We start from the raw sequence: 144,179 nt of genomic DNA, 5'->3' as shown, positions 1-144,179 counted from the left end.
TACAATTTATTTTGTATTTTGAAGAGAAAATTTGTTGTTAGGTTAAATGACCCAATATTTGCAAATTTCTTCCTATACTAGATTTCCTAGATATATCTATGTTATTGTCTTTTATTTTTATCAATGTGATTTGACTTTTGTTATAATGTTTGAAGTTATTGACTAATTAAAATGTAGCTTGATTATAAGAAATTAATATATTTGAACATCTAGATCTTCATTACAAGGAATTATTCTTGTTCATTTGATTAAAGGTTTGCACATTAAATTAGAGTTCAATATTTATGTCTAAGCTTAAACATTAGATGAAGGAAGTATTTTATTTTACCTCATCTTCTCTATACTTTTACATCTATAATGCGTGTTTGAATGCAACTCAAAAATGCATTTTTTTCTTTGAAAGGGATTTCATTTTTCCCTCCTAATCAACGTTTAACATGAAGCCGTGTTTATATTAAACCATATTTAATAGATCTTGGCATTAGTAAATAGTGCCTATTGCTAGCTTTCAACAAAACTTTTGTAACTTCTCCACTAAGAAGCACATGCATTAATATTGCATACAATATCTTAGATGATAACTTGGTGAAAAAATGGACTAATAAGCATTCTTCATCTAAGTTACTAATTTGTTAAAGGCATTTAACTATAGAAAAAATTATGTAGTTAGGTTCCTGTAATGTCCCATTTTTTTGGAGGAATTAATTATAAAGTTAAGTTATATATATATATATATATTACAAGGTAACTTTATAAATTAAATAATAATAAAAATCTTCTAGAGGTTGCTGGAAGAAGCGGAGAAAAATTAAAAAGGGAGGCCGACCTATCAAAAGAAAAAGAATAAATAGGCATCGAGGGCTCATTGCCTATCATCGAGATTTATTATTGATTTTTGCTTGTGTGTTGTGGACCCTAGAGTTTCTGTAAGTAGTCATAATTGGCCATTGAAAACGAAAACTCTCAATTGGTACGCAATTTTGAGGGTGTGAAAGATCACCTGAATTATTGCAGCTATGGGAAGGATATTTCAGTCCTTTCACTCGTGCTTAATTGCTGGTTTGGAGTTTCAGTTGGAGTTGCACTTTCATCATATCATCTTCAGCATTCAGTCTTCTCCATTTGATCAATCCAGGTTCTTCATTTCAATCTGTAGTTGCAACAAGTTCTCAATTGCATACAACCAGTTAGAGTTTCTTTGTAATGTGTTATGTCATAATGTTTCAGTGCTGAAAATTGACATATCATTTGTAAAAATATTTGGTTTCATTGAATGAATACATTGGCACTATTATTTTCTTATTTCAACAATATACTTTAGCCGTGTATTAAATTTAAGGTTTTGTTTAGTGGCCTATTGGTACGGGTCATTACAAATATTAGATTGCTCCATATTCCACATCAAAATAAGGTTGATATTTTGAACATTAGGCATTATATAGGTTAGATTAGACAAATGTAAGGTCATAAACCTATTCTATAGCGAGCTAAGGATGTGGTAGCTTCTTGGATAGATGACATCATCCACAAAAAAGAAAGAAAAGTGACAGAGAAGTCATAAGAATATAAGAATATAGACAAGTAGTAGGGGAGAGGATCCAGTAGTTGTGCACCCTAACTTCGTGCTTCTCAAAATCCTATGTGAAAATTTTGAATCACTCTCATTTTTTGATAGCAGCTTACTTGGCAAGTCCCCTGCTTATAACTAAAGTTTCAGAGCCACATCATCAAATATGATGCCACATCAGCATGCTTTTTGTCAAAGTGTCCAAAATAGCCCAAAAAAAAAGTGAGACCAATCATAGTGTATTGGATACCCCCATACTTGTGCAACTGACGTGGCATCACACTATTGGTTGTTTTTTGAAAAAAGGGACACTTTCCATTCACTTATGGGTAATTATCATTAACAAAAACAACTTTAAAGTCACATCCATTGGTACAATCTTGTCAAAAATGTTGGATATTAAATCAGCAAGTATGGGTATTAAGTTAACAACTACTATCACAACTATTGGAACACGCTCAACTACTGGGTCCTCTCCCCTACATTCTTTGTGACATTCACATCAATACAAGTGCAAATATTATATAACAATTCAAATACACTTATATAACAATTCAAATATTATTTTTTACACATCCTTTTTTCAGAGGAACATTAAAATATCTAAGAAAATTAGTATGAAATATTAAAGTCATATCTTAGTAGATTAGTACGAAGTGTTAAAGTACTTTGGCTTTTGATATTTGTCTTGTCAACATCAATCTTCAACAATAGAATAATTATTAAAATAGGTACAAATAAGATTTTATTACCCTTAGATATTTGTCTTTTGATATTTGTCTTGTCAAAATCAATCTTCAACAGTAGAATAATTATTAAAATAGGTACAAATAAGATTTTTTTACCCTTAATAATTTCTCTTTTTTTGGTTTCTAAATAATGTTTTAATTTTATCTTTTGATAACTTATAACCATAAGTTAGACTAATTTAATATTTATTTCCATATTTAAAATTGACCAATGAAGTTCAAGTACATTAATTATACAAATTAAAAAATCAAAATTTTGACAAATATACAAATTAAAAAATCAAAATTTTGACAAATAAACATTACAAAAATTAAAAGTAAAAATTATTTTTTGACAAATATACAAATTAAAAAATCAAAATTTTGACAAATAAACATTACAAAAATTAAAAGTAAAAATTAAAGAGAAAATACTTATATGTAGATGGTTGAAATAGAAAAGAAAATACTTTGTGAATACACTTATGGAAAAACTTCTGTTTAATTGTTTAAACAATCTTCACAATCCTAAGAAATTAACCACAATGTTATGTCAGGGGAAAAAAGGTGCATAATAAAAACATTATTTATAATTAATTTTAAATTAATAATAAATTCAACAAAATACACATAAATAAATAAAAATACAAACATCATCATTCCATTTATATAGTAAAAAGAGTTCGTGGAAAAACAAGTGCATACTAAAAAGATATTAATTATAAATAATTATACCACTAAAACAAAATACACATAAATAAATCAAAATACAAACATCATCATTCCATTCATATAGTATAAATGATAATCCTAATGTATAATCCTAATGTATGTATATTTATAAACAATTTATTACAAGTCTCCTACAATCTCGTATTCTCTCATACATATATCTGTATACCTAACCAAATTATTAAAAACTAAATATGTTAAACCAAATAACGACCACGAAATGTGGTACAGCTGACAATATAATATAGGATAAATCTTAAATATCTAGATTTTGCAATAGACAACTAAAGAATCTGTCATAAACTCAAATGCATCACCACAAAATCAAAATCGTCAATGGTGTATAAAATGTTGAAATGAAAAATAAAATAACATATATAACATATGTACTTCAAATATCCGTCTCTGCCATGTACACCACAAAAAAATTGAACGAATGTTTTAAAAAGCCAGAAGCTAAGCATCTCATCCTTATTTACTTGCAACTAATAATAACTAATACCCCTCTCACAGAGAAAAAACAACACCCAAATATAAAGAGTTTATAGAATTTGCAGACAGCCCAATTTATTCTGCCTTGAACAGAAGATCGTTATGTCCAAATTGGTTAATATATTTCCGTTGATTAGACTCCGTAGGCGCAGTTCAGTACTTTGGTACTTCTGGAACTTGTTCCTCTATCTGCACTTTAGATTTTGGCTCTGCACTCCGCAGAAAAAACACCATTAAAAAAGGCCGCAATACAAGATTGAAGATCTTTTCAAACTTTGATGTTGCTATTAATTGAAAAGTAGAACTAAGAACTTGCAAATTTCAGTCACATCAAAGACCAAACATGGGATTTTAATAGGCACCAGGAGAAGTAAGAAATGTAAAGTGCATATCAATCATAACTGAGAGGTTATAAGTTGATTAGAACTTATAATGCATCAACATTCCAAATCATACACAATGATCCATCATCAGGATGAATACTTAATCAATCAATTCCAAATCATACACAATGATCCATCAATTCCAAAGCATACACAATGATCCATCATCAGGATGAATACTTAATCAATCAAATACACAACGATCCATCATCAGGATGAATACTTAATCAATCAAATCCAAAAACTAAAATTATAGATTGTACTTTCTCATGATATATAAGGTGTATATTAATTATACAAACTGAGAAATAAAAATCCATAACCTAGATAGATTGATTATAAATTTTCATGAGTTAAGATAATGCGCCTTATTACTGTAACAGAAATGTATTTGGCATTAGTTAAGACACGTTCTTTGTTCTCTGATTTTTACTATACAATGCATTAGAACAAAACAGCTAAAGATGTTCTCTGTTTTCTGATTCTTGGTGAATCATGCAATAACATTCAGTTACAAACATTAAACAGTGCATAAGGAGAAATACAATTCATCAATTAACGTAGGTATCTTGGTTTGCAACAGATTTATTTCTTTGACTAAAGCACTCTTCATCTTGATAATGTATTGCTCAAATGTGTTCCAAACCATTTATGATAGGAAAACAGTACACAATCAATAAAAAACAGTACACAATCAAATTTATAAAGAAGAAAAATCATATTACATTCAGCTATAAACTTTAAACAGTGCATAAGGAGAGATACAATTCATCAATGAACGTAGGTAGATTATTACTAATATCAGGTTTTCGAAGTTCATTGTAGAGAGTTACCAATTCATCAATGAACGTAGGTAGATTATTAGTAATATCAGGTTTCCAAAATTCATTGTGGCTCTTCTGTTTAGTATCTTGGTCTGCAATTTTTTTTTTATTTCTTCTCCTAAAGTACTCTTCATCCTGATGACAGATTATTAAGCAAGATCCAAAACATTGATGATAAAGAACACTAGACAATCAAATTCAGAAAGAAGTAAAATCGTGTTCCCATCTATGAGATTGAAAGTTTATGGCCGTACCTGGTTTATCTGAAGCTGAATGTTGTCCGCTGTTGTCTACCTGTTTGCTCCCAAATAACGAGCCAACAACTCCAGTGACACGATCCACAATACCTTTGCCTCCAGAAGGACTGGTTGCACTACTCTGGTTATTGATTCCAGAGGCAGCCATATTTGTATCAGTTGTAGATACTTTTCCATTACCCCCATATAACCCTCCAATGGAATCCTTTAGAGATTTTGCACTGTTGCTAACTGCTCCGGTGATCACCTCAGACAAAGCCTTATCATCTTCCCCTGGAGACAATTTAGAAACTATTGAACTCTTCAAGGTCTCTTTACTTTCTTTAGCCCCCTCCATAGACTCTGTTTCTGTTGCTGTACTCCCCTTTGATTCACCTATTACATTAGGCTCCTGATTGGTTTGTCCACCATACCCTAACTTTGATGAAATGGCATCCTTGGCAGAATATATTTTACTTACATAACCTTGCCCTGCCTTTCCTTCATCTCCGTTTTTCTTATTTTCCTCCATAGACTCCGTTACTGTCCTCGGCTTTGATTCACCTATTACATTAGGCTCCTGATGATTGATTTGTCCACCATACCCTAGCTTTGATGAAATTGCATCCTTCGCAGAATATATTTTACTTGCGTAACTTTGGCTTCCTTTTCCTTCTCCACCACTTAGCTGCTGTTGGATTCTTTCATCCCCATTTTGGTTATTTTCTCCCTCCATTAGAGTGTCCTTTGCCTTGTCACCGCTGCTGGTTTCATCGAATGATAAGCCTTTTTTCAACTCGTCAGCCAATTTAGAGGCCTCTTTCACATACCCAGAGCTTGTTTCAGATGAACCGGTTTTACTTTCTTCACTATAACTAGGAGATTTCTCATCAATGTCCATTTCCTTTCCCTTCACATACCCAGAGCTTGTTTCAGATGAACCGATTTTACTTTCTTCAGTATAACTAGGAGATTTCTCATCAACGTCCATTTCCTTTCCCTGTATTTGGTCATCAAGCTTTGTTTCTCCTATTACATTAGGCTCCTGATTAGTTTGTCCACCAAACCCTAACTTCGATGAAATGGCATCCTTAGCAGAATAGACTTTACTTACATAACTTTGGCTATCTTTTCCTTCACCAATCTGCTGCTTTTGGGTTCCTCCATCCCCACTTTTCTTATTTTCACCTTCTATTATAGTGTCCTTAGTTTTATCACTGCTACTGGATTGATCAAATGAAAAGACCTTTTTGAACTCCGCAGCCAACATAGAGGCCTCGTTCACATTACCAGGGCCTGTTTCAGAGGGACCATTTTTAATCTCTTCAGTATTAGTAGGAGATTTAATATCAGATCCCATTTCCTTCCTCTCCCCAATCTCATTATCCTTATCTTGAACATGCACTGGTGAACTTTGGGACTTCTCATCCGGCTTTTCAGCCGTCTTTGCGCCTGTAAAAACCCCATATCCTTGCAATTTTTCTTTGGCAAAGCCCAATCCTTTAGATGCTCTCTCGCTCCATGATTTCCCAAGCTCTGCCTTCTCAGGATTTTCTTTGCCATCATCATTAACCTTTCCCTCGGGGCTTTGGAATTGCTCCTCCCTTGGCTTTTGAGGCGAACTTATGTCTTTGTAAACCCCAAATTCTTCAGAATTTTCCTTCCCACGATCACCTCCTTCAGATGATCTCTGATTCCATGCTTTTCCAGGTTCATTTTTAGGAGTGGTTTGAAAGTTGTCCTCCATAGATTTATCTCCTCTACCATAATCATCAACATCTGTATGTGGAATAGTTTCCCCGAATCTAGTTGACAGGGGCTTTTCTTCTTCACCTTGTTCATGAATTTCATGGATTTTCCCAAGGCCCAAGCTTGATTTGGTAGCTTCAGAGTTAAACCCTCCTGTTTGAAAGTTGTCCTCGGCAGATTTAAATTCTCCTCTACCATCATCATCAATGTCTTTAACTGGAACAGATTCCCCAAATCTAGTTGTTCCTATGGGCTTTTCTTCTTGACGTTGTTCCTGAATTTGATGAATATTTCCAAGGCCTAGGCTTGGTTCAGGAGCTTCAGCGTTTATCCCTCCTCTCTGCAAACATAGACATTAATCTTATCTTTACTTGTTGAAGAAGGATTACATGAATAAAAATTCAAATCACTTCAAAATAGAGTTAGTTATAAAAATGTCAATCAGTTGGTTTAAAAAGAGAAATCTTCACTTGGTTCACCTTTAGGTTAAGAGTTTCCTCTGTACGCACCTCTTCTTTGTTACTAGATATGTCCGGGAATTTTTCTGCTATAATGTGTTGCTCACTTGATTTGCTATCGTCCCAAAGAACTGGCCGCGTCCCAAATGAATCTAATCCGGACAAAGTCTTTTCCACGTGATCTGAAAGAAAGAAAAATTCGAAAAATGCCATTAAACCTCTATTTCTAATTAGGAACATGCTCTTCGTAACCATATCTATACATAGCTTTATATATATTATATATTTTGTCTTTTAGTTTTAACTGTGAGATCATTATCGATATTTCAGATTGTATTTCAAGATCCATCATCATGATGAAACTGATAGAGAAGATCATACTTAATAATTTCCCCCCCATAATAAATCATGAAGAATGATCTAAATCATTATTTAATCATTGCAATTATTTTGAAAACCTATCTCATACTTCATTGTATGTTAAGCTTACAAGCAAGATTCAGAAGCATACAAATTCAAGTACTTTTCTTACACTTCACTGCATTTGATTTCTAATTGATAATTGAAATCTAAATTTCCTAATTTTCTAGTTTTCTCTAAAAAATAAAACATGAAGTATGATCCAAAACTTTTTTAAATCATTGCAGTTACATTGAGAAGCTATCTCATACTTCATTATATGTTAAGCTTACAAGCACGATTCAGAGACATACAAATTTAAGTACTTTTGCTCTACTTCACTGCATTTTATTTCGAATTGGTAATTGAAATCTAAACTTCCTAATTTTTCTAACAAATGGATTTTCTCTATACTTACTATAAATTGCATTTCTGATGCTTCTTTATTCGAATAACAAATATGATATTAATACTCTCTCCAATCAAAGAAACAGATTGATATGCTTGTGTCATCCTGGTCTAGATAAATAGATAATTCAAATTGAATAGAGAAGAAAATTGTTTACACAGTTTTTCCAAAACTATCTGTTCCCTAAAAGTAAACCTTAAAAGTCAGTTAAGATATTTACCTGTTTTGTCTTCAGCTTGATGATGTTCCTCCACATCTTCTTCTCCCTCCTCTTCTTCACTGGTTGCTTCTTGACTATATTGTGGACTTTCGCTATGGTTTTCTTCATGACTTCCTCCATGATTAGGTGTCATTTTCTTCTTGACCTTGGTTTTCAATGTTTTAGCCTTGTCCTTCATTTTGTTGAGCATGGACCTTTTGCCATGTCCATGCCCTTCATCAACATGTTCATCACTCTCCCCAGCTGATGGAGTTCTCCACTGCCCCTCCATTTCCTCTTCTCCAATCACAGAAATAAATAATTTTTAGTATCAATATACAATCTGAACCTTTAATCCAAACGGAGTACTAAGCATATCATTCAAATCAAATGGCAGCAACAAGAATAGGAGTGTGCAAGGGTATAATAAATATACCCACTTTTCATCATCTCATGAGTCATTATACTCAACAAAAGACGCTAAAGTAAATTTTCAATTTCATGGAATTGCTATTCAAATAGAAATAGGAATTATTAAGTTCTCTTTATGAAATTGTAGTTTAGCGTGTAAAAAAAATGTAATAGCTTATTAGAAATTGTTAAAACTTTTCATAGACCTATTGTAATTCAAAACTTAGGATCTCACTTTACTATTAGGATGCTCTACCTGTTTGATGACTGATCAATTTTAGATTTGAATGTGGTTCATTAAGCACCCTGAACTACACTACAAGTGCTTGAACTCGTGGCTCACCTATATTTTACATGTGATTTATTAGATAACCCATTGACTGACTAGAGATATCAGAGATTGTAATTTGACCTTTGATTCATTCCATCACCACCTTCAGTGATATTGGATAATTTTAATTTGGCTTTAGATTCCAATGTGGCACATTCAAAAACCCCTTGCACCACATTATTACTTTGTAAGAACCCCTTAACCCACATTATAGACGACTGGAGATCCTAATTTACCTTTGATTTGAGTGTGGCTCATTTGAAAACTCCTTGAATTCCACTACAGCTGTTTGATGTATTCACTTCTATGACTTCTCCTTTCCTTTGATACCGTGCATGGAAAGAAGTAGAACCTAAAGACCTTTATAACCAAACTACCATGTTAAACTCTTCACAATACTATGTTAAACTTTTCATGAATCAATTACAAGTAAAACCTAAAGACCTGTATCACCTAGCTATATTAAAGTTTTCACGAATCAATTAGGAGTTAATCTATGATCTCTATCACCACACTATCAACCATCTTGCTAATCCCTGCTAATCCCACACTCTAAAATGCCTTGACATATACTTTTCATTCAAACAATTGATAGGCGATTTTCATTGAACAAGAGCACCATAAAATCAGCAAGTAAACATTAAAACCTTAAAACACAATGCAGGAGGGGGTTTCCGCTAAAAAGCTGGCCTACACATAATCCTAAAAACCTCGTTATTGAAGGGTTACGACTAAGCAAAGGCTGCAAATTCAAGCAGATCGTCCTGCCCAAAAAGCAACCCAAAAGTATGGTTCTCAGGATCCATGAAATGACAATATTTTGATGCCTAAATTCAACATACAAATATCAAAACAAGACTCCATTTAAACACATTGCAAGACCAAAATTAAGACATTAATGATGAAAATGGGTGACATACATTAAAAAGGGCAGTTTAAGAACATCTTATACTCGTAAAACAAACAGAAAAAGATGTTTTAAAAACATACCAGGAATGACCTTGAACTGATCTGCCGACTGCTCATCCAGTCCACGTTGAGGCTGAGCCTGCTCCATAGTACAAAAAACCCAAAAAGCAGAGGCAAATAAAAGACAAGATTTCCTTTCCCAAAATGGAAATGTGTCAGGAAACAAGAAAACTCAGAGATTGGTATTTTCTCGCAATTATACTCAGCAAGCTGCTTATTAGAAATTTGCTTGGAATGTAGATCGAAATGGCTCGGAAAGGCAGAGATATAATGGAGATTTTCAACTTGCTCTCAAATATCTGAAACGCCACGTGGCGGCAGATGAGTCGGCGGGGGAGGCCAAGCGTTGTAGGGCATTACACGTATGATGCTGCGTTGCTAAGATCATGACACGTGGATGTGGATGACAGCAAACTATTTGTACTGTAAATTGATCGTGTGTGGTGTAACGTTTGAGCGTGCCACGCGTAAAGGAGGGGATTTAAATGTTTCAAACCGTTATAATGAGAATGGATGTCATGAAAACGTAAGGAGCCCAATCACTTGGTCAGATTTCTCCCGCTTTTCGCTGTTCATCGAGATCTCCTGGTCATCACCTTTTGCATGTCGGTTGGCTGATATGGATAAAGAAGAATCCAGTGTATTTTTTAATGTATTCATGTGAATTATATTTGTGCCGACACACTTCTCACTTTCATGTACTTATATTTTAAAATTTAAGATATTTATATAAAATAAGTTGAGAGATATCAAAATTTAAGATATTTAATAGTGATGACTATCAAATTTATATAAAAATAAGTGGATAAATATCTAACATTTGAGAATATGAATAATTTTGACCACCTTTATTATATAAGCTACTTTACATTGTTATAATAGATATAAATTTAATCAATAATTTAATAGTAATTATAATATATTCTATAAATTAAATTCTAGGCAAAAATACAATTTATAAAGATTGAATTGAAAATATTTGTCAAATAATAATTTGAATATAATTTGACTAGGTTAATTATTTGTGCTTTTTTTCAAAAAAAGGGTGAACCATTTATTCAAGAGTGGTAGCTCCTGAGCACAATTTATAATATATTATCAAAATTGATTATTGTCATAGATACAATATTTTAAAAATTTGCAAAATAATTTCAAATAATATTTTTTTATCCAAGAATGTATTGGTAATAACTCTTTGTACTCATTGTTATCAAGAATTGTGCAAAAATTAATTGTTCGTTAGGACAACATGAATGGTGATGTGAGCTAATGTATTGTGAATGTGATAAAGTACATAACTTAAGAGTAGCAAGCAACTTTCTCTGGTAGGCCCCTATGATAACTAATATGTCGCTGTCCCTTAAGAAATCTCATGAACTTCGTACTAAGCTCAGAGAGAGTCTGCCTCCTAATGTTTACCAATGGTCTAATAATCTTCCAAATACATTCAACAAGGTAAAGATCTTGAATCTATGTGTAGACACCCAAAAATTGGCAAAAACCTAAAACAACACAAATTTCAATCAAATGACGCAAAAATTAAGAATAAAATCAGAAGAAAACAACAGACTTTAAATCATCTATCAAATAAAAAATGACCTAAATCAACTTTAAAAAGAGGGAAAAAAATTCACAAAATCATAAAATGAAATAAAAAAAGAAAAAAAAGAGAAAAGAAAAAAGTTGAAAATAGATGAAACATTTATTAAATCAATAAAAGCCATTTATCCTGACAAAAGTGAAAATCCTACTTTTTACATTTAAAAGAATTGAAAAATTGATGAAGGGCCACACCACTCTAACAACTCACAACCAAGAATGCAACAATATAGAGACCAAAAAAATGCTTCACAAATAATTTTATTATACTTGAAAAATTCTTACAACACCCACAAGATGATATGACTTCTTCAACATAAGAGAAATCCAAAATAAGAGTCTTCACACCAAGAGCTTCACCAATAACTTCTACCAACTTTCTACAATATTCATAACTTTCTAGAATTCTACCCACACACCTTGATAAATGGAATGACAACCATTTATTTATTTATTTATTTTCTATTATGCCACCTATGCACCTCGAAAATAGAAATCACTTTTTCCCTTTTTCCTTGTTTTCTATTTTTAATTATTTTCTTCCTATTTTCGTCACTTTCTCTCTCCTCCACAATTTTTTATTTTTTTAATTTTTAATTTTAAATTTTACATTCAACATGTCTCCCCTTTATTTAAGATGCTCCTGCATCAGATTCCCCAGGTCTGAAAAGATGTTCTAATAGCTGGAAGAACATCTTTCGGGATTCAACACATAAATTCCAAACTGGTTCTTCACATATATGTCCTCCAAATCTTCAACTTGCACACTCTTTCCCTTGTTTTTCTTCTTCTCCTTTACATCCACCACAGGTGTTCCATAGGTCTGCTTCCCATGCTGATTTTCAATCTTCTCAAAATCTGCCAACTCAACTCGACTGCCAACACTCAGGTTTCTCCTACCAAGCGCTTCATTCTGCAAAGGAATCAAGGAAAACTTTCTACCACCTTTCTCAATAGTAAATACATTCCTAACACAATCATGCATAGCCCTACAATCATACTGCCAAGGTCTACCAAGTAACACATGACAACTGTTCATATCCACAATATCACACAATACTTGATCCTTATACCACCCAATCTGAAAATCAACAAGGCATTGCTCCCTCACTTCCAAAGCATGCTCACCTTGCAACCAGCCAATTCTATAAGGACAAGGATGTCTCAATCTCTCCAAACCAAGTTTTTGAACCATCTCCTCAGCAACAAGGTTATCAGTACTACCACCATCTATAATTACCTTGCAAACTTTCCCACCAGACTTATAACAAGTTTTGAACAAACTAGTCCTCTGACAAGAATCCAATGTCTTCTTACCCATTAGTACTCGTCGAGCCAACAAAATTTCTCCTTCCTCAGGCTGATTTTTCTGGACTTCAACCTCATTCACAATAGTAGCTGTCCTACCAATAGAACATTCAAAAGATCTATGCCCTTCTTGACCACACTTGAAACAATTACCTCTGAATACACCTCCACCTGTCCTTCTTCTTTGTTCCATAGATTTTGGTTCGCCTTCTACTTTTGGTTTAGCTTGTACCAAACTATCCTGCTTCTCCTTCCCTCGGGAACTACCTTGATTCTTCCTCTTTAGCTTCTCCTCTGCTCTCAAAGCATACTGATAAGCATCCTCAACTGTGAAAATATTCAGCATACCAACCTCATCCTTAATATTGAATCTCAAACCATTAATGTACCGTGCTACCTTCTCCTTTGACAATTCTCTATGCCCAGACCGAATAGTCAACTTGTAGAACTCCTCGGTGTAATCCTTCACAGTCATATCCTTTTGTTTCAGATTATGTAACCTCTTAAACAATTCAAGTTCATAATCAACAGGAATGAACTTTGCCTTTAACTTAGTCACCATCAATTTCCATCTAGTGATCTTCATTTCACCTTCCTCTTCTCTATCTCTTTGCAGTTCCTTCCACCAAAGAGCAACATGTCCCTTCAACTTAGTTTGTGCCAACCTTACTCTTAATGGATCTTCAATACCCTCAAGCTCAAAGTAGTCCTCTAATTCACCAATCTAATCAATCAGGTCTTCAGGATTCAAAGTACCTAAAAAATTAGAAACCTCCATCTTATGCTTCAGCTTCAACTGAGATCCAGGTCGAGCAAACTGACTAGCCCTAATTCCAATAGGTCTCTCCTCATGATCACTTCTATCCTCACTAGTAACTTCAAAGTCTTTGGCAACTTCGTCATATCTGTCTTTAGTATCCACATGCCTAGGTACACCACCCAAAGCACTCACAATTTCAGCAATCATGTCACTCTTCATCAATGCAATCTCTGATTTGAGCTCTGCTCTTATCTTCTCTAAGATTCTTTCTTCCATAGCTTCACTAAGGTCATCATTTTCCTTAGGGTCCAATCTTCTTGGAGGCATCTTCCAAAAATTTAGCAAACCCTAAGCAAAACAAATCCACCAATCTAAAAGATCAATCAGCCACAAGATCAACCTTCTTTGCAAATCCTGGTGTAAACTGCCTCACGATCGGCGATTTGTCCACACACTTAGGAACTCCTACTTTGATAAACTTCACCCAACCAAGGTCCTGGTACAAACTGCCTCACACTTCGGCGATCTGCTTGTACACTCAGGAACTCTCGCTCTGATACCACTTGATGAAGGGCCACACCACTCTAACAACTCACAACCAAGAATGCAACAATATAGAGACCAAAAAAATGCTTCACAAATAATTTTATTATACTTGAAAAATCCTTACAACACCCACAAGATGATATGATTTCTTCAACATAAGAGAAATCCTAAATAAAAGTCTTCACACCAAGAGCTTCACCAATAACTTCTACTTGAAGAGCTACACCTTTAGAGTTTTCACACCTTGAAGTCTTCACGCCTTCTAGCTTCTACTTCTCAAACTTGATTAGAAATGCTCATATCCCTTGCTTAAATAGGCACTTACCACCCAATGCATGACTTATCCACAACCTTCTAGAATTCCACCTACACAATATCCACAACCTTCTACAACTTCCATAACCTTCTACAATATCCACAACTTTCTACAATATTCATAACTTTCTAGAATTCTACCCACACACCTCGATAAATGGAATGACAACCATTTATTTTTATTTTTTAATTTTTTTTTTCTATTATGCCACCTATGCACCTCGAAAATAGAAATCACTTTTTCCCTTTTTCCTTGTTTTCTATTTTAAATTATTTTCTTCCTATTTTCATCACTTTCTCTCTCCTCCACAAATTTTTTTTTTTTAAAAATAATTTTAAATTTTAAATTTTACATTCAACATGTCTCCCCTTTATTTAAGATGCTCCTGCATCAAAAATCCTCATTTATCCTCACAAACTAAGTCTATTGGACTCTTCCTCTTGGTGTCTTATAAGATATTTAAAGTTTCACCATTACCCCCCTAGTCAAAAGTAAAACCATGATCAATAACCTAACCCCTTCTAAAATCCTATAAATAGGAGGAGAATTCAAGAGTAAAAAGACTCAAGTTTGATGCATCCGCATTATATGCATATTTAGAGTTATCATGTTATCATGTTAGCATTGTTATTATAGAGAATTCATGTCATTCTATAAGTATCTTTTTAGCATTGTTATTGATATCATTTAGCACTTTTTTAGTTTATTGCATGCATATATCATAGCATTCTAGGGTTATTATACTTGTATAATATGCATTATCACATAGATCTTGCATAGACATTTGTAGATATGCATTCATAGCATACTCCCATTCTAAAACTATCACTAAGATGGTGGTTTGAGAGCAATCTTAGTGGTTGTAGTTAGGGAAACATGAGATGTTCGTAGAATATCTATTTGACAATGATTTCTTGGGTCTAAATTAGTTCGTTGTCATTCTATTTGCACTTTTCTTTAAGGTCTCATGAATACATGATTCCATTGTGTGCAAATTAGAGTATACCATGGGGCTTCATCTTAAAGCCTCTCTGCTCTTCAAATTTTCTTACTAATCTTCTGTTTTCTTCTAGATTTGTATTTTTCTCTGGCTTCTTGTGCAGATCTGACTTATTGCAGGTTCTAGAATGTTCGGGAAGATCCATAACAACATCAATGAACTTTTGAAGACATTCTTGAGCTCATGAACACTGGATTTGAAACTCTTCTTATGCTTTGACGCTTCCGAACACTATTTTAGCGCTTCTGCATGTCTTTTAATGTATTTGAAGTGTTTTGTAACACATTTGAAATGTTTTGTAATGCATCTTCTTTGTTTTACAATGCATTTGCTAGATTTTGTAGCACATTTGTATGTTTAAATAACACATTTGACTGTTATTATAGCACATTTGCACATTTCTATAACACATATGCCATTTTCTATAGCACATCTGATCAAAGTTGTAAATCACCATATCTAACTTGCAGATCTGATTGTGGGTTGTTTACAGATCTCTTCTGGCCTAACAGGAATTCATAGATCACAAGAACTTGTGAGAAGGGAATGAAGACACTCAAAAATGCACCTAGCTTTTGCTAGCATCAAATTAGTTAGGCATCAACCCTTTTAAATTAGATTGCGGCATTTCCAAATTTATAACCTAGCTTAAGTAGAAAGTTTGATTTTGTTGACCTATCCAGAAGTAGGCCTATGCTCTCAACTCATCGAGTTGATCAGAATGCCAAACCTTCTATGAGGGTTTGTAGCGATCAAGTGGGGAATAAACAAACACATAAAGTTAAGTAGGAGCCTATTTTTTTCCATAGGTAAAGGCTTGTAATTGAACAATATTTATCTATCATGTTTGGGGAGGTCAAAGTAGTAGGGATATTCTCTCACTCTTTTAGAGTGATCAAACTCCCAAACTAGCTTTTGATTTCTACTTTTCCTACTTTTTACTAGCTAGATTACTTAGCCGTAGAAGGGCTACCTCCCAAGATTTTCCTTAGCAAGGCCCATGAGAGGGAACACCTTCCATCTTGCATTCTTAATCGAATGTAAGCCTATCGTGCTTGAAACATAACCTTCCTCCAGTAGTCTGGCAAGAGATACACAAAACCTCCTTAGTGTTGGTGGGAAGCTCTCTGTTATAGAGAGGTAAATTCAAACATTGTTGGTCAAAACTAAAACCCTATAGTCACCAACTTTAGATAGCCTTGATAGGAAGCCATTTTTTAAAGTTTCTAGGTGCCTGTAGTTTTATTTCATTGCCATTTCTATTATTTTCTTGTTCTAATGTGTCTGCTTTAATACATAATAATCATAATCTTTCAAATCATAGTCCTTCCGAGAAAACACAACTACAAACTGGTACAAAACCTGATACAAACGCTGCTATATACCTAAAATAATGCATCCAATACTTAAAACAATGCATTTGACCTTTTATGTAACACATTTGTCTCCTGTAATAACACATTTGACTTAAAAAGAAATGCATCTAAAGAACTAAACAGTGCATATACCCTACATAATAGCACCTGGTGAACCATATAATAGTACATACAATCATTAAAATAACACATTTAAGACTTCTTGTAGTGTATTTGAGAGAAATCCTAAAATAGAGGCTATCTGCACACATGACATTTATAAATGAACAACAGATCTGAATACCCTTTTTCATTGTTGACATTTTTTGAAACTGAGAGATTCTGCAATTGACCATCACCATTTTTGAAACAAGCAATGTTACAAGCTCCATCTAGATATTTTTAATCTAATAGTTATCGTGACTTCAACCTCGCATATCAAGCCAAAAATGATTGGAAACACACATCTGTTCCTTACCTGACTTTGTGAAAGTGAACTTACCATTATCAATATCACCAAACACCTTTTCAAACATAGCTTGTTGCTCCAATGAACTATGGTCTAAAACAAATCCTCATTTTTTTAAATGCATAAGAGTTAAGGAAGTCCTATCCACATCTCATGCCACTATGTAAAACTATTATAGTTGCAAAACAGAAAGAACCAAAATGATCACTTATACAAGTGAGTGCTAGGATAGCCAAAAGAACCATCAAGTACACACAATCTCTAGGCCTTATTGATCCTATCACACCAACAGACTGTTCATCAAATACAACTACCCACAAATCACCCTTGTTCAACCAGAACTTAGAGCCCTTTACCAAAATGGGTTCATCTAATGCATGGGATAAAAAGAGTATTGAAACCAAAATTGAGGATTTTTAGAAAAATCTTGAGCTTGTTGATATCATGGACAAAATACTTGAAAGACACAAAGAACGTTACTTGCTAGCATTAACACAACAAGGTGCGAAACTGCCGTCCAACTTTGACATAACAAATCTTAAACAATACGAAGAAGAGTCACCCTTGGAAGTTGTTACACAAAAACTCCAAGATTTACAATTAGAAATGGAAAGGATGAAACGAGAGAAGATCCAACCTGTAGAATTCAGCCTTGAAAAAGTGTGTCCCTTCCATTTGATAAAAGTATCACCTTTACGGCTTTCCCACAGAACATGAAACTACCAAAATTTGATAAGTATTTTGGTACATCCAATCCTCAAGATCACCTCAAACAACTCTATACTATAAGTATGGAATTTATCCATGACACAACTTACCTAATGTGGTTCTTTCCTAGAAGCTTAGGAGGGAAAGTCATAGAGTGGTTTTCCAAGCTACCCTCCAACATTAAGTCATTTGATCAAATGGATTCAGTTTTTATCACCCAATATTCTTACAATATTGAAAGAGAAGCAATTATGATTGATTTATGCAACATGAAACAACTCCCTAGAGAATCATTCAAAGTCTTCTTGCAAAGGTGCAGACACACATTTGCCAAATACCATTGAGACATCTCAGACAAGGAGAAGACATACATCTTCATCAATAGCCTCGCAAAACCTATGAATTATTGGCTCCATCTTCGAGGGCCCAAAGACTTTAATACTACTTTAGAAGATGCTACTAAAGTAGAAGAAACCATGAAAAATAATGACATCATTAAGCTATCAAAAGATGACAAATGTTTCTTGAACAACTCCTCACAGATACACAATTCATCTGATTGGTCAACTGATAAAAAAAAGTCATGGTGGAGAACTAACAACAAAAATATAGTGAATGATGGAGTGGTTGAAGCTAATCATGTTAAGTTACCACAAACTCAACCCCATCCAAACCAGTAGTATCCTATCTTCAATAACACCAATGTAAATACTAGAAAAAACCCACCCAGCCAAGACAATGTTTTTCCATTTTACCGATGCAACACAACTACTCCTTCAACTTCCAATCAGCAAGTAGCCTATAATCAAGCTCCCCCTTAAGAGGATACCAATCTTCTGACATACCCAAAGAATACAAACCCATTGGTGTGTCTTGTGAGAGTGCATTGCAAACACTCTTAGCAAATGAACTTATTGTACTCCCTGAGGTCAAGCCCTATGAACTACAAGTTAAACCAAAGTGGTGGAGTGACAGACACTTTTCTGCCTACCACTGAAATATGGGGCACTTGACCAACAATTGTTACACCATTAAAGAGGCTATACAAAAATTGATCAACAATGGAACTATCAAAGTGAACAACTTCTGTAATAATGAAGACCACACGACCTTCAAAAACCATTTCATGAGCCACAAGAAGGGTGAATCCTCCAGAGCAAATCAAAACACATCTTCCAATGATAAAGTTAATTATGCTTATCATTACGATAACACTATCAATATGATCTCTATGTTTGATGATGTTGTAAATGTCATCATAATTAAAGGCAAACATAAGAAACAACTAATAAACATTATTACCTAAGGTCAAGCCTCCAAACTCATTCTACTAGGGCCAATAAATAGTTCAGACTAGGAAATTACAAGTTCCACTATACCCAAATATAGTTTAGTTAACCAATTATTGAAAACTCCCGCCCACATTTCCATCTTTGAAATGCTGCAAATATTGTCGGAACATAAAGAGATCCTCACCAAAGCCTTAGTGTTGAATGACTTGGATGTTAGCAGACTTCAAAACATGGTAAGTAACCTTGTTGCTCCCCATTGTGTATCTTTTTCAGCCCAAGATGATATGTTTGTCATTCACCCATAGAAATCTCCATTAGACATTGAGGTTTTTATTCATAGAAATAGAGTCAAAAGAGCCTTGGTTGATGGCAAGGTGAGCGTAAACATCTACACTTTGAATTTGGTACGAGCCCTAGGATACAAAAAGGATGTTTTTGACCCTAAAAAGAAGATTATGATCAAATCTTACGATGATGAGGAGAGATCCTCCAAGGCATGGTCATTCTACCAATAAGGGTTGGCCCTGTCGTAAAGGAAATTGTTTGCCGAGTCCTAGATTTGAAATTGATCTACAACATCTTGTTAGGCAGGCCATTGATCCATGACATGCAAAATGTCCCTTCCACCTACCATCAATGTTTGAAACTTCCTTACATGGGTCATGAGGTGACCATACATAGGCACCAAAATTATGCCCAATACTATAATGCTCATGTCCCTCACAACAGAGAAGAGGTAAACATTTCAACAAGTGTTGTTAGACAATCCACATCAGTAGACACCTTTGCATACACAGGGCAAGACAACAACCACTTATCCACATCAACTAAGGGTAAAGACAAAGTAGGTTGTTCTAGTGCTTCCACTCCTTCACCATCATCATCAAAGGACTCCAAACAATCACATTATGAGGAAATGAGCTGCTTAATGAAATAATTTGATCGGAAGTGCAAATTGCAATGCAAAGGGGTAGGCAAGTATTCAATTTCATTATTTGATCCCCCACTATCTTTGAGATCTCATGGCAAACCACCTTATCATGACCATTTCGTCAAAGAAAGCGGCGTACCTTCAAGTTCTATAGAGGAGACAAATGAACAAATACAAAATATTGAATTTCCCCTCACCTCTTTAGAAAAGGTTTTGATCTAATGAAGAATATGGGTTACACAGGTGATGGTTCTTTAGGGAAAGGAAAAGGTATCGTTGAACTCCTAGCGGTGTAGTTCAAGTCTAACAAATCAAAAATAGGGGTAGGATATTTAGAACAAGACAATGCAAAAACCATTTCTAGATTCCATTTCAAACACAACACTTTATCCTCTTCCACCTTGGTATGGGTACCCAAGGAAAAAGTTGTCAACAACCAAAAAGCAGTTGATACTAAGAATTTGAATCTATCCTTCCCTAATTTAGAACATACAAGAGAACTATCCATGGACACCCCTAATAAGAAAGATGATGATGATTACACCAAGTGGGAATTCGAATCATTGTTTGAACAATCCATCCATGATAAAGAATGTGATTTTGTTCACTTTACTACACCCAATAATTCCACAACATAAGGATTCACTCCTTGTTCAGACTTTACTTCACCAAGAGTCAATCCACATCATCACAACCTAGAAGAGGATACAAAACAAACACGTGACATCACATCACATGAGGATGATGAACCTAATGATGGGTTCCAGTTTTAAAATTTATTTCCAGACTTCTTTCCAGTAGAAGTTGAAGATGAATACTATGAGCCACTTGCACATTCTACTTTCCTTGACACTTTAGAAGAAGCACATGTTATAGACCTAACCAATACAACGTATGAACCATCAAATGAGGTCATGTCTCTAAACCCCCCTGAATCACATTCATATTAAGCATCACTATCCTTAGTTCATCTCGAGCTTATCAGTTGGGACTCAATAAAACCTCACAACTTCCCACAATTTGACAATAACCAAGATATTTTTGTATACCTCAACGCAGTTGAACCATCTCTCTTACAAAGAATAAGAGAAATGTATGCATATGGGTCTAATATCAATCATCTTAGTCATATGAGAAAGGGGAGAAAACAACCAAGAACCAATGGCCAAAACCACACTGTGGCTAGTCTTGCAGAAAAAAGAAGAAACAAATAGAAGTGACATATCCAATAGTGAAAACCCAACCATGGTACCCAGATATAAGATGATTGATACCTTAACCAAACATTCAGAGGAACGGTCATCTATTTTGATTGAGCCTACAGAAAAGATCAACATTGGATCAGAGCAAGAATCTAGGATAATTCATTTGGCATAGTCCTTAACTATGGAGGAAAGAATGGAATTCATTCACCTCTTCAAAGAAAGGAAAATAAATTTTGCGTGGTCTTACGTTGACATGCCAGGGTTAGATCCAACTCTAATCCTTCATCACCTCAACATTTCTTTGGATGCCAAGCTAATTAAACAAAAAATAAGGAAAATGCATCCTCACATAGCATTACTGGTCAAAATAGAATTGGAGAAATTGCTTAGTACCCACTTCATCTAACCATTAACCTATGCATCATGGATATCAAATATTGTACCTATCTCAAAAAAAATGGCAGAATATGGATCTCTATTGACTTTTGGGATGTAAATAAAGTGTGTCCTAAGGATGATTTTCCCCTTCCAAACATTGACACAATTGTAGATTTGACAGCGGGACATTCCATGTTTTCACTCATGGATGGTTTTTAAGGATACGACCAAATCAAAATAGCACCAGAGGATCGAGAGAAAACAACTTTTACTTGTGCATGGGGCACATTATGTTGGAATGTCATGCCCTTTGGTCTCAAGAATGTAGGGGCTACCTATTAGTAGACCATGACCACCATTTTTCATGACATGATGCACACTTTTATGGAAGATTATGTAGATAACCTTCTTGCCAAATCTCACACTTGCGCAAATCATCTTCTTATCTTAGATAAGATCTTCACCCACTTAGAAAATTTCAAAGTTAGGTTAAATCCTAAGAAATGTGCCTTTGGCATGAAATTCAGAAAGCTCTTAGGGTATATTGTCTCGGCCAAAGGAATCGAGGTTGATCCCGAAAAGTTACAAGCCATTATCAACATGCAACCTCCAAATATTGAGTTAGCTATGTTCTCTCTAGGGAAGACTTCAATCAGTTCATCACTTCATATCCTAGTTAGCAGAAAAGTGTGTGCCTTTCACTCATCTCCTCCACAAGGACATAGTTTTTAAATGGGATAGTTAGTGTCAGATGGCCTTTGATCTTCTCAAAAACTACTTGATGAATCCACTTGTGTTGGCATCTCTAGTGCTGCACAAACCCTTGTTGCTCTATATCTCTTTGATAGAAAAATCAATTGGAGCCATCTTGGCACAAGAAAATGATCAAGGCAAAGAAAGAGATATTTATTACATTAGTCACACCCTAGTCAATAATGAGCTTAATTATACTTTTATTGAATAGGCTTTCCTGGCCATAGTTTTTGCTTCACAAAAGCTACATCATTATCTTCTAACACACAAGGTTAAGCTCAAATCCAAAATTGACCCTCTCAAACATCTTCTTAGCAAGACAACATTAATAGGAAGATTGGCCAAATGGGTAATTATCTCGAGTGAATTTGACATTGAGTACATTAATAGGAAGGCTAGAAAAGGACAAGACATTTTCAATCACTTGGTAGATGTGCCCATAGAGAGATAAAATCCTATCCTAGTTGACTTTCCAAACATGCATATCCTTCAAATAGAACCGATCACATGGAAGTTTTACTATGATGGCTCCTATACACACCATTGGTTGGGTGCCAACATATTGTTCATCACATCTCTGTGCATCACCATTCCCAAGTCTTACAAACTGCTCTTCCCATGCACAAACAATATGGTGGAATATGAAGCATTAATTTTGAGTCTCAAGATGGCATTAGAATGGAAATTAACATCCCTTGAAGTCTATGGGGATTCTCACTTGGTCATCAACCAAGTTACAAACATGTATCAAACCAAAGATGAGAAATTATTACCTTACAAGCATATGGTTGATATGCTTAAGGCGTTCTTCATCCATATTACTTTTGAACAAATTCTTAGAGAAAAGAACAAGGTAGTAGATGCCATGGCCACCTTGGCCTCTTTGCTTCAGCTACCAAATCAACATGAGCGGTATGAATTCTTAGTTGAAGAGATGGTTCAACCCACATTTATTCAACCTGAATCCCACATTATTTATCATTTAAACACCCCCAAATCCCCTTAGTATGAATCCATCACCACCTTTCTGCATGACAACACCATTCCCTTTGACCTCTTATGAAACCAAAAGTGTAATTTCATTTGATAGACCTTGCATTACACTTTGGTAGCTGATACACTGTATAGGAAAGGTCTCAATGATACTTTATTTAGATATCTCAAAAAGGACGAGTCTAGTGTCACTCTGCAAAAATTCCATGTAGGCATTTGTGGGTCATATTCTAGTGGGTTTACATTAGCAAAGAAAATTCTTAGAATGGGCTATTTTTGGCCAACCATGGAAAAGGATTCTATCAACTATGTAAAAGATTGTAAAAAGTGTCAAATCCATGGCAACCTTATTCATGCAACAACATAAGAACTCAACTCTTTGGCCACACCATGACCTTTTTATTAGTGGGACTTTGATTTGATTGAAGCCATCCACCCGCCTTCCTCTGACAGACATAAATGGATCATCACCGCAACTAAATGCTTCACAAAGTGGGTTGAAGTGGCACCACTTGCAGAATCTACAAGAAAACAAATATATTCATTCATACTAAACCATATCATTTTTTGGTTTGGCATACCTCATGCCATCCTAATGGAAAATGCCTTATATTTCAAAAATCAAATGGTTGACAAGTTATGTGAGAAATTTCATATTATACACCATTCATCATCAATCTATTATCCCCATAGAAATGGCCAAGTAGAGGCCACCAAAAAGAACATCATCAAAATTCTCAAGTAAACTGTCAATGATACTAGTAGAGATTGGCACTTACAGCTAAACCCTGCATTATGGGCCTATAGGATGAGTGTTTGAATGCCTATAGGTGCCACACCCTTCTCCTTGGTTTATGGACGTAAAGCCATTCTTCCTTCAGAGGTTGAGATCCCATCTTTGAGAGTTACCCTCTGTGATATCCTATCAAATGAAGACTATAGAGTGGCCGATCTAGAGCAGGTAGAACTATTAGAAGAACATCAACATACAATGCATGAGCATCTCAAAGTGTGTCAAAATAGGTTGTCTAGACATTACAACAAAAAGGTCAAACCCCATGTCTTTCACATTGGAGACCTAGTTCTCTAGGAAAACCCTAAGAATCAAACTACTAGAGAGAAAAAAGGAAAATGGGAGGCCAATTGGATTGATCCTTACATTATCATAGAATCCTTTGGGACTGATACTTATAGACTTTCACATTGTGATGGAGAAGAACTAGAAGAACCCATCAACATCTTCCATCTCAAAAGGTTTAATGTCTAAAGCTTTGAGGAAGCACCTCATCACTGCAAATACCAAAAAAATAAAAAATATCATAAAACATTCAATAAAAAAAACAAAAAAAATTGGTACAAATGGAATGAAAAATATCACCTTTGGTTTAAAAGGGGCAAGAGATAACACCTTTGGACTTCCCTAAAAAGCACAAGTCCTTCAATGTAGATAGACAATGAGGCATGACTCAAGACACTCTCTCTAAGAAATTTTTTTCTTGTTTGTTGCCTCCTCACTTCATCTCACCACACTTCCTAGCACTGTTGAGTTAATTTTACACATACCCAATTGAGAAACATTTGTGGGTTACAGTTCAGTGGTTTCTTGGCATTAAAAATAGTTCACAATAGTAGCAACAACCAACAAAACAACAACAAAGGGGTAGATAGAAAAGTCAAAGGAAACATGGAGTCTGATTATGTTCCAAGATATCACAAACATGAATTGTAGGAAGATCAATGCACATCTCAAATATCCACCACAACTAATATTTCCCAACATCTTTTTAGCCTTTATAAAATCCATTTGAAGTCCCAAAAAAAAAATCTTTTTCACCTCCATTGTCTCAAATGTAGCTCTCTGAGCCTACTTTTAGCCTTTTTAGCCCACTTTTAGTCTTCTTGACTCTTTATGTGCTCCAACAAGATCCTGGTTATCTTCATGTTTGAACAAATTTCACTCACATCCTCATTCCACTCCCACCAGTTCAAAAAATTGTCAAAAACATTTAAAAATTGTTCAAAATTGTCAATAACATCCAAAAGTAATCAAAAATCATAATTTTTTTTCAAAAATTCTCAAAAATAGTCAAAAAATCTGAAAAATATCAACAATAGCCCAAAAATAAGGCTAAACAATAACAAACCCATCTCAAACAAGTTATTTAATTTTGTATAAGTTACTTTTTTATTTTTCAAACCGATGATCCGTTGATTTCGTGTTGAGCTGGTGTCCATCTATAATTGTTGCTCCTTTGAGACAAGTTTGCGTACCTTGACAAGTTTTAAATGAAATCGATGGTGAGGCCCACTATATTGAAAAATATTTAAATATTTTATGGAATATTTTATTGCCCTATTACCTTCGGCAAAAACAACAAACAAGAGCATCCATTCATTAAGAAGTAGCATAGTTATGTCTTGAAACATCTCGCCGGGCTTTGGAAAATTTGGCACTATGTCGATAGTCGAAGAGGTCCTGTTGGTGTCCCTTTTCTCTCCTCCTTTTAAGAACAACAATTTTTGATGGATTTCTAGTCTTATTTATGTTTTAGAGACCATGATTGATCTAACAACCTTTCAACATATATATCAATGCTATCCTGAAAGGACCAAATATCTGTTGGACTCTTTCATCATCCTCTAACAGGGGTACAAAATAAGTAAGCGTACATTTGAGATACCACAAGGTTCCCAAATGCCTTTTTTAGGTCCTCAAGTGCCTTTTTAGGCCCCATGCACCTTTTCCAAGGCCCAAGAACCTTTTTCAGGTCCTTAAGCCCCTATATAGGCCCCATGCACCTTTTTCAAGGCCCAAGTGCCCTTTTCAGGCCCTCAAGTGCCTTTTTAAAGGCCCAAACATCCTTCTCGGGCCCCCAAATGCCTTTTTCAAGGCCCCTCTATCACATTAGACCTAAACACCTTTTTTTAAAGACCCCGTCAGCACTTTTTTAGGTCCAAACACCTTTTCATAGGCCTTGTGAGCATCTGTCTTAGCACACACGATCCCAAGCTTGTTTGTAAAGGCTATCAATATATACAAATGGTGCCTTGCCATTCGTGGTTTAGCACTTCCTGCTTTTTCTACCTTGTGCACCATAGCTCTCCAAATGTTACACAAGTTTTTACTCATCTTTTATTAAGAGCCCATACCAACATTCAGTTCCCACACAAAAGTGAAGGTCAATCTTCCTCTGCATATCTCATTGTTACCACTTTTAGGGAGATTGATGACCTTTCAAATATTTATGAAAGATTCCAAAAAAATTCAAATATTTACAAAAATTCAAAAAATCCACATATTCCCAAAATTCCAAAAATATATCCAAAAAATAGAAAAAATGGAAATGACAATGTTTATCTGACATTTTCAATATCATGAATCATTAACATGAACACCAATCAACCTTTTTCTTGTCATGAAAATAAACACACTTTTTATTCTATTATGATGACAACAATAATATTACATTCAAATAACATCTGGCAGATCATTTATTCCAGCCTCCCTTAAGGAGGTGGCAAGATAGGATGTCCAATCAAGGGCATTTCCACAGACCCAGTCCTAGAGGATGAGGACCCTAGTGTTAATCCTCCTTGCACCCACACAATATCCATGGGAATTGGAAATCTCCCACCATGCAATTGAGCATTCAATAATTGTGTAAATACCCTATCTACAAACTGAGTCTCTCATCACTTCTCATTGGGGAGTGATTGATGATAAAGCCCCATATAATAGGCAGCTTCCTAGTGCACTTTCATAGTCCGTTGCATATTCACAAACACATTCTCCACTAGCTTGTTTATCCTTGGTACAATGATTGCTTGTTGGGGCACATCTCCCTCCTATTGCATTTGATCAGTTGTCATTCTCTAGTGCTCCACATCTACTTTCACTTCACTCAATCGTTGTTATGACTACCTCACCTTTGAATCACTCAATGCTAGCTGCTCTTTCAACTACAATGATAGGGTGTTCGATTTTGCAATTGCCTCCTTAAAAGACTTCGACTATGCCTGCAATAACACTAACTTTTTTTATGTGCTTTCCAAACCCACTTGTGCCATTCTTAGTGACTCCTATAGTCTTTACACTCATGACGTAGGTCAACATCATTTCCCTTTGCTCATGACTATTCCACTCACAATTCTACTTCCAACGACTGCACTCGAGCCCATTTTGATTCACCACCACCTAGAGCCACTTCACTTCTATTTGCACTCTATCATCTCAAGATTTCTCCATTAATCCCAACAAAAATGCAACTTCTTGCTCTACATTATCCACCCAAACTCTCTCTACAACCAAAAATTTTCATAAATTCTCCACTTCACTTGTCGCTTGTGCTCCTCCCTTCGCCTCTGGCAGTGGCTCCACCGCACTCAATCCACTCTGTCCTCTTTCATCAAATTTTTCCCTAAAATCTTGAGGCTAGTCAAATGACTTACTACACTTGTCACCTCACCCATGTCGACATCTTCTACTACTCTTTGAGCTTTTCCCACAGTCTTCTCTGGAGAATCCATCTCCCCTGCCTTTGTCACTAGTTTTGACATGCTCTTCATCACCCCAGGCAGACTATTCTCCACCTACATCATCAGTTCATCATCCAAAAACACCTACAATGCTTGTTGTACTGCACTCCTTAACAACATCATTAATGTTGACAATGGTGTTTCTTCCACCTTGACTCTCAAACCCTTAGGTTGTGTTTGCACCAGTCCTGCATGAATTGATTCATCCCGCTCATGAACTAACACTTGAAGTTTAGACTGATACACCAATTCCCTAGAGGTCTGCCTAATGCGCTTTGCACTCCATCCTTGCCTCACCCAGCCTCCCTGGCTAACATCACCCTCCTTTTGCGACTGATCTATTGAGCTTGACATACTTTCAACCTCACACTTACTGGACTTTTCACAATAACTAAGAAGTTACACTATCTCCTTCAACATGCTTCCCTTTGTGGATACATTCCTCATCTATTTATAACCATCACTCACCATGCCTTACACTTTTCTTGCCTTGTCATTCATGCACTCTATGCATTCTACCACACCAGTACTACATACGCTTGTCGTTCGACTCTAAAATTCAAACATCCTGATCCCCACTAACACATATCTTCTTTCAAAATTGTCTATTCCCACTATCACATCACCGTTGACACATCCCACACTTTGTTACGAGACTTCTACAATAGTTGCATCCAGAAATAATTGAATAGACTTGATGCTATTGCACACAACTTTCAGCACCACTGGTCGAAAAATTATAGTTTTCCTACTATTATGAGCTTCTAGTACCTTGATGATGTACTTGACTAGAGGTATCGGGATGAAGCCATGATATTTTATTTGCCTTTATTTTTTATTTTTTTTTCTCTAGTGATCGTCCAATTTTATGCATTATTGGTGTCCACTTGTAAGTGCCTCCTCTCATCTGGAAGGCCATGCGTACCTTGTCCAATTTTGTATGATATCTTAGGTGAGGTTCTTTATCTAACATATGACTATTTGCGTACCTATTTTAATTTACTATAGCTATAAATTTGTTTCTTACTAGTTTTTTTATCTTTCATGTACATTGCTTGTGTTTGGTTGTACTTCTCAGTGTGATACAATACTCATATCACCATAGCTAAGCTAGTGGTGGTTGTACTAGGTCACTTTTTACTCGAGCTCTATGATGACAATTAATTTGCCTCTCTTTACAAAAAGTGATAGTTAGTTGCATTCATCTAGTTTGCATTTCAACTTGGGTACCTTAAAAACCAATGGTTGGCACATAAATCAGGATAACATGAACAAGCCTACACAACATCATTCAACAACTTGGCAACTTCATTAAGAAACAACTATCACAAGGTAGAAATCAAAACGACATCATTGTGCACTTTTCACACTCAACTATTATGGACTTTGTCTCATTGCAACACCATCACTATACATTGCACTTCATTCTCCCATATTAGCCATCATCTATTGCATGGCATGACCTTCAAATCTCAAACAATTTCGATCACTATTAATCACATTATTCATCATATTCTTTGCATTTTTTGTTTCACCCTTCTTAGTCGAGGTTCCTTTGTGGCTTTCGAATCTCAAAAGTGAGGTTACATCTTTTCATATCATTTCATCCCTACTATCCTTCATCTCTCCTTACATCCTCATTTCATCCATTATCATTCCCCATTTATATTTCTTATCCATTTCTTATTTTTATCATCTTCATTTTCATTTCTTTTTATATTCTCTTCATAACTCACTTCATTAGTGCATCTTCATTTTTTATTTTCACTTTCTCCTTTTATTTATTCATTTCATTTTCATTTATCCATTCAACTTTATTTAATCACATTTTATTTCTTTATATTTCATCTATCATTTCATGTAAATCACATCTCATTTTTCATTCCATGTCATCACATTTTATTTCATTTATACATTTCATTTCATCACATTCCATTTCATCATGGGCAAAAGCACAAACCTGTGTCACCCTTTAACAAAGGAAAAGGCCAACAAAAGTATAATTATTCACCTTCAATGACATAAAACTGGTATTATTATTTGAAATTTGAAAATGAAGTAAACTAATGAAATGTGTAGAAATGGATGAAGTTGAGGATTCTATTTTTTAATAATTATTTGGAATAAGAAATGATATATTTTCCTATTTTTTAATGATAACTTTTTACTTGTTGAGAAATGCTGGAAATCAGGGGTCTAGTTCCCACCACAAAATTACATGGAAATAAGCTTATTTCCCTTTGATCTCATATTATGTTACAGATAACATATGTAGCTACAACAATCAAAAATAAAAAATAGCTTTAGACTTATATTTTCTCTTTTATAATGATTCAAACTTCAACTTATTCAAATCGATAGTTTTAATCTCCCATCACATTTTTCAAAATAATTCTATTCCAACCAAAAGAAAACTTATAGATTTTGAAAGAGGACTCTTTTCTCTAGAACATCATATAATTTTTAATTTTTATTGATTTTATTTAATATTTTTTTCTTTTTCAAAATTGACATCTTCCCGAGTGTTAAAATACGTACTTGTAGAATTTTTTAATTAAAAAATACTATATCTAATTAAAACACTATGAACTATATATGTGAATATTCTTGAATTTGAGCTCTATAAAATGGTGTTTATATATTTAAAAAAAAAAAATCATAAAAGATAGTAAGAGTTATTGAAATGTTAGTTTTATGAAGTAATTGTATTTCTTTAGTAATTCGTTACTAACTAGTATAAAACATGCATTTAATAGACATTTCCAATTGGAAAAGTGTGATACCATGTATAACTTAGCTAGAATAAATTTATCAAGATCATATATTTGAAAAAAAATGAGTTTTAGACATAAATACTCAAATTCAGTCATTCTGATAAGTTAGCTTGAAAGGTGACACAACTTTGTACATAAATACCACATTCCATTTATCATTTCATTTATCCATTAAATTTAACATTTCATTTACACGTTACATTACATTGCATGTCATCACATTTCATTTTATCACATTTTATCACATTACATATCATTGCATCACATTTCATTTCATCCATTACATTTCATTTCTACATTTCATTTCATCACATTTCATTCATCCATTTGATTTATGATTTTCATTACACCATATTTCATTTATGCATTTCACCACATAAGATTTTATTCACATATCTCATTAGCACATTTCATTCATACATATCATTTATCTACTTTATTTCTACATTCATTATCCACATATCATGTTCTTACATCTAAACCACTATACGCTAAATTAATCATATACATCACTATGTTTACATCCACATTTCATCAACATCTACAACTATCATATAAATCACACAATCACATGCATCCATCCATAACATCAGATATATAAAGTCCATGATATAACAAGTGCACAAGTACAAACATCAAAAAGATTGAATAGTCATCTATCAAAAGATCGAATCATCAACGTCAACATCAAAAGGTCATCATCATGAACGATACATATGGTAAAGACAATAAAAGTGTAATACAACATGATACATAGATCAACCCTTTGTCTCACCACCTGCATCATCAGTATGTGTCTGATCAGGAGGTCCTTACTCATTGGGGGCACTCCTCTCATCTTGAGGATCCTATTATGTAGCATCCATCATCGATGTCATAGGAATAGTGGTTTCCATCTGACTCATGGTAGCCTCATCTATCCTCAGTGGTGGCAATGCTAGAGGCCTCAGTGTCATCATAGCTATAAAATCTTGTATTGTGCTTGTCAACTCACTCATTTTTGCCTCAATTGAACACAATTGAGCCTCTATGCCTGATGACCCAACTATTCTCTTTGGTGGTAGTTGTCCATGTGGTGGTATTTGCTACTGACCCTATGGTTGTAAACCCTATGCACCTAAGATCAAGACCTATACCCGAGGCCTCTATTGACAAATAAAATGCACATCATTTGGCAATCTAGCCTTGACCTGCTTTGTCCTACTCTGACCCATATCCTCTACTACTTGACTAGACCCTACATCAATGCCTGTACCCCATCTCATAATCACCCTACCTTGGCCACATACCTCTCTAGGTCTCCCCACTACAACCTCCCTTGGTCTTTGCATGGGGCCCTATACAAAAATATGCTACTATGGTAATACTGTTGCTTGGCCTTGCCCTCTATATCTCCCCCATACCCTAGCTCTACCTCTGGCTTGATGTCTCCCTCCACCTCTCCCTTGAAAGCCATCATCATCATCATCATCCCCTTCACTCAACTCCTCATCAATACCTAGTATCAGCTTTGTTGGATCTATATATCTCGGGAATGGATGCTCACGAAACCATTGTGCATAATCTCCCTCCATCCCCACATCTACCTCCCATCTCTTAATGCCCATACTTGCAGTGTCTCTATCACCTGCAAAATTTTCTTGTGGCAAGCCTCATACTCCAAGGTTAGTCCCCATACTGGTCTCTCTAACTGAACCCTGGCATAATGTGTTGATCCCTACAACATGCCCTACCGATGACCAAACTATCTCACAACCCTCCTGAAGAAAAATTTCTCTATAACTGATGACATCTAGCCAAGAAAAATCAAGGACATAATAATTATACCATCTCATCATTATCCTCGACCCATGGCTTAGTAAATTGGTATGGCCTCCATAGGAACTCATCTAGGTCATCCAACATCTGCCACCAATACTCTATCTTGACCAAATAGGGCTACATGATCACACCTAAATAAGTATATATGTATGGAATATCTTGTGCCCACTAACACACACGTAATAGCCACATAATGGGAAGATGCTCCCATGTCCATATCTTTAAAAATACAACTCCTGTTGACAGTGAAGCCGCCCCTGAATATGCTACCCAATGCAAGTCATCATAGAGGTGGGCTAATATATAGCTCCCCTAAAAAAATCTATGTGGCTTGTGGATCATATCCTAAATAATCCAACCCCATCCCACAGAACATCTACTCCCTTGCCTATCTGGTAGCAAAAATCCACCTATCAATCCAGCCAACGCTATAGGCAATGACTTGTACTGAAGAATATGAAGGCTAGAAACACTGTCATCTCCGATGCTGTCATCTCCAAAAATGTCTTTGAAAGCTATCTCATCAACTGTCTGATCATATACACTAGTACATTTGACTCAAATTTTTGACCAAAACTTTCAACCATTTGAAAATTTGGGGTCAATTTGGTCGAATTGTGATGAGTTTTGGTTAAAGATGAACCCGTTTTGGTTGAAATTTTGACCAACACAAGTGTTGGTCAAAATTTTGACCAACACAAGTTCATCTTTAACGAAAACTTGAAATACGTTATGTTTGCCGCCATAATCTTATTGTATTGCGCCTAGAAGACTCGTGCACACCACTTCTCGGTCCACTCAATCAACTGTCTCTGCTATTCCGCCGCGGATTCAAGGTAAACAACTTCCTGGGCTGGTGGAAGATAAACAACTGCTCTAGTGGCCTATTGTTTCTTTAGGCCGGTACGGGCCTACCACTGCGATTTGTGGCCAGGAGTACGCGACAAAAGGGTTTAACTTGATGGTATTTTGAACAAAAGGCAATTTGATGGTATTTTCCTTCTAAGTTGTGTTATTTCGAACATAATTTCTAGTGGTGGTTGTTCAATTGTACCATTATTTCCAAGTAATCGACCACTATAATTTTGAAGCAGGCAACAAAATTCTTTAGATCTAAAGCGTAGAGTGCAGTCTCTTGATATATTTTTTATATTCGGCATATAGTGAAAGGATTTGCATCATGTCATTCAGGGCATAGATAGTGGGATTCTTTAGTGATATGGTTGTGTATATATATGCTCACATTAAATTAATATGCAGTCTTGTCATATGCTTTATTATTAAACCTTGTTGATCAAAAGTGTTTGCATCCATCAAAAATGTTCTACAAGGATTTTTTAGCTAGAAAATATGACTTGATTGTAAATAGATGGAGTTGGGATCCATTTCTCCTTCACTTGCATAGGCAACGACAGATTATTTAACCAAAATATATTGAAACTAAAGAAGATTAGTATTGGTATGTTAGGTGATAATCATTTAATATCCACACTAATTACAAATTCTGATAAGCAAATTCAATTTAGAAAAGTTTTACATATCTAAAACATACCTCCACATTACACAAGCTGCAATATAGCATATCGTCCTGACAGGTATGATGCTCAGAAGTTGATTTGCTAGCACAAAATTTCTTAGCTGTAAGGGCCAAAGGAAGCCTAAGACAAACATTTAGGCAAGAAAATAAGGAAATCCTAACACCACTCTCCTTTTTATCTTGGTTAATTGATTTCTCTATCGAGAGAGTAGGGCTACATCAATGCTAATGCTCAACACTCTGATAAAAAACAGAGAAATCTTCATCAGCACATATAGCTGCTCAACTATCATAGAATTCTCATCTTCCTTAAATACTTAACATAATCCAAATTAATTTCTTGAAGTTCAATCCACTCCTACAATGTCCAAGCACATTTCTCTGTCAACATTAGCTAGGTTGCTCTAGGGATCAACACTCTCATTGCTTGTTATTTCAAGTTTGGCAGAGAAAAGCTAAGCAATCAAATATTACATTACATACTTGAAAGGAACATACCTCCTGATATGTGCACTTACAGCTCATTTCAGGTCATTGTAGAGCTGGCAGGCTAGAAGAAGCAGTCAGACTCTTAAACCAACTAATTCTAAATGGTCTGGCTCCAAAAAACTTTACGTATAATATCATTATTGCTGGACACTGCAGGGTTGCCTGCACAAGTGTTGCATTCAAACTATTTGATAATATGGTAAAGAGTGGTATTTTGCCTCATGTGATTACTTATACTACTCTTACAATTGGTTTATGCAAGGAAGGTAATATACAGGAGGCACATTTGCTTTTGAGGGAAATGTTTGGAGAAGGTTTGATTCGTGACAAAACTGTACACAGTGTATTGATTGATGAACATCTCAAGAATGGTAATGTAGAACAAGCTTTTAAATTGTGGGCAGAAATGGACAAGAAAGAAATTTCACCCGATGTTATTGCTTACACTCCTTTTATGAACGGGCTTTGCAAGATAAGCTACATAAAGTAGGCACATAGATTGAATTAATTGAAGAATTAATTGCAAGTCTGTTTTATTCCCAACTGATGTTTGATGAATGATAGAATGATTTCCTTTGATTTGATAATTTGATAGTTAGTGAATGATGACTAAATGAATGTTGTAATTCATAAATTGAGGAGTGATGATTGTGTGTTGATTTAATGTATTTGGAAGTGATGAATGGTAAATGATCATAAATTTTTTTCTTCTTTTATATATTATTCGTGGAAGGTTCAACACCTATCACAAAAATTGAATCACCACTTTAAATTAATATGTTATTCCCCAACTTTATCTCCCTTGGATGCCCTCCTCAAACAAAACCTCTTCTTTATATCTTACAATGTAAGAGTCACTTCTATTCACCACATGTGCCCCTTGCATCAGTCACAACCTTTCACAATTACCACCCTTCAAATAAGTCAAACTCTTCATCATTGTTGATCAAATGAAGGTACTTCCTTACTATCTTCCCCTCCCTTCTTCCATCAATCCTTCCTTAATTCCTATGCTCCCTTTATGCATATCATAACTGTCTTATATCTTAGGCCAGAATTTACTATGGTTATCTTATGATTATCCAGTCTTCCATGCCTTCAAAAGAAGTCTTTCCCCACTGTTTATATCTAAGTGATCCTTTTAGACAATTTATAAGCATTTTTCTATGTTTAGTTTATCCTCATCCTCTTTTTATTAGTATTGTTGCATTTATTTTATGCATCTTCATTTACTTTGGGGATGACATGACATGAATAGTGGATGTATATTATTTTGAATTTTACACGTGCGATCTGATAGATTTTATTACAGGCATTTCTAAATCTCTGTTTCAACATAAAGAATGGTGAAAAAATTGGCAATGAATCTGACATCCCTCTTTGTTATCTAGCAATGGCAAAAATTGGAACCATTCTTAATGAGATTTACAAATTGAGCCAAGAATAGTCCAAGTGTTTACAGGTGGGTGCTGTGAGTAGACTATGCAAATTCAGCTCTGTTTCCTTCCTTTTGCTGGTGTTCGGTGTAGGTTTGCATTAATGTAGAATACTGCACAGGTAGTGACTGATTGCTATCACTGAGATCCCCTCTCAAGTAATAAAGAACTGCACCAAGTTTTCTAGCATACATTTCCATCTACAAGTCACCTATGCCTCGTATAACTCTCAAAGGTTTTGACATGTTAATTGTAGCCAATCTCTCTAAAATCTTACTTTAATTTGATCTTTCCATTAAGATTCCTTAACATATATAGTTAGAATGTACAAAATTCCTAACCTCTTAGCTGTAGCTCCCTAGAGACTATCAATTCTTTATTCTACTTTAAAACTTTCCATATGTGATCTTGAATCTTCTATAGTTATAGCATGCCCAAGAAGGTATTCATGTCTACATTTTTACTTTACATTCTTCTTGAAATATTAACATTAATAATTCTTCCTATAAGATAATCTTCAAAAAGACTAAACTTTTGAGCTTAGATAGTAACATACACAACCTAGAAATAATAAACCTTGAGAAAATTGTAATGACATCATTTACTAGTATGTTGTATATCCTTTTTGTTAATAAAAAATGGTAGTGCTAATCACCATAGTTTTTAAATAAGAAAAGTGACTAAATACTCTAGAAGAAGAAACCATTGCATCAGTTGACAATAGGATGGACAAAACCAAAGAGACTGAATTTAATGTGAAAATAAAATATGTAAATGGAAAAAAAATCATCTGCTATAATATGAAACTATCTTAACAATGAGCTTTGAATTTTTGTGTCTCAAAAGTCAAAGCATAGGAAAGTGATACTTTAACAGTCAAAGGACTCTACTAGTAACACGACTAAATTTTGTATTTCTCTCTCCCTTCTAGCATGTAGCATGATGGTAGAAGATATTTCTTCTATTTAGAAAATTATAACACTTTCAACTATTTTATGAATTCTAAATTATCAGATCAAACTTACAAATGGACAAGATGTGGGGCAATTCCAAGTATAGCGACATTTGATCCATTGGAGCCAAGTTTTAAATTACAATTACACTTACCAAACTAATCCATGGACAATAATCATTATAATTTATGAGATGATGTTCTTCAACAGTTGTAATTAGAAGTTAAATTCATGTATCTCTAGGATTCAAATACCAAAGGAGGGAATCTTATTCCTTAGTAACCCCATGATCTAACATGACTTAAGTTCAAGTGGGATAGGATGAGAGGTTAACTTCATAGTTTTGAAATCCTTTGCCTAGGTACACTAGTTCAATTGTAGGACAATCCTAAGATGTTGGATACACCTCTAGTCAAGGGTCACACCAAGATTACAAGAGTTGTAGGATTTGACTGATAAGGTGTAGGACTCTTACGCTAGTGGCATAGTAATAGAAATGGTTAAGTTTATCGTAGTGCCTATGTGGCAATATCGTGGTGCCTAAGTGGCATAGTAATTGTAATGTGCGCCATTCACTTCCAGGAAACTTTATAATGCAGATCTTTACTAACATTTAAGTATACTATAAGTTGATCTCTTGTGATTTTAAAGGCTTTTGGTCTTTTTCAAAAGTTCCTCGAAGGATACAAAAATTGTTTTGTAATTGGAACCTTTAAACTTCTAAATCAAGTAACGGAAAAATGAGATTGACTGTTTCTGTCTGTTTATCCATTGCGTAATTTTATATGGAGTATTTGGTTTTCTTCATTATCTAGCAAGCACCACAAAACTTTTTAATGAATTAATGTCTTTGAATAAATGAATTAATGATGGTACTTCTGATTCTCTAGCTCTAGCTAAATCAAGTTCTAAAAACTCAAAAAAGGCAAATGGTTCTGATGCTGTAGCTATAAGTCTTACATTCAAAATCAACAACAAGGTTTCATACAGAATAGTAGTAAAAGGTGTGTGTCTTTTTGGGGTTCAAGTTTCAAACTGCAAGTGCACATATTTGTATATTAAATTGGCACCTTCTATGCTCAAATGGTTGTTGATCTTTATTTCATGGCTTTCTATTCCAACACATAGTGCAATTGTGTTGAAAGCAGAAAGTATAGCAGATCAAACAGAGTGGGTTAGCAAAATTATGACCTTATTCAACCTTCAAAAGGCGTATCAATAGAAGGACCAGTATTATTGTTGTCTTGATCTTATCCATTATTTTATACTAGGTGTTTTTTTTTGGTAGAAGGGTGGTACTGCACATTTTGCAAACATCTACGCCTTCTAGAAATTATAGGATCATTTTAGTTACATTTGAAAACATTAATCAAGAAAAACCATATGTGCAGATATAAACATTAATCACATGATGCCCAATTTATTTGTAGATATATTTTGCTATGAAGAAAGACCATGCCTAACAATATGAACGTTGAACAAAATGAGACAATGGCTGCATTGTGGGCTTAGTTTCGAAGAAAACCTAATAAATGTTATTCTCCTTGCAAGAAGTGTAAAGGCTTAAAGACTCGAAGAATTCTAATCGCAACAGCCCAGAGTCATTGTAGGCAACATGGTCATGTTGAAGGGGGCCACGATTTTCGTCCATTGCTGAATGTGGATTTCCTACTGGAGGAAGATGGAGGTGTGAATATCCAAGCTGAGGATAACACTCTCATGGAAGAAGATGATAATGTGCCAGAGGACATGATTGAAGAAGATGGTATTGGGGCAGGTGATGAAGAGGCTCACAATGATGGTACTAGCGAATCTGATAATGATGATGAAGATGGTCTTGATATACCTTTGCTTGAGAAGGCACACGAGCCCTTATACGAAGGCTCCCAAACAACTCTACTCTCGGCTATAGTGTTGTTGGTGAACTTAAAGGTTATGAATGGTATATCTAATGTAGCAATGTCACGTATGCTAAGGTATGTCATTTTTGTCATTTTCAATGTTAGCATACAATTACTATTCATTATATTAACAATGCATATTTGTTGTTGTAGGTTGATTAGTGAGTTTTTGTTACCACCATCAAACATTTTGCCTCGTTCGCACCGAGAATTATCTAACATTATGGATCAAATTGGAATGAAGTATCAAACAATACATGCATGTCCCAATGATCACATTCTATATCATAATCAATATGAATTTGTAGCAGAATGCCCTGATTGTCATAGTAGTAGATATCGGTGAGATCAAATAACAAAAAAAGTGCCTCACAAGGTTCTTCGGTACATTCCCATTATTCCACGTCTTCAACAGTTATTCAGGTGCGCTACCTTGGCACAATTTATGGATTACCATGCACGCAATAGAAGTCAGGATGACATTATGTGAATGCCTGCCGATGGTTTTACATTTAAAGAGATAGAAGAAACATGGTCACACTTTAAAGAAGAACCTCGTAATTTGAAGCTTTCATTGGCAGCGGACGGTGTCAATCCATATGGAGATATGAGATCTGTTTACTCAGTGTGGCCTATTTTTGTTATTAATAATAACATTCCTCCTTGGATGTCCATAAAGAGGGAGCACAAAATGTTGTCAATGATTGTGCCAGGTATTTTTATCATTTTATAGTTATCTAAATTAATTTATAAATAGCGCATGAAAATGGTCATAATAATAATGTAATGTTTATGTTCATTCAATTGCTAGGTAAATACCAAGTGAAAGATATGAATGTGTATATTGAGCCCCTGATTGACGAGTTGTTGAAGTTATGGAATGGCATCACTATGTATGACATCTCTAGACCGATAGGACATCGACAATTTCAATTCCATGCAATGTTTGTATGGACAATACATGATGCCCCTGGGTTAACTCATTTTTGTGGTATGTTATATTGTTAATATCACATATTTTTGGTTTGTTATAATGCTTACACATTACTATCAAATGTTTAAGTTGCGCATGATAATTGTACATGATCCACTTCTACATGATCTTGTAGGTCTTCAGACAAAGAGAAAATTCGCATGTCCAGTTTGTGGTCCGAAGATGAAATCTCATTATTCGAGAACTTTAAGAAAGTAGGTGTTTGATGAATTTAGACACTTTCTCCACAGTAATCATAGGTATCGAATTTCTGAAAAAACATCTTTTCAATGGGAAAGAAGAGACATCATCAAGGCCACAAAGAATGACACCTCATTTATGGAAGTTGGAATATGATCGACTAAATTGTTGAGGTAATATCCAATTTGTTGTCCGAAGTTTAAAATTTGTATTTTGATATTGTCTTATATTTACTAATGTTGTAATTGATGCTTGTGAAGGTCATCAAGGCATCAATGATCAACTTCCTAGAGGAATGAAAAGTTATCCTACTCAATTTAGTAGGTTACCGTACTACAAGGATCTCACAATTGCGCATTTGTTTGATACTATGCATATTGGAAAGAACGTAACAGAGACACTATGGAAAATGTTGGATGGAAGGCGTGATAGAGAACAAATTGCCAAAATTTGTACCGACATTCATGAATCCAATCATGCACTAAAAGCTTCCATTGAATCAAATAGCAATGGAGACTGCATAAATACAAGTGCCCTTCCTTGGTTATTAACAGAGCAATAGAGTGATGCATTAAAAGAAGTCATAAAAAAAACAAAATTCTCCAACAGGGTTTGCTGCAAATATAAGCACTCTTCTATCAAAGAAAGTTGATTTTGGGCCTGGGTTGAAAACACATGATTGGCATACCTTCCTCAAGGTAAGTCATGTTCTTCATTTATAGTATATTTGTAAGATTGAATGTAATACCTATTGCATTATTTAATAATACATTGAAATGATCATTTTTAATGATTGCAGTTCGTCCTACCTCTATCCCTTCCACAACAGTTTGACAACAGTATTAAACAAGTTATATATGATCTTGGAAAATACATGAGGTTAGAAGTGTTTAATTTGGATTTGTAGATGTCTCTTAAATCTATTGTATAATTTTATTTGAAATCTCGTTTATGTGGTTTTGTGTGTTGAATCTCTTTTAGGTGGTTATCATCTAAAGAAATTGACAAAAAAGACATAAAATACTGGAAGAAAAAAATTCCACAGCTTATGTATGAAATGCAAAATTGTTTACCTCCAACCTTTTTCAATGCTCAAGAACACTACCTCATACATCAAGTTGAGGAGATTGAATTGTGTGGACCTGTACAAGCTAGATCACTGTGGATGGTTGAGAGGCATTTGAAATTTATGAAGGGCTTGGTTCGACAAAGAGCACGTCCTGAGGGTTCTATGATAGAGGGATATATGATATACCATACCATGGTGTACATTACTGAATATCTTCCAAAGTTTGCAGCAGATATCCATGTAGATCGCATTTGGGATCCCAACTCTAATGACAAATTCGAAGGGGAGTACCCGAGGGGGGAAGGTAGATTGAGGAGGGTGATAGGTAATTATAAGTTTTTTTTTTGTAGTTTAATAATTATTATTCATTATCAATATATATAAGTTGTTTCTAACTTGTGTAATTGTCTTCCTTATAGTTGGTCGTGAGTGGGATGCACTGCACTTGTCTATTGCAAACAATCTTGATTCACAATTAAAGGAGTGAGCCTTCCTTCACCAAGGATTGCCAAGCAACGATCTCAAGTGTACCAATTTGATCAATGCTCCAATCCTTATTGAGAATCTTGTCCCAATCAATCTCTAGATGAAACAGGGACACAAAGTGACTAGTCAAATGGTGAATAACACCTAAACGCCTGAAACTTTCATCCTTATATCTTCCAAGGTCACACCAGTGAATCCCAACCAGTTCCGTTGCTTCTTGTTGAGAAATCCCAACATTGACACCCAATCGAGATTGATCCCCAAGACCAATGCATCGCATGAAGAAACTACATTCCCAAGTGCCATAACAAGCGCAATGCACTCTTACTCTATGATGCAGAGGTGGTGTGTGGTATCCATCTTCTTCATATGAGATAGAAAATCCATTCATTTAGCAACAACTCTTTACACCAATGTCCCCTCAAGGACTTACCTTCCACGCTACCCCAAGTGCACTTAGAGTTTCCAAACACCATAACTTCTTCCAAGGCTTCAACCTTCATTCTTCCTTTGTGAATCATCTCCTCGTGGCCTTTCCACCATGTTCCATCCATCCATTCATTTTGGACAACTAATCTCTTACCCAACATTCATATCTAGCCTTAAAGCTAGTAGCCCTCACCAGTATATGGACATTGTGTCAATGTGGACACCAATATGGACATTGTGTCAATGCCAGACTATATGCCTGTTGATGTCAGCAGCATGGACATCAAATGTGTCCTCTTCCATTGTATTCCTTGTGTGAATACTGGAGGGAACTTATTGTGATTGATGGTGAGAATTGAGCAAAGATTCCATATTTTTAAAAAAATGCATTATATTATTTAATTTTGTAAGAATTTAAAGGCTGAATAATATTTGCACGTTGTTCCAGTCAACAACGAAAAATTCAAAAATTTGAGACAAATATGCATTTTGTTGCCAAGAGTAATGGGAGTGTCATAAGTATGTCCCTATGATGTGAAAATGATGACAATTAATTTCATTATTATGATGGTTGTACTTCTCGTAGGGTTCTGTTAATATTTTAAAAATTGATACATGTAGGATCATTGCCCTAAATAATTCATATTTAAAGGATGCCGATTTGTTTTATTAATTTAAATGGCTTAGTGAATTCCTCATTGTTATAACTTATCTACAATGTCATGGAGATAGTTCCATGGAGTTCTTGTTTATCAAAGTTGTAAACAGGCTATCATTTTTGGAGTGATCCATGTTAGGTTCATTCTTTAGGTTTGATTAAATCCTATTGTAAAAGGTGATCGGTTCTTTAGGAGGGAAATGTACTTGTTGATGTGAGTTTTATGACCACTTCAACATGCAAGATATTAGCGATGGTGAGGTGAAACTCAACCAGTCCTTGCTTCGCCAAATCAACTAAGGAAAGGAGGGTGCAATCTTCTAAGGATGCATGTATGATTTTCATACTGTCAATACTGATTCAAATATTCAATGATGGTATCCTTTGAATTAGACATGGTTCGAGATATAGTTTTTTTTTTCAGGCAAAATTTTAATATTTATGTTGATAACAAACTGGTTTAGGATACAGTTATATATGTAGAAATTAAATATTACATCATACCTGCCTATCTTTTTGAGATCCTATTCTAGTGGATCATTGAATTTGTATTTTGACATTACCTGTAGTCACCTAATGTTAAGTTCCTTGGATTTTGGTGATCTTAATCTAAATTTTACATCCTACTGTTGAATAGTTAGTGTGTTCAACAATTCAAAGTGTATAAGCATAAGATGCATTAATCGGTATGATTTTATCTTCTAAACCAAAGTTTTGTGTTGAATTTTTTTGAGTTCTTTAGTCATAAATAGTTGGTTTTTTCTCTGACATTTGAGTTCTTTCTATATGTTAGTCCTCATATTTATTTTCTGGGTGGCTCTATTAGCTTATCAGTGATTAAAGAAAGAAGCAATCTAATGTTTCTTGATGAAGCAGAGATCAATTTCTTAATTCAAAAGATATTATTTAGAATTGCAAAGAGTGATCCTCATGTCCTCCACTCTCTTTAGTCTTATATTTATTCTCTTAATTTTCATGTGTTGTAACATTGATAATTGATTGCCTAACTCGCCTGAGTTTTGTAGTGTTCAACAACCTGAACATGGATTGGGAGCTACAAGTGCCCCCAAAATGTGCCACAGATGCTAAGACATCCATGCGAAGAGTGAAGAAGCATTGTATATACATTCATGAGTGACATAGACTTTTGATTCATCATTGAAGCTTTCCATCCTATACTATGACCTACACAAGTACACGTCCAAACATTGATCTCACAACACTGTGCAGGAGATCTAAAACTTGGGACATGTGCTCTCACTTCCTTGTCTCACCACCTGTGCTCCAAATATTCATAATAAGTTCAAGTTTATCAGCAATCCATTTTTTATTCAACTTTAGTCCTTCGAAAGACCCCTAAGATCGAGTGGCTCTAATATTGCAATTTTAAGAAGGTGTTGAAATACTTCCTCTAATAATAACACCCTTCTTCCATTATCACTTCATGACATTATTTTCATATAGGACAACTGGAATCCTTTTCACCTGCCAATTGACTATCCTACTGTAACTTTTATGTCTCCCAGATTTTTCTCTGATACCAGCTAAAATGAGATAGTTGATTAAGATGATAAGTATTGTTCTGCAAATATGATGATCTTCGAACTGTAGGAAGTATGTCACATTTTTTGATTTCAATTTGTATCTTCCCATTAGGAAAGCATATATATATTATATTCAATAGCAACTTTAGGATCGGTCATGGCTCTTAATTATGAAAGGTCACAATTAGTTGGTGTTCAGTAACTCACTGAATCCAATATAATTGATCCATATACAAGATATTGAATATTTATATATATTATACACATGATTCAACTTACTTAGATATGAAGCTAGTATAGTTTCAGACTTGTTATGAAGTAATCTGACCGAAGCTGTCATATATCAACAGATATGAACATCACAACTAGCATAGATGTCACTTTCAACTTAATGTTCATAATTCTTCCTACATAAATGTCATTAAAGTTTTTGTACTCACCCATTGTGTTTCTTTATGAGATCATTTTATTTGCATGCTTCTCAAGTCACCAATGCTGCTCATCAATAATTTATCATGTAAGGCCAAATCCTATGAAATTTTACCCTTTGCCAAACTATATGATTGAAGATCAATGCTGGAGACAGCAACTTTTTAATAATTTCATAGTATCAAAAGATTTCTACGCATCTACATGTTTGTCAATTACGCACTCCACTTCTTTATCAATGGTATAGTTAGTTGATTAGTATCTTCATCATTGATTTCTCTAAAGTCTATATACATGGTGTAGGGAAAGGGCTCTGACGATATAGGATAAGTCAATGTTTTTGTTTAATATTGATGCTTGTCCAGTTTGAAAATCTCCTGCTTTGAATGGCATGGCTAATGATCATTGAATCGCCTTCTGCCTTTACATTGCATACACCAAGTTTTTAATATGCATTAAGACTGAGAAGGGGACATGTCCCTTTTTTGAGCTAAAAATATTATTATATTAGCAATTTAGTTAAGTTGACCAAAAGGTAACTATAATTGGAAAAACTATATTAAACCAGGTTGGCTTTCCTACTTATTGGACTTACAAAGTAATATAATGTGAAGTTATGTCATATTTCTTGGCTTAATTCTAACTGGGTTATATGTTCATTATACAATTTAATCTTTCATATTATTATTTTGTGTGCTTTATTGATTATTACAATAGCATTTGGCTGCTTTTCCAATATTTCTGTTAGAAAAGTAGAGCACATAACAATTTTCTTGATGCATTGATGTCGTCTTTTCTTATTTTAGGAAGTTCAACCATCAACATCAAGAATTGGGCCATTTTTCAGTAGTGCCCTTAACTCTGCAAGTACAAATTTTTTTTCAGGCTATACACTTCCTTCAGTCAATGTAAAAGAAGAATAATTTGCAGAGCCTCTGATAGGTCAAGTCAATAGTCCAACCACAAGCTTTAGTTGGTATAAAAGTAACAAAGCTGGAACAATCAACTTGGTGACATGACTTGGTGGGCTTGGCGAGTTGACCTGGCATGCGTACTTGAACAGTAGACTTGGTGAGCTGACTTAAAGAGTCAACTCGTTGAGGTGACTCAGTGGGGGTGACTTGGTGGGCTGACCTAGAGAGTTGACCTAGGGTGGACTTGGTGAGCAAACTTAAAGAGTTGACTTGGTGAGCATACTTGAATTGTCAGCTTGGCGAACTGACTATGAGAGTCAGCTTGGCAAGCTGATATGGTGAGTCGACTTAAAGTGGTAGCTTAGTGGTGCAAGTTGGTGAGTTGACTTATCAAGGCCACTTGGTGAGGCAACTTCGTGAAGCAACTTGGTGAGCTGACCTACTAAGTGTACTTAAAGACTAACCTTGATGAGGTGCTTTGGTGGGGTGACTTGATGACAAAACTTGGCATGCCGACCAAGTGAGTTTACATGGTGAGCTAGCTTAGAGAAGCAACTGTATGGGGCAACTTCGTAAGCACACTGAGTGAGCCCACTTGGTGGGGCAAGGTGGTAAAACCATTGGGTGAGTTGACTTCGTGAGCTAACTTAATGAGTCAACTCGTTGAGGTGACTGGGTGGGGGTGACTTGGTGAGTTGACTTGGAGAGTTGGCCTAGGGGGTGAACTTGGTGAGCGTACTTCAATTGTTAGCTTGGTGAGCTGACTTGGCTGGGAGCTGGCCTGGCGATCTAACATGGTGAGTGGGCTTAAAGTGGCAACTTGGTGGGGCAAGTTGGTGAGCCAACTTAGCGAGGCCACTTAGAGATGTGACATGGCAAGCTGACTTGGTGAGTAAGCTCGATGAGCAGACCTAAAGATTGACCTTATTGAGGCACTTTGGTGGGGTGACTTGATGGCCAAACTCAAAGAGTCAACTTGGCGAGCATACTAGTGCATTTGGGTTCATTTTTTGACCTTCATTGATCAAATTTTTGACCAAATTTGACCAACCCATTGGTCAAAATTTATCTGGTCGAAATTTTGACTAACTCACTGGTAAATTTTTTTTCAGGCATTCTATAAAACAGTCACATGTCTTGCGTATGATATGACATTTTTCATGTATCCTGCACTCTCTCTCATCCGGCTAATGATGGATTACGTAGAGTGATCTGAAACCATGATGCTAAAAAACACACAATCAAATCCAAAATGAACATGCACTACAAATGGATTGTGGAAATCTGATATTGGTAAAATTGCATGCATGTCTACCAAGACAATCACAACTTAAACATATATTTGTCCTGGTAGACATGCATGCAAAATTAACAATATCAGATTTCCACAATCCATTTTTAATGCAAGTTCATTTTGGATTTGATTGTGTGTGTTTTTTAGCATCATGGTTTCAGATCACTCTCCGTAATCCATCATCAGCCGGATGAGAGAGTGCAGGATGCATGCAAAATGTCATATCATATGCAAGACATATGATTGTTTTATAGAATGCCTGAAAAAAAAATTTACACCTTTCTGTTGGTAGAAATCTCTACCTTCATTGGTCGAAAATTTTGACCTTTATTGGTCGAAATTTCTACCTTTTTTGGTTAAACTTTTTTGACCTTCGTTGGTCAAAATTTCTACCTTCATTGGTCGAAATTTTTGACCTTCACTAGTCAAAATTTTTGACCTTCATTGGTTGAAATTTCTACCTTAATCCACGAAATTTTCAACCCTTGTTGTTCGAAATTTCTACCTTGCTTGGTCGAAAATTTTGACCTTCATTGGTGGAAATTTCTACCTTTATTGGTCGAAATTTCGACCAATTCCTGTTAGAACTTGCAAATGGCAATTGAGGTTTTTCGACCAATGTATTGGTCAAAATTTCGACCAACATAAGGTTGGTCAAAATTTTGACCGGAAAAATTCCGACCAATGGGTTGGTTGAAGTTGGTCGAAGTTTGGTCAAAAATTGGGTCGAAATTTCGACCATTAATGGTCGAAAAATGGTCTCAAATGTACTAGTGATAGTATACAAGATTTACCACTATAGGAATCCTAAGAATTTGGTATACATCCTTTGGAGATATCGTCATCTCCCCTAGCAACATGTGGAAGGTGTTGTGGTCTGAGTGCTACTGCTCGGCCACAACTGTCAATAATCATCCATTCACCTAGAACTAAGACATCTATAACAAATAGGTGAATCCACGTCTGTCAATCACCTATCAATCTACCATAGATAATCTACCAATCAAATCCAATGTCCACATGTACAACCCTTGCACCATGAGCTTACACCCATGTACCTTTTACATCAACAATCACAACACAATCTTAGTTTTTATCACAAGTGATCATCTTGCATCAATCAAATATCAATATCTAACTCTTCAGCTAATGGTTCTATCTTGGACTAGTCATTTATCCCACTCTATATCCTAAGATGGAAATGTCTATTTCCCCTACTCTATATCCTAAGAGGGGCACAATTTTCTACCTATCCAATATCAATAGATTGATTTCACACATCACTTTATGACCACAAATTCACTACCATTTTCTTTCTTCTATGTGCACAAGTCCTTAGTTGATTCCAAACTTATCAACATCACCTCAGGATCCTATCCTACACTTTTACCAATGGTACATATAGTCAAGCTCAACTATTTGGCCTTTCAACTATCTAACACACCTTGAACAAGCCATATACACTATTTTAGACAACAAATGCACTAGAAGAGTTCTTCATGCTATTTAAAATATTGTATGTGCTATTGTAATTGGTAGAAGTGCTACAAGATTCAATTGTGCTACTTAAATCATTACTCTTATTGCTCCATAGCTTGGATGTGCTACCAACTTTATTGGCACTATTTAACACCCCATATGTACTACCCTATCTATCAAATGTGCTATGTGATGTAAAAGTGCCCCTTCATTCTTTCTCTGTGCTATCTCAATGATCAAATGCACTACAATAAGTACACACATTGCAAACACCTACATATAGGTGCTATAACCCATCCATGCAACAAGACATTTCTCATTGACGCAACTCATTAAACCTTAAATTGTAAATGTGCTAATATACCCTTTATATGGGCTACTAAAAACCTCATATGTGCTAAAAGGTTCAAAGAAACTATAAAAAATGTGTATGTGCTATAATTTCATATGATGCATTATTTCACTATCAAACTAGGGTTTCATATGTGCTATTTCACTATGTGGATATGCTACTTTATGGGTCGAATGCATTAAAATAATTTAAAAGTACTAAAAAAAAAAAAAAGCTCTAAAATGATAAACATAAGCATTTACAGAGAAAATCTCTGCAAAACTCAAAAAATTCATGCAGAAATTCAAAAATCTTAAACAATAGAGGATCTAGATGACTCATTAGGGAACCGTAGTCTACCGGACGTTCGTATCAATGACTACTCTTGAATCTATGCTCTCATAATGGGACAACCATCCTCACTAGCTTAGAGCTCTAAGATAATCAAAAGTCAAAAAGGAGTGTGAAAATGACAAGGGTAAAAGGTTTTTTGACCTATTTAACCCTCCTTTGGAGCATTTATATGACATTTTTAACCCTATTTACCCAATTAAGGATTTTTTGCTCATTTTTAAAAACTTGGTCACCTCCATCTACCCCATTTTTACTATCAATTATTTTCATCCACATTTTCAGAAATAAAATTGGAATATCCATATTTTTGCACATCAAATTTTCCAATTTTATTTTTGAGGGGGCAGTATATAGGGGCATCAAAATTTTTTAAATATAAAACATGTTCTACCCTAACCAACATTTTTTCATCAAATCAAACTGGGGCATCCAATCAAGTTATCCTAAATGAAGCATTTTAAAACATCAACATGGAATCAAACATCAAATTGTCAGCAATTACACATTGAATAATCAACAATCAAATGACAAAGTATCAACAATCAGGCATCATATCAACCTTGAATCAATCAAACATCATTGATCAGACATTTAGTTATCAGAATTTGACCTAAAATTAGAAAATTAGATAATCTTTGAACTAATATGCTTCACATATTAGCTTAAAGAGGGGCATTTCTAGACACCCAAAAATTGGAAAAGACCTAAAACAACACAAATTTCAATCAAACTACACAAAATTAAGGCAATATAATTTCAAATCAATGGTAACATTAGGTCATTAATCAATCAAATCACCTATCAAATGAAAAAGGACCTAAATCAACTTTAAAAGGAGGAATCACAATTCACAAAATCATAAAATGAAATAAAAAAAGAAAAAAGGGAAAAGATGAAAATTGAAAATAAATGGAACATTTATTAAATCAATAAAAGCCATTTACCCTCACAAAAGTAAAAATCCTCCTTTTTACATTTAAAAGAATTGAAAAATCCTCATTTATCCTCACAAACTAAGTCTATTGGACTCTTCCTCTTGATTCCTTATGAGATATTTATAGTTTCACCATAACCCCCCAATAAAAAGTAAAACCCTGATCATTACCCAAACCCCTTCTAAAATCCTATAAATAGGAGGAGAATTCAAGAGAAAAATGTCCCAAGTTTGATGCATCTACACTATAGGCATATTTAGAGTTATCATGTTAGGGTTGTTATTATGGTGAATTCATGTCATTCTAGTATCTTTTTAATATTGTTATTGATATCATTTAGCACTTGTTCAGTCTATTGCATGCATATATCATAGCATTCTAGGGTTATTATACTCATATAATCTACATTCTCACATAGATCCTACATAGACATTTGTAGATCTGAATTCATAGCATACTCCCATTCTAGAACTATCACTGAGATGTTGGTCTGAGAGAAATCTTAGTGTTTACAATTAGGGAAACATGGGATGTTCATAGAGTCTCTATTTGACAATGATTTCTTGGGTCTAGATTAGTTTGCTGTCATTCTATTTTCACTTTTCTCTAAGGTCTCATGAATACGTGATTCCACTATGTGCACTATGGTAAAGAACAACTAACCAATTACAAAAGTCTATAATTTTAATCTATAGATTGTACAATTTTATGTATAAACTCATTTTGAGTTTTGATCCTTATAGAAAGTTAAAATTAGTACATAATTATCAAATTTTACTTGATTGATCCATGGTTTATTATTGTTAGTTTTCTTTACCATGTTGGTCATAACTTTAGATTATTGAGAGGGGGTGAATTAGTAGTTATCAAATCAAACAACTTTTTAAGCTTTCATACAACTAATTAGTAATCAAACTTAAAGCATCAAATGAAACATCAAAGACATGAAATCATCCTCACATTTTCCACATGTTTTAGTTACGTGGAAACCAAACTTTGATCAAAATTGTGGTGGGGATTAGCATCCACAAATGGTTTGCACTCGTTTAAAGTACACCCTGTTAGGAGTTGAACTATGTTAGGACTTTACAAAATAGTTTAGTGTCACCTTGGTAGGGGTTTTACTTCTAGCCCTATTAAGATCTTTACCATGTTAGGATTAGCCTTGTTAGAGAACTTTAAACACTAATTAAAGTGAGACCCTGTTAAAGGATTTACAATGAGGACCTATTAGGATCTACCTAGTTAAGGGATTTCACCTAGATTATAATTATTAGGGAACACCAACAATAATGATATGTGAAATAACACCACCTCTACCTTTACAAATATAATCTAGTCATTTTACTATTTTCTCTTCTTTGGTTATACCACTCTTTTCACTTCTTCACACACCAACTAGACCACGATCAACAACAAAATAACTTGTCCTTCGTTCACATGTTATACTAGTTGTTGCCACTTCCACCGGCTTGAAAAAACCCTAAATGTATTACCATTGGGAAATTCAGATATCCCACTTAGATCTAATTACCATATGATGCTATCTTATGTCATAAGTCACCATTCATGATCAAATCACTAATTCCTAATATTCTATGCTAGATGTCAAATATGTTTTCACCTACATGAGCCATCTCTAGAATCTTCTCCACAATACTTAATCTCAATCATTGTGATGGTTGAGATCACCTCCACATGTATATCTATGTCATAGGATTACAACTAACTTGTTACTATAAGTCATTTCAATTCTGACAGCTTTCATTGATTCCAATTAACCTATTGTTACTCAAGAACTCATTCTTGTTAACTTGTCAGTCATAGTTTCATCGATCACATACCTTAAATTGAATCAGTCTCACCTTTCATCTTTCCATCCTGGAAACACTTTACTTGTAATGATAATGAGTTTTTATTGTAACTAAATTAGTATCACTAACTAGTGAACATCCTCCTATGATCAATCCACTCAATTCATCATGGATTTGATAAACCAATCAAATCACCTATCAATTATCACCAACTTCTCATAGTTTTTGCATTGGTACCTCATCAATCTTCTCATTATTCTCTAGGCCAATAGAACACTCAAGCATTATCCATTTAATTATACTTGGTAGCATACTAAGAATACTAGGTCAATTGTTGACATCAATGACTATACAATAACTGATCATCACACACTCAAATAATTACTTGTTCTAAGTTACATCATCACACCATCACTTGTTTTATGAACTACATCAGTTGTGCCAACAATCTCCCCCTTTGGTATTGATGAAACCATATAGAACATATACATGATTTCTTCTTTTGTCTTCATCTTGAATTGTCCAATTATCTTCTATTTTGATTCTCCTCCTTCATTGCACTTCCTTGTACAACACTGCATGTACATGGTCTCTACTTTTCTTTCATGTCAAAATCTGTATGTGCATACTCTCATCTCCTCATTCTAGACAATGAGTTTTCTTTTCTCACTCTCTCCCATTATTCTTTTCTCACACCCTCTTATTATTCTTTTCTCACTCTCTCCCCATTTGACAAAAATTCTAAAGGTGTAAGTGTACACTAATTATTTATTCCACTTCTACTTGTTCTTGAACCCCGTTCTGCTACTTATTCTGCCTGTTCTTTTCTACACCTCTTCTTCTTTTACCCATTGTTCAACTCTACTCTGTTTCTTTAATAAATACCTCTTCATTCTAAAAATTCTCCCCCTAAGAAGTAGTATCCACACATCAATTCAAATCTTCAAGATGTTCAATGAATGCACTTGAATTGATGCAACTTGCATCTTCTCTTAGTTCAACTTAGGTAAGGTAATTACCCCTAACCCACTTCTCAAGTACTCAAACATATCCTTGGGTAGTGGCTTAGTAAATATGTTTTCTATTTTCTCCTTAGTTGGCACATATTCCAACCTCACCTCATTTTCTTGAACTTCCTCTCTAAGATAGTGACACTTGATAGCTATGTGATTGGTCTTAGAAAACATCACTAGGTTCTTTGAATTTTTTTATTGCACTAGTGTTAGCATAGTAGATAATCACCAGTCTATCAACCTTTTTTTGTATTCTATCCAAAATTTTCTTTATCTAGAATATCTATGTACAATTTATTGCAACAACCACATATTCTTCTTTAGTTGTAAACTAAGATACATAGTTTTGTTTTGTACTTGTCCACAAAACAATTTTTTCTCCTAGAATGAATACACCACCACTTGTGCTCTTCTTTTCATCCACATTGCTTGCCCAATCAACATCAATAAATGCATTTAATGTGAAATCTCCTTTATATCCATACCAAAATCCATATGCTTGAGTTTCCTTGAGATATCTGAAGATTCTCTAGATTACAATTAAATGTGATTCCTTTGGATTAGAGGATAATTTTTCTACTAATTCAACTACCTATACTATATCCGATCTACTATGCACCACATATTGTAGCTTACTAATAATAGATTTGTATAGTGTTTCATCCACTACCTTTATATCATCTTCCTTGGATAGCTTGCATCCTATAATCATAAGAGTACCAACTAGTTTTTTGTTGAGCTATCATTTTGCACAATGTTGAATGATAGGGATCCTTTCAAATCCCTCTCTTGAAAAGGTGATTAAGAACCAACTCCAAGTTTTTGGGTGGGTTTTTCAACTGAATGGGTAACTTAATTGAAAATAAATGTGTATGTTCATGAGGAGGCTTTTGTTGGTTATAACCAATCTGCACAATCTGTTGTCACTACTACATTTGGGCTCCAATTGTGATGATAGGCCATCACAATTGAGATGACCAATTGTAAGATGAGTGACAGTAATAGGAATTGGCCCCCGTTGGATGGGAATCAAACTTTTACTATCACAAATTGCGATGGTATGGGCTTCTGTTGTAATTATGATGGAGAAAGTTGTCACAATTTGGGAAAAAGAAAGGTGAAGAGTTAGTCTTCATGTTGTCTGATGTTTGATAGTATACCATTGCATCTGATTGAAGGGATATTGCAATGATGATGACAAATTTTTTGGAGTGACGACCATTTGTCGGTGCTTTTAATCATAGTGGCAATGCCATGTGATGGTAATGCTATTAGAGTGATGACTGCCCATTGGACAAGCCATCACAATTGTGACAAATTGCTGTATTATCAAAAAAAAAATTATTTGCAAAGCTTTGCATGGATTACATAATCACACTCTACATGGATGGCTTCCATACGAACTTCTATACAAATTTTATGAAGATCTACTCCATTGAAGCCCTAATAAAAGTTGAAATAATCTCAACTATACAATAATTAATCAAACAACAATTACCAACTTCATACACTACAACTAAATTTCATAAATCAATGAGTTTGACTATGGAATCCTTCTTCATTTCCCAAAATCAAGAGATTCACATAGTTAGTTGTCATGCAATCATAGGTTAATATAGAGCTTCACTTGGTTTCAAGAATAGTTTAATAATATCTACTAATTAGGGCCAACCATGTAAAGGTGGAAGATAATTTGCCCATCTAAATTTTTCATTAACATCTAAAATATTTAAGAAATGATTAATCTTTAAAGTACAAAAAAAGGTTCCAAACCTATAAAAGTGACATCATTTTCCCATCTTTTGGTGCATGTCATTTTTCTATCACATCCAAAATAATATTTTGCCACTCTAAATCGAGAATACATGTGCAACTGTGTTCCGTATGCATGGACAATAGAAGGAGCTGAAAAAACCTAGCATGTTTACATTTATTTAATAGGTCTTTGTAAACCTCTAACAAAATTGCAAACTTGTTGGGTTTTTTAAGCTCCACATGATGTCATATGCATATGAATTGAGATTGCATATTGAACTATGACAGCCGTTTACATTTCCTAAAAAAAAAAGATTCACATAATTTTCATACAATCATAGGTTAATGTTGAGCTTCACTTGGTTTCAAGAATAGTTTAATATTCTCTACTACGAAGGGCCAACCACATGAAGGTGGAAGCTCAGTTGGCGCCACCCCACAACATCTAAATTCCTCATTAATAGCTAAAATCTTAAAGAAATGATCAATCTTTAAAGTGCAAAAAAAGGTTCCAAACCTTCAAAAGTGACATCATTTTTCCATCTTCTAGTGCATGTCATTTTTTTGTTGCATCCAAAATAAGAATCTTCCATTTTGAATTGAGAATGCACGTGCAACTACGTTCTATATGCATGGACAACAAGCATAGCTAAAAAAATGCAGCACAGTTATATTTATTAATAGGTCTAGTAAGTTTTATTAGAAGTGGTATCCTGCCATCCTATGGCTAACTACAAGCCCAAACTAGGGTATTGGTGGCTGGTGCCCCATCTTTTGATTTTTGATACTCTCAATCAATGTTGGCATTTGCGTTCTTCTCATAAGACTTGGAATCTTAGATTTACTATTGTATGGAATGCCATTATAGAGCCAAAGCTTGCTCACTTTTCCTAGCACCTCCTCTTCTAGGGCTTTCCTTTGGGCCCTCAACTCAGAAATTTGGGAGTTTTGGATCCTAGATGCCCCTTTTGTGGCTAGCCCAAAAGCTTCTTGCACATTTTTTGGTTCTGTAAGCGAGCCCAAAGATATTGGCTTTGGATTCATGACTTTTTCAAGCCTTTCCACCCAGAGGAGTTCACCTGGCATATGGTTTTGCTGGGAGATCTGCCCAAACTTCCTTTTAGATATGTCCATATTTGGCATGCTTTTAGAATGGAAATTTTGTTTACTATTTGGAAGGACCAAAATGTAGTTTTATTCTCAAACAACTTTCTTGATATTCATGTTGTTGTGTACTCTAAATCACGTATTTGTAATAATGTCATGATGTAGATTCAAGTACAAATTGATAAAGTCATGCTGGAGTTGGCTCACTTGTAGGAGTTACTTGCTCATTAGGGAAATGCACCATGTATGGTTTCCTGTGTGCCTCTGGATGCAATTTTCAGTGACCACACTCCTCCTCATGGTTTCTAGTGAGGCTAGAGTAGATCTATATGTCGCTCCCACACTCCCTAGTCCCAGCCACATCGCCACTTTCCTAGTGGTGGTTTTGATGGTTGTCACTGCTTGACCTCCCCTCCATGGAGGTTGGTCTTAGGCTAGTCCCAAGTGGCTCCCCTTGTTGCCCCTATTGTGGGTTGGTCATCTATGCAACATGATCCTAAGTGGACTTTCCCTTGGTTGGACTTAGCTATCTCCCTATCTAGGCCTAAGGGAGATAAAGATGATGATGATGATGCTATTGCTATTGATGGTTGGGCTCCCCCTAAGCCAACCACTAACCCTAAGGACTTCTAAGGTTTTGATGATAAAGAACCTCCTTTGGCTAGCTCTTCTCTCACTGCCTGAGGCTTTATGTTTATCTTTAAACAATTTTTTTTGATGAATAGTTGTTAATCTAGCCTTGTGCTGTTTGAACTCACAAGGTGATCTTGTATCCCCTAGCCCTTTTTTTGTGAATATGTATCTTAATATTATAAATTAATGGAAAGGTCTATTCATCCAAAACAAATAAAATTATAGACCATCATGAACATTAGAAATCTAGTTGCTATGGCCAAGAGAATGTTCATGATGGCCTATAACTCAAAATACTTAATTAAAGACCTCTAAGAAAAAATGCAAACTTGTTGCATTTTTCAGCTACACCTAATGTCGTATGCATATGAATTGAGACTTCATATTGAACTATGGTCTCCTTCTGCATTGCTTTAAACCAAGAGATTCACATAGTTAGTTGTCATGCAATCCTATAAGGTTAATGTTGAGCTTCACTTGGTTTGGAGAATAATATTCTCTACTAAGAAGGGCCAACTATGTGAAGGTGGAAGCTCATTCCCCCCCCGCAACATCTAAAATCTAAGAAATAATCAATCTTTAAAGTACCTATAATTTTCTCATTACCTCCTACTACTCTCAGGGGAAGTCCATCTTTATTGCTCACAAGAAATCCATCACAATACTTTATTGATTCCTGTATGGGCATGTCTATATGTTGTGTAGAAAAAAATAACAATTTGAATGGAGTTGTAATACTAAGATTGTATCTCATTGTGGGGCTGCAATGTGTAGTTCTCTACAAAGTCAACAACTAATATAATAGTGCCAATGGGAAAAGTCTCCTTACACATTCTAAATTGTTGATCCAACCATTGAGACTTGTGACTATGCCTTGCATACTTGTCGAAAAGATTTGTCTTGAAATTTGAAATAAAACTAGCCACACTGGTTTCTTTTGCAATCAATTCACATCTAGAGCCCTCACCTCCACTCTTCAATGTGTATTTCATCATTTTATATATCATTTAATTTACTATTTTCCTCCCAAGATCTTGTTCGTACCCCTCATGAAAACATGTGTCAAATTTGGATAAGCCACCACATTCTAAATACTTCTCATTTAAGAAAGCATTTCTATAAAAGAAACAACTATCAACTCTAGGACGTAAAAACTAATCTAGCAAGTCTCTTGATGAGTTGGAAGCCCACTAGCACCACAATTCTCCAACATTTCTTTACTATGAAAAGTAGAATGAATGGAGCATAATAGTTCATGGCACATAGAAAAATCCACATGATATTTGCAACAACATGTATTTCAGCTTTTAAGTGGCACACAATAAAATGACTTCAAGGATTCAAAAGCCCTTTGTGATATATGCAATCTTGGATGACTCTATAAATTCTTTGATCAATATATTTTGACTTACCTCCAAGTAATGTTCAGGATGTGGCATGCAGTATTTGATGCCAATTCTCAACTTCAACATGTATTAGCATTAGGTGATAGTCTTGAGATAGAGTGCCAAAACTATGTAATTTTTTGCTTCACATTATCGGATAACTTCTTATCAAAATGTGGATATCTCCCACCAAAAGCCCATGTTTCAATTTGAAGAGGATAATCAATTCTCTCTTGTCTAGTAAGTGGTCTTCTCAAAGTAGTAGGATTTAGATTCAAGTCAATACAAGTTTGTCTCATATATCTACCCTTTTTCAAATAACGACTTACGAATGAGGTTGTAGTAACCCTTCGAGCAACTCTCTTATCCTTCTCATTGCTATTTTTCCCAATACTATTGAGAGTGCTAAAAAGATTCTTGACAATAATGATATTTTTTTTCATTTTCTATTGACACAAATCTTCAATTTGGAAATCATAGGTCTCATATTTTTCATTTTTAATAAGTGCATAAAAAGTTAACATTGCTCCATCACTATCTTGTTGCCAAAAAACATCTTATAGTCTTGAAGCCCATAAACGAATAGTCCTTTGTGATTTTTTCCTTCCAAATTGGTACTAATAATTTCATCAATTTCAATTATCCATTTTGGTGTTCTAAGACCTTAATGTCGATTATAATTAGGAGATATGTAATGTTCCTGTGCATTTTCATTTCCAACATGGTCAATCATGGCATTTACATTATGAAATGGTAAATTTTCATTCTCTAAATATTCAATCCCAACATTATCATTATCAATTGGTACATTTTCATTCCCCAGCTAAACATATTCATTTTTTGACTCCATGATTTCACCTTCGATCAATACATTGTCAATTTGATTCACACTTAACATACCTTGTCTCTTCCTTCAATGATTTACCTTGTACCTTTCCCTATATGTTGCGATGTCTTCATTCGATACCTTCCTTTTTTGTTTAGCCTTTCGATGACTACTGCTACCCATTTAGACAATAATAGTGGACACCTAATCAAATCTTGTAGTAACATTTTCAATTGTATAGGCCCCAAACAATCTTTTTTCTCCAAACCTGTGAAAATGGCCCCAAATAAATATGATTGTCAGGTTTGCAGTGACAAACAATATTTTGGAAAAATTATGCTAGTAAAACCATTTGAGTACTAGATCCCATATTGGGTATCCGATTCAAGATCAGATAGCTCAATATGATATTAGGTACCTGAAATGATCACCCAAAATTTGGAAACATCTTTCAATTTGAATTTTCTTCCTAGAACTTCTTCAATTAAATCTTCGAAGCATCATCACCAAAGAAAAAGCTATCATTCTTCGATCATCGATAATTGCTACAGATCATAGCAATAACCTTAATCTCATCGCTAATAGCCAAAGTTGAAACATTGTTATTTCAATTAGTGATGATTGTTGTATCATATAGAGATGCCAACTTAAATTTTTATCATCACTCCTACTACTGTATGTTATGGAGATATGCAAAAAATTTATTGCTCATCGCCGAGACTAAAGCCCTTTATTTTGATTAGCAATAATTGCTATAAGTCATAGCGATCTCCTTATTTTATCACCAATTGCTATATCTCTTTTGTGTTTTCACCACACAATGATAGACCTTGATCACTATAACATATAGTGATGTATGAAGACTTATTTCTCATCACTAAACTAAAATTGCATCTCCTTCGCTTGTTGATAAGATCTATCACCATAGTGTATAGCGATAATCCAATCCTATTGTTGATCGCCAAGACTCCATAACTTCTACTCCATTTAGCGATGAACCCAAATCACTGTATGATATAGCGATACTCCATCAAGTCTATGATATTAACCTAGCTATAAATGTCAAATGAGAAGAAAGACATTAATTTGATATTTGACTCATTCGATGTATCTCCTTCGATGAATGAAACTGCACAACATTACAAGATCATTGTCAGTAGTCATAACACATAGCGATACATGTATCTTTGTCACTTATCGCTATATCATGTTTTCTCCAAATGTAATGCGTGATCCTTTTGATCCATTACTATATTATATAGAGACCTTTTGAGATATCATACTACCATCACCATAAGTTATGACAATCATGTATTTTCTATCACTAATCGCCACAACACAATCCTCCCCTTTTCAATCACTGAAAACACTTATTGCTAAGACATATAGTGATATAATATCTTTATTACTCATCATTAAGATGACTATATTTCATTTATGCTTGCCAATAATTTCTAGGTGTTATAGAAATATATCTTCCTTATCACTCATCTCTATGTCAAGTTTATGGTTTCTCCACATAGCGATAGAAGAGATCGCTACATGTTATAGTGATATAAAGCCCAAGTTTTCTAATGACCATGATGTCATCTCTATAGTGTATATCGATTCACGAAGCTTTCTCGCTATAGCTATAGTGATATATGATAAAAGTATAAGACAATGGTTACGATGACAAATCCTTTCGAGGGTTGACACAAGATGCATATAATAGATTAACATATGAGTTTCAAAGAATGCTTATAAAATGACTGTTACCATGAAAACAACTAAACAAATTTTGCAACAAACATCATCAGACTTGGTTGTAGCCAATCTTGGCAGGAAGGTAGCAATCATGAAGCTCTATATCTCTAAGTGTGTTTTTATGTGGCTTTCCATATTTTATACTTCCCCTTTGCAATTGTGCAGTCTCTTGTGATGGGGAGAGATTTAATATATAGTCACATTATTATTATTATTATATAATATAGTAATGTATTATTATTAAATATAATATAATAAAATATGATTATTATTATTTAATATAATATAGTAATGTATATGATTATTATTATTATAAAATATGATATAGTAATATATATGATTATTATTATTATATAATCTAGTAAAATATTATTATTATATTTAATATATAGTCATATATTATTATTATATAATATAGTAATGTATTATTATTATTATATAGTATTGGGGTCATAGGCTAGGGTAATTAATGCAATGGGTAGAATGGGGTCGTGGGCTAGCCCATGATCCCATACGACCCATTGCATCAATTACCCTATGTCCCTAGGGGTCCTATGACTCCTAGGGACTTATTTCATTTGTTCAAATGGGTTGAAAGGGGTCATAGGATAACCTATGACCTCGTTTGATTCATTTCATGACAACATATGTTTTCATTTGTTCGAATGGATCGAAAGGCATTTCATGACTATTTCATTTGTTTGAATGGGTCGAAAGGGGTCATAGGATAACCTATGACCCCTTTCAATGCATTTCATGATAACATATGTCCCCTAGGACTCCTAGGAACCTATTTCATTTGTTCGAATGGATCAAAAGGGGTCATAGGATAAATTATGACCCCTTTCAACACATTTCATGGCAACATATGTCCCTATCAGTCCTAGGACCCCTAGGGACCTATTTCATTTGTTTGAATGGGTCAAAAGGGTTCATAGGATAACTTGTACCCCTTTCAATGCATTTCATGAAAACATATGTTCGTAGGGGTCCTAGGACCCTTAGGGACCTATTTCATTTGTTCAAATGGGTCAAAAGGGGTCATAGGATAACCTATGACCCCTTTCAATGCATTTCATGAAAACATTTTGTTTGAATGAGTCAAAAGGGGTTATAAGATAACTTATGATCCCTTTCGATGCATTTTAGGATAACATATGTCCCTAGGGGTCCTAGGACCCCTAGGGACATAGGGTAATTGATGCAATGGGTCAAATGGGGTTGTGGGATAGCTCACAACCCCATTGGACCCATTGCATTACGACATGTGTCCCTAGGGGTCCTAGAACCCCTAGGGACATAGGTAATCAATGCAATCATTGGACCCATTGCATTGCAACATGCGTCCCTAGGACCCCTAGGGACATAGGGTAATCGATGCTATGGATCAAATGGGGTCATAGGCTAGCCCACGACCCCATTTGACCCATTGCATCAATTACCCTAGCCTATGACCCCATAACTATATAATAATAATAATAATAATAATAATAATACATTACTATATTATATAATAATAATAATAATATGACTATATATTAAATATAATAATAGTATATTAATGGATTATATAATAATAATAATCATATATATTACTCTATTATATTTAATAATAATAATAATAATCATATTTTACTATATTATATTTAATAATAATAAGAATCATATTTTACTATATTATATTTAATAATAATAATAACAATAATAATAATATACTAATATATAATAATATACTAATATATAATAATATACTAATATATAATAATATACAATAGTTGTTAATTTCTCACACTTGCCAAATAGATCTCCCTCCAAAATTTGAGTGCTCAATTTTTGAATTTTTTTTTGCCACCAAATTTTGAGTACTCAATTAGATTGGGTACCCAATTAATATTTACCAAAACTCTTTGGTCAACTCAGAAAATGTGTTTAAGACATGTTTCAGTGACATTCAGACTTCAAGTAGCCATCTAACAATATTTTTTTCATCTAAATTCAATGAAACAAAAAAGGGTTTTTTGATAAAATTCTCAAGATTCCATTGATATAATTGCTATCAAATTCTGAGTTTGATCGATATTTATTAGTTAATTTTTATTGAAGATGTCTATAAACTACTGATTGACACACTGATTCAAAAATAGTTATAACTTTCAAAAGGTATAACTTTTTTGAAATACAAAAGTTGTGTCACATTTTATGCTTCACCTAGTATAAGAAAAAAAATGAAAAATTAATTTTGTATAATTTGCAATTAGTTTTGAATAAGTAAAAATAGGTTTTAAAGGACCCAAAACCTTTACAATAACAAAAGTCTAGAGATAAACATCAAAGAAAACAAGCACATAACAACATGAAACAAACCTCCAAAAAAAATAGTCATGAGGTCACACAAAATAGAGCTAGAAAAAAAAACAAAAGTATAGCAAAAGAATAGCAACCGACTAGCTAAGAAGTCTTTATCAGGTCAACAACCTGGTCCACCAGAGTCTACATATTTTTAACATCAACCTTCACCTTGTCCTTCTTACTGACTTCCTCATTCTTCTTAGAGTGAGAACACATGCATTTTCTTGGTCCCCAAGTCTTAGCCCCTAGTGGAAAATCTTGGCCCTTGTCACTCTCTTTCCTCTTCAAGAGGTTACTCACATTGTCCACTAGCTATTTGAATAATTTATCCAAATTGCCTAGCTCTGTTTCCAATTTTGACACCTTCCTTTGAATACTACTTATCTCTTTATCCATAACCCTTTGTTTTGATTCAAGTAGTGGTATCTTATGCATGACATTTTTCACTTCTTCTGCATTCCCAATAACTTTTGAAAGTTTATCAATATGTTGGCCCAATGTTCGCTCCCCTTTGGAGGTTTTACTGAGTTGCTCCATTTCCTTGCCTAGTAGTTGCATTTGTTTCTTAAGGGTACCAATCTCCTTCCGAATTGAACCTAGGTTGCCAAATAAGTCCTTGGAAGACCCAAGCTGACCTTCAACTTTATCACCCAAATCTGACATATACCCCTATTCTCCATCATCCTCATTTTTTGAATTCCCATTCTTCCTTGTTTTATACCTGTCCACCCAAATCTGACATATACCCCTATTCTCCGTCATCCTTATTGTTTGAATTCCCATTCTTCCTTGTTTTATTCCTTTCCTCCTACCACCTTAAGGAATTTCTTTTCCTTTCCAACGAAGGAGCCAGAGGCTCGTCATTAGAAGGAGGAGAGACTCGATCATCTTGAGAACCTTTACTCTTTCTTTTTCCTACACTCCTCTTGTTGTAATGATCTCTCACAATTTCCTCCACAAAGTCACTTTCCTGGTCAGAGTCATCATCCTCAACAATCTTTTTCTTCTTTTTTGAACTACCACCTAAGCCCTTTTTCACACTTCCCAAACCTCCTTCAGCTTCATCTTGGGTATCAGAATCATAGCCCTTATCCAGGATACTCCCTTCTGTTTCCTAATCAACCCCTTTCAAACTCCTAGGTTTCAAGTTCTTTTTAGACTTTAACACTTTCATAATCAAGACCATGAGACTGTCATGGAAAACATGCTCTCCATTCAGGTCTTTTTGAATGGCCTAAGTGGAAATACTAAGAGATTGCAGAAGATAAAAAGGAAAATTGATCTTCACATCATGTCGAAAATGATTTTCCAACATGAAGTGATACCCATACAACTTGGTGAATCTCCCATCTAAAGTCAGATATTCCATTATCACAAAGAACACAAAATTCCATGGTCAAGAAACAAAGGTCAGGTTATAATACGAGTTACCTATTTTGATCAGACAATTTCTCTCCTAATTAGTCTCCAAAAAATCATCAATAGTCTTGTCCAAAAACTTCCTTTGCCGATAAAAATTAATCCCATCCAAGTCCAACCTGCATAGCCTCTGTAATAACTTCTTCAGTGATATCCACATGCTAGTTCCCAACCATCATAGAGCCATCCTTCCAAGATTTGATGAACTGGTGTGTAATTGTCAAATTATTACCTCTAAGCCTTTCCATGTACCCTGTGAAATCGCCCCACCAGAGAATGTCCCACACCTTCAGCTTGTTCTTCCACTTCGAGTAGCTAGGTGGCTCCCCCCTTTTTCTCACCACCAAAATTGCTAGTTTTCGTTCTCTAAAAACCCCAAAATGCTTTGCAACTAAAAAACACACCACTATCGAAAATAGGAATGGAAAGAATTGCCTAGAATTTGTATGAAAAGCCCACCTTTATAATAATCATAACCCACCTCACTCCAAAGGAGTTAATCTCATAATTGCAATTCACTGACACCATCATAATAAAAGTGTTTTTGTTGAGATCTCCATTTATCATACTCAATATGATGGCAGCCATCTAGAGGTAAGGTCTCGTATGAATCCCAAATGATATTATGATCATTTAAACAAGCCACATTCAAAGCCCAATTAGCTAAATAGTTGGCTTCTCTAAAGTTATGAGATATAATGCACCTTTGGAAAGAATTAATAATGTTGATAGCCTTGGACATAATATTACTGATAGTTCATGATGGTTGAGTAATTTTATTTAAACAATTAGTGTTATTGAGGGAGTCACCTTCAACCCATATGTTCTTCAAATTCATCCTTTTGGCATAGATAAGACCATGAAGAGTAGTAGAAGCTTCAACAACATGATTAGTTTGTCTCCCTAATGGTATTGCCATGCCTCTCACAAAGTTTCCATTAAAATTTTTGATAACAACTTTACAGCTTGCTTTACCCAGGTTCTCTTTTGATGCCCCATTAAAGTTTATCTTAAACCAATTCACCAGATGACAATCCATCTAGCTTTATCCCTTGGGTTAGAATCCTTAATATTTATACTCAAACTCCTTATGTTCCAACTATTAAACACCCCTTCTTCCCACTCATTACAAGGTTGCTTTTCCAAACCACAAATTTTAATGTTTTCAATCATAAGGATCTTAAATTTATAGAAAACTCGAGCAGGACTGGACTCCACTCCTCTAAAGATCCAATCATTATGCTCCTTCCAAATGCCCCAACATAGATAAGGAAGAATAAAGTCCCACAATTTAAAAATCAAAGAATTCTTGGAAGGAGCCTTCCAACTAGAAAAGAATAGCTTGATGGTAGCATGGAAGATCCAACCCATATTCATTAAGCTTCAAAATTTATCCCAAACCATCTTGGTAAAGGGACAATGCAGCATAATATGATCCACCAATTCCCCATCATTCTTACAAGGAACACATCGACTAACAATGATGAAACCTCTCTTCTTAAGATTATCAAGAGTAAGAATTTTATTTTGCAGAAGAATCTAAAATAAGATATTAACTTTGGGAGTCAAGCCTTTCACCCAAGCTATAGCCCAACAAGGTTCATCATGATCATCAAGAGAGTTAGCAAAGGTTGAAGCAATAGAGTACATACCACTGTGATTGGTTTTCCAAATTATAACATCCTCTTCATGGTTTAGAAAGAACACATTCAAACGCTTATCAATCTCAATCAGGTTTTGGTCCACCCTATGAAGATTCACCCACAAATCATCCTTCCAATAGTTACTCACAAAAGTTCCATATTGAATCTTGCACTACTCCATATAATTGTTCCACCTTGGATCAACACAAAGAGGGTGATCCAAGATCCAAATTTCTTCCCAAAAAAGAACTTTCCTACCATTTCCCACCTTCCATTTAACCCCTTTCCTTAAAATATGTTTAAATTTTTGAGCATTCTTCCAGATCGGAGAACCCCCTTGATCAACATCAATAGAATGGAAATGCTAAAATTCAAAGTGTTCCCTATTATATTTGTTAGTCCAAATATTTCTCCATTCCCCCTCTTCCTTGTGCCATCTCTAAAGTAATTTAGCCAGTAAGAGTTCATTCATTGTTGAAATCCTTCGCAAACCAAGCCCTCCCTTCGCCCGAGGTATACAAACATTCTCCCAACCAATAAGAGGGAGTCTTTTTTTTGTCTCTGTACCAATCCACAAGAAAGTCTTCTAAATTTTCTCAATAGCAAGGAAAAACTTTCTCAAAATTTTGAAAACACTCAAGGTATAAAGTGGGACACTTTGAAGGATAGACTTCAAAACAATAACTTTACCAGATTGACTGAGGAGAGAGCCTTTCCAACCAAAAAGTTTCAAGTGGATTTTATCAATTAGCAAGTTCCAAAAGCTGTCAAGAGGGGTTAAGCCCAAAGGTAAACCCAGATAGGTTCCAGGCAAAGAACCACTCTCACAACCAATAATCTTTTTGATCTTATTTTGTCTGGGCTCACTAACATTGATAAAGTAAATCACACTTTTATTCCTGTTAATGATTTGACTAGTGGCCATTCCAAAGTCACTCAAAGCCTTCTTAATGTTCCTAGCATTCCTCATCGAAGCCTCCCCCATAACAATAGAGTCATCAAAAAATTGTTGATGCGAACACGCAAGGGTAGAAGATGAAGGATTAAGGCCCACAAAGTCCCCTTTCATCACCATATTATTTACAAATCTCCCCAAACATTTAGCCATGATAACAAAAAGAATAGGAGAGATCAGATCCCCTTGTCTAAGACCCCTTGAAGCATTAAAGAAGGAGGTAGGGGATCCATTAACAAGCATTGAGAAAGAAGCCAAAGAAACTAACATGTGGATAAGATCCTGAAATCTCTTATTAAAACCAAACACTTCCAAACCCCTTAGGAGGAAATTCCAGTCAACTCTGTCATAAGCTTTTGAGAGATCAAGCTTAAGAAGAAACCCTTCCTTCTTTGAAACCACTAGAGAATGAATATTTTCATGAACTGATATAATGGAATCCAAGATCTGTCTACCTAGAACAAACCCATTTTGTTTCCTTGAGATGATATTCAGAAGAAGGGAAAGAATTCTGAGAGTAAGAACTTTAGAGATGATCTTATAAAAAGAATTGCATAGGCTAATAGGCCTAAGCTGATCCATACTATCAACTCCTGACTTATTTATAATAAGGGAAATAAAGGTCCCATTTAAATCTCTTAGGATGTTTCTAATGCCAAAAAAATCCTTCACACCACTACAAACATCAACACCAATGATATTCCTATATTTACGAAAGAACAAAAGAGGAAACCCGTCAAGACCAGGGACTTTGTCACCCTTGAAAGAGAAATTAGCCTTAGAAATCTCATCCGAAGAAGGAATGGAAGTAAGGGATAGATTTTGGGCCTTAGAAATACAAGGAATGCACTCCAGGAACATATGTTGCTTATCCAAGTTCAAGTCAGGGTGACCTTGTAACAATCTACTAAAGAACTTCATAGCCTCCTTTTTGATTATCTCTTCATTATCAATCAAACCTTCCTCTGTATGAAGTCTAGAAATTTTATTAGCCATCCTATGCTTTAAGGTACTCAAATGAAAGAACTTGGTGTTACGATCTCCTTCCTTCAAAAAGACCATTCTAGAATGATGTCTCCAAAACATTTCCTCCTTGGTTATAAGATCATGAAGTTCAACTACCTTGATACTCTCCTCTTCCCTAGAGACCACCTCATAACCATTAGTCTGAATCCTATCTTGAATATCTTTGAGTTCCTTCAAAATCTTTTTTTTGTTCTCAAAAATGTTGCCAAAGGTATGTTTATTCCATATCTTAATATTTTTCTTAACATTTTTTAGTTTGGTAGCCACTCTAAACATTGTTGTACCTTCCACTTTAATATCCCACCACTCCTTGATAAGGTTCTCCAAATTCGGATGAAAAGTCCACATTTTTTCAAATTTGAAGGGAAAATTCTTATGAAAATTAAATTTATGAGCAAAAAGGAAAATAGGGTAATGGTCAGAACCCACATGAACTTGAGCATTAAGTGCACATTTATAATTCAAAAGCCAATCAATACTAATAGGAGCATGATCCGATCTGACCTAAATAAGATCCTTTCTAGCTCTTCTATTTGTCCATGTATACTCAATCCCATGTAAATCAAGATCATGGAGGAGATGAAGATCAATAACGTTCATAAAATCTAATCTATTATCCAAATTGGTCTGAATACCTCCCCATTTTTCATAGTCCTTTAGAGGGGTATTGAAGTCCCCCATCACCAACCAATTATCCTCAGCAAAAAGCTTTCTTTGATTAGAAATTTCTTCCCACAAATCCTTCCTCCCCCATTTGGAATTGGGGGCATAAACATTAGTAAGGACCCAACTAAAACTGTCTTTTGAATTAAAAAATTGAACATTCATCATATTTCTATTTTGAGATATGAGTTCCCCCTGAATCTATTTATTAATCCAAAAAACTGTCATGCCACCTGACACTCCTTCATAATCATTACCAATAATCTTTCCTCCCTTAAAAATATGATTAGGGATAATAGGGCAGACATTTTGGTTATTTAGGAAACTAAGATGCTGAAGGATAAGGTGGAATGTTGGTCAAACATGGGAGTTTTTTTATTTTGAAAAAATTATAGTAGAAAATTCATATTTAATTATTTATTTGGAATAAAAATACCTAAAAATATGCATCACATCTAGGCATAAGTCTAAATTTTATATTTATAATTATATTAAAAGATATTATCATTTGATTTTGATTAAGGTGGTTGGACATACATCTACTTTTTATTTTTGCCTTGAAATTTTTGTAGTACTAAATCCAAAATTTTGACAAATTAAATAATTTTTTTCGCTAGATAAGGCCTAGTATTTTAGAAACTACATTCAATTTCTTACAAATTCTTTTCTTGCAACTTTTCAAAATAAATCCCATAACTACTTTAAATTATGTGTCAAGTTCACATGACCCTGATTTACTAGTTTTTCGCTGCCACTCAAGGCCATAGTTTGGTTGACCATGATCTTGCATATACCCTTGAGAGACAACAAAATGGTGAATGAATGGTGCAATCTACTCAAATTTGAAGTATATTAAATAATAATAGAGAAAATAGAAGAAAATAAGAGAGTATTTAAGGTCATTTTAAAGTGGGTAAGCTAAAGTAGAATTGTGGCAGATGCAGAGTGACTTCAACTCCTCTCAAAATTCGTTGCATTCAGAGGTACAATTTATGAAGGAATTAGTGTTCTAAAAAAGGTTATAAAAAATATATAGAAAACAATAAATGCACACCATGCTTCCATTAGGCGAGTGGATATTGCCTTACAATATCTCATAATATCTCGATTATTGGCCACTTACTGGGAGCTGCCATTGCAATTGAAGTTGCAAGAAAAATCGATAGTGAAAGAGAGATAAAATAAAAGCACATCTCTTTAGTCCCCCCTTTCTTTCATCAAGACTTCCCGAGGTGAAATTGTTTAAGATGGTCAAAAGAGCTTGAAAACTTGTACGTGGTTTTTGGCACTTTGATGGTTTATGTAAGCCTAATGCATTTAATTATAAGATGGTAGATGGTGAGGTCAAAATTTTAAATTATTTTGTTTATTTATAGAGCTTGTCATTCATGTACTTGTCAGAGATTGAGATCCCCATATTTCCTCTAAAATTTTAGTCCCAATAGTCAAGGCATTTATTATAGGTCTGTAAGTTTGAATTAAAAAATGAGTGGGAAATTTTGTGTGGACAAAAAATAGACAAAAGGGTAGAGTTTTTATTCATTCAATATTTGATAGACATTATGAAGAGGATCAAAAGAGTTTTTTAGGGTGGATAATCAACATAAAGAATTTTAGAGTGTGTAATAGTCTTAGATTGTGGTGACTGATTAGGAATGTACTATACATACTCCATAATTCTTTGGGGTTTGGGACATCGCTCTGAAAAAATAAATAAATTTGGGCCCTATTTTATCAAGATTTTGGGCCGACATGTAATTATTAATTATGACCCTAAAAAAACATAAAATACTTGTATAAAAGGGTTTAGGGTTAGGTATTTTTTCATTATTATGTGATGCGAAATTGGTTCTTGTGGCGATATTGAGCTGTAAGGGATTACGTATTGTAATCAGGTTGTAATCACTGGATTGTAATAAGATCGAACTTGCTGTTTAGTGGACGTAGCCCACGGATTGGGTGAACCACATTAAATCTTGATGCCTTGTGTTCATTTCTATGTGATCTATTATTTTTCTATTATTGGTTATATTTGCATGTAGTTTTTATTTCTGTCCGTGGTTTAATCCTAACATGTGGGTATCAGAGCCTAGTTGTTTTTTAGTTATCCTCTGTAGCAAAGTTTCACAGTTGAGTGGGAGTCTCACGGTTGAGTGGGAGCAATGGTAGATGAGGGTAAGCTGAGGGTTGATAGGTTTAATAGGAAAAACTTCTAGTTATGGAAGATGCAAATGGAAGACTATCTGTATAAGAAGGATTTATGGAAGCCGTTGGAAGGCAAAGCCAAGAATTAGGGAACTATGTCAAATGATGAATGTGATCTTTTGGACAGAAAGGCACTTGGAAGCATTCGATTATGCCTAGCACCATTGGTGGCATTTAATATTACAAAAGCAAAGATGACAGAAGAATTGATGAAAACCCTAGTGACACTATATGAAAAGCCCTTCGCTTCAAACAAGGTATTTCTCATGAAGCATTTATTTAATATAAAAATGGTAGAAGGTGGATCAATTGCAGATCTTTTAAATAAGTTTAATACTATTACTAGTCAGTTATCTTCTGTGGGTATCAATTTTGAAGAATAAATTAGGGCTCTCTTGATTTTGTGTTCTTTGCCTAAAGGCTAGAATGGCTTGGTAATGACTGTGAGTAATTTTGTTCTTGGATCTAGTACCCTAAAATATGATGATGTGATCAGTGTTATTTTAAGTGAGGAAACTCGTAAGAAAACCTCATGTGGATCTACATCAGGAAGTGCTTTGAATGCACAAAGCAAGGGCAGAACGATTGAGAGAGGAAGTAATTTAAGAAATCATGGGAAATCAAGAGGAAAGTCAAAGGGGAAGATGTCTCAATCGAGAGGACCGAATGATTGCCTATTGGAAACTAGGGCACAAAAAGAAAGATTGCTGGAATGAAAAGAAAAATGAAGGAGATAAATCAAACGGAGATAAGGAGGAAAATGTGGTAAGTAGCAAATTTGAAGAGGATGCTTTTATTCTGTCTTTAGAAAGTGTTGATGATTCATGGGTATTTGATTCTGGTGCTTCATTTCATGCTACACCTCATAGAGGTTATTTCATTGATTATGTCCAAGGGGATTTTGGGCTTGTTTATTTGGGGGATAATGAACCCTGTTAGATTGTTGGAAAGGGTAAAATTAAGATTAAATTGTAGAATGGGAATCATTTGCTACTACATGAGGTAAGACATGTTCCAAGCCTGAGTAGCAATTTAATTTCAATAGGGCAACTCAGTGATGAGGGTTGTGTAGTTACTTTTAATGATAAAAATTGGAAGGTTTCAAAAGGTTCCCTTGTAGCAGCAAAAGTTGTGAAAGTAGGAAACTTATATCTTTGTACAAGTCATATTGTTCCTTCTACTTTGATTGTTTTCAAGAAAAATGAATGTTCAGGAACAATTGCTACAGTTGAGTAGGGAGAACAAATAGCTGTTGTAAATTTTGATACAGTGCTGTGACACAATAGACTTGGGAAAATGAGTGAGAAAGGTATGAAAGTACTTCATTTAAAGAAAGTTTTACCAAGTATAAAATGTGTTAAAATGGCTTTCTATGAAAGTTGTGTGTATGGAAAACAAAAGAGAGTGAAATTTGCAAAGACTAGGAAGGAAAACAAAAAGGAGAAATTAGAGCTTGTGCATACAGATGTATGGGGACCGGCTCAGGTATCTTCCCTTGGTGGCTCTCATTATTATGTTACATTTATTGATGATGCAACTAGAAAAGTATGGGTTTATTTCCTTAGACAGAAATCTGATGTATTTCAAACTTTTAAGAAATGGAAATGCTTGGTTGAAAATGAGACTGATAAGAAATTAAAATGTCTCAGATTTGATAATGGTGGTGAGTATTCCAGTCATGAATTTGAAGATTATTGCTCCACTAATGGTATTCGTAGACAGAAAATTGTTCCAAGGACTCCACAGAAAAATGGAGTGGTTGAATGCATGAGTAGGACTATAATGGAGCATGCACGGAGCATGAGGTTGCATGTTGGGTTGCCCTTATACATGTGGGCAGAGGCTATCAATACTACTGTATATTTGATTAGTAGAGGTCCCTCTATTCCTTTAGGCTGTGGTATTCCAGAGGAGGCATGGACTGGTAAGAAGGTCAGTTATTCTTTTCTCAAAACCTTCGGTTGTGAAGCATTTGCTCACATAGATACTGAAAATAGAACCAAGATAGAAGCTAAGTCAAAGAAATGTGTATTTGTTGGATATGGCCTTAATGAATTTGGTTATAGGCTTTGGGATTTTGAAAATTATAAAATTGTAAGAAGTAGGGATGTCATATTCAATGAGAAAGTGTTGTACAAAGATCTGTTGCAGCAACAGGAGAAGAAAGAAGATGATTATGTAGTGCTGGATGATACTCCAAAAGCTAATGTTCCAGCCATTCCTCATGATGTGCAACAACCACAACAACAAATACCACACACACCGATGAATGTTAGATGGTCAACAAGGCAAATTAGACCTCTACAAAGATTTTCTCCCTCTTTGTATTCTATTTTACTTATTGATGTTGGTCAACCTGAAAGTTATGATGAAGATTTGCAGGTGGATACTAAGATTCAGTGGGAGTCTACAATGAAAGATGAAATGGACTCTTTGCTAAAGAATAAGACATGGGATTTATGCAAGTTGCCTATAGGTAAAAAGGCTTTACAGAATAAGTGGGTTTACAAGTTGAAAGAAGAGGAAGGAGGTAAGAAAAGATTTAAAACTAGGTTAGTTGTAAAAGGATTTGCACAGAAAAAGGGAATTGATTTTGATGAGATATTTTCTCTTGTTGTTAAAATGACTTCTATCCGTACTGTTTTAAGTCTTGTGGCTACTGAAGATTTGCATTTAGAGTAGCTTGATGTTAAAAGAACCTTTCTTCATGGTGATTTAGATGAAGAAATATATATGGCTTAGCCACAGGGTTTTGAGGTCAAAGGTAAGGAGAAATTAGTGTGCAAATTGAAGAGAAGTTTATATGACTTGAAGCAAGCACGTCAGCAATGGTATCCAAAATTTGATAGTTTTATGCATGAGCATGGATATAATAGGTGTCATTTAGATTACTGTGTTTATTTTAAGAGGTTGGATGATGATAGCTACATTATTTTATGTTTATATGTTGATGATATGCTTGTAGTTGGGTCTAACATGGATCATATTAAGGGACTAAAATGTCGGTTAGCACATGAATTTACTATGAGGGATTTGGGGGTAGCAAAACAAATCCTTTGTAGAAGATTTCTAGAGATAGGAAAAATAGAGCATTGATGCTATCTCAGGATGATTATGTTGAGAAGGTGTTACAAGGTTTCTCTATGGAGAATGTTAAAGCTGTCAGCACATCTTTACCTGGTCATTTGAAATTGACTAAAGAGATGTGTCCTAAGACATAGGAAGAGGAGGATAAGATGTCCAAGGTACCCTATGTTTCAGCTGTAGTAAGCTTGATGTATGCTATGGTATACACTGGGCCAGATATTGCACATGCAGTGGGAGTCGTTAGCAGGTATACGAGTCATCCAGGAATTGAACATTGGAATGCAGTCAAATGGATTCTCAGATATTTGAGAGGCACATCCAATAAGTGTTTACACTTTGGGGGCTCTACTACTAATTTACAGGGCTATGTTGACTCAGATTTGGCAGCTGATATTGATACCAGGTGGGGTACTATAGGTTATGTCTTTACTATTGGTGGGGCAACAGTGAGTTGGGTTTCTAGGTTATAGAAGATTAATGCTCTATCCACTATAGAGGTAGAGTATGTTGCTACTATAGAGGTATCTAAGGAGATCATATGGCTTTAGTTCTTCTTGGAAGAATTGGGACATCCTTAGAAGGATAATTATTTGTTCACAGATAGTTAGAGTGCCATTCATCTTGCTAAGAATTTAGCTCTCATTCGAAGACCAAACTATAGTGGAGCCTGATCAGTGCCTAAGTGGGAGATTGTTAGATAGTGGTGACTAATTAGGAAAGTACTATACATACTCCATAATTCTTTGGGGTTCGGGGCATTGCCCCAGAAAAAAAAAAAAATTTGGGCCCTTTTTTATCGAGATTTTTGGCCGACATGTAATTATTAATTATAACCCTAAAATGGTATAAAATACTTGTATAAAAGGGTTTAGGGTTAGGTATTTTTTCATTATGATGTGATGCAAAATTGGTTCTTGTGGCGGTATTGAGCTGTAAGGGATTACAGATTGTAATCAGGTTGTAATCACTGGATTGTAAAAAGATCATACTTGCTGTTTGGTGGACATAGCCCAGGGATTGCGTGAACCACATTAAATATTGGTGCCTTGTGTTCATTTCTGTGTGATCTATTATTTTTTTTATTATTGGTTATATTTGCATATAGTTTTTATTTCTGTCCGTGGTTTAATACTAATAAGTAGCACGATGAAACTTTTTGTATTTTGGAAAGTAAATGTTTGTTCTGTTGCATTGTGATTGCTTTAGGTTTATTGTATTTAGCCACATATTGTTGCAAGTTTATATTATGATCATGAGTAGTAGTTAGTTATTTAGTTTTCTGGGTTTGTAGTTTAATTTTAGTTTTGTAATAGTTCATTTCAAGTAAATATAAAGCAAGAAAGGAAACAATATTGCATATCTCCAGTCTCTTGTGTTTGTGTTGTCTCTATTTCTTACTCCCCTATGCATTTGAATGTTTGAAAAAATAGAGAAACAATATATGTTCTTTCCTTGTGCATTTTCTAGACCGTTATTTTTAACTTTTGCGGTGGGTTAACACACTAGTTTGTCAAGAGTTAACATTTGTTCAACCTTGTCTTGGTATTTGTCTTTGTTGAGTGGTTCCTATTTTGACCAAGTGATTTGGTCATTTCTTTTTTGAGCGACTTGGTTGTACTGAGTTAGTTAACCCCCTATTTCTCAGTTCTTGACATGGTATCAGAGCTATTTGGCCCTAAATCCTTATGAATTTGGGCATTCATTTTTATGGGTATTTAAGATTTTTGTGTAGGAGACATGGATGATGATGAAGGAAAGACTTGGTAACAATCGCCATCCTTTAATGGACATAACTATGATACTTGGGAAAATAAGATGAAAACCATTATGGTTGCAAATGATTTATGGGAGTTTGTGGTCAATGGATTTAATGATGTTATAGACCCAAAATAATAAGTTTCCCTCACAAATAATCAAAAGACTCAACTGAAGGAGTCAAGTAGGAAGGATGCAAAATCATTAAGATTGATTAAGGTAGCCATGATAGAGGTGTTTTTTTTCCAAAATAGAAGCAACTAACTATTCAAAAGAAGTACGCATGATATCCTTGAGATAAATTTTAAAGTGATAGATATAGTCCATGTGGTGAAGGTATAGATGATTAGAATGGAGTTGAAAAATATTCAAATGAAAGATAATGAGTCTATTTCAAACTTTAGATCAAGGATCTTTGGTTTGATAAACCCATTGAAATCAAATGGAGAAGATTGTGAGGAGAAAAGAATAGTGGAAAAGATATCGAGAAGTTTTCCCCAAAAGTATGATAATCTTGTGATGACCATTGAAGAGAAAAAAGACCTCAACACTTTGAATATGGATGGGTTGATGAGTATTCTCCAAGCCCATGAGCACTAGATTAATAGATCAACAACATCTTCCCAAGAGAAAGCTTGTAAAGCTGAAGCCAATGCAAGAGGCAAGGTGAGAGGAAGAAATCAATCTGGTAGAGGCACTAGAGTCAAAGATCATGGCAACTCCAGACAAATAAATGCTAGAGGAAAAATCTTAGGATGAGAAGGCATCCAAGAGGGAGAAAGAAACTCTCAAAATAGTACTAAAGGAGGCAAGAAAAACTACATCTCTAATAAGAGAAATGTGGATTGTTATTATTGCCACAAATTTGGGCATTATGCAAGTGAGTTTTGAACAAAGATAAGTGACCAGTCAAAGAAAAGGGAAAATGTGGTTGATGTGAATGTGGATGAAGAAAATAACCCCACTCATGTGCAAGATTGGTGAAGAACGCAAACCTACAGTTTGGTATTTGGATAATAGTTGCAACAACCACATGAGTGGTAATGATTTTTTTTTTCATTTATTGATAAGAACTTCAAGTCTGAAATTAGAATGGAACCATTCATATTATAGGAAAGGGATCTATTATGATTCAAAATGTTTATTTAGCCTCGGGTATAAAGCATAATTTGATGAGTGTTGGACAAATCATTCAAAATGGATACATAGTGTTGATGGAAAATGATAAATGTGTCATTCATGAGAAAGATGAGAGTAAGAAGATAGGTGCAATAGTTCAAATGACAAGGAACTAGATGTTCCCCTTGAGAATAGAGCTAGACATGTTTCTCTTCTCAAATCATTGTGGCACCTCCCAAGAATGCACGTACAATAGTACATCAACAATTAGCTCTAAAAAACATGATTGAGGACCCCTCTAGGCTATGACATCTTAGGTATGGACATCTTGGTTATGCTGGTTTGAATTTATTGTCCAAGAAAAGAATAGTAGATGGTTTGCCAAAGATTGTAGAGTTATGTAGCAAGTGTGAGGCTTGAATTTTGGGAAAGCAACATAGGCTTCCTTTTAATTCTGGTAATCCTAGAAGCGCAAGGGCATGATTAGAGCTAGTGCATATAGATTTAGTTGGCCCTATGAAAACCACTTGTATTGGGGGGAGTACTTATTTATGACATTCATAGATGATCTCAGTTGTAGGACATTTGTTTATTTTTTGAAAAATAAATCTGATGCATTTGATAAGTTTTTAGGGTTTAAAGACCAGGCTAAAAGAGAATGTGGACATTAAGTGAAGGTCCTAAGGTTAGATAAAGGGTGGGAGTATACCTTCAATTCTTTGGTAAATTTTTGTAGGAAAAATGACATCAAGAAGGAGCTTACAACCAACTATACTCCACAAAAAAATAAAGTGGTTGAGAAGAAGAATAGAACCATTTTTTAGATGACAAGGAGCATGATGAAAGAAAAGGGACTGCTGACTGAATATTGGGGAGAGGTTGTAGCAACAACAATATATCTAATAAACATGCATCTAACAAAGGAATTCCATGACAAGATTCCTCTTAAGGCATGGTGAAGACATGGATGGATAGTTGAGCACTTGAGGGTGTTTGGTGTGTTGCATATGCCAAAGGAGAAAATAAAAAACTTGGATGACAAGGGTGTGAAGTTCATCTTTATTGGGTTATAGTTTTGAATCAAAGGCATATAGGTTGTATAACCTTGTCATCAAGAAGATCATCATTTCAAAAGACGTGGAGTTCATTGAAAATGAGTCATGGGATAGCTCAGTGGATAAATCTATAAGCACTTCAAGTAAAGTGCCAATTATTGATGAAGAAGATGAAGTTGGCGACCAACATGATGAAGCTACAGTAGATGCAAATAGCTCTAGATAGATTCACAATGCTACTAACAAAAATAGATAGAAAGGCAAGTAGCCACAAACAACCAATGAATTAGCTCCAGGTAGCGCTTGATAGCTCTAGATTAGTGTACAACATGTACATAACAACAACAATATTAGTGAAAATTCAGATCCCACTCTCACCTCTTCATTTCCAAGAAATCCTAAAAGTCTAAGAGAGATATACCAAGATGAAATGTATGATGAAGAATTTGATGAGAGTGTAAACTTTGCATTATTTTCTTATAGTGATCCAATTTATTTTGAAGAAGATATGAAAGAAGAGAAATGGTGTAAGGCCATGGATGAGGGAATAGATGCAATAAAGAGAAATAAAATATGAGGGCTGAGTGATTTACCTCCCAAGAAGCAAGTTATTGGAGTCAAATAGGTTTATAAGACCAAGTGCAATGCTAAAGGAAAAATAGATAGGCATAAGGTGCGATTGCTGGTCAAGGGGTACAAACAACTGTATGGTAGAGACAATGATGAGACATATGCCCCTGTTGTAAGAATAGAAACTGTGAGTGTTGTCATAGCAATTCCAGCCCGGCACAAATGGAAGGTAGTTCAAATGGCTATGAAGTCTGCCTTCTTTAACAGGGTGTTGAAAGAAGAGGTGTATATGGAGCAACCACCTAACTATAAAGTTTTGGGTAAAGAAAATAAAGTGTATAGGCTGAAAAGAGCTCTTTATGGGCTGAAACAAGCTCCATAGGCATGCTGTAGTAAAATTGACTCATATTTGATGAGCACTGGCTTTAGCTAAAGCAATGGTGAGCCCACTCTTTACATCAACATAATTGATGGTAAAGTTTTAATTATTATTTTGTATGTAGGTGATTTAATTTTTACTAGGAATGATAATTTCCTTATTGTTGATTTTAAAGAGACTATGAAAAATGAGTTTGAAATGACAGATTTGGGTCTCTTGAAGTATTTTTTAGGCATAGAAGTAAAACAAATGCAAGATGGTATCTTTATCTCTCAAGAAAAATATGCAAATTAGATCTTGGAGAGTTTTAAAATGCAAAAATGTAAGGTAACTGCAACACCAAAAATTATACGTTTGAAGTTGAGCAAGGAAGATTGTAGAAACAATATGAATCCAACATTGTATAAGAGTTTGGTTGGAAGTCTGATGTATTTTACAGTAACTCAATCTGATATTATGCACATAGTAAGTTTGATTTCCAAATTTATAGAAAATTCAAAAGACTCCCACTAGCAAGTGGGAAAGAGGATACTAAGGTATGTGAATGGTGTCAAAGGATTTGGTATTTTTATACTTCTGAAAATGAATTTGGGATGGTTGGCTATACAAATAGTGATGACGTAAGTTTAGATGATAGGAAGTGAAATTTTAGTTATGTATTGTGTATGAGATTTTCATTGGCATCCAAGAAGCAACCAATAATTGCTTAATCTATAGCAAAGGTTGAATACACAATAGCAAATGCAACAACATGTCAAGCTATTTTGTTGAGAAGAGTCTTGGTGGATTTGAAGGAAGAATAAGAGGATGGAACTACTATTTATTGTGACAATATTTCCTCAACATCTTTGACAAAGAATTCGATATTTCATGAAAGAATAAATCACATTGAAATCAAATACCATTTTATTATAGAATTGGTTGAGAATGGTGAAATTAAAATGAAGTATTGTAAGTCCAAGAAGCAGCTAGCAGATATACTCACCAAGTCATTGGGCATATAAAAATTTGTGTGCCTAAGAATAAGCCTAGGCATAGTTGATTTGGATAAAAAATGATCTTGTTTGTGATGGAATTATAGATGGTTAACTAGGTAGGTTAACTTGTTTATGAACTTTAAGCATTCACAATTATTAAAATGCATGCAAAAGTAAGTAATATGAACACAAGAAACACCAAATTTAACATGGAAACCCAATATGAGAAAAACCACCAAGTAACTAGCTACCAATTTTCACTTTTCTAAAGTGAGCCCTGTTAGGAGCCAACCCTACTAAAGGTTACAAAACACATTGTTAGGTGTGACCTAGTTAAAGGATTTAATCACCCTGTTACGAGTGGCCTTGTTAGAGGTCTTGACCTCAGTGAGATGCAACTGAACTTTGCTGGTACCGATCTCTACTCTACTTCAATAGATCCTTACTAATTGAATACAACTCTATTGCTCCTCAAGGATATCTGATCCTTCAAAATTCACTCACGCTTCTTCTTCACTATCAACTCACTTGCATACTCACTTATTCATACATTCATCCATATATTTGGAAACACAACTTGACTTTTTATTTATACATTATAGATTGTCAAGTTAGCTCATTTATAAGTTACATTTATCAATAAACCATACATTAGTTAGCTACAAATATTACATTAAACAAATAAATTTTATTTCCTAAAACAATTAAATCCTTCATTGGCCAACCCCGCTTGGTAAACATTGCTCTAGAAAATGATTTCCAATGTTAACCAAGTGAAGCTCGGTAAACACTACAAACTTTGCAAAATCCTTTGGAGACTGAGTGAACTCGGTAAGAACTAACTTTCCTTTACTGACCTTTCTAGCTTGGTAGAAACTAATTTCTACTACAGAAGCCTTTAGCACCTGAGTGAGCTGGGTAGAAACTATCTTCACAGTGTAACATCCAGAAATGCTCAGTAGACTTTGTAATTCACTTTGCTAACCTTCTAAGCTCGATAAAATCTATCTTTTTCCTTGTTAACCAATTGAGCTTGGTAGAATTTGACTGATAACTGATATGACATTTGTGTAACATCAAAGACAACACACAATTGAATAATTGTATCCAACAATCTCCCTCTTTGACATTGATGGAAACACAACATGTCATAGCAGAATGAAATTTGAAAAAAAGTCTTTTTCTAACAGAATGCTTCTCCCCCTTACATTTAATTCTACAAACTCCTCAAATATAGTATTCTCCCTCTGTGAAGGAATTACATAGCTTCTATACAAACATCAAACTTTTCATAAACAGATTCAAATTTTAGAAAGATATGATAGTATACTCTCCCTCTTTGACAACACATGCCAAAGACAACACAAAACAAATGAATAGAAATGTACCTTATGTACTAATTCATATGCAATATTTCCATAATTATTCTACATCAACTAAAAAAGATCTTCAACTTGATACCTATTGATGCATCACTAAAACTTCATTTTTATGAGCATCAGATAGGGGAATGACCCCTAACTTACCTCTTAGATACAAAAATGTATCCTTAGGTAAAGGCTTTGTGAATATGTCAACAATTTTTTCTTTTGTATGGACATATTCCAATTTGATCTCCTTATCCTGCACCAATTCTTTGACAAAGTGATACTTTATTGCAATGTGCTTGGTTTTTGAATGTATCACTAGATTTTTGGATAGGTTAATTACACTTGTATTGTCACAAAACATAACAATAGGTTCTTTGATTTATTCCTTCATACTTTCTAATAATTGTTTGAACCAAACAATATTAGAATAGTTTACTGCTGCTGCAACATATTCTACTTCTACTGTGGATTGGGATGTACAATTTTGCTTTTTACTTGTCTAAGAATCCAACCTCTTTCTAAGAAAGAAAGCTCCTCCACTCATTCTCTTTTGTTCATCAATGTTTCCTGCCCAATCTAAATTAGTAAACACTTTCAAATCCATATTACCTCCAAATTTGTACCATAATCCATAATCTTTAGTTCTTTTCAAATATCTCATGATTCTTTTGATTGCCATTATGTGATTTTCTCTTGATTTTACTGAAAATCTTGCTACAATACCAACTGCAAGGGTAATATCTAGTCTTGTAAGCACCACATACTACAACTTTCCAATCATAGATCTATACAATGTTTGATCTACCTCCTTTGATTCATCATCCTTGGTAAGTTTCAATCCAGTATACATAGGAGTCCCAACTAGTTTGCAGTCTTCCATACCAAAATTTTTCAGTATCTCCTTGATGTATGTAGATTGAGTGATGTAGATGCAATTCTTACTTTGCTGAATTTGAAGACCAACAAAGAATTTGATCTCACCAAACATTGACATTTCAAATTCCTTGTTTATTTGCTCTAAAAATTCTTTGCAAAGATCATCATTTCCTATGAACAAAGTAACATCCACAAATATTTCTGCCAAGACAATCTTATTATCTGGTCCTTCCTTGATATACAAGCTACTATTATCATTAGTTCTTTGAAAACCAATTTGAATAAGATAGTTATACAATCTTTCATACCATGCTCTTGGGGTTTGTTTCAGGCCATATAATACTTTGTGTAATTTACAGACCATGTCCTTCTTGTCTGGATCAACAAAACCTTTAGGCTGCTCAATGTAAACTTCTTCATCTAGTATACCATTGAGAAATGTTGACTTGACATCCATCTGATAAAATTTAAATCCTTTTTTTGTAGCATATGCAAGTAGGGCCCTGACACCTTCCAATCTTGTAATAGGAGAAAAAGTCTCTCCACAGTCTATTCCTTCTTCTTGAGAGTATCCTTTGCATACTAGTCTAGCTTTGTTCCTTTATACCTTCCCATCTTCATTCAACTTATTTTTGAATACCCACTTAGTTCCAATCACATTTTTATTTTTAGGCCTAGGTACAAGAGTCTGTGTTTCATTTTTCTCTATCTGCTCTATCTCTTCATTCATACCCTCGATCCAACTTTCATTTTCTAATGCATCTTTGACATTTCTAGATTCAAAATCAGCAAGTAAACAAGTACCTTTCAACTTACTTCCACTATTTGATAGCAATGCTCTTTTCAATTATTAGGGTTCTTATACAGTCCATGATAGATCTGTTCCTTCTTTCAACTATTCTATTTTTCTTGAGAGTTCTAGAGGTTGATAATTGTCTTTTGATTCCCCTTTCAATGCAATATTTATTGCATTCATGGGAGATGAATTCACTACCTTTGTCTGATCTCAAACATTTCAGTCTTTTGGCTATTTCCTTCTCAACTCTGGCCAAATAGCATTTGAACTTCTCAAATGCTTCTGATTTCTCTCTCAAGTATATGACAGTCATTATCCTTGAGTAATCATCAACAAAAAGAATGAAGAGCTTTTCACCAGTATAAATTTCAATTCTAATAGGTCCACACAAGTCAGTATGCACAATTTCTAAAACTTCTTCAGACTGATAGTTCTTACTTTTAAAGCTAGTCTTTCCCATCTTGCCAATTTGACAATTCTTGCATAGACCAACCTCAGGTTTCTTTATGTTAGGAATGCCTCTTACTTTCTTGAATTTACTTATTTACACCAAGTTATCAAAGTTCACATGACACAACCTCTTATGCCATAACCAACTTTCTTCAACTTTAGCAATAAAGCATGAACATTCACCAAGTTCAAGATAAAACAAGTTACCTTTTGTTTGGGTGCCTGATCCAATTAGCTTTCCTTTGTTGTCCAAAAGTCTTACTTTTCCATGCATGAATTCCACTTTGAATCCATTAGTAAGTAGTTGTGCAACACTCAATAGATTGTGTTTTAGTCTCTCTACCCAATATGCATTATCACATACAAGCTCTTTGGTTAGTGAGATTCTTCCTCTTCTTTTTATGCAACAAGGTTCATTATTAGCAAACCTTAGACTGCCACCATAATAGTCTTCAAAATGTTCAAACTTAGTTTTATCTCTAGTCATATGATGAGAGCAACCACTATCTATAATCCATGTATCATTTTTTCTCATATGAGAAATAAGTTCTATTTCCTCATGATTATCAGACTCATCTTTTATAGCAATGTAAACAATTTCATCTTCTTCTTCATCATTAGAATCATTAGAATTCTTATCCATAAAACATGTTTTCTTACCTTTGTCCTTGAATGACTTGAAATCTTTCTTACCATTGCACTTGTGACCTTTCTTCTCATCCTTGTTCTACTTATTTGGACACCTAGCAACAATATGTCCAATTTCTTCACAAGAAAAATAGATTAGAGGAACCTTACCTTTGTATTTTCCTTTGCCTCTTGAATATTTCCTTGCTAGTAGAGCTTCAACCACCTCAAGGTCACTGTGAAAAATTTGTTCTAATTCATCTTCACTTTCTGACTGATAATCCTTTATCTTCTTGCCTTTTTCCTTAAGTGAAATCTTGGCTTAAAATGTTGATTCAATGTTCTTGGTAGCTGGAACATAGTTATCATAGTTATCTAGCTCAAATGTAGTCAATCTTCCAACTATGGCCTCTAAATTTATCTTATGATTTTCTTCACATTTTCTTTCTTGAATTGCAGAAACTCTAATTGCATAAATGGAAAGTAGTGATCTAAGAACTTTACTTATAACTATTTCCTCTTTGATATCCCCTCCAGAAGCTTTGATTGCACTAACACTTGCTTTGACTCTTTCAACATATTTTGCAATGTTTTTGTGCTCTCTCATCCTCATCTAACCAAATCGACCTCTTAAACTTTCTTCTTTGGCTCTTCTCACATTACCATCTCCTCCATAAATCTCCTTCAGCTTGTTCCACATTTCAAAGGTAGTTTTACAGTCCTTGACATCATTAAATTCTTCATAGCTTAGGGCAGATGCAATGTCTATCATCATGGTGTTATGAGTCTTCTTCTCAACAATGTCATTTGTAGATAATGTACCAGTAGGAGTTACATATGCTTCATCCAAATATTTCAGTCTTGTATCTCCAATGGAAGCTAGATGGAGTCTCATGAGACCTTGCCATGCTGAAAAGTTATCCTTGTTAAGCCTTGGAATTTCCCTCTTGTAATACATCCTAACCTTTAGCTTAGATCCTTGAAATCCTTCTTATAAGCACCAAATGTTCTGATACCAATTGTTGGAATTATAGATGGAGTAATGGCGGGGGGGGGGGGGGGGGGGTGGGTGAATTAGTTACCACAAAAACAAATCCATAGATCCCTTAGATGTCTTAAATAACTAGTTACTGCAATCACTCAGTAGCCACACAGAGAAATGCTATAACTTGGTAGATTAACTTGTTTTTGAACTTTAACCATTCACAATTATTAACATGCATGCAAAAGTAAATAACATGAACATAAGAAACACTAGATTTAACATGGAAACCCAATATGGGAGAAACCACGAAGTAACTAGCTACCAATTTTCACTTTTTTGAAGTGAGCCCTGTTAGGAGACAACCCTGTTAAAGGTTACAAAACACACTGTTAGGTGTAACCTGGTTAGAGGATTTGATCACCCTATTAGGCATGGCCTTGCTAGAGGTCTTTAGAACAATTTATTAGAATTGTTCACCTTGTTAGAGGATTTACAAAATGACTGTTAAAACAACTCTGTTAAGAGATTTAGGAATTACTGCTACAATGGTGAGAAAGTAACAATAAGTGACCTGAGTGAGATGCAACAAAACTTTGCTAGTACAGATCTCTACTCTACTTCAATAGATCCTTACTAATCAAACACAACTCTACTATTCCTCAAGGATATTTGATCCTTCTTCAAAATTTGCTCACACTTCTTCTTCACAATCAATTCACTTGCATACTCACTCATTCATACATTCATCCATACATTTGAAAACACAACTTGACCTTTTATTTATACATTACAGATTGTCAAGTTGGCTCATTTACAAGTTACATTTAATAATAAACCATATATCAGTTAGCTAAAAATATTACATTAAACAAATAAACTTTATTTCCTAAAACAATGAAATCCTTCATTGGCCAACCCTGCTTGGTAAACACTGCTCTAGAAAATGATTTCCAATGTTAACCAAGTGAAGCTTGGTAAATACTAAAAACTCTGCAAAATCCTTTGGAGACCAAGTGAACTCGGTAAGAACTAACTTTCCTTTGCTAACCTTTCTAGCTTGGTAGAAATTGATTTCTGCTACAGAAGCCTTCAGTGCCCAAGTGAGCTTAGTAGAAATTGTCTTCACAGTGTAACCTCCAGAAACACTCGGTAGAATCTGTAATTCACTTTGCTAACCTTCTAAGCTTAGTAGACTCTGTCTTTTTCCTTGCTGACCAATTGAGCTCAGTAGACTCTAACTGATAACTGATATGACATTTGTGTAACAACAAAGACAACACACAATCGAACAATTGTATCCAACAATCTCCCTCTTTGGCATTGATGGCAACACAACATGTCATAGTAGAATGAAATTTGAAAACATGTCTTTTTTCGATAGAATGCTTCTCCCTCTTACATTTCATTCCACAAACTCCTCAAATATAGTAATCTCCCTCTATGAAGGAATTACATAGATTCTATACAAATATCAAACTTTTCATAAATAGATTCAAATTTCAAAAAGAGATGACAATATACTCTCCCTCTTTGACAAAACATGCCAAAGACAACACAAACCAAATGAATAGAAATGTACCTTATGTACTGATTCATATGCAATATTTTCATGATGATTTTGCATTAATTGAAAAAGATCTTCAGTTTGATACCTATTAATGCACCACTAACACTTCATTTTAGTGAGTTTTTGATAGGGGAATGACCCCATACTTACCTCTTAGATACAAAAATGCATCCTTAGGTAAAGGCTTTGTGAATATGTCAACAATTTATTCCTTTGTATGGACATATTCCAATCTAATCTCCTTATCCTGCACCGATTCTCTGACAAAGTGATACTTCATTGCAATGTGCCTGGTTTTTGAATGCATCACTAGATTTTTGGATATGTTAATTGCACTTGTATTGTCACCAAACATATCAACATGTTCTTTGATTTCTTCCTTCATACCTTCCAATAACTATTTGAACCAAACAATATTAGAACAGTTTATTGCTGTTGCAATATATTTTTCTTCTGTTGTGGATTGGGATGTACAATTTTTCTTTTTACTTGTCCAAGAAACCAACCTCTTTTCAAGAAAGAAAGCTCCTCCACTTGTACTCTTTCTATCATCAATGTTTCCTACCCAATCTACATTAGTAAACACTTTCAAGTTTAGATTACCTCTGAATTTTTTTCAATATTCCATAATCTTCAGTTCCTTTCAAATATTTCATGATTCTTTTGATTGCCATCATGTGATTTTATCTTGGTTTTGCTGAAAATCTTGCTACAATACCAACTACAAGGACAATATCTAGTCTTGTATGCACTACATATTGCAACTTTCCAATCATAGATCTTTACAATGTCTGATCTACCTCCTTTGATTCATAATCATTGGCAAGTTTCAATCGAATACACATAGGAGTCCCAACTAATTTGCACTCGTCCATACCAAAATTTTTCAATATCTCTTTGATGTATTTAGATTGAGTGATGTACATTCCATTCTTACTTTGATGAATTTGAAGACCAACAAAGAATTTAATCTCACCAAACATTGACATTTCAAATTCCTTGTTTATTTGCTTTGAAAATTATTTGCAAAGATCATCATTTCCTATGAACAAAGTATCATCCAAAAATATTTCTGCCAAGACAATCTTATTATCTGGTCCTTCCTTGATATACAAGCTACTGTTATCATTAGTTCTTTGAAAACCAATTTGAATAAGATAGTTATGCAATCTTTCATACCATGCTCTCGGGGCTTGTTTCAAACCATATAATGCTTTGTGTAATTTGTAGGCCATGTCCTTCTTTTCTGGATTAACAAAACCTTCAGGCTACTCAATGTAAATTTTTTCATCTAGTATACCATTGAGAAATGCTAACTTGACATCCATCTGATAAACTTTAAATCCTTTGTATGTAGCATATGCAAGTAGGGTCCTGAAACCTTCCAATCTTGCAATAGGAGCAAAAGTTTCTCCACAGTCCATTCCTTCTTCTTGAGAGTATCATTTGCATACTAGTCTAGCTTTGTTCCTTGATACCTTGCCATCTTCATTCAACTTATTTTCGAATACACACTTAGTTCCAATCACATTTTTATCTTTAGGCCTAGGTACAAGAGTCCATGTTTTGTTTTTCTCTATCTTCTCTATCTCTTCATTCATAGCCTCCATCCAACTTTCATTTTCTAATGCATTTTTACATTTCTAGGTTCAAAATCAAAAAGTAAACAAGTACCTTTCAACTTACTTCTTTTCATAGTACCTTCAGATTTGCCTCCAATGATCTGATCTGGTGCATGATGTCTTCTGACATACTTAGCTAGTATAGGTTCCTTGCCTTTTGAATGCTTTGCATTCTCATCCTCTTGTATTTTAACTTTAGGTTATGGCTAATCTATCTATTTCTCGGGTCCTTTAGACTCGGTAAACATTGGCTCAGTAGCATTAGAATGTGACTCGAGTTCTTGTAGCTCGGTTTGAACTTCCTACAACTCAGTTACTGAAGGCTCAGGAGTAGAGGATTTCTGATTGACAAATGTATCTGGCACCGTATCAGGTTCAATGAAAACAAATCTCTTGTAATCTTCTGGTTCCCTTTTGCTTTCTTCTTCAGTTCTTTCTGCAAACTCATCAACTTTCACATGTGCATTTTCTGCGACTTTGTGAGTAGACAAGTTCAAACATCTATATGTTTTACTTTTTCAAGAATAACCGAAAAATATTCTTTCATCACCCTTTAGATCAAATTTACCTTTCCTAGATTGTTTCAAAATGCAACATTTTCTTCCAAATACTTTTAGGTAACTTACATTGGGTTTGTAGCCATACCATAACTCATAGGCAATTTTGAATGAGTCCTTCTTTAGTTGTACTTGGTTCAAGGTATGAACTGCAGTGCTAATTGATTCCTTTCAGTATTTGATAGCAATGCTCTTTTCAATCATTAGGCTTCTTGCACAATCCATGATAGATCTATTCCTTCTTTCGGCTATTCCATTTTATTTAGGAGTTCTAGGGGCTGATACTTGTCTTTTGATTCCCCTTTCAATGAAAAAGTTATTGAATTCATGGGAGATGAATTCACCACATCTGTGTGATCTCAAACATTTCAGTATTTTGCCTGTTTGTTTGTTCTAGATGAATGTTTGTCTTGTTGAGAAGCAATTGCTCTAGGTTTATTGTATATAGCCACATATTGCTATAGGTTTATATTATGATCAATAGTAGTAGTAGTAGTTAGTTATTTAGTTTTCTGGGTTTGTAGTTTTATTCCATATTTATAATAGTTCATTTCAAGTAAATAGAAAGAAAACAAACAAACAAACAATCTTGCATATCTCTCATCTCTTGTGTTTGTGTTGTCTCTATTTCTTATGGTGTTGTGCATTTGAATGTTTGGAAAAATAGAGAAACAATTTCTATTCTTTCCTTTTGCATTTTGTGGAATGTTATTTTTAATTTTTTGCTGGAGTGATTCAGTCATTGCTTTACCAATCGACTCAGTTGTATTGAATCATTTAACCCCCTATTTCTTAATTTCTTGATAGATGAGATATTTCATGGGTTGATACCCAATATATATGTTGGGAAGAATAATCTCATTTGTTGCTCTTACATCCATTATTTTGAGAAGATGGAGATTATATATAATTAGAATGACCAACCCCTTTATGAGAGAATGAAGTACCTTTTTTTTTTTGAAGTAAGCCAAGAGAGAATACCATGGCACTTGCTTCCCTCGACTGAGCTTTTTGTGGAAGATGACAATAATCAACATGTTAGTCAATGGTGGGTGAGGGGCCTAAAACTTGAGGGCAAGATATTTGTTCCTCATGGTGAAGCCCAACTACCTTAAAGATATATGACCATGACTAGAAATGAATATGTGGCCATCTTTATGGGTACTAATAATTTGTTTCTGCATGTAAAATTTAGGTTTTATCTTATCTAAACCATATGCAACAATTTTTTTTATGGGTGATAATATATTTTACTAATTGTCAAAATTAGAAAAATATGTCCATGTAGGTTTCTACTTCATTTCATTCAAAAACCATATCTAATCATCTACTATATCTGCATCCGGCTTACAATTGTGACTAAAATTATAACATTGCCATATTAGTTCTTGCCTTTGGTAGGAAAGTATTGGAATCATTCAATTCAATTGACCAATCAACTCATAAGATTTATAAGATTAAAGGAAACTTCAAATGTTTATCTTTTTCTAATTTTTCATTATTTTCTAAATCATATTTTTCATTCATTCTATTGGACCATACTATTTGTGGTAGGGAGAAAATTCAATTTTATCCAAAAAAAATACAAATATTTTGTAAAAAGTCTATCATGCATTAATTACAACTTTATCTTTTCCACATTTGTGACAAGTAGATTAAGTTGTCAAGTTTTACATTGATGTTTATTTTTATCATTTGTAAAATGCATTAATTAAAACTTTACCTTTTCCACATTTGTGACAAGTGGATTAACTCTTCAAAAAAAATCATTTTTAATCTTCCGCCTCACAAATGAATGTTTAATCAATATTAATTATCACTATCTATTTTTCTAAATATAGAGTTAAATATTTTATATTTCATATTTTAAATATATTGATTAGTTTTACATTGATGTTTATTTTTGTCATTTGTAAAATATTATTTCTTTAATTTTACACTATATTTTACTAGCTACTATTTTACAATCTAATTCTTTTTTTAAAAAAAAATTAAGTAATCAACAATTTATTTTTTAAAATGAAATATTTCAACTAAATTGGTAGAAATGACTAGTTCATTCATATAATATAATTTCTATCGTTATTTATATATTTTTAAAATAATATAATCATTAATATTTCTTAAATTCCCTTAATTCTCTCTATCATTCTACCTTTAGTTGTCTATATAATAACATATCATTCTCTTTTCTACCCCTCTCTTCATATCCTTCCTTTCTACCTATAAATCTCCATTTTCCTTCTTCTCCAATTATTGGTAGGAACTTTGATGCATTGTGTCTCTTGTTATACTTGGGGTTCTATTTACTTAATTTTTGTTATCAATTCTTTTGATTTTATCTTCATCATTGGAAATGAAATTGAGTGTTTCAAGCATCATTTATAGTCTCATTTTTAAAAGAAAAATTAGTATTCACAACTCATATTAAAATTATTGAATAAATGCTTTACATCTTGTTTTGAGGTTGATGTTGAAATGGTCTATTAAAGGGACTATGGCAAACTTTCAGAAAATAGAACATAAATATTTTTAATAAAGAAAATATTGAAGACTATTAAGTTATTTGCACAGATATTTGCATCAATAAAGTCTTGTAGTTTATATATTTTCATTATGTCATCAAAGAAAGTAAACTTAAATAAACCAATAATTTAAAGAATTAAATTTTTTCATGTAGTCAAACAGAAACAAACCTAGAGTTAGTTCTTATTATCAATTTTTTTTGTCTAGGGGATAAACTATGGTGGAAGTTTAAAGTCATATTTCACTTGCACACGATTTGAATGAATGCATTTTCTATGGATAAACATTTTATAATATCTATAATTATTTTCCTAGATAGAACATTATGATATTGTTATGAGGATTTAACTTAGCTATGTAGTTTTTGAGTCAAATTCATTGATCCATATTTTACACAAGATCTTCTGTAATGAAAATCAATAGAACACTCAACACTCATTAGATATAGAAATTTTTAAAAATAAATATTATGTAAATATACCCTTTTTAAAATGGTCTCAATGAAATCTAGGTGAAAATATTACATTACAATATATTAAAAGGGAAAACAAAAAATATGAAATTTTGGGAGCATATAGAAATATAAGTATTTTATCTTAAGTACTAACTATTTTAAATATTTTAAAACTAATTTTAATATTTGCTTGTAACTACTATTGGGGTTTGGGGTCCCCTTTATAAGAAACTATTTAAATATATTTATTAGAGCTATAAAAATATTTTTACAAAGTATTTTCTATTAATATTAACACTTTTTATCTTTGAAATTATTAAATTTTATTTTAAAAAATTAACTAATTATATGAACCATGCATATGAAGGCAATGCCATTTAACTCAATTATATTACTATAGGAAGTTTACTATTCATTACACAAAAAGAATTTTGGTTAGTTTAAGAAAACATGACATTCAATGTATAATAGAGGTGTTAAGAATGTATTTCTTTGGATTCAGGAATGGTGGGTTTACTTTTAATAATCTTCACTCCACTTCTAACAATTTAAACAAATATGTAAGCTTCAAAATAATTTCAACCATTATATCAATTGGAGTATACTAGTTTCTTCTATTCTAATTTTAGTAACTAAAGAGGAAATTTAATTATATATTTTTTCAATCATATTGAGTTGTATAATTTTCAGTTCCTTCATGCCTAGATTAAATAAAGTACAAGGATTTTTCATAAAATAGTATGTGAAAGAGACTATAAAGGGTAATCTTTAAAAGCCATGCTCCTAAATAACACCTTTTTTTTAATATATAAATCAGAATCCTAATAAAAATAGGATTTAATGTTGAAGAGAACATATTTGAATAGAACAATTGGAGTAGGAGGATACTAAATCCTTCTGCAATTGAAAAAAATTATATTTTTATATTTTTGTATTTTTATAAAAAATTAAAGTTTGATGTCAAAGAACAAGTACATGACAAATTAAGAGTTCTTAGAGAAGAAAGATATTAAATTTAAATAGTTGAAGAAACATACTAAAATAATTCTACTCTTAATCTTATTAATCTTTAGAACAATTTTTTGAAAAATATCAACACTAATGAATGATTTCATATTTATGATTCAACTATCATATAAATAATTGTACACTTTCTGAATTCTACTTGATCTCTTATAAATAGTTGTTTTAAGTATAATAAAAATACATTCTATTAACTATAACAACAAGACACACTTATTTCCTCATGGTCCTTTTCTTGTCTTGTCATTGGTAATAAATCTCTATGTTCATTCCAAAATATTACTTAAAAAAAGAATATTTACATCACTTTTTATTGTGTTTATATTTTCTTATTCCAAATATTTACAAAAATAATATTGATTATACAATTATAGAGCTACATGGACAAGTGAAAATAAATGGAAATAAACCACTTGTATCACATACAAAAACTAGAATGAAAGATAAAAATTAAAATAGATTAGAATTATAGAAACATCATGTAAGGTATAAGGGCTTAAGTATGAGAGAAAACACAGATCATAAGAGTAGACTCTTATCTCAATCTTACTCATCCTAGTTTCTAAAACAACACATGCATTTGACATTCCATTATATGCTGCAATATCCAAACTTCACACCAAATAACTCTTATTTTTGTTTGGTTTCCCATTCAACTTTCAACATAAGAAACATTTCCCTCACAAACCAAGCTTTTTCTATGCAATTCATTTTCATTTTATAGAGCCCTCCTAACCTTTAAAAAAAACCTTGAGGCAAGTAGTAGTAGGAACATAAGGATCTTATCTAAGATTACATACAATCAACTTAAATTTACAAATCACTCTTAATAAAAAATAATTACATACAATTAACTTAAATTTACAAATGACTTAATATAAAATACAACTTGACACGTTTGACAATCTTACCTTTGCCCAAACAAATATTTTGAACTACAGCATACCCACAATCCTCCTGCACAAGTAGACAATCATAATGCAAGGTTAATTAAAAGAATGAAAGATTTGATTTTTTTCATTGAATATTTCTTTTAGTTTTTGTTGAATAGCCAAAATTTAATAAAAAACTCTTTTAAAAGGGGTGAAAAATTGCTCTACTAGGGTTTCAAGCATTCTTTGAGTTTCCTTGCATATGGCTCTCTATCTAAGCTTTCCTTCTATGTTTTCCACCTATCACACCACATTTAGTGTAGGAGGTTTTAGGCTAGTTTATAATGGCCCCAGCCAATGATGACCTAGTTGTTGATACTAGTGTTTATACTACTACTTCAGAAAGCCATGGCACTTCCATTGAACAAACATCCTCACAAATTCATCTTGAAGATTTTTCACGAGGTAATCTTGATATTATCCTTTGCAAGAATTTGATGCTGCTTGTGATTGGTTAGAACAACATACCTTGAAAAATACTATTTTGTGGGTAGGACTTCTCTTGAAGATATGCTCTGAGAATGGGTTAACAAGAGCTAGACTCCTCATGGAGTCTGCCTTGAGACTATGCAAAACCTTACCAAAGGTTTTTTTAAAATTTCATTTTGCCAACCCATCTTAGGTAGATGTGGTGTTTAACAATGGCCCTTGGTCTATGCATTCATCCCTACTTTTTTTTCAAAGATGGTCGAGAGACTTCATCGCCTCTGATGACAAAAAACTTAGGGTTCCTATGTGGTTTGAGTTCCTCGGTTTACCCTTTCTATGTTGGCCTTTTATCAAGTCTATTGCCAATATGCTTGGCAAAGTTATCACTAAGGAACATGAAAATATTTTCAATGTTCATCCTTAGAAATGTGTGTGTGTTGAGGTTGATCTCCTCAAGGATCTCAAAGATTCTGTGGAAATATAGATTGGTTCTCAAAACTTCTCTTAGAAGGTGCTCTATTTGAACCTACCCAACACCTGTTATAGATACCAGTCAGTAAAATAAAATATTAGGGATTTCCCTTTGGCTGTGCCCAAGGTTAAACCCCCCTTGTTAAAGTTGCAAAAAAAAAAAACAAAAAGATGAATGGACTACAGTTGGACACAAGGGAAAAAATCTCTCATCTTCGAAGTAGTCATATATGACTATCATTTTAGTTCCTCCTATTCAACAGGAGTGCAAACCCCCACCATTATAAGGTCGAAGCCATTTTTTTTGGAATCAAACCCTGGTGTTTCTTAGGTTTCAAACCCTAGAAGTTAATATAGGGGATCAAGGTGGCCACAAGGGCTAACACTTCTATTGTGATTTGCACTCCTCTTGCAACCTCTTCCATTAATAACCTAGAATGTGTGGCATTCTCATAGTTCTCCCAGATGTGCTAAGACACTAGAAAAAGGGTGGGCTATTAGTCCAAAGAAGTTTCCTTCTAGGTTCAACAAATCTTCTACTTTCTCACAAAATAGTTACTCCTCTCTTGAGGACGAGGAAGATATGGAAGATTTTTCATGAATTTTTTAACCATGGAACATGCGAGGTCTTACATACCTCTCTAGAAAGTACTATGTCAGGGATACCTATCATAGACTTGGTAATTTAGATTTTCTCTACATGCAAGAGGTTAAAATTTATAGTTTCATGCTTTCCTCTACATGTCATGTCATTTGGCTAGATGGAATTATGTTTTCTTCTCAGCACGAAACTAGTAGAGGTGGTGTAGTTACTCTACTATCACCTTGTCTCCATTCTACTATTATTTTGCATGGTTCTGACCCCACACACAAAATAATTAGGCTTGTGCTTTCTATTAACAATCATTGCTTTGGAGTAGTTAATGTTTATGTTTCCAATGATGCTATAGAAAGATCTTAATTGTGGGGCTGGATGGTTGAGAAATTTCCTCCAACTACTTGGGTTATGTGTGGTGACTTCAATATGGTTGAGTTGGCCTTTGACAAAGAAGGAATTTTTCCTTTTCACTAGATAGATGGGGAAAGGGAAGCCTGGTACTATGTGCATAATAAATTGGGCCTTTATGATCCCAATACTAACTGTTGACAACATAGTGGGGTCTGGCATACTTGATCCAACTTTTGAGCTGGCTCTGACTACATTTTAAAATGTCTCAATCATGCTATGATTACTGCACAATCTTTTTTCTCCTTTTCTAAGGATCAATATCTACCTATCATTCCTTTGCCAGATGTGATGTTGTCAAACTACGATCCCATTTATTTTTCCATCTCTTTGCATATAGCTATCCAATATGTTGTCTAGACTCAATTTTTCCTCAATATGTCAGTGCTAACACATGCTTCTACTATTTCTCATATCCTACGTGTTTGGAATTTGGAGCCACATCTACATTCTTAGATAGGTTGGATTTAGTGGTGGAATGATGCTGTCATCGAAACAACTAGATTTCTATGCATCTATGGGTGACAGTTGGCAATTTTTAGATGATGGTCTTATGAATGCACTACCACTACTCTCAAAAAAGCTTCTGAAGCTCTCACCCTTAACCCTTTTGATGTTGATTTGAAAATTCAATTTACATGACAAGCAGGTTGCTAATAACTATTCTGCTCAAGGGGCCCAAATCAAAGCTTGCTTCTATTGGTTCGAGGTTGGCAATAAGGTTTCTAAAGAATTCTTTCAGGCCCTTAGAGCCTATCATACCAATTTTGGGATTAAAAAGATTAAACAAGGAAATTCTATTCTCTCTAATCTCCTTAACATCCTACAAGCTTTTGCTCACCACTATGAAAATGTGTTTTCTTTGCAAGGAAATTTGGTTGCTCAGGAGGAAGCTCTTAGAATGTGTATTACTGTTACTCCAAACCACTTAGTGGTCAAGCAAAAAGCTTTCTATGAGAAGCTTCTCACCATTTGATACCTCAAGGAGATGGTTTTTTCCATGGCTAATGACAAATCCCCTGGGTATGATGGGTTCCCTTATGAATTTTACAAACATGTTTGGGAGTTTATTGGCACAAACTTACACAAAGTCTATCTTGAAGCCTATCATTCCAAGAGTCTAGGAGCTATTATTAACAAAAGAAACATCAAATTCATACCTAAAGGTGGAGATCCTAAAGATATCTATAATTGGCAACCCATTACCTTGGTTAATGTGTCCTATAAGATTATTGCCAAGACAATTTCTCTCAAAATCTACCATCTCCTACCTTTAATTATGCAACCATAGAAAATTGGATTCATTAAGTCTAGGTATATTCTTGACAACATCATTGTTGTCTAGGAAGTCATGGAGTGGGCTTGCAAATCCAATAAGCCATCTATGTTTTTGAAAATTGATTTTACTAAAGCTTATGACCAGATCGAATGGCATTTCTTCTTGGCTATGCTTCAAGCTCTTGGTTTCGGCCCCAACTTTCTCCTGTATGTGGAAATGATTTTTGGAGATACTAATGATTGTATTACTATTAATAGCTCTTAATTTGAAGCCTTTAGCTCTTTTATTTCATTTTGAAAGGTTTCCCTCTGGCTCTAGCTTTATATTTTCTTGCTGCTGAAGGTTTTGGATACTTGCTAGCCCACTTCATCTCTTCTGGTTTGGTTCATGGCATTTCCTTGCCACATTCCTCCTCCTAGTTAGTCAATGGACACTTTGCTGATGATTCCTTTCTCACTCCTTTGGAGGATGAGGAAAACATCACTAATGCTTTGCAATGTATAGATACCTTTTGTCAAGCCTTTGGCTCTACTATTCAATAGCAAAAAAAACTCTATTTTTGGCAATCTTTTCTTCTGGCTCTGCCATGGCTTGACCAGTTCCAATGGAAATGGATCACTCATGGGGAGATCTTTCACTTTCTTGGCATCCCTTTTTCCTTTCAATATTTTCTATTTGGTTTGTGGAACACTGTGCTTATCAAGATTGAAAAGAAGCTTGACTATTGGCTTACTAAACCCCTTTCTCTTGTGGGGAAATTCCAAATTTGCTCAAAGATCTTGGTGGTTTCACATGTGTATTCTTCTTCTTGTTGGGCTCCTTTCAAAGCTTGTTATATGAAATTAGAGTGATTTCTATGTGATTTTTTTGGGCTTCTGGTTCTAATCATCATGGTTTTCATAGAGTGGATTGGGATTTTTGTTGTCTCCCTAAAGAGTCTAGAGGTCTTGGCTTTCTTTCCACTCAAAAGAAAGGGATTTCTCTTTGTGCCAAATGGATCATTCGTGCCATCACTGGAGATGAATCTTGGAAAGTTTTGGTTCGACATTGCATTTCTTCTGGGTTTCCTATAAACAGGCCTACATGGAAGGGATTGGCTTTCAAACCCTTCTTATCATGCAAGAACCTGTGCATATACAAGGGTCTTTTATTATCAAGAGCATCTAGAAAGCTTGGGAAGCTATCAAGCCTTGGCTTCGCTAGTCTGGTGATGGGTTCTAGGATGGGCTCTCTTTGAATCAACAGAACATTTGATGGTCTCCTTTGTTTTCCACCTAGGGTGTCCCTCTCACCAAGACTCAAGGTGCTTAAGCTCTATGTTTTTTTAAACATGGCATCAAGACCCCTAAGGACCTCTTTTCTAATGTCTCTACGAGTCTTAGATCCTGGGAAGACATGCAAGTCCAGTTTCATCTTACCTGTTTAGATTGATAGACTTTTGATCTGTTGCCTTTTGTAGTTCCAGATCATTTAATTCTTAAGGTGGGTATTTAGTCTATTCAACCTTGGTGGACTAACTGGAAGTGGTATCTTGCCACTCCCTTCACTAGCTATATGCCAAGATTGGGGTATCAATGGCTTTCTACCCATCTATTGATGGTGAATACCCTCAACTAGCATTGGCATTTTTTGTCTTCTCTTTCTTAGTGGAGAAAGCATTTTGACACTATTTGTAATACCATTATGGAGCCCAAGATTTCTCACTTTTCTTGGTGCTTGGTTTTTCAAAGTCTTCCCCTTGGGCCTTAGCTCAAGCATATTGGGGTTCTAGATCCTCGGTGTCCTTTCTGTAGGAAGCCAAAGACTTTCTTGCATATTTTTTGGTTATGTAGATGTGCTCAATAGTATTGGCACTAGATTCATGATTTTCTTAAGTCCTTTCGGCCAGAACCCTATTCCTAGCATATGGTTATTTTTGGTGACTCCCCCAAGTTTCTTAAGAAATTTACCTCGATCTGGCATACCTTCAGGATGCAGATTTTGTTTACTTTATGGAAAGATAGGAGTGCTATTATTTTCACTTGAAGTTTTCTAGATATAAATGTTGCTATGTACAATAAAGCATGCATTTGTAATAATGTAATGATGTAGATTCAAGCACAAGCCAACAAAGTGGCTCTAGAGGTGGCCCACCTCTAGGAGCTACTCAATCATTGGGGTAATGCTCCCTATACGGTTGCTAGAGTGCCACTTGATGCCTCAGTTGACACTACTCTACCAGGGGTGCAACTCTTCTAGCCACCACTTGCACATGCCACACTCATAGGCTTCCCACCACCACTCTCCTAGTGGTGGCATAGAGGTTGGAATCATCATTTAGCTCCTTCACATTGTTGTGGGACATGATGGTCCCTGAGCCCAGTGGCTCCCCCTCTTGATGCTCGACATCTTGTTTCTAGTAAATGGCTCATTTGCTTGGAGTTGTCTATCTCACCTCTGTGGAATGATAACAAAGATGAAGCCTAGGCCCTTGATGATGCTACTGATGGATGAATTGTTCACAGCTTGCTTGCCAATCCTAGGGATGACTAGGGATTTCATGATCGGGATGAACCACCACCCTTAGTTGGCACTACTTTGGCAGCTTGAGGGTTGTTTCTTATAGTGTTTTTTTGATGAATAGTTGTTGATTCTGGCTTTGGCCATGTGAACTTTCGCAGGGTGATCTTGTATCTCCCAACCCCTTTTTTTGTGAATTGTAACTAAGTATATTATTTATTAATAGAAAAGGACTATTCATAAAAATAAATAAATTAATAAAAAATCATTGGTATAGTTTGTTATTAATTTATTATAAGGGTAAAAGCACAAACCTATGTCACCCTTTTACAAAGAAAAAGGTTAACAAAAGTATAACTATTCACCTTCAATGACATAAAATTGGCATTGTTATTTAGAATTTGAAAATGATGTAAAATAATGAAATGTGTAGAAATGGATGATGTTTAGGATTATAATTTTTAATAATTATTTATAATAAGAAATGATATATTTTCCTATTTTTTAAAGATAACTTTTTAGTTGTTGAAAAACGTTGGAAATTAGGGGTCTAGTTCCCACCACAAAACTACATGGAAGTAAAATTATTTCCCTTTGATCTTAGATTATGTTGTAGATAACATATGTAGCTAGAACAATAAAAAATAAAAATTGTCTTTAGACCTATATTTTCTCTTTTATAATGATTTAAATTTCAACTCACCTCAAATCAATAGTTTTCATCTCCTATCACATTTTTAAAAATAAATCTATTCCAACCAAAATAAAAATTATTCATTCTAGAAGAGGACTCTCTCCTCTAGAATGTCATATAATTTTTAGATTTTTTTTGATATAATTTAATTTTTTTTCCTTCTCAAAATTGATATCTTCTCAAGTGTTAAAATATGTACTTGTAGAATTTTTTAATTACAATATACTATATCTAATTAAAACACTATGAATTCTATATGAGAATATTCTTGACTTTGAGCTCTATAATATGGTGTTTATATGTTATTAAAAACATATCATAAAAAATGGTAAGAGTTATTGAAATGCCAGTTTTCTAAAATAACTTTATTTCTTTAGTAATTGGATACTAACTAGTATAAAACATGCATTTAATAGACATTTCCAATTGGAAAAGTGGGAGACCATATATAACTTAGCAAGAATAAATTTATTAAGATCATATGTTTGAAAAAAATTTATTTTTAGATAGAAATACTGAATTCAGTCATTCTGATAAGTCAACCTGAAAGGTGACACAACTTTGTACTTTTATCCATAAAATTCATATATATCTTTGAAAGAAAATTGCTACTTAAACATAAACAAATAGGAGATTATAAGCTCTTAATTTAAATAGGGAGTTCAGGAGGGGATCTTAATATTTAAATTAAGAATCAAATTTTGTCATCAGAAGAAATGAACATATTCAATTAAAACATTGAAACTTGCAAAGATAATAATATTTGTCATCCAAAATAAATACATATTACAAAGATGAGCTTCCATATTGATGATCTTGATGAAACACATTATAAAGTCCAAAATTTCATAGAGTTGAAAATGTAAAGGTAATTTTGAATGCTAGAAGAATATAATTGACAAAAGGGGAAACCAAATTCTTAAACCACTGGACTAAAGAGTGGTATCCTACTTTGATAGCCCAAAAAAGATTGAACAAAATTAAACCCCACAAAACTAACAAGAGATTCACCTAACAAATATTATGTTTTCAATATAGAGGCAAGAACATAAGGAAGAAGAAAAGAATTTACCATCTGTAAAAGTTTCAATCGACTCTGTTCACACATACACATCATGTTACATTTAAAAAAAATTATCCTCTATAAGAGTTTTGATGGACTCTAGAATAAAATAGACATCAACACCCACATGAAGTCATTAATGTTGAGGGAGAAACAAGTCAAGTAGTTAAAACTAACCTATGGAGCACCTATCTTGGTGAACATGAATACTATAATCAGGGAGGCTTTCAAATCCAGAACCAACAACCTTCTGTCAAATTTGTCAAATAGAGCTTACATCCCTGCAAATAAGGGTTTCGCTATTAGATCAACTAATTACTTTTCTTTTGGAGAGTTATATGGTTTAGTGCAGTATTGGAGAGATTTATCAATACATGATTGTAGATCATGCTTGTTTCAAGAAAGAACATAATTGAATAGTTTCTATGCTTCAAACCAAGGAGCCTAGGTTAACTATGGAAGCTGCAAGGTGAGATTTGAGACATATTCCTTTTTTGAGTCTTCTCCATCACTCCCTCCCTCCCTTGAGGGATCCACTACAAATACCTCCACAAATCTAGCTATTTCTACACCTTCTCCTCCTCCTCTAGTAGCCCCTTCACCTAATATGGTTAATGGAACCTCGAAAATAACAAAAAGTATGCTCAAAGAATTAGATTATTCCCTTTTCATTTTATTAAAGCATGCCCATATTTCTAGATTGGATTGGATTGTGTTTAATTTTTTTACATCAACATTTTCAAAACTCTTTGTTTGTTTCATTATCTTAATGTAAGAAAATAATAGAAAGTAAATAGATGGTGAATCAAAGAATCTGATTTAAAAAATTCATATTAAAAATTTGCATACAATTGAATCTAGAGACGAGAACATTTTTCTTTTTAATCTAATAAATGAAAAGTATACTAGATTCTTTTATGATTTATATCTTTATCTTTATTTCAAAATTGAATAATTTCATAGATCTCATAGTTATTGGAAAGTTACTAGCTTGACTTGAATCTGTACCACTTTATAGGAAAACATATGCTCTTCTATTGTCTTTCCCATTTGTGGGGTTACAATTATTTTTTAGAAGCTGCACTTAAATTAAAAATGAAGGAAATATTCATTAAATTGCATTCAAATCTCTCTTCTTCCAATGTGAGTGAGCATCTCCTCAAGAGGATCACTTTTTTGACAAGTTCAAGGAATTAAATGAGGATAGGACTAACTTTGATTAGAATTAGCTCTCTTCATAATTGTTTATTTTCTCTTTACACTACTCCCCACATAATCTAGTCACTCTTGACTCTCATAGACAAATAGATTGCTGCGTGGGATTTATGGATGCATAATAATAACACTCACCAACACAAAATTCTTTGAGTTGATCCTCATATATGTTGCACATGGCTACTGCTATTTGTGTCATACTATCATAAATTTGGGATTTCAAGTTAGACTTAATTGAATAAATGTTGAAGGTATAAATCTTGAAACAATAAGTCATGCAAAAGAGATTAAAAGTAGAAGGCATAACATACTGACTTTGTATATGTTGGTTCACTTGTTACAATAATAATATTATGTGTTACGCATGAGACTCAACATTATATGTATGAAAATAGTTTAATTGAATTTTGATTCTCTCTTTATTTGAGTGTGATGTGCTTGACAAAGTACATGCACAATGTTAGAGTGACTAAAAAGGAAAATGTGTATAGCTTTGGAGTTCTTCTCCTTGAACTTTTGAGTGGGAAGCATCCAATTGATTCAAAATTCATGGAGAAAGGGCTAAATGTTGTTGGATAGGCCTCTGTGTGTGTGTATGTGTGTGTGTGTGTGCGCGCGCGCACGCGCGCATGCACATGTGCACATGTGCTGTTCAGAGAATCGTTACATTCGAGAAAAATAAATTTCAAACAAAGAATTTCATCTATGCTATGAACATCTTTCCTATCTTAAATACCCCATGACAATTCAACCTTAGAATGATTAAGATGTATAGTCTGGTGATGACCTACTTACAAATTAATGTATAAAATAACCATTGTGGGAACATGAGGACTTGTTTACTATACCCTTTATATTCTATTCAAATTTGGTAACCCATTGGTCTTTCTAATTGACCTACAATAACTTTTTGTGAACTACCAAAATTAAGTCCAGAGACATGCCACATGACATTTTGTATGTTATAGTGGATATGCCCTCTGCATCTGTCAACCCTTGGATACACCCTACAAATTCATCCTGATATTTTAAGAAGGTCAAGATGTATATTTAGGTCATGGTCTAACCACAACTTAGTGTATAAGTTCACCATGTGGGAACATAGAAATTTGTGTACCTTACCCTATACATCTTTTTTCAAATTTTGTATTCCATAAGTTTTGACCTCATGGAAATCTCAATACTATTAAGGATAATTATGTCAATCAACTTACATCAACAATACTTGTGTCCTCGAGGGTCAATTCACTTCTGATAGTCATTCTACTTTTTATAAGTGATATGTGGAATGTGTGTATCAAAAATTTGAAACACATAGATAAAAATACTTGATGTAGGTAATGGCATACAATATCCTGGGAACAAGGGCCATTGTCAATAAATTTAAATAAATAGATTACCTCTAACTAAGGCTCTATTAAGTGAGATTTTCCCTTTGTTTCCCAACATTCAATCATTGAAGGACACCTCTTAGCATGTTAGAGAATTCTTTAGCTATGCATTACCACTTAGAGTCATATGGAAAGAGAACTATTTGAAGTGTCAATGTTAATGAACAATATGGGTAGTTGAGAGACCCAGTTAAGTATTCTGTATATTTTAAAACTTGTCTAGTACACTTTTTCTTAGTTTAATATCTTTTTGGTAGGTCTAAAATTTTACTGGAGCCAATGTTATTGTAGGTTGTGTATGTTCTAAACTCTAACTTCCACAATTATAACCATATTCTTGCATATCTTTCTAAATATGAAATGTCATCTCCATGTTCCTAGTAGAGAAAAACAATTTAAGCAAGTTGCCATGAACCTTAAGGCTCAAGAAAAAATGTTGTTTTGGACCAATGCTGATGATAAGAATCTTCCTCCTTAACTATACTACTCCAACCAAAGTAGGACATCCAAAACAATGAAGAGAAAGAAAATGTGAAAAAAGGAAAAAGGAGAAGAATATATATGACTCAGAGTGGAGATTATTTTAAAATCATATCAACATTTGGGTAAATCTCAAGGAGGTAGTTCTATGCTTGTCAATTTACTTGGCCTGTTATCTACAAGAAAAACCATCGCCAATCCCTATGTTATATGGATATCGAGGTGGCAATGCATCCACCAAGCTCCTGGCCGTCCAAAATAAAAATATTTAGAGTTCCAAATGTTATGAAATGCTGATTACATTAACAAAATTGATGTAAAACATAGGGATAGATTTTTATTTTTAAAAAAATATAGAATTCATTATTCATATATATATATATATATATATATATATATATATATATATATCTAGCAAATTTTTTTTTTTTTTTCAAAAAATAAGGAAGAAAAAAAATCCTTATTTTATTTTTATTTTTATGACATTAAAAACTCTCATGCCATCCTATAGTTATGCTCTTGGAGAAAGAAAATAATATAATTTAATACTTTTTATTTTTATAATGTTGAGAACTATAGTGTCATTGTATATTTATGATTCTTGATATATGATACTTCTAATTGTAATGTCATTGTGTGAATGTAATAAATAATATTGTTATGAGAGTCATTAGATTTCTACAACCCATAAGGTAATCTTAGCTTCTAGATTTAATTGTTATGATAGTAACGTGTAATCAATCTAGAAGCTATACTAAGAATTGTATTATTGTGATAGTAATATAAGTGTATAATTATTGAAATAATATATAATATTATTTCATTATTAAGTTGTCAGGGAAAGGGCACAAATCGACATAAAATGATACATTACAACATTACCTCAACACCAAAGTACAACAACAGGTCATTACAGTTCAAAAGCTAATTAGTAGCAAAATATAAAAAAAAATGTAATTGGAGGACCACCCCTAAATATCACACACTAAGGAAGAAATTAAGATTTCAAAAATAAGTCCACTTTGACTATTTAACACTTTTAGCTCGCAAAGTGTGAAGTTTAAGCCACCCACAATGGGAGAGATGTATCTAACCATCTGCATACTATCATCAATTGAAAAAAACAAAGCATAAGTCCATCTTAACCTAACTAATAAAAAATTCAGACTATTACTATCACTACCAAAGCCATAATTTATATTTCCCTATATTAAGACAACAAGATTAATAAATGGACAAATATTAGTTTGACAATATCACCAGAACTAACCAAGAACTTATACCAAAAAAATTAAAAACCTATAGCAAATAATTTTTATTTAGTTATAATAATGTCTAATTATAGTACTATTACATAATTATCTCTCTCACCATAACTGAAGGAAAAAGCATCAAAAATGATCATGCATATCTAGATTGTCTGTAACAAATCTAATGGCAGCCCAACCATTAACAGGAACAACAGTATTTCGTTGGGGAGGGTGAACCAAATTGAACTTAGAGGATCCCTATGCGGATCATAATTCCTCCTAATCTTCCTCTAGAGATTCATACCTATACGATAGAGTATCATTCCATCATTGTAGACCTACAATGGATGAAATTGATTAATTAATGAAGGTATGTTAGTTTGAGCTTCACTTGGTTTCGAGAATACTTTAATATTCCCCCCCTCCCCCTAAATTTAATCTAAATTCCCCATTATCATCTAATTACATACTTCATTCATTCATTCATCCATTTATGAACTATAACATTCAATCAATACAATCACAGAACATTCATTAATATCATATAAAATTCATTAATACACAATACTAATCAAGACTTCATTAACACATAACCATATTTTAACATGACATAAAAATCAATATTAATATGCAACATTCATAGATAATTACTTAAAAAAATGTTCTTTCATTATCCAACAAAGTTTATCAAACAAGGTTTATCAAAGAACATTTTAAAAAAAACCATTTCCTTTTTTTTTTGGTTTTTCTTAGCTTTCTTAAGGTAAAGGATGATAGGAGAATCAATATCTTCCTCATTCTCCTCCTCTTGTGGCACATGCAATATCAAATTATGATGCCTCCTTCTATTTTGAGGAGCATAATGCTACTGCACTAAAGGGGGCTCTGTTGCAATAATGGGTAAATGGGTTAAATTGGCATACTCCTTTTCTTTTTTTAACTTTACAAGTATTTTATTAAGTAGTAGAAAATAAAATGCATTTTTCTTACCTAACAATTCCACATCATTTACAATAAAATTTTGATCTTTTGCCACCTCAACATGCTTCACTCCTTCACCATGATTTTCAACATGCTCTAAAATATTCAAAAAAAGCTTACAACTCAAATTGCAATTGAAGATGTTAAATTGTATTCATAATTGCATAATTGATTTCCAATAGAAAATTAATACCTAAACCACTATGATACACGTCATGGCCTTCATCACACACAGGTTCTATGATAGGATTTGAAAGCTGGAGTGAAATGTTATGCACATTGTTATGTAGTCAATTTATGTTGGAAACTAACAAAAAAAATAAAATTTCTAAACTATTCAATTTGATTTACTTTTCATTTGACCAATTTACCTATTTCTCATTTGGTGCACCAAATTCTTGGGTATGATTTTTAGATTCTTGGCATAGGTGTGTAGCCATGACTTTATAGCCTTCCTTCAAGGAAATTTTTTTTATCTTCATTTGTGGGCTCTACATTGAATTCTTTGCCTTGTATTTTTTGCTTAATATTGTCAATTTTGCATGTATGATTTGATTGATTTTTTTTTTGCAACATTATATAACATTTTTAAATATGAAATTCCATTGTTGCTACAACCTAGGGCTACCAATGGGACTCGAACCCAAACTTCCCAGTAAGTAGGAGAAAGGCAACCTGCTAATCTACTAATGTCATATGAGTAGCCAATCTTAGAACGTCATACTAGTAGTAGGAGGAAGGCAACCTGCCAAGAGTGAAGAATCATATAGCCAATAGAGCCAAGTTTGTGCTGGCCAACCTTTTATAGTCTCACTTTTGTAGCCTTTAATGTGTCTTGTAGTCTATGAAAAGTTTGAAACATGTTAGATTATATATTTAAAAAGATCATTAATTAGTGCATGATTACATTCTATTTAATACTATCATGACATACCTTCTTTTTCCCTTTTCTAGTTCATTTCCTTTACAACATAGCCTTTTCTCTTTTGCATCTTCTATTATTTTATTATACTCCATCAGTGGAATCATAGGAGGATGATCGTACTTTGGGTTATCCTTTAGACCCCTTTTATATTGGTCCCTCATAGTCTTTATATGTTTGGATGCTCTTTTGAGAAGTAAGGTAGTGTCAAAAATGTTTTTTCCAAAAAGGTCATCAAAAGATGTAAAAAGCTGATTTTTTAATTTAGGATCATGTTCATTCCACCTTTAAAATAAAATAAAATTTGTTAGATCAATAAATTTTATATAGTACAATAAATGGAAAAAATGAAAAATATTATAGCAATGATATGAAATTGCGTACCTTTTTCGCATGGTGGGTCCAAATGGCTTCAATGTCATTTCAAAATGATGATCAAAGAAAAAATCATTTCCTACAAAAAAATCATGGGATTATCACTACAAAATGAGTTATGTATAAGTAAACTACAATCACACTGTAAATAATAACAATTTTAAAGCACTTGGAAGCTTTCATAATTTTAACAGAAACATAGTTTTCTTGTTCAACAACAATGTCCCTGCAAATGAATTAGTACTAGTCACATGGGCTACTCTAGGAAATGGTTTAGCTTCATTAGTACTGGTCTTTGTTGTTCTATCCACTGAAGATCTATCTATTAGTTCACAAAATAAATCCATGAGTATAAAATCCACCCAACAAAAAAATAATGCATGATTAGTACATTTTAAAATATAGAAAAATAAGGTTTTACCAGTTGTATTTGGCATATTAGAAGATGTTTACAAGCTTCTTATTTCCTACAATGTTGTCAACAATATTAGAGCGACATCCAAAGGAGGCATCCAAACTTCATCATGAGCTGAAGAATAAATTGTTAGAAAATTTATTTGTAATGGATAAAGATCAAATGGGATACTAGCTAGAAGCATTCAAAAATAAAAGTTAAGTGTTATAATGTTAATGAAAACAAACAATGTTGCACTAGTAAGGCCAAAATATTTTATTATTTCTCATATTGTTTCACATGTAGCTAGTGAACTTCATGTACTAATTCTTTCATTTAGAGCAATAAATCCAACTCATTCATCATATCAATATGGAATGATTGGTTTCTATGGGAGAAATGGATAGCTTCTTATTTTGGTTGCATATACAGATGATATGTATGGAATGATGGTAGTTGCTACTATGATTGGCTTCAATGGCTCAAAAGATATAATTCTCACATTGCATTTTTTGGTGCACTAGAGTTAACTTTCATATGCATACTAGGGTTATCTTTGTATAACTATAGTAGTGCTTAAATTTGATGTAGGAATATGGTGTACAACAATTGCATTCTTTCTTCTCATATGCATTGTTTTATGGACTTTGGAGCATAAATTAAATTGTGATTTTCAAGGACGTCCAAAGGAGCAAGCCACATTATCAACAAAGACATTTGAAACATTGTTTGTTTTCATTTGCAATGGATAAAGATTAAAGTTAAGTGTTATAATGTTGTAAAGAGAAAGTGTTACTTACATGAAGGTTGTGCATTACAACCCTCATCATATTGACCACACTGTCTCACAGGAGTCACAAAATCCTATAAGAAGAACACATAATATTTTAGATCATGATCCATAAGATACTATAAAATATAACCATCTATTGAACTTTTATTATTGCTTAAGATTAATTACTGCTTACCTTCAAAGAATTGAGTCTAAGTATCAATTCTTTTTTCAGTGCTTCTGTCTCCTTAGTTATGTTACTCTCTAGGAGAAGGTTAAGGATTTGATCACTATATTTTGTTATGAGTTTATGGTCCATGAATATGGGGTTAGTACTACAAGAAATGCCATCTACAAATGATGCCCATGTTTCATATCACATTTGATTTCTATCATTTTCACTTTTCCTTATAAATAAGTATCAAGTTTTGACATCAATATTAGTAAAATTCCATCAAAATAAATCCAAATCCATAAAGAAAAGAACATAGTAATATGGCATTTATTTCTATATAATTTTTATAATTACATTAATTAAGGTTTACCTTCCTTGAAGGTGTGTGAGTTGGTACATCCTTACCCATGCCTTGTGGTTTATCCATGTTGCCTTATGAAAAAGATTAGTAATTCTTAGCAATCAACATCAAAATGAAAGTAACAGACTTACCAAAAAGAATTATTAATAAAACAATAGATTGTATATTGGAGTCAATATTAATTAGAGGCAATTGGTTTAAATGTTATACTTACCAATCCCATGATAGGGAATTTTTTTGTATCTACACAATTCAAATTGTAATCTATCAGAAGCTCTTCCCCTACACTTATTGATTTTATCACACATACAAAAACATGATTTCCCTCATGTTCCTCAAATATATAATTCAGCCACTTATTAGTTGGCACATGTCAAGAACTATTTATAAATCCTACAATATTCCTTATTTCTTTTGGCCTTCCATCAATATACATAGAGAGCCCTTTAATTTGATCATTTTGTTTTTATTGTATATAATTTGATGACAATGCATACATATGCATACTTTTTTTATATTGCACAATCTGCATCCAATTGTTGTAATTGTAACAAGGTCCTACATACTCCATCAATTCAACAACTTTATTATAACTGACCTTTATTCCATCCATGGAAAATAGGCCCAAACCATATAACGAAGATGGAGCTATGTGATATATCTTTTCGTTAATAGAAAAATCAGTGTTAATTGGAGGTAGTTCCTTAGGTACCCATTCTTTCTAAAGATGTGTGTACCTTAAGGGAACCTTCCTATTGCCTACACTCTCATTATCATAACAACATGATGCCCCATTAGCATGAAAAATTTGCATTCATTTATTAAATTTTCTTTTAATCTTTTGACCTCTAGTTGATCTCCCAATTTTAGGCCTACTAGATGTCTCACTTTTGTCTTCTATTCCTACATTTTCCTCACTTGAGAAAGAAATATTAAAAAAATACCTATTTGGTGATACCCACAATCCATAAAATGAGAGACATACTAGGACTAAAGTTGATGTTGAAGGTAAAGAGAAGATATTCAAATAAAAAATTGTATCTATGGGGTCTATTGAGTTATACATGTCGATCCATGTGACTATGCAGGATTCTGGTCAAAGGCATTAAATAGCCTGCATATGTAAATCATTTATCTTAAGTTAGCCAAAAATTACATGATATATATGCTACAAATTATGTAGAAGACAAAAATTCTATGATGCATTCATTGAAATCATTGTATATTTTTTAATTCCTTACCTCTACCCTCTACTTTATTTGTGGTAGCTATGCAATATCATTGTATATACTCCCTAATAGTAGAGCTAAACACATAATAACTTAATTATAAAAATATACAAGTCAAAAAAATTTCTATAAATAAATCATGACCCCATCATACTTAACATTGATCATACGTTGATAGACATTTCATTGATCATCATCTTCATCCATGTCATCATTATCATCACCATCATTGTACTTGTCACTTTGATCATCATTGTCACCACTACCATCTTCATCACTATCATCATCATCTTCATCACCATTATCATGACCATCATCACCTTGATCATCACTGTCTTCATTAGCATGATCATGATTGTTATCATCATCACCATCATCGTCAGTATCACTAGAATCATCATCATCATCATCATGTTCTTCTTCTTCATTGTGTAATAGTTGTTCATGATCATCATTTACTTCATCGTCTAATTCTTCAGTATCTTCTTCTTCCATCACATTATATTTTACCATCCTTCCTCTTAGATCATGTCTAACAAAAAATGACCAACCCGGTTTATGTGAAATGCAAAACTAAAAATCTTTCTCACACATTGAGTTGGAAGAACATGTAGTTCTCATCTCCAACTGGCTCAAATGACCTTGTATTAATAATTGTAAATCCACTATCATGTTCAATAAAAGTTCTATTAGGATCATTTTGATTTAGCCATAGCTTATACCATTTGATGACAAATAGAAATAATTTAAATAAATTAAAGTTGCACTCAAGTATATCATCTAAAGATCCATAGTATCAATTTTTAGATTGTTGAGGATGTATGTCATTTCTAGATAAAATATTGGTGACCTCGAAGACTACACTTATCCCAAAATCATAAGTTTTCTTCATTTTGTCTAACTTTTTAATGCAAAATTTATGACTATGGTAGTACATATCTTTCTGGTGTTTGATCTGCAATTATTCAAACATGTCAAGATTATTTGCATTGATCTATGAGTTGATAATAAACTTATGGACCATGATTAGTAATCTTTTATGTACATTTCTATCTCTTAAGCCATATGCTAGATCAAATACCATTGGCGTAACATTGGGATCTCCATTATGATGAGCTTCTTTAACCAATGATGCAACACTGTCCCATGTTGATGAGTGACCATTTTCTTGAGACTGTTCAATCTATAATATCATCTAATCAAGATTTTTTGTAGTATATAGATGTAGTACATCCCACTCACGACCAATTATAAAGAAAAAAAATAGACTAGTTAGAAATAACTTTTATTGATGATGGAAAAGAATTAATTAACTACAATAACTTCTTATAATTATCTCTCACTTTTCCTAATCTACCTTTCCCCATCAAGTACTTCCCTTCAAATCTCTTAATTGAGTTGGGATCCCAAATGTGATCTACATGGAACTTTGATGCAAACATGGAAAGATATTCACTAATGTACACCATGGTTTGGTATATCATATATCTTTTTACCATAGAACCCTCAAGATGTGCTTTTTGTTAAACTAAGACCTTCATAAAGTATAAGTGCCTCTCAACCATCCATGTTGACCTAGTTTGTACAAGTCCACACAATTCAATCTCCTCAATTTGATGTATGAGGTAGTGTTCTTGAGCATTGAAAAAAATTGAAGGTATACACTTTTGAATTTCACACATAAGCTATTGACTTTTTCTCTTCCAATATTTTATACATTTTAAATCAATTTCTCTAGATGATAACCACCTAACAAGGATTCAAGATGAAAGAACATATAAACGAGATTTCAGATAAATATATACAACAAATTACATAAAAAGTAAAGCAAGTCACAAATAAAATATATGTACAACAAATTTAAAAAATAACACTTCTAACCTCATATATTTTCCAAGATCATATATAACTTGTTTAATACTATTTTTAAACTGGTGTGGGAGGGATAGAGGTAGGACGTACTGCAATAATTAAAAAATGATATTTTCAATATATTATGAAATAATACAATAGGTAGTACATAAAATTTTAGAAATATGTTGTAAGTAGAGAACATGACTTACCTTGACAAAAGTATGCCAATCATGTGTTTTTAACCCTGACCCAAAATCATCTTTCTTTGATACAAGGCTGCTTATATTTGTAGCAAATCCCGTGAGAATTTTTTTTATGAATTCTTTTAATGCATCACTTTGTTGCTCCATTAATAACCAAGGAATGACACTTGTATTTATTTAGTCTCTGTTTCTATTTCATTCAATGAAAATTTTTAGCGCATGATTGGATTCATGAATGTCATTACAAATTTTGGCAATTTTTTCTATATCACACCTTCCATCCAATATTTTCCATAGTGTCTCTATTATATTATTTCCAATATGCATAGCATCAAACAAATGCATGATTGAGAGATCCTTGTAGTATAGTAACCTACTAAATTGAGTAGGATAACTTTTATTTCTCTAGGAAGTTGGTCATTGATGCCTTGACAACCTTCACAAGTATGAATTACATCAATACCAAATAAAAAGACAATATCAAATTATAAATTTCAAACTTTAGACCACAAACTAAATATTACTGTGGCAATTTAGTTGATCATATTTCAACTTCCATAGATGAGATGTCATTCTTCATGACCTCGATGTTGTCTCTTTTTTCTCATTAAAAATGATATTTTTCAGTAATTTGATACTTATGATTATTGTGGAGAAAGTGCCTAAATTAATTGAATACCTACTTTCCTAAATTTCTTGAATAATGAGATTTCATCTTCAGATGACAAACTAGACATGCAAATTTTCCCTTTGTTTGAAGACCTAAAAGATCATGTACAATTATCATGCACAACTTAAACACACAACAATAATTTGTAAGTACTATAATAGACCAAAAATATGTGACCTTAACAATATAACATACTATAAAAATGAGTTAGCTTAGGGGCATCATGTATTGTCCATACAAGCATTGCATTGGAATTGAAATTATCTTTGTTCTATTGGTCTAGAGATGTCATACATAGTGACTCCATTCCACAACTTCAAAAATTCATCAATAAGAGGTTTAATATAAATGTTCATATCTTTAACTTGGTACTTACCTAGTAATTGAATAAACAAAAATATTACATAATTATTATGACTATTTAGATGCACTATTTATAAATTAATTTAGATAAGTATTAAATAAAAAATACTTGGTACAATCATCGACAACATTATGTGCTCCCTCTTTATGGACATCCAAAGAGGAATACTTTTGTTAATAACAAAAATAGATCACACTGAGTAAACAAATCTCATATCTCCAAATGGATTGACACTGTCCGCTGCCAATGAAAGCTTGAGATTACAAGGTTCTTCTTTAAAGTGTAGCCAAGTTTTTTTTAGCTCTTTAAATATAGAACCATCTGCAGACATTCACATAATGTCATTTTGACTTCTATTGCATACATGGTAATCCATAAATTATGCCAAGCTAATGCACTTGAATAATCATTCAAGATGCATAATAATGAGAATGTATTGAAGAACCTTGTGAGAAACTTTTTTTTGTTATTTGATCTGACCAATATATACTAATATGAGAATTAGGGCATTTAGTTGTAAATTTATGTTGTTTATGATATAGAATATAATCATTGGGACATGCATGCATTATCTGATACTTCATTTCAATTTGATTCATAATGGTAGATAATTCTTAGTATGAATGAGGCAGAATATTTGATGGTGGTAAGAAAAACTCACCTATCAACCTACAACAACAAATATGAATTGTTAATATAAAAAATAGTAATGATATGCTAATATTGAAAATGACAAAAATGACATACCTTAGCATACATGATATTGCTACATTGCAAAAATCATTCATAACCTTCAAGTTCATCAACAACACTATATCAAAGAGAAGATTTGTTTGAGAGCTTTGATATAGGGGCTCATATGCCTTCTCAAGCATAGATACATTAATACCATCTTCATTATCATTATTAGATGTGCTAGTACCATCATCATGAGCATCTTCACCAGCTGCACTAATACCATCTTCTTCAATCATGTCCTCTAGCACATTATCATCTTCTTCCATGGGAGTGTTATCCTTAGCTTGGATATTCACACCTCCATGTTCGTCCAGTTGGAAATCCACATTCACCAATTGATGAAAATAGTGGTCCCCTTCAACATGACCATGTTGTGTACAATGACTTTGGGCTATTATGATTAAAATTATTTGATTCTTTAAGCCCTTATACTTTTTGCAAGGAAAATTACATTTATCAACTTTTCTTCCAAATTGAGATGACAATCTAGCAATTGTCTCATTATTTTGATTTGGGTTCATATTACTAGGAAAATATATTTGCAAAATTATTGGACATGTTGTACTTAATGTTTATATCTATACATATGGTTTTCAAAGAAAAATTTGGTGTAATTAATGTGTATATCTACAAAAATATTGGACATGTTTTACTTAATGATTATATCTGCACATATGGTTTTGAAAGAAAAATTTGGTGTAATTAATGTGTATATTTGCAAAAATATTGGACATGTTCTACTTAATGTTTATATCTAAACATATTGTTTTGAAAGAAAATTTTGGTGTAATTAATGTGTGCATTTGAAAAAATATTGGACATGTTCTACTTAATGTTTATATCTACACATATGGTTTTGAAAGAAAAAATTGGTCTAATTAATGTGTATATCTACAAAAATATTGGACATGTACTTAATTATTATATCTTCTTGTTCAAAATCTGATTGAAAAGCTCATTGTTGAAGATCAAAGAGAGAGATTGTTGGAAAGAACGAAGATTGTTGTTAAGAGAATGTTTTCAATCATTGTTTTGTCATTGATGTCAAACCTACTATTTGTAAAAATGAAATTTTCTTATAAGATCCAAGTACTATCACTTAGTTGATTAATGAAGAGGATTTGATCAATAAGATGTAACAAGAAGCACCTAAAGGAAAGATTAAGTTATGATGTAATGAAGTGCAAGAATCAAGTAAGAAAATGGTTAAATGATGTATTGATGACATAGTCAAGGATACAAAGGTTGGTCACACTTAGAAACATTGGAGAAAAAAGTTGTAACAAGGAGGTATGCAAAGCTTAAACTAAGATCTTTAGTGGGTGTCAAGCAAGTTAGTTGAAGATGAGAAAATTCTCAATAGGAGCCGAGTAACAGAAAAGTCTAGTGTGTGCTAAGTAATCTTCAAGTGCTGAGTGAAGATAAGGTGTTGAGCATCAAAAAAAATTTAGTTGGTGCCAAGTGATCTTCAGGTGTTGAGCATTAGGAAAAACACAGTTGATGTCGAGTAACACAATATGTGCCGAGTACTAGTATTTCAATAGCGCTAAGCTACTACATTATTTCAAATGATGAAGATTCACCAAATCTGAGCTAACATAGTGGTTACATTGAATTTTGTGAACAAGTTGGAAGATAAGGATGATGAGCTGGTGGCACATAATCCTATGTAAACTATTTTTGGGTGAATTCTAAAGAATTATTCAAGAAGTTTCTAGAAAAAACAAAATATGGGTTAGATGAAATGAATCCTACCTAATCAATATGAATTGAAATTAAAGAATGGAAGAATTGAGCGGAAAAAGGAACTCCAAGACTTCTATTTAAGGAGTCATAGATCAAGAAGCAAAGAGCTATTGATAAGTTGTTGTTATTGAAGAGCTAAATCTACAAAGTGGTTGGAAGAGTGTCAAGGAGGTGACATCTAGGAGAAGGAAGAGCACAAAGGCTCTACTTCTACAAGTGGTCATGAAGAAATAACTGCACTGGTACATTGAGCATAGTGACTCAAGGATACTAAGCTTGAAAAGAGGGCAAGCTATCAAAGTTGCAAAGATTGAAGGCTAGGCAAGGGTATGAGCTAAGAAGTGATTTGAGATCTGCAAGATAAGTTGTATATTGTAGTTAGGTCAAAATATTTCTAATACTCTTTAGCAATTGTATTAGATCTAAAAATTCTATGGACTTAAGTTGTTTTAATAGTCATTTGTAAATCCTTTAACAGGGTGACATTCCAAGTGAATGTTTTAAAGTCCTCTAACTAGGCCCACTTCTAATAGGGTGGATAAATCTTCTAACAAGGTCACATTTGACAGTGTGTTATAAGCGTTTAATAGGGCAGGCCTTTCATAGAGCATCACTTTAGAAGAGTGAGAATTGAGTAGCATGTTACTGGTGGTTTTTTTCAAATTGGGTCCATATAAATCACTTTGTTATGTGTTGATTTCTTATGTGTTATGCTTGCATGTTGATTTACAATAACTTGCTGATTAGAAAAGTTAAAGCTTGGATGAATGAATAGTTGAATGAGATCACTATATTTAGTGAAAAGTTTGAATAAGACATTTGGACCTTGAATAAATGATTCACCCCCTTTCCCCTCTCAGTTATTCTAAAGAAATTCTAACAATTGGTATCAGAGGCATATATTGATTTAGTTTCAAGGTACAAGAATTAGGAAGATCAAAATATCCAAGAGAAAAGTTCCCAAGCTCAACAAAGAAAAATTTGCTGCATGGCAGAGTCTGATGAAATCGCTCCTTGGATCAATAGGTGACTATGCAAAAACCTCAATTGTAATAGAACATGTGAATCTAGTAGGGCCTCTTATTGTAGATGATTTGAACAAAAAGAAGGAGCACAATCAAGCAATGCTGGAGATTGCCTCTGCACTTAATTATGCAAAATAGGATGACATCAAAGAATATGACACTGCATTCAAGATGTGTAAAACCTTATCAAAAATCTTTGGAGGAGATCATAATATCTAGAGAGAAAAGAGAGAAAGTCTAAGAGGAAAGTTTGGTGACATGAAAATGGAAGAAGGTGAAAATGTTGCCTAGTATGTTGTAAGAATGAAAGAAGTGGTAAGTGCAATAAGAAGTCTAGGTGATCAATTGGAAGAAGAAACCACTATCAAAAAATATTTAAGAACTCTACTCCGTATCTATGCTATTAGAGTTTTAGCCACCCAAGAACTAAGGTGTGTACAAAGAAACACACTAACTTTTGAAGGAATAGTGGGAAGACTTACTGCATTTGAGCTATCCAATTTTGATAACTATAGACCTAAGAACCTTAAATCTTCTTTCGAGGCTAAGATGACAATAAAAGACACTAAGGAGGAAACATCAAACAAGAAGAGAAGAAAGGGAAAACATGCTTCTAGTGATAGTAGCATAGATGAGGAAGATGTGGAATAGTTAGAAGCACTATTGGCTAGGAGATTTCATAAAGGCAAATGCAAATTCAACGGTAACCTCTCTATCATATGTTTAAATTGCAATGAAGTAGGTCATATTTTTGCAAGATGTACATAGAAGAAGAACTACAAAGAAGGAAACAAGTGTAGGAACAAGAGAGAAGATGATAGCAAGGACTACAAGGAGAAAGGCAAAAGATGCTACATTGTTGAAGAAGATTTTGATGAGAATGATGATGAAGTAGTCTATGTGGCCATGAAGGATGAATTAGATAAAGAAAAAGATGAAGCAACAACATTGGTTACCTATGTAAACAAGAATGACAAGTGGATCATTAGACAGTGGATGTTCACATCACATGATAGGAGATAAAAGTAAGTTCATTACCTTTACTCAATATGATGAAAATAGTGTTAGATTTGGTAATGATGCCCCATGTAAAATTAAAGGAAAAGACTCTATTAAGCTCATAGATAAAATTTCATGTGATAATGCATACTATGTTGAAGGGTTGAATTACAACTTGTTGAGTGTATCACAGTTAGGCAATGTAGGTTGCAAAGTTGAATTTGGAAAAAAAACTACCAAAATCTATGACACTGATGGAAAGCTGATAGGAAAAGGTGAACAAACTAGGAGTAGTATGTTTTACCTAGATATGGAGGATGCAACATGTCTTATTGTTAGATTTGATGATGTGTTGTTGTGGCATAAAAGGTTGTGTCATGTTAACTTTGATAATCTAATCAACATCAGCAAGAAGAAGAAGGTCAGAGGGTTGCCCAAGTTGAAGAAATCTAAAAACAAAATGTGCAAACAATGTCAACTAGGGAAGATGACTAAGTCTAGTTTCAAAAGAAAAAAATACACTTCCAAGGAATTACTAGCGTTAGTCCATACAAACTTATGTGGTCCAATAGAAGTGAAAAGCTACCTAAGAGACAGATACATAATGCTATTTGTGGATGATTATTCCAGGATGATGACTGCTATGTTTTTAAAGAAAAAATTTGATGCACTTCAAATGTTCAAGTGGTATTTGGCCAGAGTTTATAAGGAAACAGGAAAGAGCCTGAAATGACTAAGATCAGATAGAGGAGGTGAGTTTACATCAAAGGAGCTTAAAATATTCTGCAATGAAAAAGGTATCAAAAGGAAAACATCAACACCAAGAACTCCACCACAGAATGATATTGCTAAAAGGAGGAATAGATTAGTGATTGATTGTGCTAGAACCTTGATGATGGAGAAAAATTTTGCACTAAAATACTGGAGAGAAGTTGTAAGTATTGTAGTCTACACACTGAATAGAGTTCAAGTCAAGAAAAGTACAAATGCAACACCTTTTGAATTGTGGTATGGTCACTCACCCAATATTAAACATTTCAAAGTATTTGGTTGTAAATGCTATATTCTTAAAGATACTAGAAATGGAAATTTTGATGCAAAAAGTGATGAAAATATATTCCTTGGATACTCCACTAAAAGTAAAGCATACAAGTGTTTGAATACTAACACTAATAAGATTGTGGAGAGTGCAAATGTAAATTTTGATGACCATGTAGAAGTTTAAGTTTATGAGTCAAAGCAATCTAAGGATTATAGATCCTTTGTATACATCTATGAAGGAATGACTGTTGAAGACAATCTACAAATCAAGTTGGGAATCAACAACAAATTTTAGTATCTGTCGAGTCTTAGCCTGTGAATGCCGAGCTGCATTTAGAAGCTGAGCTATAGAATGTAAAAAATGCACATTCTAACTCTAAAAATAGTACACATGAGAGGACTAATGAAATTCCAGGTGAAGAAGAAAAAAATGATTCTGAAGCTGAAGGATCAAACATGGAAAGAAGGACTGAACCAAGATTAGCCAACTATGTGAGAAGACATCATCCTATAGATCAAATCATTGGTAACAAGGATGCCAAACCAATGACAAGGAATAGGTTTATGAATGAATCATTTTTGTTGAGCAAGGTTGAACCTAAAACAGTGAAAGATGCACTACAAGATGATGACTAGTATAAAGCCATGGAAGAAGAGATAGATCAGATTAAGAAAAACAAAACATGGTCTCTAGTTCCTAGACTAGATGATAAAAATGTGATTGGTACCAAATGAGTGATTAGAAACAAACTTGATGATGTAGGAGTTGATTAAATCCAACTCCATAATCACCAAGATCACCTGCAGTGCAAATAGCTTACCGAAGAGAAACCTAAGGAGCAAGAGCTTGAAGGAAACAAAGCAAGAGAAAATATTTCACAATAGAAAAATGAAATTGCTATGTGAACGGATGAATTTACAATGAGAGAGAGACCACTTATAAAGGTCTCAAGGAAGCTTGTAGAACAAGCTAGAAAGTGGTAGAAGATAAGGTTGACAACTAAGAATTCTTTCACAAAAAGGTGGAACATGCTAAAAGGGAACAAACTCCCATGTTGTCAACAATTCATCACTACAACTAATAACTACTAAATATTAAATAAATGCATTAACCTAAGTAAGCTTAAGTAAATATAATAAATAATAAATAATTAATTATTTACTCTAACACCTCCCCTTAAGTGCAACTTAGGGTAATGCTTTAAGCTCACAAAAACTAAGATGAAATGCAAAATGGGTCCCGACAACAAGGCCATGTTAGGTACCCATGTACAATGCAAAGAAATGCAAGATCTAAAAATGGGGAAAGAGAGAAACCCTCATGGGAAAAATCCTCTCCCAAAAAGAGGTAAGAGAAAACATGCTGAAAAAATGAAGGAAGGAAGGAAGGCCTCAACAAGACCCCCCAAGGACAACTTCCACTGGAAATGTTTCAAGAGACTCTCTCAAAACTATAAGTAAAACTAGCCCCCCCATGATAATAGACACCAAAGCCCCCCCAGAATGATGGAGCTCCTATAGAAATCATCAAACCAATGAAAATCCAATGCGGAAGGAATAAGGGCACATAATAGGGGAACACCTGAATGAGAGGTGAAATTCAAAGGCTTAGTTGATGCCCAAAGGAAAAACTATGAGAATCTAGAAATGGAATCCCCAAGGCAAGTGTGATGACACTACCATGAATGTCTACTATACTATATGCAACAAGTGTACCTGGAGTCTCAATGAATGAAGTTGAAGGATCAGGCAGAGCAAAAGAAGAATCCTATGAAAGAGAAAAGTCCTCAACTAGATGTGGTGTGGAAGTCAAAGTAGGGATCTCAAGAACAATACAAAGGTTCAAGTATCTTGAATGCACCACCTGATACTCCTACAAAAGAGAAGTAGCATGCTCCAACAATGGAGATAGTGGACCAAAGTGCAAGAAGGTGTAGAGATGAGTGGAAGGATCAACTACCCCTGTAACAATAAAACTTCTTGTTACATGATCCCAAATGAAGATTAAATCAGTAGTGAACTCAATTGTCTTCCTTGATTCACTACGTGTCATATGAGAAATCGAGAGAAGGTTGGTAGACAAAGATGGAACATATAATACATCATTGAATATACCATCCTGGATGTGAACTGAACATTTCCCATAGACTAGTAGTGTAGTGTTATTCCCCATGAGAATATGAGGAATATGAGAAGCCTCAAGAGTAGAAAAGACACCTTAAGAAGATGTCATATGATGAGAAGCACCTGAATCTAGTACCCATGGAACCTGTGAAGGAGATGCAATGGTAGCCTATAGTGCATGACCCTTTCCAAGATCCAATGTAGATGGTGAAGATGTGGAAAAAGACTAAAAGGCAGACCCCTATAAGGTAGAAGAGGATGGAGAAGAGATAATGTTCTTTTGAAGAAGAGCTTGCAAATCTGTAATTTGTTTTTCATAGCCATCAAATCTCTTCTCAAAATAATGTGCCTCATCATGAGATCCTTTTTGACAATAGGAATGGGTAGGAGTCTCAGTCTTCTTTTTCTCCTTCTTCTTAGAAGATGATGAACCAATAGAAGAGGGATCTGATATCTACTTCAAGTTCTGTTCTTCTGTATCCTTGACAAGAAATGCTTGCAATTGTGAACCTAAAAGTGAATCCATTTGATTGATCTTGGGCTATTCATGAGTTAATCGATCACAAAATATCTCAAATGAAGGCATCTTGTGTTTGTCACCCAATGCATCCATAATGGAGTAGAAAGTAGAAGAGAAGATCTGATACTGTCCTCTCAAATTTGAGAGTATAAAAAAGATACACTCATCATCTGTCTTGGTTTTCCCACATTCCTACAAAAATGTATGAAAAGATTTGAATTTCATCAAGAAGTCCTCAATGCTAGGAAAGCTATTAGGTGTCAAAGAAGTCAACTCTGCATCAAGCTGCAATGCCCAAAATTCATTCACTGTGCCAAACAAATTCTGAAATTTGAGCCAATAACCTCAAGGAGTGGTTAAACCATCCAAGTGAAATAGTAGCTTGTCTAAAATGTTCAGTGCAATCAATCCCATGGCCTCATCCATTTTGTTCCTGTGTTGAAGAACCTCAAAAGGGCATGTGAGAGTAGGTTGATTCTCATCCAGACATGACCATGAGCTTCTTGACATGAGAAGCCTAGTCATTTGTGCCTTCTAGGTGTGATAGTTGTGTGGTATGAGATAGATCATAGATGGATCCACCATTGAGAGAGAAGATGACAGAAGTAGAAGGGTCTTATTCTAAAGTAAATTACAAAAAGGGAAAATGCTTCTCCCCTACAATGTATAAATTGGGCACTCTTTAGTTAGTGTGATTACAATAGCCAATTTAGGGCTTATTTCTGAAAGTAGTATTTCTATCTACAAAAATTCTAATCTAATTTTAGATCTAGAAATTAGACCAAAAAAATACACTTCCAAAAAAAATAGAACTTGATTATGTGTCCAGATGAGCTCGTACTAAGCATTTAAAGTGGCAAAAATTGAGAATTGCAAGTTGCAAAAAAAATTCAAGAACAGAAATCTCAAACCACCTACACCAATGTGTAGATCACAAAATCCTACCCCAAAAAAAAAATTCTCAAAAAAATGAGTTCATATGAGGGAGATATCACTGTTTGAAAATCACCTCTGTAGTTATTTTTTTTGAATCGCCACTGTCGCACCTCTTGATTGAAGAAAAAATCACAAACAAACTAGGGTTTGTGTCTTTGAATCGCAGCTTCAAAAAAATCCTTCAAACAAGAAGTAGTAGGGAGGCTCTGATACCATGTAGGAGTTGATGAAATCCAACTCCACAGTCACCAAGATCACCTACAGTGAAAATAGCTTGCCGAAGAGAAACCTAGGGAGCAAGAGCTTGAAGGAAACAAAGCAAGAGAAAATATTTCACAATAGAAAAATGAAATTGCTATGTGAATGGATGAATTTACAATGAGAGAGAGACCACTTATAAAGGCCTCAAGGAAGCTTGTAGAACAAGTTGGAAGGTGGTAGAAGATAAGGTTGACAACTAAGCATTCTTTCACAAAAAGGTGGAACATGCTAGAAGGGAACAAACTCCCATGTTGTCAACAACTCATCACTACAACTAATAACTACCAAATATTAAATAAATGCATTAACCTAAGTAAGCTTATGTAAATAGAATAAATAATAAATAAATAATTATGTACTCTAATAGATGAGAATGGTGAGATAACAAGAAACGAAGCTAGATTAGTTTGCAAAGGCTATGCACAAGAAGAAGGATTGGATTATGGGGAGACATTTGCCCCTGTTGCAAGAATGGAAGAAGTAAGAATATTACTTGCATATGCTACATAAAAAGGTTTCAAAGTCTACCACATGGATGTAAAGTCTACTTTTTTGAATGGTATATTGGAAGAAGTCTACATAGAACAACTAGAGGGATTTGTTGATGAGAAAAAAAAGGACATGGTCTGCAAACTACACAAGGCACTTTATGGATTAAAGAAAGCATCAAGAGCATGGTATGAGAGGTTGCCAAAATATCTTGTGAAGATAGGATTTGAGAGAACATATGACAATAACAACTTGTACATCAAAGATGAAAAAGGTAAAGATATTTTGATATCAGAAATATTTGTTGATGATATAATCTTTGGAGGAAAAGATGTTCTATGAAAAGATTTTGCTGATCAAATGGGACATGAATTTGAGATGTCAATGTTTGGAGAAACCAAATTCTTTGTTGGATTACAAGTACATCAAATGAAACATGGAATATTTGTGACCCAATCCAAATACATCAAGGAGGTACTCAAAAAATTTAGGTTAGAAGACTCAAAACTAATCAGCACACCAATGGCAACTGGACATAAGCTATCCAAGAATGATGAGTCTGCTGAAGTAAATCAGACATTGTATAGGTCAATGATTGGAAAGCTGGAATATGTTGTACATAGTAGACTAGATATTGCATTGGCTATTGGAATAGTGGCAAGATTTTCTGAAAATCAAAGAGAAAATCACTTAATGGCAGTGAAGAGAATACTAAGGTATCTAAAAGGAACTGATGACTTTGGTTTGTACTACAAGAGGAGTAAAAAGTTTGAACTAAGAGCCTACACTGATGTAGATTGGGGAGGTAACATTGATGATAGAAAAAACACCAATGGAGGAACACTTTTCTTAGGACAAAGGTTGATTACATAGAATAGCAAAAGGAAAAGCTACACCTCATAGTCTATTGTTGAAGCTAAATATGTTGCAACTGTTATAAATTGCACCAATATTTTATGGATCAAACATTTTCTACAAATTATGAAGGAAGAGGTAATTGAGCATGTGATACTTTATTATGATAATACAAGTGCTATTAACATATCAAAGAACCCTGTAATGCATGCTAAAACCAAGCACATTGCAATCAAGTATCACTATGTAAGAAAGTTGGTGGAAGATAAACAAGTGAAGATGTAATATGTTAGTTCAAAGGAACAAATTGTTGACATCTTCACAAAAGCACTACCTAAAGAGGCTTTTGAATATATTAGAGGTAAGATAGGGGTGATACCCCTAGCCAAGGCTACTTGAAGCAAAAGGAAGAATGCCCTACATCAAATAAGCTCATTAATGAAGATTTCACACATTGATGTAGAGGATGTTTACTTTGGGATTCATGCCTAAAGTAATTGAAGTACTAAAGTTCCAAATCAATCACAAGCAAGGTGACAGAGGGAGACATTGAATGAACCTGTAAAAGCTACACTTGCATATTAAGACACTAATATGTTTTTAGCATTGTTGTCAAAGAGGGAGAAGATGTTGGAAACTAATCAATAGAAGAAGGATCAACAGGGAGAAATAGTAGAAAACTGATCAACAACTATTGAAGATAGAGAATCAAAAAAGAGGGAGAAGTTGTGAGAAACTGATTACATGCTGATGATTTGGTGGTTAAAAGAAGATAGAGGGAGAGGTTGATTAGAATAGCAGAAGATGAGCATATAGAGGGAGAAAAACAAAGAACGAGGCAACAATAGAGAGGGAGAAGCAGAAATGAAGCAATCAGAATAATAGAAGATGTGAAGTTATAGTTTACTTTTTTGCATTAACTTACTATTCTAAACTAGTAAGCTTGTGGTTGAATAGTTTAGTCTGATGGTTGACCAGTTTGGTTTGCCATCAATGCCAAAGAGGGAGATTGTTGGAAATCTAATTGAAAAGCTCATTGTTGAAGATCAAAGAGGGAGATTGTTGGAAAGAAGGAAGATTCTTGTTAAGAGAATGTTTTCAATCATTTTTTTTTCAATGATGTCAAACCTGCTATTTGTAGGAATGACATTTGCTCATAAGATCCAAGTACTATCACTTAGTTGATTAATGAAGAGGATTTGATCAACAAGATGTAACAAGAAGCACCTAAGGGAAATGTTGAGTTATGATGTTGTAATGAAGTGCAAGGATCAGGTAAGACAATGGTTAAATGATGTATTGATAACATACTCAAGGATACAGAGGTTGGTCACACTTAGAAACATTGGAGGAAGAAGTTGTAACAAGGTGGTATGAAAAGCTTAAACTAAGATCTTTGGTGGGTGCCAAGCAAGTTAGTTGAGGCCAAGAAAATTATCAGTAGGAGCTGAGTAATAGAAAATTCTAGTGTGTGCCGAGTAATCTTCAAATGCCAAGTAAAGATTAGGTGTTGAGCATCAGAAAATTTCTAGTTGGTGCCGAGTGATCTTCAAGTGCCAAGCATCAGGAAGAACATAGTTGATGCCAAGCACCAGTATTTCAATAGTGCCAAGTTGTTGTATTATTTCAAATGATGAAGATTCACCAAATCTGAGCTAACATAATGGTTACATTGTGTGAGGCCTTGCCCCGACCCATCGTAGCATAGTGATACATTACTCTTATTTTGTTATCCGCGACTCGAGATGTCAAGACATTATCTGATGCTTAGAACATATTTTATTATTTCATGTTGTGTGATGTTATTCCTAGATATATTTGATGATTGCCATTTAATGTTCATGTATATGTATGTTGACGAAATCAGTAAATGTAGGATTGAGATTTGATTTAAGATATTTCAAATGGTTAAGAATTATGTAGGATGAAGAAACTCTTATTGATGTATGTTTTAATTTATGAAAATTTCTGATACATATACGTTTATATACATGTGATTTTATGGGACTACTAATGTGTGCAATGAGTGTGCAGATATTTAGCCGAGAAACCCTACGAAGGAACAAAACTGATCCCCATGTGCTAAAATTTGGAAACCCTATTGTTCGTAATTATGTTCTTTCAGTGTCACTTGACACTCGTAAAATGTTTATGTGCTTCGGTATGCTAGTTAGGGTTAATTGTTTAACCTTTGGATTCAAGTTAGTTCAAGTTAGTGTCAATTTTTCTATTAGGTTCTTAATTAGGGTTAGTCATCCCTAATTCGAATTTGTGCCTAGTTTTGCAAGTGAGAGTTGTAGATGGACCTATTTTATTCTTGAATTTTATTTGACTCTAAACCTCTTTCCTAAGGCTTTAAAACATGTTATATTTTCTAACCAAAGGGTATGGGTATGGGTTAGGGGTCTTTTCCAACCCCTAAGCCCCTTTTTTTGACTTTTGAGGTCACTCAAAAGTCCCCTTTTTGCCTTTGTGCGAAAATTGCAAGTGGTTGTCATGAGTTGTCTTACCCCACCTCCTTTTAGGGTTTAACCATGGTGTAGGTTGAGTTAGGAGTTTCTAGAGTGGCTAGTGGGTGGAAATAGTTATGGCTCCTTTTGGGTGGTTGAGTTGGAGGATTATTTAGAGGCCTTCCTTGGTCTAGTGGTTGTTGCCCAATCTCTACATTTAGAGAGGATTTTTCTTGAAGCTTGAAGGAAGGAGGGATACTCTACTCAAACTAGTTCATTGCCATTACCTCTTGTGAAGGTAGGAAACTCCCATCTCCCTTATTCAGTTTTTATGTTTTGTTTCATGTTCTTGTTACCTTGTTGTTGTTTTACTATTGTATGGTTGTGGGTATGTTGGGAAGATTTGTAAACCATGTTATTTTGGTTGTTTTCCTTTCTTGTTTATGTTTGCAATTTTGAGTTTCCTTGCATGGGTGTTTTGGTATTACTCACCCTAGGAGAGGGCAGAAGTGACCAATTTTGGGAGAGGTCTGTTTAGTTGGACTCCAACCTGTGTAGAGTCTCTTCTCAGGATGAGAAGAGGGATAAAGGGTAGGGTGTTATGGGCCCCTACCCGTCAGCACAAATCTGGTATGAGTATGGCAAGTTTAAATGGAAGAACGAAAGTTCTTGGTTATTGGCCCTGATTGGGCATCTGAATTTGGTGTTGTGCTTGACTTCTCCAGTTGGAAGAATCCACCTCTCCCTAGTTTCATTGTGAATCTTATTGTGTACACCATGTGTGATTATGCATGCTTGATGTTCTTTTGGTTCTGCTTGGTTATCACCCGATCAGTTATTGGTATCCTCCATGGTTCTTGAAATAAGATTCAAAAAGTATTACAAACTCCTTGATTTGATCATGAAGAAAATTTGATGAAATTGTTGAAAATGGGGATTGAGATTCTATTGTAAATTGTATTTTTAAACCTTATCGTATATGGCAACGAAGCTGGGTTTTCTTCCTGATTCTTTCCCGGCTGAGCCTTTGAATCAGGTTAGCCAATAAAATAATGGTTGAGTGTATTTGGTTCTCATAATATTTGATCATAATGTTCAGTCGTATGAATGCTCATCAAAATAGAATAAATAAATTTGCATATATTTAGATGGAAGAATAGAATCTTAGATAATGTCTTGAATTATGAATGTTCAAGTCTTAATTACGATAATGAAGAGTTGAATTGATATAGTGAGTTTTTCAATTATGATGTATAAGTATAATGATGAGATCAAATCAAGAGCAAACCCTATATTACGAAATCAAAGATATTTCATTTCTTGATAAATTTCATGGTGGTTATAATCAAATTCGAATTAGAATAATCCACCACCTTTTTGTTTTTAATTATGTGTATAGTATCATTCACCTCCTAAGTTCTTCAAATATGATCAATTAGACTGAGAGGTTGTATTCTTGAAATCAATAATAATAATAATCAGAACTTAGAACTCTTACCATGTCCTTGAAGAACTAATATAAAACATACATGTTTAAACTAGAGATGGAGAGACTATACGTAATATACCCCTTTGCAGTGGAATACTTGTATTAAGGAAGAATGCTAATAGTAGAATTATTCAAATCCTTAGTAACATAAATGAAATGCATAAAATGGCATGACCATGCCTTGTTAAAATTATGCTTCAAAAAAATATATATGCACTCCCAAGAGTAAAAACTCTCTGGAAAATACATGAGGAAGAAAATTCATTCCTTCCAAAACCACAGAGCATATTCTTGCTCAGATTCCTTCCTAAATGAATAAAGAAACAAATAAATATTATGTTATTCTCTTGGGTGTATAATTTTGAATATATAAATGTGTACATTTTTATATAAAGTGAATATATTTCCTTTCACCTATAAAACTTTATGAACTTATTGCTCTCCTTGGCCTTGCACGTCAGTTTTAAACTTGCTTTAAAAAGGGGTCTTTAGTGGCTGTCTCAAGTCAAAGCGGATGGGATGGGTGGGTGACGTCACCCTGCCACCTTGTCCCATCCCCATTCTCCTCCATTTTCTAGCGGCCAGTTGTGGGAAAGGTGGCATTAATGTTGAGAAAGGAAATTTAAATGGTCACCTTCATTTCCTTAACCCTCCCTTGCTCACCTCTGCTCATGTGCCCACCTCTTGGGTTGCATTTTCCCTACCTTGGACTGTGTGGCGAGTTGGGTGGAGAGAGAGCTATGTCATGACATGACATTAGTTGGACGTTGGCTTAGTTTTGGGTGATATTTGATGTTGCAAATGAATGCTGATTTAAAACTTATACTCCATATCCCCTACGTACCTTTTTCCTTGTGTGCAGGTTTGGGATTTCGTGGGGTCTAGGGAGAGGAGTAGGGAGGGGTCAGATCGATTTGACTTGTGGTCAAGTGGATGTTAGGGGCTAGGGTGTAGGTAAGGTCTTAGGGCAGGAGGGTTAGAGGTTGGGTGTTAGTTAGTAGGTAGGCTTTGTTAGTAGTATTTGATTTAATTATATTTCAGTTTTATTGTAGTTAGAATTTTAGAATATGATTTAGTTTTAATTTTGATAGTTTAGTATTTATTAGATGGTTGTTTAATTATGTTATTTATTTTTGTTTGTTTAAATTGTTAATAAAATTAGTAATAGATCTTGTAGAATAGTTGTATCACTTTAAAGTTTTTGGTTAAAGTTAGTTTAATATTAATTGTAATATAGTTAAAATTTTTAATTAAGTTGGTATTTTATGTATATAAGTATAGTTTGTTTAAAAAGAAACTTGAAATTGATTTAAGTATAGTTAGTTGATTTAATAAAGTTTAGGGTCATTTCATGTTTTGATTAAGGACATTTGTGGTAATTGTTAATAATTTTAGTTATTTTAGTTATGCTTAATTTTGTAAATACTAATTTAGTTAGTTTTGATTCAAATGTACTCTAATTGTTTTAAACCATTAAGTAGATTAAAGTTATCGATTAATTGACTATTAAAATAAGTTTTAAATGTAGGTTTAATTAATTCGATATTGCAAGTAATTTTAAATTCCGATTTTAGAAACATTGTTATTTAAGACATTTTGATTGCATATCATTATAAATTAATAAGTTTATCGATATTAATCTAATAACGAAAGTTTCAAAATTTTAACGATGTTATCGTCCTCTTGTTTTAAAATCTTAGGATGCAGTGTAGGGAACCTGTGTTGCAACTTCTATCTCAGTCATATCAAACGTAGAGCATGTTTAAATATTATTAGTTATTAAAAAAATATATATATATATATATATATATATTTGTGTGTGTTTTGCCCTTGTAGTTTGGGCATGACACATTGAATTTTGTGAACAAGTTGGAAGATAAGGATGATGAGCTGATGGCACATAATCCTATGTAAACCATTTTTGGGTGAATTCTAAAGAATTATTCAAGAAGTTTCTAGATGAAACAAAATATGGGTTGGATGTAATGAATCTTACCTAATCCATATGAATTGAAATTAAAGAATGGAAGAATAAAGCTAGAAAAGGAACTCCAAGACTTCTATTTAAGGAGTCATAGACCAAGAAGCAAAGAGTTGTTGATACTGTTGCTACTAAAGAGCCAAATCTACAAAGTGGTTGGAAGAGTGTCAAGGAGGTGACATCTAAGAGAAGGAAGAGCATAGAGGCTTTGCTTCTACAAGTGGTCATGAAGAGATGACTATACTGGTACATTGAGCATAGTGACTCAAGGAGACTAAGCTTGAAAAGAGAGCAAGTTGTCAGAGTTGCAGAGATTGAAGGCCAGACAAGGGTATGAGTTGAGAAGTGATCTGAGATCTGCAAGATAAGTTGTATGTTGTAGTTAGGTCAATGATTTTCTAATACTCTCTAGCAATTGTATTAGATCTAAAAACCCTATGGACTTAAGTTGGTTTAATAGCCATTTGTAACTCCTTTAATAGGATGACATTCCAAGTGAATGTTCTAAAGTCTTCTAACCAGACCAACTTCTAATAGGGTGGATAAATCCTCTAACAAGGTCACATTTGATAGTGTGTTGTAAGCCTTTAATAGGGCAGGCCTTTCATAGGGCATCACTTTAGAAGAGTGAGAATTGAGTAGCATGTTACTGATGGTTTTTCCCAAATTGGGTTTCTATGTAAATCACTATGTTATGTGTTGATTTCTTATGTGTTATGCTTGCATGTTGATTTACAGTAACTTGCTGATTAGAAAAGTTAAAGCTTGATGAATAGTTGAATGGGCTCACTATACTTAGTGAAAAGTTTGAATAGGACATTTGTACCTTGAATAACTGATTCACCCCCTCCCCACTCTCAGTTATTCTAAAGCAATTCTAACACTTCTCATATGGTTTTGAAAGAAAAAATTGGTCACCTTGCTCAAATTAACCCATATTATAATCAATGAAAATTTGTCCACTTACAATGCTCTTTGTTAATTGTACAATATACAATGCTCACTATACAATATTTAATCTACAAGCTGATCACCTTGGTATTTAATTGTTTGTCTATAGTAAGTTTATAGTCAACATGGCACATAGGAGATCTTGTTACAACATAGTGGTCTTCTATGAATCATTGTAGCCCACGAGGAGTACTTGAGCTCACTCAAGGAGAACATGTTATCTCAACATTATAATCAAAGAGTTTTATCTCTTAGATCCTCAAGTACTACTGCACAATCTAAAATTTTTGATTATTTGTGGTTAAAGATTTATTGTTAAGGAAATTAGCAAGGAAGCAAGGACAAAAGTACACTTCTAGTTTTGAATTTCCATTGTGAGCTGTTGAACTAAATAAGTACAAAAAGAGAGAGAATGACAATATACAAAAACTAGAAGGTCCCAGGTCCAAATGTTACAAGAAGCCAAAGATTTCATTACAAGTATTACCTCCCAAAATATAATCATATAAAAAAAAGAAAGAATTATTAGAAATGAAAGATGGAGAAGTAGAAGAGTTGGACAAGGTTCCAATAAACTCAAAATTGTTAAATCTTCCAAAAAATTGGAATTCTTATATGTATGATGTACAAAAAGCTAAAGTGGGGCAGTGGTGCAGGGGCCCAAGGTCCTAAACAAGATGGTCAAACATCAAATTTTGAGGAGATTAGGTGATTAATAAGTGTCCAAGTTGGCACATGACAATAAGTTAGTCTCAAGCATCCTATAATGCATTTTAGGCAATTTTTTTTGCATGTTGTAATAAGGCTTATGGGCAAGTTATAGGCTAGTCAATGTTGGTCAATGCTACGAGTTAACAAAAAATCTTCAATTTTATGTTTTTTAGAGTTTTTGCATGATTTATCAAGTCTTGGTAGGAATTTGGTGTCATTTGTTTGGAAATATTGAAAAGTTGCAAAAATTGTGAAAAAGTTGTCATACAACTATCATGCCCAAAATTCAGGGCAAAAACACACCAAGATTTTAAAAAAGAAGAAGTTATTTTAAGTTATTTAACCTACTAAGATAATACATGCTACACTAATCAGGATTCAAAAAAAAGACATAGTATTAAAGTGAGTTTTGAAAACATATCATTAAGATGCAAAGTAGACGTCTCCACATACTAGACGGGTTTGAAATCCGAAACTCCTAACACTACAAGAACATTTAGTTTTGGTTAAATGAGTCGATCGATAAAACATCAATTTCAAATTTCAAGGGTACAACCTCAAAATCAATCTACATTAAGGGTTTCCAAGTTCATAAGTCAACTATGATGCTATCCCCTATTTTTAAACACTAAACTAGATTTGTCCTTAGGAGAATCTAATTCTACATTTTCCACAAGTTTATCTAATATCTTAATAATTGATCCCAATTATTAAAATAACTATTAAACTAATTAAACTAATTAATTAATTATTATTAAATCATTTACAATGTTCATTTTGTCTTCAAACATAATCCAATTTACCAACTCACGATGTCTAGTCAATTTCATCTTACAACCCCTTTTAAACATTACATGTCCTGATAACACCTTAAAATTGAAATATTAATAACAATAAAATAATATTTAATTAATCATTTAATAAAATAATATAATACTTAGGTTCATTCATTATTTTAAATCTAATTATACACACATTCATACATCGAAGGACATGGGTTACCTCCTGTTACTATCACGATTTAAACTCCAATACTAATTCTATAGACTAATGTTCATAATAACTTTTAAGAACTTTATTAAATTTAATATTTTCAATCATAAAAATGAAAATCAAATTTCAAATGCCTATTGAATTTAAAACTAAATCCTAACATATAACTTCTAACCATAAAATAATTACTAACACTTATATTTAAATATGAAACTTATAGTGCATAACTTATAATCAAACACTTACTTTATATATATAATAGTAATAAATCCACCTTTTTTTTGAAATAATATCTTGCATGTTAATTAATTCCTATTTTAACTTTATTACTCACCTTTTTAAACACTTAACATCTAGCTTATTCTAACACTAAACTTTAATAACTCACTTCCACCTATTAACTAAAAATTAATTATAATCTAATACTAATACTAACATTAAAACTTAAAAACTTCAAGTTAATAACAGAAGGAAGGCTTGGAAGAACTTCAATGTGAGAACGACCACTATGGGAATCTACAAAGAGGTGATGAACCCCCAACTCCTGGTGGACGACCTCGAGAAGCCTAGACTCAATGAGCTAATTAACCCGGCTATGGTGGCTATTTTTGATAATGCAAGAGAAATAGGCATGAATCTATTGAACAATGCTCGCAATAGCATGATCAACAACTTCAGATCAATTAAATGGCTTTTCCATGAGCTTGAGGATGTCAGAGATAGGGTTTCCCAAATGGAAAAAATCAAGAGCAAGACAGGTGCAGAAGGCCAAGGTGACCGGAACAGCTGGGAGACTCTGATGGAGAGGAGAGTAAAAAATATTGAGAACTACAATCACAACCTAGCAAGTCAAATGTTCTCCCTCCTCGCTTCGATCAACGACAACATCCTCTCTCTCTTGGAAAATCTCAAAGACAGGAACCAGATGGAGGAAGATGATAAACAGAACAGAGACAAAGATAGGCTGGATGTGGATAAAGCCAAGGACAACACTATGGAGCAGGATTTGACGAACGCCCAGGATCATAAGGCAGAAGAGCAACAAGAGTGCGCCGAAGCTGCCCAGACCATGCTCGAGATGGAGAAGTAGTCTGCTAGGTTGGGTCTCTGTCCTTTGGTTTTTGTTTCTCCTGGCTTTGGCTTTTTGTCTGGTCTCTATTTTTCTGGTTGGTTCTCTAGCCTTTTTAGTGGGCAGTTGTTTCGGGCTGGGCCTTTGGGCTTATTTTCAGCCATAAGGCTTATGCTTTGGCTAGGCATTTTTTCGCTTATTTTCAGCCTTTCTTGTTGTTAAACTTATGGGTTTTAGGACCCCTTAAAACCTATTTACCTTATCAAAAACATTAAAACTTAAAAACATATCCTAACCCTTAACTAACCTTTACTAACACCTCACAACCACTAACTTTTAACTAATATAAAACAATTCCTAACTTGACCTACTATTCTAACCCCCTACCTTCTAACTAACGCCACTAACCTTCTAACACTTTAACATTTTCCCTAACCCCAAGGACATGGGTACTTCCCCATGCATCCACACTCTTTCCAAGGTTTTAAAAACATAGCAACATGATCTCCTAAGAGTTTTGAGCACCCAAGTCAAGTGGAGGTAAAGAGAGCTTCAAAAAATGTGCTTTTTATTGCTCTTAAGTACATGCTAGACTTCAATGATTCCCATTTCTCCTAGTTTGGCCTACCTGTCATGTGAAGTCTGACATAGGGCCATGTGAGAGGCACTTTTGCAGACCTTGGAGGCTTTTTCAACTCCTAGCACAGGAGGGAAGAGAATTAGGAGTTAAGATTTAAATTTTTGTAGGTGTGGGTCAAGGTAAGAGTCATAGGATATTTTAGATATTTTTCTTTTATTGTAATTATTTCTTTTAATATTGATTAAATTTAAAAAAAGGTTTTACAAAAGGGATTTTATTGAGAATATGCTCTGTTGTAAAAAAGGAGATTAAACTTTTCCTCATACAAAAGGCAGAGAACCTTTTGGGTCTAAGAATGAACAATTTTCTCAAGACCCATTTTTTTTCTTCTAAGTGATGAGATTTTCAAATTTATTTATATAGCCAAGGAAGATACATTTTAATAATTTTACTAATTATAATATAAAGTTTAAATGTCTTTTTAATACAATAACATATGATTATTTTCCCTTCCAATCCAAATACAAAAATACTAGAGGAGATTAAATTCATGTAGTTTTAAATTTACTTGATGCAATCCAAATTCAAATTGCATAACTTATATCTATCATCATTTTATCTAATTAATAATAATCAAATGAATGTGATTTCAAACCACAAGAATGCCACAGAAAGTGTAACACATCATTGAATTCATTTTCTGATAAACACATGCAAATAAATTGAATTGCAAGAAATATCATTTGAAAGAATCATACTATTTATTTATTTATTTATTCAGTCATCTGATTCAAGGACTCCCTCAGGAAAGAACTAGTGAAGTAAAATTGAGATCATAGTCGCATCTACAATAAGTTTAACAATGACATTTTTACAATGGAATCATTATCTTGAGGAGAAATCTCCCAACATTTGAATTTCAATAACATTTCTGAATTTCCTTCTTGGCTCCACAATAGGGAAACTACTATGAAGTTTGCAACACATCAAGATGATCATGGAGAGAATGAAACTAATTAGGAGACAACCAATCTTAACATGAAGACAATATCAAACATTCACTTCCATCTAGGTTTGCACAACAGGTTTGTCATTGAACTAGACTAGGGAGAAGGTGGGTTTTTCCAATAGGAGACCTTGGCCACAACACCATAATAGTTGCCCTTTTGGGGCTATAATAACAAGAACTTCCATTCTTCCATTTTCTAAATTCCAAAACTCAAAACATAGTTTGCGCTAATGAGTAGGGGCCCATAACCCGCTACTCTCTCCCTCTCCTCATCCTAAGGAGAGACTTTGCACATTTGGAGTCCAACTAAAGATGTCCTCCTGTACATGGCCACTTTTTCCCTATTCAAGGGTGAGTAATTCCAATACAACCCATACAATCCCTTCTAAAATAAAAAATACCCATTTCAATCCCTCCTAAACATATTCTTCAAACACACGAACATACATATGCAAGAAAACTACTTAATCATGAACACAACATTAAAAAAATGAGCTTGAGGGCTTCCTACCTTCACAACAAGGTTATGGCAAGTGAACAATTTGAGATGTACTTCCCTTCCTTCTCCTTCTCCTTCAATCCTAAATTTCTCTCTGAAACTAGAGGTTGGGTGAACACGCTTCCTTTCTCAAATTTGCTTCTAAATAGGATATTAACTCAAACACCTCCAAATTGCAATAAATCTCCCACTTGCCTAAAGGTTCTAGATTCTTCTAACTCAACTTGACATAAGGCTAACCTCAAGGTGGAGTTAAACTCATCCAACTCATGGAGAAACATTCAATATTCGTAACAAAGCAAAAATGAGATGTTTTAGTGGTCACCAAAGTCAACGAAGGGGGCTAGAGGGGTGGAAAATACCCCCAACCCATACATATACCCCTTGGGTACTTAGTTTTCAAGATTTTTGGCCTCTAGGAAAATTTAATGACCTGATAAAATGCTTGAAAATTTTGGACTTCTTAAAACCCTAAAAAAATGTAAAATAAATCACTAATCTTGATTAGGGTAATTAATCTCGATTACCCACTAATAAGCATTGGATCACTAACCTAGTCCAACTCAAATTCTTAGGTTATTTGGTTAACTATAATTAACATGTTGAAATGCATATACATATCATGAGTGTTAAGCAAAACTATAAAATTATTGTTACAAAATATTAACACTTAATGCTTACAAAATGATATATTCATTCAATTTATGATACAAATAAAATATGAACAATGGGGTCTACATCTTTTATTAGACTCAACCCTAGTTTTCACAAATGGTACATAGGGTCTAGTCCTGATTCTCTATCAGATTCCTCAACTAATAAATCTTGCACACTCATTTCACACATTAGTAGCTCGAGAAAATCACATGCATATATATAACTCATCGGGACAATTACATAAATTAAAACATAAATCTTGCATTTAAATAACCCTTTCTAATTTTGGCACACACATTTAGTCATCAGTAATTACCTAATCAATATGACATAACTTTATTCATTAATTTAGATTAAAATACTAGAATAATCATCATTAGGCATGCATATAATTAAACATCATAAACATTGTCAATAGGGCATACTGAACTATCAAATAGCATAAAAAGTAATCATCGAGGTACCAAAATCAACACCCTCCTCATCAGGTGAAAATGCCTCATATCATTGTTAGTAAAATTTTAATGTTTAAATAGTCAAGATAATGTAGTAGTTCTTGAATCACTGATTATTAAAACATGGATGTATCAACTGCTCTCAATTTCATTAGGACATTCATAACATAAAACATTATTTCATACCTATTTCAATCTCTTATAATGGTTTTAACAAATGATTCATATTTGATAAGTACATATGAGGAGGGACCTTACATCTTCCCTCACTAGCCTTTGACTTCCTCCTGGAGGTCGCACAACTAAAATGTTCATTTCAAGATAGACCTTGTCTAAACTTGTACCAAAATTTACTCCTATTAAAAGAATGATTAATAATTCACATACATACTTAGGGGAGATAACATTTTTACCTAATTATTCTTACTAAAATCAAAGCTCAATCTAAAACTCTAACATGGTTACATTTTCCAGGGTCAAATACTCCTTAAAACAAATTGGTCACATATAAACAACATTCTAATCTAGTATACAATACTTATAGAGTCTGTAATAATAATAATATAATAAGATATTATGAATTCCACATACCCTCTCATCAGGTAATAGTTGTACAAGACTCCCTCAAATGAGGTTTCATATTAAGCAACTTGTTCCTTTATTCAAGGTTAAGTACTTCCCTTTAGAGTTTCCTGACACATTGATTCTTGATAGGATACTCAACAAGTCCATCACTACACATGCACCTTTCCATCAAGAAGTCCATTTGGTTAACTCATAACCTTAACCAAATTAACCAAATTTATGTGGGGGTGCAATTTCATTACTCATAATAGTCAATGAATAACACTAGTCCTATTCTGAAAGTCCTGGGAGAGGGTGGGGCACAAATACTCTCACTAATAACCCCATACCCTAATTTTGTGTATCCACATGATTGTCAAGAATCCCTTTGGTAGGCTCATTATATGTCACTTTGCTAATAAAACTCACAAGAAAGTACCTCAAAATTTAAATTGAACATCAAAGATGAAACATCCAATGCAAAAGTCTAAAAATAAAAGAAATAAAGAGTGGCCATAATAGTAAAATTTTAATCAAGAAGTGAAGACATGACCTAGAGGCAAAATAGAATCATCAATAATAAAGTTGGCTAAACAACCCCACATCACATTGTTTGGCAAAAAGGAAAGAACATTAAAATACTAATATTTGAAATCAGACAAATAAGGAAATAAATCCAATTACTTAGAAAATTTACATTACTAACATAATGCTGCCATACCAGGTTCTCTAAAGGCAAGGAGAAATCTTAGCTCTTCCAAATGAATTGTAGGGATCTTGAATTGAAATTAGATGGTGGTCTAAAGATTGTGTCACTCAAACTATGATTGATCCCACATACTAACTATATAGCTCACTTTATTGACATCGCCCTATGACTAGGGTTTTACTGTACTAAGGGGTTTGGCTTGATCAAAACTCACTCAAAAGTGCAAATACAAGGATACTAATATAAGTGCCCTTCAATCCTCTTATTGTTACATTGGTTTCCTTTCAAAGAATCTAAACATGTGGGAAACTTTGGTGTCAGTAGAGTTGTAGTTACAAAATCAAATCTCTTATCCTCAATTCACTATAATTGTATATTAGGGTTCCTACCAATAATCTTTCTTAGGTTAATTTTTCCACAATATACTGATTGAAGTTGAGTTATTAATCTCACCAAATCTGGTATGCTCTTGTATACATATATACATCACTGCCTGTGTTATTCCATCATTTACACAAGTTCTAATTATCATCTGAGAATGTATTGAATGCTATTGTTCTTATCTATAATTCCATATTCCATGCCTCCTAGTTATGGATGAGTTATGATTTCATCCTTAGGTTGTAGGTTTACAACTAGGTAGGTATAGATCCATTATTAGGATGTTGCCAATGTTTACTCATTCATTCTTAAAACTATCTCCTTGTTGATGATATAGGTCATCATCATTGTTCTTATCGTATCTCGTAGCTTATAATATGCTTATTTCTTAACTCTGATACCTAAAATTTTAGTTCGTGTTAGGTTGATGACCTCATCGTGACTTTGCTTACTCTATATTGTAGGGTTATAACTGGTCCAAGAATTTCAATGTTAGAGTCTACGAGCATTCACTTGATAGTTAAAAACTTATTACTCATGCTTATACAATAAGCCTACTGACATAATTAAACTCACATAACCCTATCTCTGAAGTTTGCATTTTCCCACCATTTAATTTTCATTCTTACCACCATATTTTTAGATAGATTTAATCGCCAACTAGGGTTCCACTACTCATAGTAGAATTGGGATTTTTTTATTCTTTGAGTGTTCCTAGCTAACTCATGTGTTCAATAGCTTCTCATGTTAGTAATCCTATCATTCGAGGTTTCCAAAGGTTACTTGCAGATTTCAATTGAGTTTTTCTCACTTTCTTTTTGAGGATTATTGGAACAATATATTTTAATTTCTTAATAGGTTAGAGGTATCCCAAAAAAATGGTCACATGATATACTCTTCAAGTCTTACCTTCCTATTTACTCACCATTCATTTTATCTATTCAATATTTTAACTAGAAGGTAAAAAATTAGATTATGAAGATCATAGGTTTCCTTCACTTATGTTTGAAATATGTAGATTGAAACATGTCTACTTGATCACTTCCATACTTGATATGAACTACAATGCTCCCATGAGTGATTGGGTCAGTCAATATCTGACTTCTACTAAAGATGATGAGAAACAGTTTCTCTTTGACTTCTAGGTTATTTAATCATTTCCACTCTCCTGATTCAAATTTGTTTTAGGGTTCTTAATTTAGTTTTCCTCAAGGTGGTTGTGTTCAATATAATTTTGATTTCTTAATGAGATCATAATATACTTTAATATAACATTCTTGCATCTAATCATTCATTTTGAGTCATTAAGACTAGGTTATCTGATATGGTTAACCATTTACATTTGTTAATACTAGTTCAAATTTTACTTAGGTTCAACTATCGGTGTCGCAGTTTAGAAGGAATACATTTGCTGACCAAATTTTTGCAAGGGGAAATCCCTACTTTGTATAGTAAAATTTAAATTTCCACACTTATAATGGACCCATTATTATCCAAGTGTCACAAAACTAAGCTCTGATACCAAAATGTCATGCCCAAAATTTGAGGCAAAAACACACCAACAATTTTTAAAAAAAAGTTATTTAAAGTTATTTAACCTACTAAGATAATACATGCTACACTAATCAAGATTCAAAAAGAAGACATAGTATTAAAGTGAGTTTTGAATACATATCATTAAGATGCAGAGTAGACGTCTCCACATACTACACAGGTTTGAACTCCAAAAATCCTAACACTACAAAAACACTTAGTTTCGGTTAAATGAGTCGATCAATAAAACATTAATTTCAAATTTCAAGGGTATGACCTTGAAATCAATCTACATTTAGGGTTTCCAAGTTCATAAGTTGACTATGATGCTATCCCCTATTTTTTAAACACTAAACTAGATTTGTCCTTAGGAGAATCTAATTCTGCATTTTCCACATGTTTATCTAACACCTTAATAACTGATCCCAATTATTAAAATAACTATTAAAATAATTAAAATTATTAATTAATTATTATTAAATAATTTACAATGTTCATTCTATCTTCAAACATAATTCAATTTACCAACTCAAGATGTGTAGTCAATTTCATCTTACAACCCCTTTTAAGCATTACATGTCTTGATAACACCTTAAAATTGAAATATTAATAACAATAAAATCATATTTAATTAATCATTTAATAAAATAATATAATTGTTAGGTTCATTCATTATTTTAAATCTAATTATACACATATTCATACATCCAAGGACATGGGTTACCTCCTGTTACTATCACGATTTAAACTCCAATACTAATTCTATAGACTAATGTTCATAATACCTTTTACCAGCTTTATTAAATTTAATATTTTCAATCATAAAAATGAAAATCAAATTTCAAATGCCTATTGAATTTAAAACCAAATCCTAACATATAACTTCTAACCATAAAATAATTACTAACACTTATATTTAAATATGAAACTTATAGAGGATAACTTATAATCAAACACTTACTTTATATATAATAGTAATAAATCCACCTTTGTTTCAAAGAATATCTTGCATGTTAATTAATTCCTACTTTAACTTTATTATTCACCTTTTTAAACACTTAACATCTAGCTTATTCTAACACTAAACTTTAACAACTCACTTCCACCTACTAACTAAAAACTAATTATAATCTAATACTAATACTAACATTAAAAATTAAAAACATATCCTAACCCTTAACTAACTTTTACTAACACCTTACAACCACTAACTTTTAACTAATATAAAACAATTCCTAACTTGACCTACTATTCTAACCCCCTACCTTCTAACTTACCCCACTAACCTTCTAAAACTTTAACATTTTCCCTAACCCCAAGGACATGGGTGCTTCCCCATGCATCCACATTCTTTACAAGGGATGTAAAATGAAGCAACATGATCTCCTAAGAGTTTTGAGTGACCAAGTCAAGTGAAGGTAAAGAGAGTTTCAAAAAGGTGCTTTTCATTGCTCTTAAATACATGCTAGACTTTAATGATTCCCATTTCTCCTAGTTTGGCCTACTTGTCATGTGAACTCTAACATAGGGCTTGTGAGAAGTACTTTTTCAGAACTTGGAGGCTTTGTCAACTCCTAGCATGGGAGGGAAGAGAATTAGGAGTTAAAATTTAAAGTTTTCTAGGTGTGGGTCAAGGTAAGAGTCATAGTATATTTTAGATATTTTTCTTTTATTGTATTTATTTCTTTTAATATTGATTAAATATAAATAAAGGTTTTACAAAAGGGATTTTATTGAGAATATGCTCTATTGTAAAAAAGGAGATTAAACTTTTCCTCATACAAAAGGCAGAGAGCCTTTTGGGTCTAAGAATGAACAATTTTCTCAAGACCCATTTTTTTCAATGTCTCTTTTTTCCTAAGTGATGGGATTTTCAAATTTATTTATATAGCCAAGGGAGATATAATTTTATAAAAAAATTAATTATAACATAGAGTTTAAATGTCTTGTTAATACAATAACGTAGGATTATTTTCCCTTCCAAATCAAATACGAAAAATACTAGAGGAGATTAATTTCATGTAGTTTTAAATTTACTTGATGCAATTTGAATTCAAATTGCATAACTTATATCTATCATAATTTTATCTAATTAATACTAATCAAATGAATGCGATTTCAAACCATAAGAATGCCACAAAAAAGGCAACACATCATTGAATCCATTTTTTGATAAACACATGCATATAAATTGAATTGCAATAAATATCATAGATTCTTGTGGTCATCTTTGAATGTATACCTGCATACTTCTAACTATGTGTCCATAATTCGATAACAATATTAAATATTCCAAAAAAATCTTGGTAAAAAAATTACGGATGTCTTCAAGATGAAATGAGGAATTCAATTTTTTTTGTCTAGACGATCATTTTGTAGAAAGATAGGATTCCTTAAAAGGTACATTTGTTCCAATGACATTCAATACTATCAAAATAGTTGAGAAGCTAGAGATGATGATGCTAATGCTGAAAATCATCCACCTATCACTTGCAGGTCACTGATGATGTTCCTGATATAAATGGTCGCAAAGCCATTCTTAAGGTTTATGCAAGCAACAAGAAGCTAGGCAAAGATGTCTTACTTGATGTTATTGCCATGAGAAGACCCATGTTTAGTGGTGCTGATCTTGCAAACCTCTTGAATGAAGCAACAATTCTTGATGGAAGATGAGGCAAACAATACATATCAAGTAAGGAAACAGATGATGCAATAGACAAGATTGTGGATGGTATGGAGGGCACATCAATGACTGATGGAAAGAGTAAGAGTTTGGTGGCTTACCATGAAGTTGGACATGAAATTTGTGCATAAGTACACAAAACTAATCATCTATTGGTATTTTATTGTATGCTTTTATATAGACCTTTCACATATGTATGGACCAAAAGTTGGAACTTTGATTTGCAATAATATATGATATCAATATGTGTTTCAGAGGCAACTAAATCTTGTTTTGGTAACTATTACAAGGTCAGCATGATGACCCCTAGAGATTTGACAATCCATGGATTATTAGAGTAGACCATTTAATTATATACAAAGAGAGATTATTTTGGTAAAGGGTGATTGTTGCCAATCAGTTGGCAACAACTATTGTATTCTACTATGAGAGAAATTACCAACATGGATATGCATGACCAATAATTCTTGTGTATCAGTGTTTGTTTTGACTCTCATGTAGCAAGTCATTCCTTTGGTATTTTAGGAACTTCTCATTGCATATTATTATTTTTTAAAGATTCATGGACTAGTGATGTAAGTCGTAACTCTTGCATTGAGCTTATTGTTCTCTTTGGAAAATCTAAACTATGACCTAGTAATTCTTCTAATCATCTTCCCTATTAAATAGTGATATGACTTCCCATCTTGGATTTCCTTTCTTATTGTTCCCTCTCTATGCAAGGTAGAATAGGGTGAATTTGGATAATGTCCCCTCGCACTCAAATTTTTTATGCATATCCTTGAGATTCAAATTGAGGATTCTTTCCATGATAGGGATAAGTCTTTGAAATATCATGATATCATATTAAAACTTGTCTTATTGTACTGAAATCTAAAAATTTTTTGCAATTATATCACATCTAATTAGAAAGTTGAATTGGAGGAAGAGAATACCATTTTACCCCATGTAATCTTATTTTTTTTCTGATTTTTTTCATACTTGAGTCTGAATGTGTGGAGGATAAAGAAAATGTGTTAAAAATAATCCTAAAGTTTTCTACATGGACCTTCTTCACATGAAATCCTAATACTCATTCCTCAACCCTAATAAAGATATCTTTACTTCTACTTTCCTTTGGCTTCATTTACCCTATCTCCTTTTCAATTCTAGAAACTATTTTTTTGGTAAGCTATTGGTAGTGGTATGAGAAGATATTATTGTACCTTAAAGAATATAATCAAGTATGCAAGCTCTAATTGTGGATGAATTTGTGTCTAGATGGACTTCTCTAATCATTTCCCATTTGATATTTTTAAAGTTGGGAAGATAAATTGGTATCAATAAGCTAATTATGAAAGGAAAT

General features: G+C 33.7%; 1 protein-coding gene and 1 pseudogene across 4 annotated transcripts; one reads left to right on the top strand and one right to left on the bottom strand.

The window, feature by feature from the left end:
- Nucleotides 1–3,378: 3,378 nt before the first annotated feature.
- On the bottom strand, nt 3,379–10,125 carry LOC149555273 (uncharacterized). Of its 4 annotated transcripts, none has more exons than XM_089829379.1 (5): nt 9,909–10,125; nt 8,198–8,476; nt 7,191–7,351; nt 4,981–7,051; nt 3,379–3,728 (listed from the first exon to the last, which is right to left on the bottom strand). In XM_089829379.1, the coding sequence occupies exons 1-5, from the start codon at nt 9,973–9,975 to the stop codon at nt 3,673–3,675; spliced, it is 2,634 nt and encodes an 877-aa protein (XP_089685505.1). In that variant the 5' UTR covers nt 9,976–10,125; the 3' UTR covers nt 3,379–3,672. The 4 variants fall into 4 exon arrangements, with proteins under 4 accessions (XP_089685505.1, XP_089685507.1, XP_089685506.1 ...); XM_089829381.1 differs by having other exon boundaries at nt 7,221–7,351; XM_089829380.1 differs by having other exon boundaries at nt 8,198–8,473.
- Nucleotides 10,126–69,155: 59,030 nt separating this feature from the next.
- LOC149555272 (uncharacterized) lies at nt 69,156–142,824 on the top strand (annotated as a pseudogene).
- Nucleotides 142,825–144,179: the final 1,355 nt, after the last annotated feature.

This window comes from Cupressus sempervirens, chromosome 5 (assembly GCF_028749045.1).
Source record: "Cupressus sempervirens isolate cs-2001-9-10 chromosome 5, ASM2874904v1, whole genome shotgun sequence".
Classification (NCBI taxonomy): Eukaryota; Viridiplantae; Streptophyta; class Pinopsida; order Cupressales; family Cupressaceae; genus Cupressus; species Cupressus sempervirens.
Note: the sequence above shows the minus strand (reverse complement) of the source record. Positions and strands in the feature narration are given on the sequence as shown.

What these genes read in the sequence shown, in the direction of transcription:
- LOC149555273 (XM_089829379.1), bottom strand. Translation starts at nt 9,975, where the DNA reads ATGGAGCAGGCTCAGCCTCAACGTGGACTGGATGAGCAGTCGGCAGAT. An exon ending in TCAAGCTGAAGACAAAACAG is followed by an intron (nt 7,352 to 8,197) that starts GTAAATATCTTA and finishes TCTTTCTTTCAG; the next exon opens with ATCACGTGGAAAAGACTTTG. An exon ending in TTCAGCTTCAGATAAACCAG is followed by an intron (nt 3,729 to 4,980) that starts GTACGGCCATAA and finishes TGCGGAGTGCAG; the next exon opens with AGCCAAAATCTAAAGTGCAG.